General features: G+C 51.1%; 2 protein-coding genes across 3 annotated transcripts; one reads left to right on the top strand and one right to left on the bottom strand.

Moving 5' to 3' along the window:
* Positions 1-22,204: 22,204 nt before the first annotated feature.
* Positions 22,205-30,886, top strand: SULT2A1 (sulfotransferase family 2A member 1). 2 transcript variants are annotated; one of them, XM_074937602.1, is made up of 7 exons: positions 22,205-22,393; positions 23,580-23,733; positions 24,155-24,363; positions 26,286-26,412; positions 27,521-27,615; positions 29,379-29,559; positions 29,897-30,886. In XM_074937602.1, the coding sequence occupies exons 2-7, from the start codon at positions 23,598-23,600 to the stop codon at positions 30,010-30,012; spliced, it is 864 nt and encodes a 287-aa protein (XP_074793703.1). In that variant the 5' UTR covers positions 22,205-22,393; positions 23,580-23,597; the 3' UTR covers positions 30,013-30,886. The 2 variants fall into 2 exon arrangements, with proteins under 2 accessions (XP_074793703.1, XP_074793702.1); XM_074937601.1 differs by having other exon boundaries at positions 23,545-23,733; positions 29,897-30,885.
* Positions 30,887-34,555: 3,669 nt separating this feature from the next.
* On the bottom strand, positions 34,556-119,418 carry LOC141976567 (scavenger receptor cysteine-rich domain-containing protein DMBT1-like). The gene is made up of 20 exons (XM_074937590.1): positions 119,248-119,418; positions 116,070-116,096; positions 114,301-114,630; positions 113,188-113,517; positions 109,931-110,260; positions 104,085-104,414; positions 102,939-103,268; positions 101,826-102,155; positions 98,101-98,430; positions 93,567-93,896; positions 83,098-83,427; positions 82,038-82,367; positions 73,885-74,214; positions 70,814-71,143; positions 66,686-67,015; positions 54,794-55,123; positions 40,714-41,043; positions 39,891-40,220; positions 37,485-37,598; positions 34,556-35,897 (listed from the first exon to the last, which is right to left on the bottom strand). The coding sequence occupies exons 1-20, from the start codon at positions 119,366-119,368 to the stop codon at positions 35,767-35,769; spliced, it is 5,673 nt and encodes a 1,890-aa protein (XP_074793691.1). The 5' UTR covers positions 119,369-119,418; the 3' UTR covers positions 34,556-35,766.
* Between the last annotated feature and the right edge of the window lie 23,923 nt (positions 119,419-143,341).

The following is a 143,341-nucleotide window of genomic DNA, read 5'->3' as shown; positions in this document are numbered from 1 at the left end:
GTGCAGCCTGGGGGACAGCAGAAATTCCTGCAGCTGACTGAGCTGCCCCTTGCCACAGGGCACTTGTGTTAGCATGCCCGGAGTGCCTACGTGGTGCTAGGATTGTGTCTTGAGGGCAATAAACCTGACCGAGTGCCTTTGTCACCGAACAGAGTCTGGGGTCTTTCTGGGCAGTACCCTCGAAGTCTGCGGAACCAACTATCTGCACTGGGCTGGAACAACATATGGAGAGAACACACACATCTAACTGACAACAAGGTCTATTTATAAGATGATTTTATAGGTTACACTTCTCTTTAACGTCACTAAAATCTAACCCATCGGTTTGTCCCAGTTCTGGTCCTTCCTTGTCTTTGTTGTGGGTACCAGCATTCCAGATACTGGTCTGTGAAGGTAGCTGCCCTAGCTTCTACTAAGACATAGAATGAATATATCTTGATTTTGACAAGTTTCCTGTCTGCTTATGCCAAATGTTTACTTCAGGAAACGCAAGGTGTTATGGGATACTTAGCATAAGTGAACAAGATTTAGGCTATATCACTGTTATAATATTTGTGCTTAATGTTACTGGTGCTTAATATATACACACATACATAGTGCAGATTATATAAGTTAGCAATCTATATCTGTGTGTCTATTTAGCTATCTATACTAGCCACCATATATTAGTCAACAAGCCCCAGTTGTCACCTTGTATTTTTATAGTCAAGGTGACACCTTTGCCAAATTAATATGTGAAGCAGTGGTGAGGGCCTTTAAATGTGATTTAAAGTGTTTTAACAACTGTGCAAAAGCAGCATTACATAATTAACACAGCTAAAATCCACTTTGTAACACAAGGGAAGCCTTAAATGCAACTTCTATCCAAGTGTGGGAAATCAAGATTCCAAGATTCCCATCATAGATAAGGCTGTTTTGCTTTGTGCATGTCATTACTAATCTGGATAATGTCTGTTTCTTTCCTGCCTAGTAATGTTTTTAATTTAAAGTAAGTAGATTAATATGCACATTAAAAACTGGTAGGTAAGTTTCAACTTCATCCTGGTATTAGGGCTCACTTTGGATAATAGACTTGATTGGTTGTGGTAGTTAACACATAACTTCCATAAGCAGTACAAATAATTTCTTTACTTTCCTGATTTTCCTTTACTTTTTTATTATTTGTTGCAATTAATGTATTAAGTTTTGCTTGTGTTTGGTTAAACATCTTAGTGATGTTTTGCATAATATAGTGTTTGGTTCTTTTAATAGCTAGCCCTCAATGCCATGAATTATGGGTTTAGAGATGGTTTCTGCTGCCTGATGCTCAAAATAGTTAGTGGGTCTTTTAAACTAATTTTTTCATATTACCCCTGTTCCAAACAGACATTCCATATTCAAAGAATCCTGAAATGTAATCAATAAATGTAAGCGGTATAGGTATAAACTCACTTTGCTTAATAATATACAGTTTAAATAACAGTTAGACCTGGCCCAGTTTGTGAGCTATATAATGTCTCTATAGTTGATTGCATACTCAATTGTCCACGTAAGGTAGGTTGAAGTGTAGTTGACCAGTCTGTTATAACACATTTAATCTTTTCTTCTTCCAATGCCTGGGGGTTTCTTCACTGTGCACTGACATATACTGGTGTCTCCATTCTGGAGGATGCACCCTTACACAGCTTATGTTGGTTAACATGACAAAACTTTGTTTTACAATTCTCTTGTTTTCAGTACCCCAGATTTATACACAGATGAACTTAGTTTATTTACAATGTAATAGCCACAAGTCATTTATAGCACAAGCTATGCTTTAGTACAACATATGACAGAAGAATGACCTGGTTGTTTACTCTTTTTTTCTTCCTTTGTTAAAATTTTTTTTTCCTTTTCATTCCGAGTTTTCCAATTCTAAAGCAGGTATATCTGTGCTATAGACATTTTTGTGGTTTTTGCACAGACATTTATTTTTACTTCCTTAACATGGGCATTACTAGTTTTCCATAATAAATATAGTCCTTGACTGCTAAAATAGGTGTAAATATGGTCCAAAGTGAGAGAGAATTTTTACTTCCATTTAGATTTTGAGTCATTTGTAAAAAATTCAGTGATTTTATTGCTTATGTTTCTGAAACAAGGGATTGTTGAGAGAAGACAGATCCTTAGACAAAGATGGGTTTGAGAGAGAAAGGATGGTCCCGGCATCAGGCAGGAGGCAAGATGATGAGGATGAGGATTCAATAAGTAATGATATGATTGCTTTGTGATCATTAGACATAGTGGCTGAAATCTGAGCCCCATTCTCAGAAACAACAAGAGCAAGAGCGCTTCTGTCAAGTACAATCTTTCTACATGTTTCAGTTTTCCACTCAGCCTCATGCAACCTGTAGTAAACACTTCCCATTTTGCGGAAGTCAGTTTTACCCCAGAAGATTTCCACTCTGTGCAGTACAAGTTGTAGTCCAATGGGTTGCTCTACGTGACGGCAAATGACACGTTGTCAGATAACACAGGCAAATGCTCCTACCTACCACACCAGCTGAGCCTTCTTTTCACATGTGCCAGCAGTGCCCCTCTGCCATGTACATTGGCCAAACCAGACAGTCTCTCTGCAAAAGAATAAATGGACACAAATCAGACATCATTCAAAAACCAGTAGGAGAAACTTCAGCCTCCCTGTACACTCAATAACAGACTTAAAAGTGGCAATTCTTCAACAACAAAACAATTCAAAAACAGACTCCAACAAGAAACTGCAGAACTGGAATTAATTTGCAAACTGGATACCATCAAATTAGGCCCGAATAAAGAGTGGGAGTGGATGAGTCACTACAAAAAGCAATTTCCCTCTCCTGATACTCACACCTTCTTGTCAACTGTTTGAAATGGGCCACCTTGATTGCGTTGGCCTCATGAGCACTACAAAAGTGATTTTCCCTCCCTTGGTATTCACCCCTTCTTGTCAACTGTTGAGAATAAGCCACTTCCACCTTAATTGAATTGGCTTGTTAGCACTGACCCCTGTAGGGAAGCAAGACTCACCGGTGCAGCGCCTCCTGCTGGTCATCCTGGGAATTAGCTCTTTTCAGCTCTGAAGCACCTCCTCCTGGCCCCCTTATAATAGGGCCAGCTGCGGCCTGATTGGGGAGTGGCCCCAGCTGGGCTGCTTCCCCAGTCAGCCTAGCCTTTTTCAGGAGCGGGGTAGTTGACCCGCTACAACCCTCCACTTGGTAAGGCAACTCCCATCTTTTCATGTGCTGTGTATTTATACCTGTCTTCTGTATTTTCCACTCCAAGAATCCAATGAAGTGGGTTTTAGCTCACGAAAGCTTATGCCCAAATAAATTTGTTAGTCTCTAAGGTGCCACAAGGACTCCTCATTGTTTTTGCTGATACAGACTAACACGGCTGCCACTCTGAAACAAGACTGTATACTTTGCAACACTGCTGCAAGCCTGTGACCAGAAAGAGGCACTGAAAAGCCTTAAACAGCCCAATGTTGGTGCAAATTTGCTTGGTCTCAGTCTGGGGTCACATGCCCCCCCCGAGTTGCATGTTCATTCACTCCCCCACAACTATCCGCAGTTATGGGTTGTCTCTGGTGCTGGGCCTGTGAACGTCAACACCAGAAACAGAAAGGCTAGAGGAGGTTCGAGGAAAATGTTGTTCTCAGTAAGTCTGGAAGGTTCCACAAGATTCTACAAATGTCCAGAACATTCTAGAAGCCTAGTGCAAAATGAATCCACATAAAGAATACCTGAAACATTTTACTTCAAACTAGATCTGTCGATTAATCGCAGTTAACTCGCGCCATTAACTAAAAAAAATTAATCACAATTTAAAAAATTAATCGTGATTAATCAGTTTTTTAATCGCACTGTTAAACAATAGAATACCAATTGAAATTTATTACAAGTTTTGGATGTTTTTCTACATTTTCATATATATTGTGTTCCGTGTTGTAACTGAAATCAAGGTGTGTATTATTTTTGATTACAAACATTTGCACTGTAAAAATGATAAACAAAAGAAATCGTATTTTTCAGTTCACCTCATACAAGACCTGTAGTGCCATCTCTTTGTCGTGAAAATGCAACTTACAAATGCAGATTTTTTTTGTTACATAACTGCACACAAAAACAAAACAATGTAAAACTTCAGAGCCTACAAGTCCACTCAGGCCTACTTCTTGTTCATCGAATCGCTAAGACAAACAAGTTTGTTTACATTTGCAGGAGATAATGCTGCCCTCTTCTTATTTACAATGTCACCAGAAAGTGAGAACAGGCATTTGCATGGCATTTTGTAGCTGGCATTTCAAGGTATTTACATGCCAGATATGCTAAACATTTGCATGTCCCTTCATGCTTCGCCACCATTCCAGAGGACGTGCTTCCATGCTGATGACAGTGGTTAAAAAAATAATGTGTTAATTAAATTTGTGATTGAACTCCTTGGGGGAGAATTGTATGTCCCCTACTCTGTTTTACTCGCATTCTGCCATACATTTCATGTTATAGCAGTCGCGGATGATGACCCAGCACATGTTCGTTTTCACTGGAGATTTGACAAAACAGAAAGAAGGTACCAATGTGAGATTTCTAAAGTTAGATACAGCACTCTACACATGGTTTAAGAATTTGACGTGCCTTCCACAGTCTGAGAGGGACGAGGTGTGGAGCATGCTTTAGAAGTCTTAAAAGAGCAACACTCCGATGTGGAAACTACAGCACCTGAACCACTAAAAAAGAAAATCAACCTTACGCAGTTGGCATCAGACTCAGATGATGAAAATGAACGTGCGTCAGTCCTCACTGCTTTGGACTGTTATCAAGCAGAACCTGTCATCAGCATGGATGCATGTCGCCTGGAATGGTGGTTGAAGCATGAAGGGACATACAACTCTTTGACACATTTGGCACAGAAATATCTTGCGATGCTGCCTACAACAATGCCATGTGAACGCTTGTTCTCACTTTCATGTGACATTGTAAACAAGAAGCAGGCAGCATTACCTCCTGCAAACATAAACGAACTTGTTTGTCTGAGTGACTGGCTGACAAGGAGTTTGACTGAGTAGACTTGCAGGCTCTAAAATTTTACATAGTTTTATTTTTGAATGCAGGTTTTTTTGTACATAATCCTACATTTGTAAGTTCAACTTTCATGATAAAGAGATTGCACTACAGTACTTGTATTAGGTGAATTGAAAAATACTATTTCTTTTGTTTTCTTACAATGCAAATACTGGTAATCAAAAATAAATATAAAGTGAGCACTGTGCACTTTGTATTCTGTGTTGTAATTGAAATCAATATATTTGAAAATGTAGAAAACATCCACAAATAGTTAAATAAATAGTATTCTATTATTGATTAACAGCGCAATTAATCACACGATTAATAGCCATTCATTTTTTTAATCGCTTGCTAACCGTACTGTGATGTTACACCCAGTGTTCTTTATGGAAATTAAGGCTGTCAAGCGATTAAAAAAATGAATGGCAATTAATGACACGATAAAAAAAATTATGACAGAGTAATTCTGTTCGGCAGGGGACAGCTTTTTGCTTAAGAAGGCAATGGGGTGCTTCTTGCTGTCCTTCCCTGTTTGCATCAGTACAGCACCCAACCCAGTGTCAGATGCATTGGTGCACAATTCAAAAATCTTATCAAAGTCAGGGCTGGCCAGCACAGGCTCTGCAGACAAGAGTGCCTTTACCTTATCAAAACTCTTCTGGCACGCCTCTGACCAAATCACCTGAGTAGGTTGGTGATTTTTAGATAAATCTGTGATTGGGGATTCAATGTTTCTTAACCCCCCGCCCCCCAAACCTCCTGTAATAGTTTGTCAAGCCTATGAAGGATTGGACCTGCCTTTTTGTTTGGGGCAAAGGCCACTTGACAATGACTTCCACCTTAAGAGGGTCGGGGGATATTTGTCATCCCCTCCCGCCCCCAACCCAATGTCCTAGATAAGGGACTTTGGCTGCCCCCATCTTGCACTTGGAGGGTTTTATGGTTAGACCAACGTCCTTGCGTTTTGATAGCACAACCCCCAGGTGTTACTGAATACAGTGATGTCATCTATGTATGCCCTTGTGTAGTTCTGTAAACCATTTAACACTTTGTTGACCAATCTCTGGAAGGTTGCACCAGCATTTACCAAACCAAAAGGTAACGCTGTGAATTCATAGAGCCCTATGTCAGTGATAAAAGCAGATTTTTGTTCTGCCTTCTCCTCCAGAGGGATCTGCCAGTAACCTCTAGTGAAATCAAAGGTACTGAGGTGTTTGGCTTGGCTCAGCACATCCAGCATATCATCAGTTCTTGGCATGGGGCATGTGTCTCTTACAGTAACAGCATTAGGTTTTCTACAGTCAACTCAAAATCTTACAGCGCCATCCCTTTTGGGGACCAAGACCACAGGGGACGCCCACTAGCGGTCATAATCATGAGGCTTTTTAACTTGATATGTGTTCTCATTTGCCACTTCCGCCACCTCATAGGGCCCCTCCTAGGAGTTTTGCATTGTGAACCTTTTCGCAGGGTTGAGTACCCTCACCAAGTCCCCTATGCCAAAATTGCATTTACAAGTATTTTTATCATACCACACCTTTTGTTTGGCCTGACTGTCTTGGAGGTTGTTTTGGACCACTTCCATCATATTCTTTAACTCCTTCCTGAACCTTTGAACATACTCAGTCACTGGTTCTTCCCTCACCTCATGGCACCCTTCCCATGTGTCCTTATTGAGATTGAGGGGTCCCCTCACTTTTCTTCCATATAGAAGGTCAAATGGAGAAAACCTTGTGGACTCTTGGGATACCTCCCTGTAAGCGTATAGCAGGAATGGCAATAACTTGTCCCAACTATGGCCTCTTTTCTTGGCATACATTCCCAGCATGGATTTTAGGGTCCCATTGAACCTTTCCACCAACCCACTGGCCTGGGAGTGATAGGGGGGCAGTCTTAAGTTGTTTCACGCCACACACCTTCCATAGCTCATTGAACAACTTCAACATAAAGTTTGCCCCCCGATCAGACAAAATTTCCTTAGGGAAGCCAACTCTGCTGAATACAGTGAGCAGGGCTCTTGCCACTGTTTAAGCTTCTATATTGGACAGAGCGTCTGCCTCAGGATAACTACGGCAAAATCCACCACCACCAAGATATACTTGTTCCCCTCCGAGTGGGACATGGCATGGGACCCACAATGTCCATTGCCATCCTCAGGAATGCCTCCTGTATGACAGATAAGGGAAGCAGGGCAGCCCTCTGGGGTCCTACAGGTTTTTTCCTCTCCTGACATACCACACAAGACCTTCAGTGATCTCTCACATCATTCTATATTCCTGGTCAGTAGAAATTCCTCCTCAGCCTGCCACAAGTCCTCTGTACCCTCAAGTTACCCGCAGCATTAATTTCTCCCGGTGCTGGCTGGTACAACCAACTGTTCCTTCCCATGGGAGCCTCCTCAAAAATCCCATCCTCTTCAAAAATCTTCTCCCCCCCATCCCTTCCTGGAGTTCCCTCTAGGATACACTTCCTTATGCTCTCTAGGGAAGTTCAATCTTTCACTTAGCTGCAAATTCCTGACAGCTAACCCTTGGGATAAAGTCCTGAGACACTCACAACATCCCTCCTGCCCCCGGCCCTGGGGACCGGTGGCTTTCAGTTAGGCAGAGGCCTGACTCTGCCTTTCCCACACCTGGAAGCACAGTGCCACCCTGCTTGCTGCGCCACTGTGATGGGTTAGACCCCCCCCATTCTAGGATGCCATCTGATGTATTCGGATTTCACTAAGCCTCTCCGGCTCAACCAGCCTGGGTTCCCTCTCCCTGCTTTGCTGAATTAGGCTCTCTGGCCTCTTGCAGCACTCACACACAGGTAGGGCCACACCCAGCTGCAGACACAGCCTGAAGTCAGCTCTGTGTGAGAGGACTCCCCCAGCACTCACGTGCACACCCCTTTTGGGAGATAAAATTTAGCTAACAGCTAAGACAGAAACTGCAGACCAAGCAGGAATGTTTCAGTAACTCAAAAGACACTGACAACTGTAAACAATTGTTAAGCTTATATGGTCAATGCCCGCCCAGTATCTCAGTTCTTAGAACAATGCTAACTATCCCTGCACAACCCACCGGATATCTGTGAGCACTCATTCCTACCCCTGACCCCACCCCGCCTCCTTCCCCCGCAAGGTAGCCATAGACATTTGATGCAATTAGGATAACCTCTATATGTACATACTGTTCTTATTTTTATCTTTGTACAGGGTTCTCTCTTGACTTGTAACAATGTCTGTCTCTGTATGTACATGTAACCCTTCTGCCTGTCAGAGTTGGCAGCAACAAGGGCCAGGTTCAGTATCTAGGGGTTCCATTCCAATAACACAATGCAAAACCAGCTCGAGCCCCCACCCAGTGACCTGGGACAAATATATACCACCCCTGCTGGGCGCCTCCAAGAGGCAATACTTCACCACCAACAGGATTCATAACACAACCCATGAGCAAAAAACCCACCCCAAGCAAACTGGGGCATATCCTTTCCCTTTGGTTCTTGAGTCCAGCAACCCAAAATCACCCAAAGTCCCAAAAGTCCAACACCCCAAAAGTCTCTGTCCCTGGTCAGTGCAGCCCCAGAGTTCAAAAGTTTATCTGCAGAGTTTTACCTCCTGACCTGGGTGGAGATGGGGGGGGGGGGTTAAGGGGCACCTTACGTGGTCCAAAGCCAATTGCCCCACCTCTCCATGGGGCTCCACTCTGCTCCACCAGCCGTCCCACAAATCGCTCCGCTCTGCCAGCCACCTCCATGAGCTGCTCCAGGCATCCAACCAACTGCTCCGCTCCACCAGCTGCTTTGCTCTGCCAGCCATCCCACGAGCCACTCCCACCATCCCACAAACAGCTCTGCTCCAAGAGCCGCTCTGCTCTGCCAGCCATCCTGCAAACTACTCTGCAATATATCTTCAGGCTTCCCCCCTACTTAACACAACACTCAGTGATTTCATCTCTTAGTCAGTTCAGCTCTTTTGTGATTTCAGCTTGTAGTAGGGGAGCCTCAGTGCTGGTGCACCATTAGCCCAAAGTGAATTCAGCTCAGCAGCCTGTAACTAGACTCCTAATGGAATCAAAATTAGCTCAGATATTCTACAGTAGAAAGAAGATGAAGTGCAATTAGCATATGAGGCCCTCACCTTGGAGCTCATACCACCAGATACTAATACCTATCTCCAGCCTCTCTTCATTCACTGGGTTTTGGAACCCATGACCCTTGCCTAGCGAGTGCTGCTTAGTTGATGGTGAGTCCCTCCATCCTAACAAAAGGCCGAGTACAGTTCCACTGTCCTTGATTCACATAATCAGGATAATAACAGTATATTCCTGCCCCAATAACAGAGAAACTGGGGCTCCTACAGCAGCCAAAGTAACCATCTAGGCCGGGTGGGTGTGCCTATGCAAATGAGATCAGCCCCTGAAGTTCTTTTCCACAACCCACCATGACTCGCCACCAAATGTCAGGGTAGAGCTCATCCTGACTCTGCTTACATACAAATAAATGCAAATGAATTGATAAGAGAATTTATATAACTGGCCACTATGGCACCATATCTTCGAAGCTGCTTGTCAGTCTTCCGGGTACCGTGAATAAACCCCCTTCAGTATTGTCTGTGCTTGCCTGATTCTTGGGGAAAAGAATCTTTTTGCCTAACAACCCAAAATAATACTGTCTTGCACAGTGCAAGCTCATAAAAATCTGCCCTCTTCCTCAGTGTGGAGAGATGTGCATGACTTCTTGCCCCCCAGATTTAGAAATTACATAAACTGGGTTTAATAATAAACAAAACAAGTTTATTAACTATGAAAGGTAGTGTTGTCAGATGTTCGGCTGTGTTTGTGTGTGTGTGTGTTCTCCCTGTGTGTTGTCCCAGCTCTGCGCAGATAGCTGGTACAGCAGATCTCAAGCGAACTGCCCAATGACCACAAAATCCGTTAAGGTGCGAAGACGCTTGGTCAGGTTTATTGTCAGCAAAGCACGGTCCTAGCCCCTGGGTCAAGGTCTACAGTTATACTAGCACATGGATGCCCATGACAATGGACGCAGCTCAGTCAGTGGCAGGACTTTCCACTGCCCCCTTGGCTGGACAAAGACAATCCCTCTGAGATACATCTTTATACACCAATATAAACAAGTTACCTATCACCCTTGATATATCAGGTGCCACCCATTGCCATGTACCTGTAGGTTTGATCAAAACTTCTATATTCATCATGCTGTTATCCTGACCTTATCCTTAAGATAGGTCGGCATGTTCCTGTTATCTTTGGGGAATGTGTTTATCGGGGTGTTCTGGTACCACCTTTCCGGAATGTGCTTGCGTGAGTGCTTTGTGCCGAGCAACTCTTAGGAATATGGTTTTTTGCAATATCAGTCCTGTTCTTGCCAAATTCTGTGAGCAGGGCCTGCCTCTTGCTCACAATTTAACTTTGCTTATTATCAGCAAGGTTTTGATTACTTTAGCCCAGGCCTCAGGCCTCACACCAGGTCTCTGATACATGGTCTTATGTTTCAGGTCCTCTTCCTACTACAGATATATTTTAAGCGGTTAAAGGGATAGCAAACAGAACAAAACAGATTACCTTAGTAAATAAACAAAAGCCGCAAACTGAGTTTAACACACTAGCTAGCTAGGGTACAAATTAGCAAATTCTCATCCTGAGTGATAAACAGGCTGGCAGATTCTTAAGGCACAAGTTGCTTTGGGTTTCCCAAGGGTCAAACAGTTCCCATTGTGTCGAGCTATCTCTGAGAGGTTTCTGTTGCACACAGTTCCTGAGGTAATCCTTATGCTTGTGTGCATTTCTTCAATAAACCACTAACATTGTTTGGCCTTACCCAACGCAGCACATTTGAAATACAGAAACATGGTCAATATTCCCAGCTTCAGATACAAAAATGATACATGCATACAAACTGGATAAACACATTCAGTAAATCATAGCCTTTCCAATGATACCTTACAAGATCCATCTTGCATAAAGTATATCTTAGTTATATCATATTCATATCATAACCATATTTCTATAAAGAATATGGGGTGTATTGTTACATTTGTCACATTCAAACATTCTATTTTCCCTTTTGCCACAAACAGCACCCCGAGCCCAGTGCCCCTCAAGCCCAGCACCCCAGGGTCATCTGCCTGGGTCGTCTGCCCCTAAATCTGACCTCAGGGGGGAAAGGAGTGAGCCCCGGCTGCTTTGCAGGCAGCTCCTATTGCAGCCCTGGGACCTGTCTACGTTCTATAGCCACGTGATGATGCCCTCACCCCACCTGGATCCGTACAGCTGCTGCTGCTTCACAGGGCCATGGCCTGCTCCACCTCAGGGTCCCACAGTGAGTTACAGACTCACAGCACCCGGTGAGAGAGGGGCCAATTTACCCTCCCCAACGCCCACATGGAGAGCTGAGCTACTGTGCCATGTTAGAGTGATGGACTCTAGATGGATCAATATGGAGAAGGGTGAGCAGATGGGTAGAGAGGTGTATACAGGGATGGACAAAGGGATAGTTTCACCATTGCACAGTTGGGGAAACTGAGGAACATAGCAGCAAAGTGACTCTCCCAAGGTCACCCAGCAGACCAGTGGCAGAGCCGGGAGCACAGCCTAGGACTCCTGAGTTCCCATCCAATGTACTAGCCACTGAGTGACACTTCCTCTAATCTCATTTTGAATGTTGCTAAATTCTTGGCCTCAATGACTTCCTGTGGCAGTGAGTTCCACTGGCAAATGGCATGTCATGTGATAAAAGATTTCCTTTTCTCGGTTTTGAATTTCCCATCTTTTAGTGGCATTGAGAGTCCCCTTCCTCTGTGATGAGACAGGGAGACCAGAAGCTCCCAATCATCTCTCTGCTGACCCTTCATTATTTATGGATCTTCTTTTCCTGTCCTCTCTCCTCCATCCCATCTAAGGTAACAATCCCCGGCTTTCCAAGCTGTCTCTGTACGAGAGCTTTTCCAGCTCCTGGATCATTCTTGTCCTTTTCTGCACACAGGATCCTGGTGCAGCCATCCTGTTCCCTAGGCGCCTCCAGCACCGGTTTTCTTTGTGTGCCCACGACTGCCCATTGAGCTGCCAGCAGATGTGCCCTGCGCCCCCGTCCTGCACTGGTACAGGTCATGTCGATCCCTGTAAGGAGAAGGACAAACTGATTGTTGAGAACTGTCAAGAAACCCACACTGGTAGCAATGAGCCTCCCCAACCATTGTGTTGGCTCTCCCCAATATTGATTAGCCAGGATTTCCTTTTGCAGATTAGCCCCTGCCCACACTTCCTGCCCCGTCACATCCTGCCCGTCCACAGCCCTGCCCCACAGGCAAAGCCTGGGCTCCACCTCAGCTACCAGGAAGCACACGCAGCCAGCGCTGGACCTGGTGCTAGGCCAGGGGCTGGGAGGGCTGGGAGTCGGCTCTGCCCAGGGAGGGGCTGGTGGTGTTCCGCAGGAGCTATTGCTGAACAATCCCTCATTGCTGCGAGATGGCTTACGTTGAAAAGCTGGTACAGGAGACAGATGCAGGCCGGTGTGTGGGCATCCAGATAATCAACAACACCAGAGACATGACCCTCGAGAACCCCAGGTAAGCAGGTTCCCATAGCCCCGTCCACGCGGCTTCCCAAGTCAGCCTGTGGCTGGTGTCTAGACAGATGTGCCAGGGTGTGGGGTATGTGTCTGCTACTGAATATCTGTCTGTCTGTCTATCCATCCCCATACACCCCATCTATCTATCTATCCATCCCTGTATATTACGTCAGTGCTGTATGTCCCATTGGGTCCCCACAAATCCCCCTGCCCTCTGGGTTATATTTAAAGTTTCTATCCCTGCAGGGGCACAAGATTGTATTCGACCTTCGAGCCAGGATATTTTGTGTGTCCAGGACTGAGGGTATTTTAGGGGGCAAAACACTTTTTTTCAGGGTGGGGAGAAACATTTCCCTGGGCAGTTGATTTGAGAGGAAACGGCTGTTGGAAGCCACCTGGGAGGTTGGAGAGTAAGTCCCAGGGAGATGGACTGGGGGCAGATGACATGGCAATAGGCCTGTGATTAATTGTAAAGGTGTTCAGTGTATTTAGTTCACCACCACCACATACACACATGTACATTACCCACATGCTTACCTACACAGGTACATGTGTACTTACACACTCATATGCAGCTGTATGAGATGTCCGTCTGACTGTGTGTGGCCTCTACGCTGTAGTTAATAACAATGTGCATGACCACGTAACATTTTATCAGCTAGGAACCAGTACCACCTTGTGCATTGGTCATGCAGAAAGACCCATCTGCCCTGGGGGCTGGCCCAGGTGGGGCTGCACTCCCTTGTCCGGTGACTTGGGTGTCCCCTCTGCAGAAGAGCGGCCAGGCTGTGACCCACCCCAGGCCCTAGTGTCAGGATTCCCCTGCTGCTGGGACGCAGTTATTAATTATTGTTAGGGATGTTGTGTAATGAAGGACCCCTGTGGTGTTTTCCTCCAGGACTTACTGTTTCAGCGGCAGTGCCATGATAGACCCTGTGCCCCAGATCCCCCCCAGCTCCTCGGAGAGCTTCCTGTTTAAGAAAACAAGCTACACGGCCTGCGGGAGCGTCGGGGTGCTGAGCTACGAATCTGATGCCTTCACCCTGGCCATCATGTTCTCCAACCCCTTCGACCGCTTCCTCTACAGCATTGAGTTTGCCATTGAGCTCTTCGCTGGCAGGACACACTTCCACAGCATGGAGCGCCTCTACCATTATATGTACGGCCACAACCCTCCTTATAAGTGCGAGTCCTTCCAGAAAACAAGGCTTACTGATGACCAGGACGGCCAGCTGGAGGTGACCAACCAGGAGATCCTGGTGAAGGCCACCATGTCCAACAAGAAGAAGTCCATCATTAAAGTGCAGATCGAGCAGGGAGACCGCTGCCCATCCGATGCTGCCCACTCAGCCAGCCTGGAGAGCACACAGAATTGACCTAGTGTGACAGACGAGGGGGGCATGGCTGGGAACGCCAGGAAACAGTGACTTTCTTTCCCAGCCCACGTGCACAGACACGGGCTTGCTCTGCTTGCGCTCGCCCCAGTGCGGCCACAGAGGCCTGTGCTGCAGGAGGAGCCAGCCACCCCTGGGTGTGTGGCCTGAGCCGCTGCCCCAGACTCAGGGGCTGCACTGCTGTGTTTAGCGTGCTAGCGCGTGTCTGTCTACCCAGGCTGGGAGGCATCCTTCCAGCTGCCTGGGGACGTACCCGCAGGATAGCTCAGGTGAGCGTGGCTTTGTGGCCGTGGCCCTGGCCCTGTCTGTAGGGTGAGGCAGCCCCAAACAGAGATCCCTAGTCACCCCTTCTGGCTGCCTTCGCCCAGCCAGATCACTAAATTGTGAGGCCCAAAGGCCTATTGTGACCATCCAGTCCGACCTGGGAACAGCACTGGGCACTCCCTGCCCCGAGCCCAACAGCTGGGGACTGAGGATGAGAGGCAGCCAATCTCTGTGCAGAGCCGGTCACCCTTCTTTTGGTTGTGGCCCAGAATGCTCCTTTGCCGTGAGCCCTTGGGGCAAAACAAGGCTTCCAGAAGACCCACAAAGAGAAATATCTGCTGCCTATTTAAAGTTGGGTTAAAAATAAAGGGAATATTTTCACTTCCTTCTGCAGGGTCATTCCTCCAGGAGCCTATAAAGGGGTGGGGGGATTCCTTCCTTATTTTTTAACCTTAGAAATAACAGGGGTCTCAAGACTTGTCTGTCCTGCTGTTGCTGGAGAGTGGGCTGGGAGAGTCTGAGGAGGGGACCGTGAGCTGACTCGGCCCACACTTGTGAGGCAGGGCGCTGAGTCTTTAACAAAGAGATCGTGTCTCCCAGCTGTTTGAAGGGTGGCAGAGTCAAATAGGCACCAGTAAGACCAATGAGTTCTAAAGAATCCAGTAACACCCACGCCCCTTTCCCTGGCCTGGTGGCACTTCCAAGCTGGCTGTGGTGGGGGGACCCTGCCAGCCCTGCAGCTTGCCAGGCATGTAGACGGGTAGAAAAGTCCTGCCCTCGTGGGAAAAACAAGCTGAAGGAAAGAGACTCCTTTAAACATCAACAAAACTGCCAGGCCTCTGTGCCCAGCACCCCAAAGGGGGCACAACCGCACTGTATCTCTCTCTGTGGGGCTCCTTTAATGGCTGTAGCTGCTTCTCTGCCTGGCTGGGTTATTTGTGGCAGGAGCTATCAGTGGCCTGCTGAGAAGAGCGGCTCCGACAAGGCATCTGCCCACCCAGGGGCACGGCAAGATGGCTGAGCACTGGGGAAAGTGGTTGGGAATGCCCCGCACCTCAGCAACTGGGCTGTCACAAAGGGGGAAGGGCCTGATCCATCAGCGAGAGAATGCAGTGCGGCTTTGCTGGCAGACACGCGCTTATGGGGTCCGGTGGAGGCAGGTCTCTTGAGTGAAGGGCAGCCTGGCTCCATGCCTTGACCCTCAGTGACTCTGCACTTGGGGAAGGCACAAAGGGAGGGGGGCTCTAAGCCAGTGTCTCAGTCTTTCCAGACTACTGTACCCCTTTCAGGAGTCACATTTGTCTTGTGTACCTCCAAGTTTCATCTCACTGAAAAACTACTTGCTTACAAAATGAGACAGAAATACAAAAACGTCCCAGCACACAATTACTGAAAAATGGCTCCCTTTCTCATTTTTACCATATAATTATAAAATCAATCTAGTGGAATATAAATATTGTACTTACATTTCAGTGTATAGTCTACAGAGCAGTATAAACCAGTCATTGTCTGTATGAAATTTTAATTTGCACTGACTTCGCTAGTGCTTTTTCTGTAGCCTGTTGTAAAACTAGGCAAACGTCTAGATAAGTTGATATACTCCCTGGAAGACCGAGTACCCCCAGGGGTACACGTATCCCTGGTTGAGAACCATTGCTCTAAGCCACCTTTGTGCTCCCTTGCCTGGTCCCTGGAGAGCAACCTTGGGGTGTGTCAAATATCAAGGGAAGGGTAACCACCTTTCTGTATACAGTGCTATAAAATCCCTCCTGGCCAGAGGCAAAGTCCTTTCACCTATAAAGGGTTAAGAAGCTCAGGTAACCTGGCTGGCATCTGACCCAAAACAACTAATGAGGGGACAAGATACTTTCAAATCTGGAGGGGGGGAAAAGGCTTTTGTCTGTCTGTGTGATACCTTTGCCGGGAACAGATCAAGGATGCAAGCCCTCCAACTCCTGTAAAGTTAGTAAGTAATCTAGCTAGAAAATGCATTAGGTTTTCTTTGTTTTGGCTTGTGAAATTCGCTGTGCTGGAGGAAGTGTGTATTCCTGTTCCTGTGTCTTTTTGTAACTTAAGGTTTTGCCTAGAGGGATTCTCTATGTTTTGAATCTGACTGCCTGTAAGATTATCTTCCATTCTGATCTTACAGAGTTATTCTCTTATCCTCTTTGTCTAATAAAGTCCTGTTTTTTAGAATCTGATTGGGGTTTTTGGGTCTTAAAAATCCAAGGCTGGTTTGTGCTCATCTTGTTTATTCTCAAGCCTCACCAGGAAACGGGGTGTAAGGGCCTGGGGGGATATTTTAGGGAAATAGGAACTCCAAGTGGTCCTTTTCCTGATTGTTTGTTAAATCACTTGGTGGTGGCAGCGTTTAATCCAAGGTCAATGACTTTGTGCCTTGGGGAAGTTTTAACCTCAGGTGGTAGAAATAAGCTTAGGGGGCCTTTTCATGCAGGTCCCCCCACCTGTACCCTAGAGTTCAGAGTGGGGAAGGAACCCTGACAGGGTGGCTCTAACTCACACTCTGCTCCCCCTGTGGCTGCTGGGGAGCAGAGAACAGCCACTACGCAATGCATTCTGGCCATACCCCGTGCTGCCCCACAGCCAGGGGCTGGGCACACCCCTCATGCCAGGCTGGCTTTGCCAAGGCTCCTGCACTGAGCTGTCTGAGGCATGAAAAGCCAGCTCAGCCCCTGTTTACGAAAGGCAGCCAGGTGGAGGGTGGCAGACGGTCTGGTTTGTGTCCCTGAGAAGAGCTGAGATCAGTGTCCTGGCTGGCATGGCAACATGCCCAGAGATTCTGGAAAAGGGATTCAAAAGTCACCAAAATGTGCCTGATCAGTTTGTGCCAACAGGATGGGGCAGCCGCCCACAGCCGGCCTGTGTGTACCTTTGGGGAGGTGGGAGAGGAGGGTACGCGTCACACTGGAGTGCAGGGACGGGGCAGCAGACTGGAAGGAGCAAGCTTCACCGTCATGGCTGTTGCCCCCACTGTCTTGTGGGATCCCTCATGACGCTGTTGGGCCTTCGAGATCCTGAAAGGGGACCTGACCGGACTGGGAGGGAGGGAGGGCAGAGCATAGCTTAGCCAAGGGGCACTGCACTAGGCCCCTCCCTGCAGCCCGGACACAGGCATTGAATGCAGTGAAATGGTCAGGGCTTAGCTCACACCCCTCCCATCAGCATCTCCCTGTAGCTGGTGTAGGCAGGGAGCCACTCCAGGTGCTGGCTTTGGGGATCCCATTCCCAGCTGCCATCTCTCCCCACACATCACACAGGGAGTGCAAGTGCCAAGCTAGCCTTTGGGAATTGCAGTGTGCGCTTGTGATTTTCTAGGCGCCTAAAAGGCAGGCATTGCAACCCTCAGCGTCACAGTGCCTAAGTCCCTCCGTAGATCCTAGCATATGTGACTCACTATCCCCAGCAGCAGGGGCTCTGTAGGCTGGAGGAGTGTATTCCTCCCTGCTTACAACCTGAGGGCTTGCCTACACTACACAGCCGTGGATGGTATAGCTATGCCGGCAACTCACGCCAGGGAGCTGCAGCGTGAGCTGACAGAGGGCATTCCTCTGCCGACACAGCTACACCCCCGCCCCTTCCAGCCTTAGCGACGCTGACAGAGTTTTGCAGAGCTGAGTCTAGGGCGGGGAGTGCAGTGCAGAGCAGGCCTGAGCAATGCTGCTCTATGGTTTGCTGCTCCGGGCTGAGCAGACTCTCGGTGAAGTCCTTGCTTTTCGGGCACCTCCCCTGGCTTCCTGCACAGCTGCCAACAGCAGAATTAAAAACAACAACAAGGCTGTTTCAAGACCCCACCCGCTGCACTTCCTGGAGGGTTTCACACAGAAACATGCTTCCTCTGCACAACACTGGGACGATCCAGGCTGGACACTGCACCTTTGGGTGCCTGGTGAAAACTTTTCAGCCCCTCTCCCTTGCCAAGTTCGTCCCTGGCCGCGCTGGGGGCCGAGCCATGGCGCTGGTGCTCGTTTCCTCACTGTAAGAAGTGTGACTTGGCAGTGGCTTCTGACGATGGTCAGACTCCAGCTGCAGGGAGAGCGGAGGCTGCCCATCAGAGCTGCGGCGTCACCAGCCTTTCACTAAGTGTCTCCAGGGGCCAGTTCTCCCAAGGAGCCGGGCGGTGGGATGGGATGGAACCTGGGGAATGGCCGTGCTCCAGCCACAGCCGCTAGCTCGTCCCTGGGGCTCCCGGACAGGTCCCTGGGCACGGCCAGCCAAGTTTGCTGGGGGGGGGGGGGGGGGGCAGAACTGGCGAGCGAGAGACCTGGATCTCCAGAACGGCTCAGCACCCATAGGTATGGCTTTATCCACAGGGCTCCTTCCGTGCTGAGCCCTTCCGGAGATCCTGGCCCTCACAGCCAGAGGCGGATGACGTTTCCCTGGGGCCCTAGGCCAGAGCAACTGGGGGCCCCTCCTGACCCCTTCTGCCTGCAGCCCAGCCCAAGTTCGGCCCCTTCCGCCTGCGGTCCTACCCATGCCCCACCCTTTTCTGCCCCTTCCTCAGGCCCGCCCCTGTTCCACCCTGGGTCCTCCCCAACACCGCACAGGCACTCAGGGCTGTGATGGGGAGAGATGCCTCCCCCCCACCCCCGGACCTGCCACAGCGGGAAGATCTGCCCTTCCCCCGGCCCCAACCCAGACCTGCCGCAGCAGGGAGAGGTGCCTCTCCCACCCTGTAGCCAGACAGCCAGCCCCCCCCTCTCAGACCAGCATTGCTGGGAACACACGGGAGCCAAAACAGGGCACTTAACATAAATTCCAGCACAGCCTTTGAAGCTGTGAGAAGCACAGGTGTGCTGCTACAATGTGCCTCTGGGAACATATACAACGATTAGGCTGACAGCAGGCAGAGGCGCTGTGACAGACATGGCTCTTAGCCCCTTCTAAATAGCATGATGCACACACACCAACATCCTGGGTGGGAAAATATTTACCCTAATAAAAGGAATGTCCAGTAGTCGAAACTTATTGTTTCTCTCCCTTGCAAGTGTAAACTACTCTTGCGAGAGCTGGCATCGCCCAGACAGACCAGCCCCAATTTGGCATAAGAAAGGAGAAAGAGAATAAAGGAGTACAGAGGCATAAGTAGGGGACCTACAGCACCATGATTTTTGAGTGCTTTTCACTATCTATCTGCTGGTCAGATAAGTGACAGCCTCCCAAGGCTTCTGCAGCTAAGAGGGTCCCTAAGCCTTGTCCCTTATTCGTCTTTCCGCGGAATTGAGTGACCGATCCTGGCTTGGCACCGCTGGAATCGAGAGATGCAAGGAGGGTAAGAAGCACCCACACCTGATCTCCTATCTTTAGTGTACACATATTTTGAAATAGAGCTCTATACTTTGTTTTCTTTCTTTGGGATTGTAGCTTCAGTTTTGTAACTTGTTTGTGTGTGTAACATCTCTACATTTAAATAAGTAGGCACTAGCAATTTTGTAACCACATGATTAGAATCTAGTTTAATAAATTTTGGTAACCATTTGTGCATAAGGCTGACTTGTTTCTCTGGTTTACTGTAAAGCAGCCAACACAATTAAAGAACCTCAGCCGTTTTGGCTATAAAGCCTGGCCATTAGGTGAGAGTACTAAGAGCCTAGCGTTGAGTTGTGCCGCCTCCACGGGGCAAACTCTTGGGGCGCCTGTCAGTCAATCCTGACTGCCCGCTGCGAAGGAGCTCTGAGCTCTAGCAGTTAAAGTCACGGGTGGTTAGGACCTTAGGGCATCCGTCAGCCTAGCCCGGGCAGCCTGCCGCGAAGGGACAGTGCGTCCTAGTGGTTAAAGTCACGGATGGTATAAAACGGGCATAGCTGGCACCTCACCAAACATCCTTGGCCATCGGCTAACACACCCCAGCCCAGGTGCTGCTGAGGCAAGAGAGAGCTGAGGGGAATCCTGTCTCCCCACTGCAGCCCTGGGGAATCCTATGCCCTAAACCCCTCATCCTTGGCCCCACTCCAGAGACCACACCTCCCAGCTGGAGCCCTCACCCCCCCACACACACACACACCCCCCAACCCTTTGCCCTAGCCCTGAGCCCCCTCCCACACACCAGACCCCTCTGCCCCGGCCCTGCCACATGAATTTTGTTATGTGCACCGATATGGAGGTGGTGTGCACATAACAATATTCATTCCGCACATGTGGGAAAAAGCAGAGGGACACACTGGTCCCCGTTCGGCCCCCCCCACCCAACTGCAGCCTTGCAACCCAGTTTTGCTCCTTTCTGCCCCACCCCCTCCACTGTGGCCCCAAGACCAGAGAAGCTCTGTCCCTGCAACACGGCCCAGGGCCGCAGCAGGGAGTGAGAGCTCCTCCAGTCCCAGGGCCGCAGTGGGGGGTCCAGGTGCTGGGGCTTCCGCCGCTGCCCCCTGCGCTTTCCACAGGGGACCAGGGTCGGGACACTGGAACGGTTCCCACTTCGCCTGCTTGGCGTTTTTGCCGGAGAGCGTGTTGGGCAGGGGGCTTGCCCTGCCACCCTCCGGCTTCTGCTGGGGATGGGTGAAGGGACAAAACAGGGGGGGCTTCTTCTATCCCATGGCTTCTGCTGGGGATGGGGGCCGCTGGGGACTTCCCCCACCCTGGTCTGCTACTGCAAATAATTTTTTCCAGGGAGCCCCCCAGTTGGCCAGGGCCCGGCCCAGGCCCCAGCAGTCCATTGCCTAATCTACCACTGCTCACAGCCAGGGCTCCCCTTTTTCTCTGCCTCCTCCAGGCTTGGAGGATCCTTCATGCTCAGGCACAGGCCGGGGATCCTGAACCCACCCTTTGAGCAAGGCTCATGTATTGTTTAATACTTATCTGGCAGTAGCCCTAGCAGCTGTGTGCCCATGGTGCCAGGTGCTGACATGTACACACACCCCGACACGTGGCCCAGGTCCTACACAAACAAAGCAAAGCACCTTGGGCCTGATTTTTAGGCGCCTGAAGACACAGAGCAGTGCCCGGTTGTGCCAAGGTGCTTTTGAAAATATCACAAGGCACCTATCTGCATCTCTGGCCATCAAAATACCCTTGAAAATCCAGCCCTTAGCCCCACTCACCCTGCCCTATGGCTGCAGACAGCTGTCCCGACACCAGCAGCAAACCCCCACAAGGGAAGCTGAGGAGGAGGCATGGTGTAGACGAGAGTGGGGCAGAGGTGTCTGGGCCCAGCCTGGCCTCACTGCTCTCCAGCTTGGCATTGCCGCCTGCCTGTGCCATAGCCGGCTTGTCCCTGCCTCTGCAGCCTCCCCTGCTTCTCCCAGAGCCAGGGAGCAAGTGACCGCTTCCTAATTTAGCGCCCAACACCCAGAGCGGCTTCTTGGTGACACTCAGTGCCTCTGGCAGCATAAAGGGGCCTGAGAGAGGGGGAGTCAGCCCCTGGAATGGGGCCAGCTGTGGCGATACAGGGGTGTCCCCAGGGCCAATGATACAGTGGTAACCAATCCTTGGTCGCTCACTCTTACAACAACCCCCCATTCAGTGTGGTCAGGGATGTCCTGCCCAGTCCCCTGAGAAGAATCACCAATGAAACCCCTTTCAACCTTTTATGGCGCACACAGACAACGCTCTGTGCCCATCTTCTCCCGGCCCTTCCTGCTGGCTCCGAAGGGGAACGGCAGCCGCCACAGCCCCTCCTGTCTAGGTTGGTCTGTCTCTTGCCCTCTCTCTCTGACTGCGTCCATACCCTCCATCTTCTCCCTCCCCCCCACCCCCTTTCTATCTCTATCCCCATCCACCTTCTCCCATTCTCGCCCCCTGCCCGCACACCCACCCCCTCGGCTGGTTTCTGTGGTGCACGGGCAGAGAACTCTGTCCCTACGTGTGTCTCCACCTCTGTGCTCAGGAAAGGGTTGACCACTTGGACTTTGTCTCTCCTGGAAATCATTGGCCTCAGGGGCTGGGCAGGGCCTGGCTCCCTGATCCCTCCCCGTGGCAGACCTTCGTCCCCACATCTCCAAGAGCTGTGCCAGGCCAGGGTTTGGGGTGCTGCGGAGAGACCTTCTGTTCTGGCATCTCTTCCCTGGCAGGGGTCAATCCCCTGAGCTCCCAGGGACCTCACACCCTGACTGCTGCCTCCCACACCCCCAGGCAGAGCCATCTGGGCAGGTGGGTACATGGCTTGCAGGGGAGGGAGACTATAACCAGGGGCCTGGCAGGGCTGGAGCAAGCACTCCCCAGTGCAGTGAGCCATTAATCCTGGCAAGGGGGAAGCTCTTTTCTGGGGAGGGGTTGGGCAGGGGATGCCTAGGGGAGGGGTGCCAAGCAGGGATGGGGCTGGGTAGAGGGTAACCAGGGGGAGGGGTGCCCAGCAGGGAGATGTGCATGGGGCACCCATTGCAGTGGTGAGGCATGCTCAGGGTTGGGGCTGGGTAGGAGATGCCCATGGGGGCTTGTAGCAAAGAGCCAACTTACTGGTGCAGCACCTCCTGCTGGTGTCTGGGAATTAGTTCTTTCCCAGCTCTGGAGCACCTCCTGCTGGCCAGTGTCTCACCTGCCTTAGGCCCCATGTCCCTCACAGACCCCAGTGCCCTTTACCTCAGGGTGCCCCAGGAGTACCCCCACACTCTGGGTCTCCCCTCCCAGGGGAGACCCCAACCCTCTAAGCCCACCTCACCGGGGCAGATTGCAGTCTGTAATGGCCACTCATCATTGGCAAGGAGGCTGGATCTGCTGCCTCTGTCTATCCCCAGAGTGCCCCTCTCAGCCCCAGTACCTGCATAGGCCTTCAAGAAAACTTGCAGCCTGGGGTTTTATTAGGCTGGAGCTGCCCAGCTCCCTTGGCCCTTTCACTGCTCTGCTCTGCTCTGCTCCAGGCACCTTGCAACCAGGTCCTTCTCAATCCAGGCCTAGAGTCAAACTCCTCTAGCAGCTGGCTCACAGCCCCTTTATAGGGCCAGCTGTGGCCTGATTGGGCTGGCCACACCTGTGGTCAGCTACTCCCTCAGCTACTTTCAGTCCTTTTCCCAATTGCAGCCCTCTCCAGGGCTGCTTTTAACCCTTGCCTACTGGGGCTGCATATCAGCGCTGCCCAGGCAGCGAACAACGGGGGGGGGAGCGATGGATCTGCAGTCAGGTAGATGCAGGCCCGATGCCCCCTCGGCAGGGTGCACAGTGCTGCGCAGGAGGGGAGATGGGTCTGCAGGAGGGTTGATGCAAGGCCCGATGCCCTGTGTCAGGGTGCACAGTGCTGGAGGGGGGAGGAGGGCGGGAGATGGGTCTGCAATCAGGTAGACACAGGCCCTTGTGCGTGGTGACAGGCTCCTGTGTCTCCCTGCGGGGCTGATCATCTCAGGCATTGTGAGGCCAGGCAATGGTAGTAGAGTACGTCACATACCAGGGCATCAAGTTCCCCCCTGCATATAACTCTGAGCAGAGCCTGCGCTTCGCCCACAAGGAGTTCCAGGTGCAGGATGATGATGTCTTCAATGTCACCTACCCCAAATCAGGTAGGGTGCTGCAGGCATGGATGGGGGATCATCCTGAGTCAGGGTGGTGGGAGAGGGCCCTGGGAAGGAGGGGAGGGGCAACCTGTTATCCTGGAATCCGGTTATGTGGGGCATGGGGAGGGCTGGGTGTGGCCAGCACAGCTATCAGGGAGGGGATGGGGAGGGCTGAGTGTGTCTGGGGTGTCTATTGGGGGTTGGGGATGGCTCGGGGGCATTGAGATGGCTATAGGGGATGGGGTGAGGAGGCTTGGATGGCTATGGGGAGGATGGTGGGGAGGGCTATAGGAGAAGGCTGGGAGGGCTATAGGGGCAGTGGTGGGGCTCAGCCCTGTTGGCTCCACTGGCCCAGGGAGGCATGCTGTGCCCAGAGACAGCTCCACACCCCACAAGGCACCTGTGACAGAAGCCCCCTGTCCTCCAGGCACAGTGTGGATGATCGAGATCTTGAGCCTGATCCGCAGCGGCGGGGACCCAGCCTGGAACCGAGCCGTCCTCAACTCCACCCGCGTGCCCTGGTTCACTACCCGCCTGGGGCTAGAGTCTGCACTGAGCTATCCCCGACCCCGTCTGTTGACCTGCCACCTCCCCGTCCAGCTCTTCCCCACATCCTTCTTTGGCTCCAGGGCCAAGGTAGACCAGGCAGGCTGCGCATGGGGGTTACAGTACAGAGCCAGGGTGGCAGGGGCTAAGGTGCAGATCCATAGTGTGATGGGTCCTCCCCAGGGTGCCACCTGGAACTGGAGTACAGCCAAGCCTTCTGTTTTACCAGTGTGGGTTCCCTCTCACACTGTGATGTTGTGGCAAGCTGCAAAGCCCTCCAAACTTGCACTCACAGCAACATCCACAGGCAGTGGCCACACCCGGCTGTGTTCATGAATGCTCTACCAGCCAACAATAGAGAGGCTTTGGCCAAAATACTCCCCAGACTAGGACCCCAGAGCTGTACTGTCTTGCCCTGGTCAAAAACATGAACGGTATATTAGTTATTACCCCGTCTTCCCCCTCCCTCGATGTGGAGAGGTATATGCACAAAGCCTTTAATAACTGAGCTGAGCTTTCCCCACCCCAAGAACTTCACTTAAACCACACTGTTTTATATAAAAAATATAAAATTGATTTATTAACCACAGAAATGTAGATTTTAGGTGATTATAAATGATAGCAAACAGATCAAAGATAGTTACCATAATAAAACAAAAATGCAATCTAAGCCTAATATACTAAATAGGATCTGAATCAAGCAGTGTCTCACCCTGTTACATACATAGTACGAGCAATTTGCTGATGTTTCATACACAGGCAGGGCTTTCTTCTTTCCTGACTGGCACCAGCTCTTGCCCCCCAATTCAGTCTTTTCCTCTGGTATTCTTGGGTATTCTGTTGTAGGGAGAGTGAGGTCCAGTCATGATGTCACTTCCCCCTTTTATATCTTCTTCCAACTTGCTGGAAAGCTCTTTTGCTGAGTCAAACAGTTCCCATTGTCCGGTGCTATCTCTGAGAGGTTTCTATTCTACACAGTTCCTGGGGTAATCCTTGTGAGTGGGTGTATTTCCTCAGTAGGTCATCAACACTGTTTGGCCTTTTTATTGTTGTATCTCACAGGCTGCTTGTGGGTGTCCCCAACCTTACAACAGGTTTCAGTGGCACACACATCGCCAAACTTCATAACTTCACATACAATCATAGCACATAGAATTTAACAGGATATTAATGTGCAACAGATTAAGACTTTTAGAATGACACCTCACAAGGCATGCTTTGTACAAAACCTATCCGAATCATATCACCATGGTGAATATGGGTGCAGAGTGTCTCTTTGGGGTGCAGAGTGTCACACATAGGGACTAGGGTGTGGGGCATGTGCCTTAAGCTTGTGCCTGAATTCCAAGTGCTTTAACCCTGCCGCCATGGAGCAACGGGTGTTTACCTGGCTCTGGGGCCAACGGCTGGACGCCCGGGGACAGTCAAGCCGGGAGGGTGATGCTGGCAGCTCTGCTCTGCAGAGCGCTTCAGGGGCTCCCTGACCCGTAGGAGAGGTAATAGCAGAACAGCATTTCCTGTGCAAGTCCCTGCCCTTTCCCCCCAGCCTATGTCTTGGTCCGACCCAGTGGCAGATTAATGATTTTGCCACCCCTAGGCCCTGAAATAATTGTCCCCCCCCAGCAGCTCCCCCCGCCCCAGCTCACCTCCGCTCCGACTCCGCCTCCTCCCTGAGCGCGCCGCCGGGTCCTGCTTCTCCCCCCTCCCTGCCAGTCCTTGTGCACGAAACAGGCTCGCGAAGGAGGGGGAAAGAGGGGGGAATGGGGCGCACTCGGGAGAGGAGGCGGGGCTGGGGCGGGGATTTGGGGAAGCGGACCAATAGGGGCAGGGCGGGGAAGGGGTGGAGTTGGGGCGGGGCCGGGGGCAGAGGGCGTGAACAGGTGCCGGGGGAAGCAGCCTCTGGCTGTTATTATAAATTTGCCACCCCTGCAAATTTGCTGCCCTAGGCCTAGACCTTGTCGGCCTAGGCGTTAATACGCTGCCGGTCCGACCCTGCCTGCGCTCCCCTCCAGGTGGTCTACACACTCCGCAATCCCAAGGACGTCCTGGTCTCCTATTTCTATTTCTCCAAGATGTGCAGCTCGTACGAGGACCCCGAGTCCTTTGAGCAGTTCCTGCGGGACTTTCTGAGCGGGGACGGTGAGTGCGGCTTCAGGGCCTGGGACGTCTTGGGACATGGGAGGTGCCAGACCAGATTGAAGCCTGGCCAGCCCCAGACGCAGTCTGCCCCACATTGCTGCCAGGGCAGAGAGCAGATCCCAATGATTCCACAATCCCATCACTCTGCAGCCTTGTGTGTGTGTTGGGGGGGGTATTCACCAGGGCTCTCTGGTCCCAGCTCCTGCCCCTAGCCATTCCCTGGGGGGAGAGGGGGTTCTCCATGTGTCCCAGGGCACGGGCCTAATGGTATTGGGGCTCTTTAGTCTCATCTCATTTGGGTGACGTGAGCAGCGAGTCCATCACATGTCAAACTAACTGCCCAGCTACACAGTGGGGAATAACTGGCTAGGGGGTGGCACTGCTGCAAAGGATCTGAGGGTTAGAGTGGCTTACGAATTCAATGTGAGTCAGCAATGGGACAGCTGCACAAAAGGCTGCTATCGTTCTGGGGGATGTTAACAGGAGTGTTCGTCTGCCAGGACATTGCCCCGCACTAGGCACTGGTGAGGCGTCAGCTGGGGGACTGTGTCCTTAGAAAAGACGGGAAGAAACTGAGGCGAGTCCAGAGAAGAGCAACAAAGGTTCTAAGAGGTTTGGCAGCCTCAGCCTATGAGGAAAGGTTGGAAGAATAGGGCGTGTTCAGTCCAGAGAGGAGGAAGCTGGGAAAGGTTGCTGTAAAGAGGATGGGGATCCTCTGTTCTCTGTGTTCACCCAGGGGAGGACAAGAAGGAATCCGCTCAGTGTGCAGCAAGGGAGATGTAGGTTAGATAGTAGGACAAACTTTCCATGGATACCACAGCTCTGGAACAGGTGACCCTGTGGGATCCTGTCACTGGAGGTTTCCAAGAACAGGTTGAACAAACCCCTCCCAGGGCTGATCTAGGGTGACTCGTCCCTGCCTTGGTGCAGGGGGATGGACGTGATGACCTCTTGAGGGCCCTTCCAGCCTGATGTTTCTAGGAGTCTCCATCGGAGTGTCTCCTCGCAGCCTGGCAGGAGCATTCCCTGCCCACATGAGAGTCCCCGCTGTGCTGACTCTCTGGCTGACACTCACAGCCCCACCCCGCTCTGCTCTCTGCCCCTGCAGTGCCCCACGGGTCCTGGTTTGATCATGTCAGAGGCTGGATGGAAATGAAGGGCAAAAAGAATTTCTTCTTCATCACTTACGAAGAGCTGCAGCAGGTAAAGTGACCCAGCCACATCCCCCGCTGTTATAGACTGGCCATAGCTCCACTGGAGTCAATTGGCCAGCTCCCCGGCTGGGGTAAATCAAGAGTAACTGAACTGGAGTCAACGGGGCTGATTCCCCTAATTCCCTTTATTCATCATGATGTAAATCGGGAGTCACCGCATTAAGGTCCAGTAAGCTGCGCCATGTGAACTAGTGGGAGTGGGGGGGTGAATCAGCTCCATGCCTGTCCAGCTGCTCCGTTGACATCCATGTTTCACAGCATTTCAGTGCAGACACAACCCAGGTTTTGGAAATTGTCCTCATCCCCCGGCCCTGTCTGCCAGGCCCTGTCCTGGTTACTGTCACTATGCCCTAGGGTTGTCAATCCTCCAGCATTGGCTGGGAGACTCCCAGATTCAGCATTGGTCTCCCAGTGACTACTGAAAGCAATCCGGGAGACTTTAATAGGATATTTTGAGAAAATGAAAATGACATTACGTAATGTTAGGGTGGGGGGAAATCTCCCAGAATAGCTTCAGTCAGGGGGGCTCTGCTGGACCAAGCCCTCATTACTGTAACTGTCCCTGTCTGCCAGGGAGCGGCAGGGGGGCCAGGCCCCGGTTACTGTAACCGTCCCTGTCTGCCCCCACCCTCGCTCACTTTCACCGGGTTGGGGCAGGGGGTTGGGGTGCGGGAGGGGGTGCGGGAGAGGTTCAGAGTGTGAGAGGGGGCTCCAGGCTGTGCCTGGGGGAGAGCATTGGGGTGCAGGAGGGGATGCAGGGTGCAAGCTCTGGGAGGGAATTTGGGCACTGGAGGGGGCTCAGGGCTGAGTGAAGCGGTTGGGGTGCAGGCTCTGGGAGGGGGCTCTGGGCGGGGTCAAGGGATTAGTGTGTTTGAAGGGATGAGGGGTGTGGGCTCTGGGAGGGAGTTGGGTTCAGGAGGGGGCTACAGAGGGTTTGGGTGCAGGAAGAGGTCCGTGCTCCGGCCAGGTGGCACATACCTTGGGTGGCTCCCAGTTGGGGGGCAGCAGGGTGAGGCAGGCTCCCTGCCCCTGTGCTGCTCCCAGAAGCAGCCAGAACATCCCTGTGGCCCCTTGGGGGGGGGGGCGGGCAGGGGGCTCCGCATGCTACTCCCTGCAGGCAGGCACCACCCCCGGAGCTCCCATTGGTGCAGTTCCCGGCCAATGGGAGCTATGGGAGTTGGCACATGGGGTGCAGGGAGCATGCAGAGACCCCCTCTCCTTCTCCCCCCCCCCGCGGGGCACGGGGACATGTTGCCAATTCTGGCAGCAGTGCGGGGCGAGGGCAGGCAGGGAGCCTGCCTTATCCCGCTGCACCACTGGACTTTTAGCACCCTAAAATCTCGTAGCCTCCAGGAGATAGAGCCTGATTCTGGGAGACTCCTGGCAAACCCTAGTCACCACCTGCCCAGGGCAACATAGGGGGCTCTGCCAGGCTGTGCCATGGTTACTGTCACCACCTGCCCAGGGCAGCATGGGGGGCTCTGCCAGGCTGTGCCATGGTTACTGTCACCACCTGCCCAGGGCAGTATGGGGGGCTCTGCCAGGCTGTGCCATGGTTACTGTCACCGCCTGCCAAGAGCAGCATGGGGGGGCTCTGCCAGGCCAGGCCCCAGGTAATGTCACCGACCCTGTCTGCCAGAGGTTGGGGGAGCGGGGCTCTGCCACGCCACGCCCCAATTACTGTCACTGGGAGCAGCGTGGGGGGCTCCACCAACCCGTGCCATGGTTACTGAGGCTGTTGTTTTCCCCCAGGACCTGAGGGGCAGCGTGCGGCGACTCTGCCAGTTCCTGGAGCAGGAGCTGGATGAGGGAGCTATCACCTCGGTGGTGGAGAACGCCTCCTTCAGGGCCATGCAGGAGAACAAGATGTGCAACTCGACGCTGCTCCCCAAGGACATCATGGATCAGGAGAAGGGCACGTTCCTGAGGAAGGGTGAGGAGATGGGTGCCCTGGGGCACTCCCCCCAAGCTGCTGGGGGTGGTGAGTCTGGGCCCCCCCATAGTGACAGTGAGGGGAGCTGCTGTGAGCCAGCCCGATGGGGTTGACCCCATCTCTGGGGAGTCAGGCTCTGGCAACTCCACTGCAGCCCTCCAGGGGGATAAGCCAGGGAGCAGAGCCAGGAGTCCTTGCTGGGAGCTGGGTGGGCTCAGCCCCTCCTTCTGGGAGCAAGCTCCCCTTGATGTGCAGGGTGCGGGGAGAGATGCTCTGACCCAACCCCCTCGATGGCCACGGTGCAAATGCCGAGTTGACGCCTCTCCTGATTTCACAGGCATCTGTGGGGACTGGAAGAACCATTTCACGGTGGCGCAGAGCGAGGCCTTCGACAGGATATACCAGGACCGGATGGGGAGCCTGATGGAGGCATTCCCATGGGGTGCACATTAGGAATGAACAGCGGGAATAAAGCAAAGCATGGAACCGCAGGGAGCCGGGCTGAGTTACTGAGGACAGCTGTCTGCCATGATTCACACAGGCCATGGGAGGGCATGGCTCCGGCCTAGCAGGATGGACCAGTGCCAGGAGCATTGTCCGGCTCAGCTGTCCTCTGCCAGCACTGCCTCCAACGCCCCTTCATCCCACCTGGCCAGTCAGCCTGGTCCCAGCCTCCTGGGGCCCACTGCATCTCCAATTGCCCCTGTGACTGTGTCCAGCTGCAGCCTCCACCCACTGCAGTGTGCTCTGTCAGTGTCTTCTGGATTAAAGATCCCTCGGCCCTGTGACATCCCCCTGAACTTTCTCAGCAACCGCTACATAGACTGAGGCCCTCATGCTTGGTCACGTTCTGGGGGTGAGGGGTTGTGTCACCTCCTGCCCTGTAACTCTGGGTGCCTTAAATGCTCTGCTGCTGAGGCTCACAGTCTGGACACCCATAGCCAGCAGATAAGCATGCAGGGCCCTGAGTGTCTATGTGCTGTTCAGCCCTGGGGCAGCGCTTGGGCCCCCACAGCCTGCTTACAGCACAGCAGCCCCACCCTGCTCTCTGCCAGCTTGGTTACTATGTGCAGGGGGACCCCAGCATTCTCCTAGTCCTGAATTTCCCCCAACCATCTGCCCCACAGTGGCCAGCCCTCACCTGGCCAGTTCAGAGAAATACCACAGCTGACTGAGCCTTTAGAGAAACAAAAGCACAGCTTCTGACTTTCACTGGAGTGAACAGTCACTTCACTTCAAACTCAGCTCTGGGCTGGTTTAGATTAAAAGCAAAACAAGTTGATTGAATTAAAAGGTTTTAAATGAGTTGAAGTACAAGGGATAAAGACAAAATGGTTTCAAGCAAAGGGCTCAACAGGTAATGATCAATGGCTCAATGTCTAGTTGGCAGCCTGGATCTAGCGGAGTGTCCCGGGGTCAGTCCTGGGGCCGGTTTTGTTCAACATCTTTATTAATGATCTGGATGATGGGATGGATTGCACACTCGGCAAGTTTGTGGATGACACTAAACTGTGGGGAGAGGTAGATATGCTGGAGGGTAGGGATAGGGTCCAGAGTGACCTAGACAAATTGGAGGATTGGGCCAAAATAAATCTGATGAGGTTCAACAAGGACAAGTGCAGAGTCCTGCACTTAGGAAGGAAGAATCCCATGCACCGCTACAGGCTGGGGACGGACTGGCTAAGTGGCAATTCTGTAGAAAAGGACCTGGGGATTATAGTGGATGAGAAGCTGGATATGAGTCAACAGTGTACCCTTGTCACCAGGAAGGCTAACAGCATATTGGGCTGCATTAGTAGGAGCATTGCCAGCAGATCAAGGGAAGTGAGTATTCCCCTCTATTTGGCACTGGTGAGGCCACAGCTGGAGTACTGCATCCAGCTTTGGGCCCCCCACTACAGAAAGGATGTGAAGAAATTGGAGAGAGTCCAGTGGAGGGCAACGAAAATTATTAGGGGGCTGGGACACATCACTTACGAGGAGAGTCTGAGAAAACTGGGCTTATTTAGTCTGCAGAAGAGAAGAGTGGGGGGGTCAGGATTTGATAGCAGCCTTCAACTTCCTGAAGGGGGGTTCCAAAGAGGATGGAGCTCAGCTGTTCTCAGTGGTGGCAGATGACAGAAAAAGGAGCAATGGTCTCAAGTTGCAGTGGGGGAGGTCTAGGTTGGATATTAGGAAAAAAACTATTTCACTAGGAGGGTGCTGAAGCACTGGAATGGGTTACCTAGGGAGATGGTGGAATCTCCATCTGTAGAGGTTTTTAAGGCCTGACTTGACAAAACCCTGGCTGGGAGGATTTACTAGGTGTTGGTCCAGCTTTGAGCAGGAGGTTGGACTAGATGACCTCCTGAGGTCTCTTCCAACTCTAATCTTCTATGATTCTATGAAAGGGCTGGATACTCACAAGGAGTTTGGAGGCTAAAAAAAAAAAAATCACAGAGTTGCTCACAGCCTGAGTTAGGCACCCAACGCACCCACACAATGAATGGAGAGCCAGAGGTGCCTCACACAGCCAGGCTCAAAGAGCTCCCTGTTAGGGTTCCACCGGCCCAGGCTAGCCTGGGGGCACGGCGAGGCCCACACATGGCAGCTTTGAAACTGGGAGGGACTGGACAGCCTCTCCCTGACACGCACAGACAAGCAGAGCGACATGGATTGTCCCGGGGGTCGGGGCGGGGTTCCCACTCCTCTACAAAAACATCATTTCACTCAACCTGCACCATCTGTGTGGAGCTGCACCTACCCAGCGCTGTACCCCCAGAATGCTGGACACCCAGGCCACAACCTCCACACTTAAAAATCCTCCCAAAATGCCACCGGGACTTATGATCCATTCCATATGCAGGGAGCAGAGCGGTGGGGCCGAGCAGAATAGGGGGGGTGAGCTGAACTGCCCGGTCACACAGACACAGATGCCTTTTCCACAGACTCCACTCCCTGGCAGAGCACAACCAAGGGACACCCTAGCAGCAGTCACACTCAGTCACATGCCAGCGAACACCAGGAATGCCCTGCACCTTAGGGCAGGCAGCAGGAGATTCTATGATGGGCTCTATGCTATAGAGCTCTAAGTTTCCCCCTGGGCCGCTCCACACCTGGAGGGGAGATCTCTCCTGCCACGGGAGTCAAAGAGGGGCTGCCCTCCCCCTGGGCCTAGTTGCCTCTCTAGAGGACATGATAATCCAAATGTATGCCTGTGAGCCTGCTCCCTGCTGGAAAACATACCCCCTGTGAACGCCTTCCTCTGCTGAAACACACACAGGCTCCAGGCCCACCCATAGCCTAGCTCTGGCGGGAATATTAGCGCAGACCCCACACACACACACACAGCCCACATGCCAAAGCAATGCACCCCTGCCATCCTGCCCTGAGCCCAAAACGCTCAGCTCTTCCACAGGGAGAACAGGGCTCTCAGCCGGACAGAGCCCCAGGACACCCACCCACCCAGCAAGGAACCGAACCGCTCCATCAGTGCCTCACACAGAGTTACAAAGAGATCCTGGGGCTTGGGAACCCCTCTGTGAAGGGGAACCTCTCTGTTCCCGGGCTTGGCAACCCCTCGCTGGCTGAGTGCCGTGCATTTCGGCACATCTGGGCTCACTGCTAGCCTCCCTGGTGACAGACACACTTAGGTGACCAATCACTGGAGGAGTTTAGCCCACGCAGGCCCTGTGCCAGAGATCAATGCTCCATGAAAGCCAGGGGGCCCAGATCCGGCGCCTACACAGCTGCTCTGTGATAGAGGATCGGGTTTTAGCAGCACGGGCTCCTGACATCCCCGGGCACCAGTTCTGAACACCCAATGAAAGCCAGAGCCTGGGTCACGTTTGGCCTGCTCCCCATCACCAGCATGGAGAGTACTGGGCACCGTGGGGAGGAGGGCAGCCTACTGCCCTCACAACCCTCCTTCCCCAGACTCTGGAGCACAGATGGAAGTTTCTCCTTACCTAGCATTAGGATTACCATACGTCCGGGTTTTCCCGGATATTTCCTCTTTTTTGATCCACCGCCCTCTGTCCTGGCGGATTTGTCAAATAAGAGGCAACGTCTGGAATTTTTGTGAGCCAAGGTCGCAACTCAGACGGATCTATGATTGGTCCCTTCCCTGCAGCCACAGCAGCTGGATCCCATCATGGATGCCGGAATGGGGGGCCACTTTTGACCAGCTGTAAGGATGAGCGATGGGGAGAGGGGGCAGGGGCCCGGGGGGGAAGGGGCAGAAAGAGGGCAGGGGTCCTGGGGAAAGGGATGATGCAAGGGAGGGAGTTTGGGGGGAAGGGGCTGTGTGAGGGCAGGGGCTCTGGGGGAAGGAGCGAAACGAGGGCAGGGGCCCGGGGAGATGGGGCAGCGTGAGGGCAGGGACTCAGAGGAAGGGTGGTGTGAGGGCGGGGGCTCGGGGTGAAGGGGCGGAACGAGGGCAGGGTCTTGGGGAGATGGGGCAGCAGGAGGGCGTGGACTCGGGGGGAGGGGCAGTGCAAGAGCAGGGTCTCGGGGAAGGGGCGGTGTGTGGGCAGGGGCTCTGGGAGAAGGGGTGATGCTAGGGCACGGGCCTGGGGGGAAGGGGCAGCGCGAGGGTGGGGACTTGGGAGGAATGGGTGGCATGGAGGGTGGGACCACTGTTCGGTCGCCGGTGGCCCCCCCACTTTTAGGAAACTTCTGGTGCTCCGGGATCCCACCCACATAGTCCTGGGGAGAGGGAGAGGCCTGCAGGGAGATGCTGACTAACAGTTGGCACTGTGTCCCGGGTCTGCGCAGCCACCCTGCCACTGTGACAGGGAGTGACACTGCCCCCCACCTCGAGAGTGAGGCTGCAGGACCCCCTCCAACATTCCCCCAGGTACCCCTCCCAGTACACACACACCCCTCCAGTACCCCCCAAACATCCCTGCCAGCACCCCCCAGGCACTCCCTCCTGTTCCCCCCAGATTCCCCCCTTCCCCCCACAATAGTGTCCTCTTTGGGGGAACCTAAACTATGGTTACCCTACCTAGGGAGAGGCCAATGGACTTTTGAAGCATCCGCTAAGAACGTGTTTCACAAGTGTTGTCTAAAAGAGGCAGAGCCGCTTGAACAGGCCTTTTGCAGAAAGATGGAAGTACCCAATTCCTGGAGCCCTGCGCGCACGCGGATATCTGCTTTATAGCCACGGATCCATGGATCCAGATATCCAGGGATCATTTTTGTGGATTGCGGCTCGGATGCAGATACAAATTTTGTATCCACGTGGGGCTCTACTAATTTCATGCCCCAGGGATGGAAGAGGATGACTTGCCGATAGTGCTTCGTTACCGTTATACACACAGTTCCACAGAGCTATCGACCTTAAGGCCAGAAGGGACCATCGTGATCATTTAGGCTGACCTGCACATTGCAGTGAAATGCACAACAGGGCTCGCGCCTGGATGCAGCTGCTGTCTCCGAGTCTAGCTGTGTAATAGTACTGCAGGGTGTTTATACAGCACAAGGACAGGGTCGGGGAGGGAAGGATAGAGGGGAGCTTTCTGTATCTGTAAGCTGGCCCATTCCTTTCCAATAAGCAAGGCACCATCATGCAGCTGCACCTTATCTACACACTAGAAACAGTAACGATCATTTACTGGGGACCCAGGCTGGCTGCTGCACAGACTGGTGGGCCTGGTGCCCTGAGCTCAGGGGGCATCAGGCACAGACAGACAGACGGGGTCTGACGCCCCGAGCTCAGAGTGCATTGGGCACAGACAGACAGACAGGGCCTGGCTCCCCGAGCTCAGGGGCATCGGACACAGACAGGGCCTGGCACATCCAGTATAGACAGACAGGGCCTGGCGCATCGGACATAGGCAGACACCCGTAGTCAGTCTCTCTCCATAGCTCGTCTGAATGTGGGGAAGGAGCCGGCTGTCCCTGTGCACCGGACAGTGGTTCTGCATGGCGCACCACATGCTATCTACATGGCTGGGCACAGGCTGCTCAGGGATGGACATGGGAGCTGCACCAGGGAAAGCTGTGGGGGTGGGACAGAGCAGGGGAGCTTTCCAAGGCAGCTGGGGAAGGTAATGGGGGAGCTGAGACCTCCAGCCAGCAGCCCCAGCCCCAGGACGAGCCCCATCAGCATCCCCACAACCCAGGCAGCTGGCAGCCCTGGGGCTGCTCTGTGCAGGGTCCCACCGGCCCGTCTCTCACTGCAGGCTGAGCCGAGCCCAGCCCAGCCTGGCCGGCATGCGGCTCTCACAGCACCGCGTCTTCCCTCACCAGCCAGGTCATCTCGCTGTGGGGCTCCTCAGGGGGCTCTGGATTTGCCACTCCCTGGGGCCGGGCCGGGGTCCCTGGAGCCCCCAGCTCCTCCAGGTGCACATGACCTGCAAGCAAGAGGACAGGATGAAGGGCCCAGGCTAGGGTTGCCAACTTTCTAATTGCACAAAACCAAACACCCTTTCCCACCCCGTGCCCCGAGGCCCCACCCCTGCCCTTCTATGAGGCCCCACCCCCCACTCCCTCCAGCCCTCCTCCCTCCATCACTTGCTGTCCCCCACCCTCACTCACTTTCACTGGGCTGGGGCTAGGGCAGGGGGTTGGGGCGTGGGAGTGGGTGAGGGCTCTGGCTGGGGGTGTGGGCTCTGGGGTGGGGCTGGGAATGAGGGGTTTGAGGTGCAAGAGGGGGGCTCCAGGCTGGGGCCAAGGGATTTGGAGTGTGGGAGGGGGCTCAGGGCTGGGGTAGCGGGTTGAGGTGTGGGAGGGTGTGTGGGGTCAGGGAGGGAGTTAGGGTGCAGGAGGGGGTTCTGACCTAGGGCAGGGGGTTGGGGTGAGGGTGCGGGCTCTGGGAGGGAGTTAGGGTGCAGGAGGGGGTTCTGACCTAGGGCAGGGGGTTGGGGTGAAGGTGCAGGCTCTGGGAGGGAGTTAGGGTGCAGGAGGGGGTTCTGACCTAGGGCAGGGGGTTGGGGTGAGGGTGTGGGCTCTGGGAGGGAGTTAGGGTGCAGGAGGGGGTTCCGAGTTAGGGCAGGGTATTGGGGTGAGGGTGCAGGCTCTGGGAGGGAGTTAGGGTGCAGGAGGGGGTTCTGACCTAGGGCAGGGGGTTGGGGTGAGGGTGCGGGCTCTGGGAGGGAGTTAGGGTGCAGGAGAGGGTTCTGACCTGGGGCAGGAGGTTCGGGGTGCAGGCTCCGGCCAGGCAGCACTTACCTCAGGCAGCTCCCGGTCGGCAGCGCAGCGGGCTTAAGGCAGGCTCCCTGCCTATCCTGGCTCCACGCTGCTCCTGGAAGCGGCCGGCATGTCCGGCCCCGAGGCAGAAGCGCAGCCACCAGGCGGCTCCGCATGGTGCATTCTGCCTGCTCTAGCAGGCACTGCCCCCACATCTCCCATAGACCTTGGTTCCCGGCCAATGAGAGCTGCGGAGCCAGCGTTGGGGGCAGGGGCAGCATGCGGCGTTTCCCTGGTCACCCCTGCACCTAGGGATCGCAGGGACATGGCGGCCACTTTGGGGAGCTGCGCAGATCCAGGGCAGGGAGGGAGCCTGCCTTAGCCCTGCTGCGCCACCGACCGGACTTTTAACGGCCCAGTCAGTGGTGCTGACCCGAGCCACCAGGGTCCCTTTTCGACTGGGCGTTCCAGTCAGAAAACGGATGCCTGGCAACCCTAGCCCACCCTCCCCCCAAGCCAGCATGCCAGGGCACCTTGTGAATGGGACCCCACTGCCAGGGCAGGGCTGTAGGGACGGGGCACCCGCAGGCCTGGACTGTGGGCCTGGGCATGGCAGTCAGAGCAGAGATCCCAGTAGCTGTGAGGGCAGAAGGTTCCCATGCAGGGAGGCAGCACAGGGCATGGACAGGGCACTGGCCTGCAGCTCAGGGATACTGGGCTCCAGCTGGGGTTGGATTCCTGGGTCAGGACAGCAGGGCAACCCTTGTCCCAGCCCCCCCTTTCTCTCCCCTGCAGGGGTCCAGGGTTCTTACCCAGGGGGTTCCCAGCGGCTCTGTCCCGACGCCTCCTCCAGCAGAGCAGGGCCCCACAGATCAGCACCACGAGGGCACCCAGGCCGAGGAGCACAGAGCAGAGTAGCCCAGGGCCTAGGGAGAGAGCCAGGCAATGAGCTGTGCCTTGTCTCTGCCCCACAGCCCCTGAGTCCGACTCCCTCCACACGCGCAGGCCCCTGCCTAGGCTGACTCCCTCCCCTGCCCCATAACCTGCCTGGGCCCGACTCTGTCCCCCATGCACAGTAGGGTGACCGTACATCCCGTTTTGGCCAGGACAGTCCCTTTCTTAAGCCCTGTCCCAGCCGTTCCAACTTTTTTGGCAAAAGTGGGCATATGTCAAAAAGTGGGGTGCAGAGGAACATTGCGGGGGCAGGCAGCGATGCCAGCCCCGTACAGAGGGACAGGCAGGGGTCAGGTGGGGGGCAGGCAGGGCTCAAGCGAGCAGCAATGCCAGCCCCAGCCTGGTATGAGGGGGCAGGCAGGACTCAGGTGAGCGGCTCGGACCAGCCCCGCATGGTTGGGGAGGAGGGCTTGGTCTATTCCCATGTGGTGTGCTGTTTTCCCTTTGGGAAATATGGTCACCCTACCCCACGGGCCCCCCCAACAGCCAGAGGCAGATTAAGGTTTCCTGGGGCCCCTCCCTAACTCTTCTGCCTGCAACCCCGCCCACGGCCCCATCCCGTTCTGCCCCTTCCCCCGCAGCCCTGCGCCTCTTGCACCCACTGTCCTGACCCACTCCACCCCCTGCACTGCGGCCCCCACAATACATTTGCTCCTCTCGGCCCCTCCCAACTTCAGCCCCAAGGCCGGAGAAGCTCTGTCCCCGCTGCCACAGGCCCGGGGCCGCAGTGGGGAGAGGGCGCGCTCCTCCAGGCCCGGGGCCGCAGCGGTTGCCAACTTTCTACTAGCACAAAACTGAACACCCTTGCCCCGCCCCCTGCCCCGCTCCTCCTCTGAGGCCCTGCCCATGCCCCACCCCTTCTCTGAGGCCCCCTGCCCTCTCCCTCCATTCCTCCCCCACTCCATCGCTCGCTCTCCCCACCCTCACTCACTCATTTTCACCGAGCTGGCTCAGGGCTGGGGCAGGGAGTTGGGGCATGGCGGGGGAGAGTGAGGGCTCTGGCTGGGGGTGCAGGCTCTGGGATGGGGCTAGGGATGCGGGGTTTGGGGTGCAGAAGAGGGCTCTGGGCTTGGGCTCAGGGGTTCAGATGGCTCTGGGTTGGGGCAGGGCGTTGGGGTACAGGGGGTGTGAGGGCTCTGGCTGGGGGTGCAGACTCTACGGTGAAGCTGGGGATGAGGGATTTGGGGTGTAGGAGGGTGCTCCGGGCTGGGACTGAGGGGTCCGGAGGGTGGGAGGATGATCAGGGCTGGGGCAGGGAGTTGGGGCACAGCAGGGGAGAGTGAGGGCTCCGGCTGGGGGTGCGGGCTCTGGCGTGGGGCTGTGGATGAGGGGTTTGGGGTGTAGGAGGGTGCGCTCAGCTGGGATCAAGGGGTTCAGAGGGCAGGAGGGGGATCAGGGCTAGAGCTGGGGCAGGGGATTGGGGTCTGGGAGGGAGTCAGGGGTGCAGGCTCCAGGCAGCACTTACCTCAAGCTGCTCCTGGAAGCAGCGGCATGTCCCCACTTTGGCTCCTACGTGGTGGCGCGGCCAGGAGGCTCTGTATGCTGCCTGGTCCACAGGCACTGCTCCCATTGCCCGTGGTTCCTGGCCAATGGGAGCTGCAGAGGCAGTGCTTGGGGCGGGGGTAGCATGTGGAGCTCCCTGGATGCCCAAAGTGTAGGATCCAGAGAGGGGACATGCCAGCTGCTTTCCGGAAGCCACAGGGAGCCTGCCAGCCCTGCTGCACAGCGCTGCCAATCGGACAGTCAATGGCACGGTCAGCAGTGCTGACCGTAGCCACCAGGATCCCTTTTGGACCAGATGTTCTAGTCAAAAACTGGGGGTGCAGGGACCATTCCCAGCCCAAGGAGTGGGGGGGGGGATGGGTTAGAGAGAGGGTTGGGGGCACTAGCTCCCAGAGGCCTCTCCCCAGCTGCTCCCACAGGCCCTGTCCCTTAGTCTCCTCTCCCAGGCCCCACAGGCTCTCTGCCCCCCAGATCTGTGCTCTGGGTTTGCCTGCAGGGGTTACAGCCTCCAGCACCGGAGCCAGGGCTGGCAGGAGAGGGAGCCCCGTGGCAGAGGAGGCTGCTCAGAGACCCAGGAGTGGTGCCCCAGGCTGAGCAGGGCTGTCGGAACCGCTGGGACATCCTCGGTGTGGTGAGCAGGAGCCCTGGCGCTGCCCCCCTGGAGCCTGGCCACCCCCTGGCATGGCCAGGGTGTCACTCCCGCCCACCCCATGTCTGCAGGAACATGGGCATGGCTACGGCGCACAGCGCTGGTCACTCACCGGCCTGCCCAGCACACACCACGCTGGCCTCGGAGCCACGGCCACACAGCCCGGGACCCAGCCGGCTCAGCTGGCACTCAGTGATGAGAGACTCCTGGCCCAAGCAGCTCACGCCCTCCAGCCAGACGTCGCCGGCCCCGTGACCAAACTGAGCAACACCTGGGGCCGACAGCGCCGTGCCGCAGCCCAGCTGCTTGCACACAACCCCCGCCTCCGGCAGGCCCCAGCCGGCGTCACACACGGCACCCCAGGTGTCGTTAATCAGCACCTCCACTCGCCCGGAGCAGGAGCTTGGGCCACTTGTCAGCCGCAGCCTCAGCTGGCCCTGATCTGAAACACAAAGCACAGGGCATGAGAGGCTGTTCCCTGCTGCCAGACGCCCGAATACCCGGCACCGCACGTGGATGGGGGGTGTGTGTCTGCACAGAGCAGAGAGGAGCATTTCTATATCACCCCACCTGTGTGCATGCACACGCACTCACAGACAGACACACACACTGCACCCCCCCCACGCAATGCCACACAAGCAGACACACATACAATCCCATGCATAACCCTCATAGGCCCCTAGGCACACCCACACATTGCCTCAAACACACAAACTGCCACATGCACACACGCACTGCTGCACATGTATGCAAATATTCATAGACTGTCTCATGCACACCCCTTCACACACACACCTGCACAAACACTGCCACAAACAGGTACAGAGATGCACACACACACCACCACATGTAGGTTGACTTCCAGGGGTTAGCACCCTCTGCAGAGCCTGCACCCCACTTCCAGCAGCACAAGCTCCTACCACCCTGGGTGTTACCTGAGCACACAACACTGGCATCTTCTCCGGGGTTACAGCCATGCTCTCCCCAAGGCTTAGCCCTGCATTCGGTGAGGGCAGCTTCTGCCCCTGTGCACTGAACCTCATCCAGCCACATACGGTTAGATCCTTGCCCAAAGTGAGCCCCATGTGGCGCTGATAACGCTGTCCCACAGCCCAGCTGCCTGCACACGACTTCAGCCTCGAACAAGCCCCAGCCGTCATCACACACAGTTCCCCACTGCTGGTTATGAAGCACCTCCACTCTCCCAGCGCAGCGACTCGGGCCGTTCACCAGTCGGAGCGAAGCCACTTCTGAAATGCCTGAGCCTGCAAATACCCCAAGGGAATAAAGACTTAGGGAGGTTCCTGTGCATCTGATCTGTAGTGACACAGGGAACGTAGCGCCTTGAGACACAGGACTGGCTGGAGAGGCAGACTCTGGAAATTGAGAGCAAGGAAACTGCCAGCTGTTGCTTGTCTCTACTGTGTTCAGGGAAACAGAACTTTGTAAATAAACCAGACTGCACAAAAGAAACACTTGACTTGTGTAATCAATTTCTCCTCTTCCCAGAAACACCCGTCAAGGCCCCACTATGGCTCATGCAACAAATAGGCAACACTCCTCATTTAGGAAGAGCAGGGGGGGGATGGCACCCTGACTTGCTTTACAGTTAGTGAGCGCTCAGCAGTGTCGGACATGGAAAGTGTAGGGAACACTGTTCCCATGGAGACATGGCAACAGGGCAGGGTTGCCAACTTTCTAATCGCACAAGACCGAACTGCCATGAAATAATTCCTAGAGCAGATGGTTTAGAAAAATGTCCAATCTTGATTCAAAAATTGCCAGCAATGGAGAATCCACCACAACCCTTGGAAAATTGTTCCAATGCTTAATTACTCTCATGTATACCTTATTTCCTGTCTGAATTTGTCCAGCTTCAACTTCCAGCCATTGGATTGTACTATACCCTTCTCAGCTGAACAGTTTGTTCCCTATATAGTGTGATACAGGAGGGCTAGGGAGAGAGGGAATGCTAGACATATAAGCTCAAGGCTAATTAAGGCGTGGTTCCCTGTAGACTAGAGAAGGTGGCTGCAGGTTAATTGGAGCACCTGCAGTCAATTAAGGCCCTTTTAGGAACCTAATAAAACCCCCTGTGTCAGGCAGATAAAGGAGGAAAAAGGAAGGACTAGAGCTTGGAGGTGTGTTGAGAGATCTGGAACACCTGAGAATTGGAGTAAGGGAGACCCTGCACAGCAGGACAGGGAGACTCCCTCCCCCCCAGCATCAAAGGACTGAGGGTAAGAAACCCACAGTGGTTGAAAGGGGCTGGGACTCAGAGCAAGGAGCAAACCCAGACCCCTTCCCTGCTTCCCTCCTCTACCACCTTCCCAGGGCTAGTAGTGGGGCCCTCAGCACCCAAGAGCAGGGGCAAAGGGTGGCATCTTAGCTCCCCACCAAGAAAAGCACAGGACCCACCAAACTAAAATTTGCCATCTTGCCACAATAGGTACTTACAGACTGATCAAGTCACCTGTGATGGTGGTGAGGGAACCCCATCCAGTGTGGGGTGAGTGCACCCCATCCTCTGAACTACCCTCTGCCTCACGTTAGTGAGGCCAAATGGCTAGAGTTGATATGATTGGCTCTGTCTCCAGGACTGTATGGCCTAGTGGTCAGAGTCAATTTGGCTACCCTTGTCCTCAGGGGTAGAGGACCTAACGGTAAGGGTTGATATGGATGCCCTCTCCCTCAGGGCTGTGTGGCCCAATGGCCAGAATCAGCAGAGTTGCCCTTACTCACAGGGGACTAAGGCTTTGCAGCCAGAGCCAATGGGCCACCACCTGAGAGGAAGAGGTGGCTGGAGTAGGGGGACTCGGGCCCACCAGGCTCCACTGGGTCCCAGTCTAGGGCCCTAACAGTGGTGGAGCATTCTGCCACTGAGTCAGTGGGGCTCCAACTGAAACATGCCAACTTCCCACAGGAATATAGCTAGTCCCTGCCCCGGGCCGCTTCCTAGTGACTTGATGTTCAGGCAGCAAGAACCGGCCAGGCCCCCTGCTCCTACACAAGTCAGAGATACAGTGGAGTCTTAGGGCAGGTGGACGCTACAAACTTGCAGCTGCACCACTGTAGCTGCACTGCTGTGGTGCTTCTAATGAGGATGCTCTAAGCCAGGGGTTTTCCACCTTTTTTCATTTGTGGACCCTGAAAAAATTTCAAATGGAGGTGGGGACCCCTTTGGAAATCTCAGACATAGACTGTGGACCATCAAGCATTCATGGATCACAGGCTGAAAACCACAGTTCTGTGGTAACAACAACCTTTTGTTGACCCCTTAGGCATAGTCTGCAAACACCCAGGACCAGCGGACCACAGACTGAAAACCACCACTCTCAGCCGAGGGACAAGCTCTCTGTTCGGCTTACTGTCAGAGTCCCCGGGCGATGCTCTGGAACTGCTCCCTACGAAGCCAGGCAGGACTCTGGTGAAGTCTCCTATCTGTGAGCAGACTGTCTGCAGGGCAAAAAGCTCACACAGCTTCCACCTTCCTGGGTCTGACGTCGGAGCATTCAGCATCCTCTGCCCCTCCGTGTGCTTCCCACAGCGAGTCCGCCCAGGCAGGCTCCTGGGGAAGCCAGAGGGTCCTGCACCCCAACTTTGCAGTCAGACGTGACTCTTAGCCAGCCAGTACAACAGAGGTTTATTAGATGACAGGAACATGGTCTAAAACAGAGCTTGTAGGTACAGAGAACAGGACCCCTCAGCTGGGTCCATTTTGGGGCGGGGGAGGGCAGTGAGCCAGACAACCCCGTCTGCACTTCACTCCATGTCCCCAGCCAGTCCCAAACTGACTCACCCGCCAGCCCCTCCTCCTCTGGGCTTTGTCCCTTTCCTGGGCCAGGAGGTCACCTGATTCCTTTTTTTTCCCAACATTTTAGCTCTCACCTTGCAGGGGGGAAGGGCCAGGCCATCAGTTGCCAGAAACAGGGTGTCAGCCATTCTCTGTGTCCAGACCCCTGCACACACCTGCCCTCTAGGGCTCTGCAACGATCATACACCCTTATCCCACCACCTAGATACTTAAGAACTGCATAGGGGAAACTGAGGCACCCCCACAATATTCAGAGAAAACATTAAGAACATTCCCACTTTGTCACATTTACTAACTCCATCTCCATGAGAGGCAGTAGGTATGTCCACGGGAGACGCTCTCCTGCCAACATAGCACTTTCTACATGGGGAGCTGAGGTCTGTATAGCTACGTCTCTCAGGGGTGAGGATTTTTCACAGCCCTGAGCAATGTAGTTATACTGAAGTAATTGTGTAGCATAACCCTGGCCTTGTCTCAGTGGCCGGAGGACAGCATTCCAGCAGGTGGAGGAAAAGAGGAGCCGGAAGGGAGCGTGGCAGACACGAGATGCCAGGAGAGAGGAGAATGGAATGCCCGTGCAGGAAGGACGGAAGGTGCAGCAGCGGCTACACGACTAGAAAAAGCCTCCTGGAAAACAATCCCAAACGTACTCCTTTTTGGAGGGGACTTATCCTCGCTGATACCAAAAGCAAGAGCATGCAGCTTACCTCAGCACACTGCCATCTTCTACAGACAGCCTGTCCACAACAGATAGGCCTCACCGAGAGGGCATGAGCCCTGAACTCACTGATAATCTAGGTCCAGCTATGACTGATATCACTCTGCCTGCTCGAGTCCTGTAGTCGCTCATGGAGACAAGGAAACCTGTGTGGATGGCAGAGTGCCTGGGTTCCTAGGAGTTATTGTTTTAAATTCTCATTTAACTGGCAGTGGGGAGGGGAAAGCTCTAGTGATCAGTGCAGACAGCACCAATACCAATAGATGGGGCTGATGCTGGATCTTTATCTGAGTCTAAGTTACAGAGAATGACGCAGAGAAGGAGCAAAGAAGCCCAGACACAGCCAGAGAATCGCTGATCATGTGACCTTCTGAAACCTGTTAAGAGCCTTGGGGTCAGGGTGAGCTGAGAGAGACTTTGAACTGTGAGCAACGAAAATCTCCCCCTTTGTTTGATTTCCACTGTGTTCAGCGAGACGGGACTTTGTACATGCTTTGTACATAACCAGGGCTGCGCTGCAGAAATCCAGCAATGTTAATAACTGTCTCCCTCCTCTTACTTGATATTCCTCCACTTATACATCGCAGGATCACGTTTGCCCGCTTAGCTACAGCATCTCCAATCTCCCCTTCTAGCAGAAACAACCCACTTGATCCTGAAAATTAGCTAACTGCTCTGATCAAAAAGGAGTAACTATCACCCTATCATCATACTATTGCCTTTGCAAGGCGCCCGAGGTGGTGTTTAATTTTCCCAGATCAGTGGGTGGGGGCTTGAGCCGGTTCTGTTTTGCTTTGTTTCTTCTGTTTTGTATGGACCCTGACCCTTGCTGCCGGCTCCACCTGCCAGAAGGCTGCACATACTTAAATTCTGTAAGGAGTCTGACATTCTGATAAGAAACATTAACACTATGCAGAACCAACATAGCCCAGATCAAATGGATTAAAAAGTGGCTCTCAAAAATAATTGTAAATGGGGAATTGTCATCCCACAGGGGGTGTTTCTGGTGGGGGTCTCACAGGGAGGTGGTCTTGATCCAGTGCTATTCAATATCTTTATCAGTGATCTAGAAGAGCATATCAATTCACTGTTGGTAAAGTCTGCAGGGGACACACAGTGGAGCGGTAAATAGTGATGAGGCCAGGTCCTTTCTACACAGCAAACTGGGTCACTTTGTAAGATGGACTCATTTGAACAACATGTATTTAAGTACAGACAAGTGTGAGGTCACACACCTAGAAACAAAGGCCCATGTCTTCAAGGCTCCCTTTTGGGATATAGGCCAAAGAATGTAGGTCACATGTACAGTACAGGGGACTGTAATGTGGAAAGGAATGATGCCGCAAAGAATGTAGTGGTCATGGTAGAAACCAACTGAACATGAGCTCTCTGCTCGGTGCTGTAGCTAGGAGGGCCACCGCAATCCGAGAATGTATAAATTGGAGAATGATGTTGAGTAGGATCAGGAAAGTGATATCACCTCCGTAAACGGCATTAGTGAGACCATTACTGGATATTGTATCCAGCTCTGGTGTCCACTCTTTAAACGGGATGGTGACCAACTGGAAACAGTTCAGAAAAGAGTACCAAGTAGGGTCTGAGGTCTGGAAAACCTGCATCACAATGAAAAACATAAGACACTCTGTCTATTTAGTTTAATCAAGAGAAAGTTAAGAGGTGACTTGATTACACTCTCTCAGTACCTTTCGGGGGATGAGATTTTAGGCACAGAGGGCTCTCGAATCCAGCAGACAAAAACAGAATGAGATCCAGTGACTGACGCTAGATATATTCAGAAATATCAGGGCATTGATACCAGTGAGTTTAATTAATTACTTGAACAATGTATCTAGGGACATGTAAGATCATCTGGCACTTTAAGTCTATACAGAAAGAAGAAGACTGGGCATCTTTCTTAAAAATCTGTGGTAACTCAAAAGTTCCAGAGCAGTAGCCGTGTTAGTCTGTATCTGTGAAAACAACGAGGAGTCCTTGTGGCACCTTAGAGACTAATGAATTTATCTGGGCATAAGCCTTCGTGGGCTAAAACCCATTTCATCAGATGCCTGAAGTGAAAAATACAGTAAGCAGAATATATATTCTAGCACATGAAAAGATGGGAGTTGCCTTACCAAGTGGGGGTCAGTTCTAACAAGCCAATTCAATTAAGGTGGAAGTGGCCTAGTCTCAACAGTTGACAAGAAGGGGCGAATACCAAGGAAGGGAAAATTACTTTTGTAGTGCTAACAAGGCCAATGTAATCAAGGTGGCCCATTTCCAACAGCTGACAAGAAGGTGTGAGTATCAGCAGAGGGAAAATTACTTTTTGTAGTGACCCATCCACTCCCAGTCTTTATTCAGGCCTAATTTGATGGTATCCAGTTTGCAAATTAATTCCAGTTCTTCAATTTCTTGTTGGAGTTTGTTTTTGAAGTTTTTTTGTTGAAAAATTGCCTCTTTTAATCTGTTATTGAGTGTCCAGGGAGATTGAAGTAGTGTTCTACTGGTTTTTGAATGTTACAATTTTTGATGTCTGATTTGTGCCCATTTATTCTTTTGCATAGAGACTGTCTGGTCTGGCCAATGTACTTCGCAGAGGGGTATTGCTGGTACATGATGGCATATATCACATTGGTAGATGTGCAGGTGAACGAGCCCCTGATGGTATGGCTGATGTGGTTAGGTCCTATGATGGTGTCCCTTGAATAACTATGCAGACAGAGTTGGCAACGGGGTTTGTTGCAGGGATTGATTCCTGGGTTAGTGTTTTTGTTGTGTGATGTGTAGCTGCTGGTGAGTATTTGCTTCAGGTTGGGGGGCTGTTTGTAAGCGAGGACTGGCCTGTCTCCCAAGGTCTGTGAAAGTGAGGGATCATCCTTCAGGATAGGTTGAGTTGTGCCCTTGGCTCGAGAGATTCTCTCACCATGTTTTGCCAATGGCCTGACTCAATGCTCAAAATGCTCCCTTCCAGCCTTAAACTCTGTTAGTCTGAACAGGCTCCACCCACCGAGACTGCATGAGAATGGGAGAACAGGATCTCTCCTCACCACTGAAATGAAGCCACCTCTTGGGTAGGGCCAGGCAGCTGAGAAATAGGACAGGGAAATATGGCCCAGCTGTTTAAAACAGGAAGTGAGGAAGCAGCCTAAGCCCAATCATAGCTCCCGGAGAACATTCGGGATTAATTAGCTAAGATGCAAATTGGCCACAACAATGGGCGATACCAGACCTACTCTGGACAAAGTGACCCTCGTTTCTAGTCCATGTAATTGGCTACGGGCTCAATTTGACACCATGTCCAGCCAGTGAGGCCTGTGATTACACAGTGCCCCATTGTGCCATAGCAGGGCAGGGGATCATAGGTTCATTGACTCCAAGGCTAGAACGTACCTTTGTGATCATCTAGTCTGATCTCCAGTACAGGGCAGAGAACTTCTCCCTAAATAATTCCTAGAGCAGAGCTTTTACAGAAACATCCATTCTTGACTCAACAATTGCCAGCGATGGAGAATCCACCACAACCCGTGGTAAATTGTCAGTAGTTAACTACCCTCATTATTCTAAATGTATGCTTCATTTCCACTCTGAATTTGTCTAGCTTCAGCTTCCAGCCATTGGATCTTGTTCTACCTTTCTCTGCTAGACTGAAGAGCCCATTATTAAATGTTTGTTCCCTGGGTTGATTTTTGTGGACTGTGATCAAGTCACCTCTTACCCTTCTTTGTTAATAGACTGAGCTCCTTGAGCCAATTACTGTAAGGCAGGTTTTCTTATCCTTTAATCATTCTTATGGCTCTTCTACCACCCGCTCCAATTTATCAACATCCTTCCTGGATTGTGGGCACCAGAACTGAATATAGTATTCCTGCAATGGCCACAGCAGTGCCAAATATAGAGGCAAAATATCCTCTCTACTCCTGCTCATGATTCCTCTCTTAATACATCCCAGGATTGCATAGCCCTTTTGACCACAGAGTCTCAGTGAGAGCTCATGCCCAGCTGATTGTCCACCACGACCTGGAAATCTGTTTCTGATCCACTGTTTCTCAGGATATAATCCCCCACCATGTAAACATGATCTGCATTCTTTGTTGCTAGATGTAGATATTTACATTCAGCCAGGTCAAAATGCATATTCTTTGCTTGCACCTAGCTTACCATGTTATCCAGATCACTCTGAATCAGTGACCTGTCCTCCCCCAATTTTTGTATCATCTGCAAACTTTAACACCTACAATTTTATATTTTTTCCAAGTCATTGATAAAAATGTTAAATAACATAGACCGAAGAACCACTCCCTGCCATGATAATTTTATACTGTTCTAGCTTTTCAATCAAGTTTCGCGTGGTGAACAACTGAAGTAGCTTTATGGAAATGAAGGTTAAGAGGTGACTTAACCACAGCCTGGGGAGAAGAGATGGGACCTCAGACAGCTCTTGAATCTCGCCCAGGAGGCAGGTTGAGATCGCTGGCTTGGAGCTGATCCGCGATGGATGAAAGTCAGGAGTAAGCTGGCTGGCCATTGGGACAGACCTGTGCAGGGATGTGGTACGAGTGTCTCCATCACGCAGGTCTTCAGTCGAGACTGGGTGTATTCCTAAGAGGGATGTTTGCTCAACTGCAGTTTGTTGAGCTCAGCACAGGGGTCCTGTGGTCTCACTGTACAAGAGATCAGACTAGATCTACGGTTCCTTTCTAGCCTTAACGCTTCCGAGGGGATGGCTGCCTTTGGAAGGGCAGGCCTGGTTGGGTGGATTCGGAACGTTTGGCCTGTGACCTCACAAGACCGGCAGCCCCGCTGCCTGTCCACGATCTCCTAGCCAGCTCAGCAGTGGGGCAGGGCCTGTAACTGGCGGCTAACAATGTCCTTCAAGACCTGGAATGAAGGCGTTCAATGACAGATCCGTAGGTCTCTCTTTCCGGCTCTGCTTCTCACAGGTGGGCCGTGTTGGGCCGGAATGTCTCTGGTTGGATCTTGGCTCAAAGGGCTCACTCGTCTTTACCGGCGGGTGACTTGTGGTCACACTCTGCTTTGCTATCAAGGACTGAAGCAAACCATCCTGTTTGAAAACAGCAAGCCAGAAAGTGTATTTGAAGACCCCAGCAACATTTGAAGAGTGGAGATGGCCGAGCAGGATTTGTAGCTCAAACAGGGGTACTGACCCTGAAGAGTTTGCCACCTCCCCTGTTGGATTTAAGCACGCTGTCTTCCCTGAAACCAGCTTGACTCCCAGGTCACACTGGACTCAACCTGCATTGATCTCTCCCAGAGCATCTTGCGTCTCACTTTGTTAGCATCTTCAGCCAAGGTCCCTTCTGCTCTGCACAGGTTACTTGTATGGTGGCAGTCCCGGGAGCCCCTTGTTTTAGCCGCTTCACAAACGCAGAACAAAAAGAGTCCAGAGTCTTAAGTAAGCTGCTAAAGATCCTGTATTGCTCTTCATGGGGCTTCCTTGGTGGCCCAGAATTCCCCCTCCCTCACTGTCCTGCAGCTTGCTGTGTTCTGTTTAGCTGCCGCTCTCTGCACCAGAGGTGGCTGCACTTCCTTCTGCATCGGAGATTTCTCAGATTCCACAGCCCGACTGTTCGCATTAACATGACACAGAAGGCCAGGGACTTGGGGGGAAAAACGCCTTTTAGTCTGATAACGTTGGAGCCATGCAGTGCTGTATTTCGTCCAAGACTTCAAAACCTCCGGCAACAGAGTGCTCACAGCAGCCAGGCCCCTGCCCCCGTGCCGCGTGTTAAGTCACAAGTGTCACTGCACAGTCGGATCAACGTGCCATGGGTGTGAGTGGGGGCTCTTGCAGGCTGAAGCAACGTAGCGTAGCGGGTGGGGTCTGTTCCCGCTGCCCCATCTGGAGACTCTTCACTGTCGGTGCCGCTGTCCCTCTCCCATCCTGCGTCTCATTGTCTTTGTACAAAGTGGCTACCGTAATGCCCAAACCACTGCAACTAAAATCGTCACCAGACTTGCACCTGTGGGGGTTTTGCATTGAATGCAGCGTGTTGCCCAGCAGGCTTTTTGGGGCTTGGGTGTGAGCAGAATGACTAAGTGCTGCTTGCTGAGCAGTGTCCCTAGAAGAGACGGTCCCCGCCCCAAAGAGCTGATGTTCTCGCTAGGCTAGGAAACCTTCTGTGGAGATGGGGACTTGAGACACGCCTGACTTGGCCAGCTTCACACGGGAAGGACTGAGATTGTTTCCTTTGGATCTGACACTGGTGTGACCACTGCTGGAATAGTGTGTCCCACTCTGGTGCCCATGATTCAAGGCGGGTGTCGATCAGCTGGAGAGAACGGATTGGAAAACTTGCCTTTGAGCTCCCAGAGTGTTTCTCTCTTTCTGACAGGTTTCGGAGGGGTAGCCGTGTTAGTCTGTATCAGCAAAAATGAGGAGTCCTTGTGGCACTTTAGAGACTAACAAATGTATTGGGGCATAAGCTTTCGTGGGCTAAAACCCACTTCATCAGATGCATGGAGTGGAAAATACAGTAAGAAGGTATAAATACACAGCCCGTGAAAAGATGGGTGTTGCCTTACCAAGTGGGGTGTCAGTGCTAACAAGCCAATCCAATTAAGATGGAAGTGGGCTAGTCTCAACAGTTGACAAGAAGGGGTAAATACCAAGGGAGGAAAAATCACTTTTGTAGTGCTAATGATGCCAATGTAATCAAGGTGGCCCATTTCAAACAGTTGACAATAAGGTGTGAGTGTCAGCAGGGGGGAAATTAGTTTTATGTAGTGACCCAGCCACTCCCAGTCTTGATTCAGGCCTAATTTGATGGTGTCCAGTTTGCAAATTAATTCCAGTTCTTCAGTTTCTTGTTGAAGTCTGTTTTTGAAGTTTTTTGTTGAAGAATTGCCACTTTTAAGTCTTATTGAGCGTCCAGGGAGATTGAGGTGTTCTACTGGTTTTTGAATATTATAATTCTTGATGTCTGATTTGTGCTTATGCCCAAATTTTAGTCTCTAAGGTGCCACAAGGACTCCTCGTTGTTTTTGCTCTTTCTGGTTAACCTCACAAAGAAGGCTAAGGGGTGACTCGATCCCAGTTTGAAGAGCCCTCTCAGCTCCATCCAACCATTGGAGCTGAACAAATTCAGAGCAAAAATGAGATGCACAGGGAGGCGAATTAACCGCTTGCTGAAGGTCACACTGGATTCGCGAGCGCTGGCAAAGTCTGTCCGGGATGTTTTCAAAGAGCTCTGTTCTGGTTCCAGCAGGAATTAATTCAGGCCTGTCCGGGGTCTCAGGTGGGATGAACGCCATGCGCCCCTCTGGCCTTAGCAGGACTGTCTGGCAGTTAGGGTGCTAGCTTGGGAACTGAGACTGCGGGGGCAAGTCTCTTAGGTTGGGAAACTGAGGCAGAGCTGCTACTGGCACTGCCCTTCCTGACAGGGAGGTTGAGGATCAGTAACCTGCAGATTGAGAGACCCCACACAGGGGATGGGCGTATAAGTATCTAAAAGCCAGGGATCAAACCCAGGCCGCCCGCTTCATTCCGTCCTCCACATGCTGTTCCTTGCTGCCCCTTTGCTGGGGGAGTTTTGGGTGGGGAAGGCTCTGAGCTTCAGAGCCCCAGCAGCTCCCCGCTCCACAGCACAGGGGGTTTGTCTAGCGCCAGTTAGCTACAGCACGGCTGGTCTCGGAAGATACTGCTGCTGGAGCCGTGAGTCGCAGTAGGCAGGATGCAAGAGATGGGGCTGGAAGCCCTGGTGTGCTCCCGGTTTGTCCTATATTTTTGGCGTTGCCGCGTGAGTGGACAGCTATTTATTAGGCGGGGGCTGAGGGCTCTCTTGTTCCAGAACCGAAACGAAAACTCCTCGTGGAGTCATGGCCGTGACTAAGCAGCTGCGGGTTGCAAGGTGTCTGTCTGCAAATCCCCTGGGAGGAAGTCTGTGGAGGACGACGCTTTGGTCCCTTCTAGGGTGTCCAGTGTTGCTGGGGGTGGGGGGCAGGAGGAGACTGGCTTCCTGATCAGTCTGATCTGAACAGATTTGACTGTGGGAAGTGGACGCATAGGTCTCTTGCCATGGGGCAGTCTGGTGAGTGTCGGCCGTGCTCTGTGCAGCTGGGAGCTACCGGCCCAGGCTCTTCAGCTGGGGATGCCGTGGGAGTTTTGGCTTTCAGTTTCAGGCTGGAGCATGGCTCCTCGAGGGGTAGCGAAGGGTGGGTGTCTGTGGGCAGTGCCCAGCTGGGGGAAGCCTATCATCGGAGCAGCAGCCCTAGCTCAGCTGGGAGCTGTGCGGAAGTGTGGCCAGGTGGCTTTTAAAACCAGCCAGTGCAAGGAGAGGAGCGAGCTAACGCAATCTGCCCCACAGCCCCAGGGCCTGCGGCTGGAGCAAAGAGGAGCAGCAGGCTCTGGGAGCAGCCAGCATCCAGGTTCCAGTTGTTTTGCCAAGTTAAGGCAGCCAACCTGGAGCGGTGGGGGCCCACTGGCCTGCAGTCCTCCTGAGACGTCTGGTGGGGTAGGATCACAGGGCTCGCCAAGCAGGGTGTGTACGGACGGGCCCCGCCCCACGACCGGGCTTTGGTTCCCATCGAAGGCTGGTCTCTCTAGCAAACTGGGTCACCCAGCAGGAAGTGCTTTGTCGGCTTTTTTGAGCCGGCCGGGGGGTTAGGCGCGGCGTTTCTGCTCTGAAGGCTGCGTTGACTCCAGCGAATGCTTGCGGAAGCTCCTCTCCCAAGGGCCTAGCCGGAACGTGGGCGTGGTGCTGGGAAAGGTGGCCAAACTTAGCAGTGATCTGTAGCCCAGGCTCGGAGCCCAAGTCAGTCGCCATCAGAAGAGGGACAGGAGCTTTCAAGGGAAGCCTGTCGCTGTGTCCCTGTTAATTGAAATGCTGCAGAGCAACGGTGCCCAGTCAGGCTGACTGAGATGATGGCAGCCCCCGGGGCTTGGCTGTGGGGCCTGTGAAAACCCCGGCTTTATGGGGTGCTGGACAGACACCTAGTCGGACAGTCTCTACCCTAAGGAGTTCACAGTCTAGACCGGTGAAAGGTGGGAGGGGAAAGAGACAGAAAAGCAATGTGAAAAGCTGGTCCCAGCCACCGGCCTGTGCCGGAGTCTGTGCCAGGATTAAAGGGGCGGGTGTTAAAACAAGTGACAAATCCGCACGGTTACTCAGATTGCCTTGAAATTCAGTGCCCCTCGTGTGGGCGAAGGATAGGCTGAGTAGCCCACATTTGGGGCTGTTTGAGCGGATTGGGCCCGAGATACACCCTCCCCCCAAGTCAGCTTTTCTTACCAGTGACATTCATCCAACTGTCCCCCACCCCCGACCTGGGAATCAAACCACAGCTCTTATTCTGGCACAAAAGTCCCAGCGCATGGCACCACCTGCCCTTTGGGGAAGCAAACTTTTGCGGTACCTTACAGAAGTCTAAGTCTATTTCATCCACACTATTACCTTTATCAACCAAACTGGTAATCTCATCAAAAAAAAGATATCAAGTTAGTTAGATATCAAGTTAGTTTGACAAGATCTAGTTTCCATTAAACCCACGTTCATTTCCATCAATTACATTACCCTCCTTTAATTCTTTATTGTTCTACTCCCATGTCAGTCCCTCCATTGTCTTGCCTGGGATTGATGTCAGGCTGACAGGCCTGTAATTAGCTGAGTTATCCCTTTTACCCTTTTAAAAAAATGGAATAACTTTAGCTTTCTTCCAGGCTGCTGGAGCTTTCCTAGCGCTCAAAGACTTATTGAAAATAAATATTAATGGTCCAGTATGCTCCTTCCTCGGCTGTTTTAAAATCCTTGGATGCAAATTACCTGGACTTGCTGATTTTAAACTACCTAACTTACATAGCTTCTATTTTAACATCCTCCTGATAGAATAGTGGAATGTTTGTGACTGGGAATGGAAACTTGTATAAATATGTTTCCTAGTAGGCCAAGATTTTTAAAATGCATTATTTGCCAGGATTAAAAAAAGAACTCGAGAAATGCGTGGAGAATAGTTCCATCCGTGGCTATTAGCCAGGATGGGGAGGGATGCAACACCATGCTCGGAGTGTCCCTAGCCTCTTTGCCAGAAGCTGGGAACAGGCAACAGGGGATGGATCACTTGATGATTGCCTGTTCTGTTCATTCCCTCTGAAGCACCTGGCCTTGGCCACTGTCAGAAGCCCCACACTTCATAAAGGGACCCAGTGTTTCTACTGGCCCTGAGTGGCTGGAGGCTCCATTCAACCCCAAATCCCACAAATGGGATCTACAGTTACCCAGCACCCCATTGTGCTGTAGTGGGGCAGGGGATCAGAGCGATCAGCGACGGGGAAGGTCTCTCATTGAGGCACACGTACCGCTCCCTGCAGCGCAGGCCCTAAGTGCTGTGCTGGGACACTGGGCTCAGCACTGACAGCGAGGGGAGAGCGCCCCCTCCAGTCCCTGCAGAACTCTGCACACCGCTGCACTGGGTCATTCAGGTTAGTAGTGACTGCCAGGGGTGAGCAACCCCTATGGATGAGAGTTACCTGAGCACACAGCACCGGCATCTTCTCCATGGTGACAGTTGTTGTCTCCCCAAGGCCGAGACCTGCAATCGGAGAGGGCAGCTTCTGTCCCTGTGCAGTGAACGTCATCCAGCCAGATACGGTCAGAGCCTCGCCCAAACTGAGCTCTTCCAGGGGCTGATAACGCCGTCCCACAGCCCAGCTGCCTGCACACGACTCTGGCCTCAGTTAAATCCCAGTTGTCATCACACACGGTTCCCCACAGCTGGTTGTGAAACACCTCGACTCTCCCAGAGCAGTTACTTGGACCATTCACCAGTCGGAGCGGAGTCTGCTCAGGAATGGCGGAGTCTGCAAATGTCCCAAGGAATAAACGTTCAGGGAGGTTCCTGTGCATCTGATCACTAAGGATTTCCCTACACCCCCCATGAATTTCCCAACACGTGCCCCCCGCTTCCCCCCCAGTTTTGTGAACTAGTTACATGCAGTGTTGCCAATTTTGTAATTGTTTGGAAATTTGAATTGAAATTGAAACATTAATACACACTTTAAAAGCATATACAGTGTATGATAAAATATGTGTATCTGAAAAAAGTAAAATAGATTTGAAAAGTATGAACATAGACTAGCTTCCTTATACAGCTGTTGTTTTTTATGACAATGTCAGTGCATTCATTTTGGTGATGATGGCCAACCTAATAATTTCAAATTATTATTTGTAAGCAAAGTCAAAATGAGCTCTCCCTGAGAGCTAGTGATGAGCTAGGGGCTGGGGGGAAAGGCTTCAGGACCAGATTGCATTTACATTCACACCTAATCTACCTAGGTATCCAGCAAATAGAGCTGTGTTGCCCAAGTGATAGATTTTGGCTGGGGTTGGGTTACAAATCACTTGAATGCGGGGGTAATGACATGTTGTTATTCATAGATTCATAGATATTTAGGTCAGAAGGGACCATTATGATCATCTAGTCTGACCTCCTGCACAACGCAGGCCACAGAATTTCACCCACCACTCCTACAAAAAAAACCTCACACCTATATCTGTGCTATTGAAGTCCTCAAATCGTAGTTTAAAGACGTCAAGGAGCAGAGAATCCTCCAGCAAGTGACCCGTGCCCCATGCTACAGAGGAAGGCGAAAAACCTCCAGGGCCTCTTCCAATCTGCCCTGGAGGAAAATTCCTTCCCGACCCCAAAATGGCGATCAGCTAAACCCTGAGCATATGGGCAAGATTCATCAGCCAGATACTACAGAAAATTCTTTCCTGGGTAACTCGGATCTCACCCCATCTAATAGCCCATCACAGGCCATTGGGCCTATTTACCATGAATATTTAATTACCAAAACCATGTTATCCCATCATACCATCTCCTCCATAAACTTATTGAGTTTAATCTTAAAGCCAGATAGATCTTTTGCCCCCACTGCTTCCTTTGGAAGGCTATTCCAAAACTTCACTCCTCTAATGGTTAAAAACCTTCGTCTAATTTCTAGTCTAAATTTCCTAGTGGCCAGTTTATATCCATTTGTTCTTGTGTCCACACTGGTACTGAGCTTAAATAATTCCTCTCCCTCTCTGGTATTTATCCCTCTGATATATTTATAGAGAGCAATCATATCTCCCCTCAACCTTCTTTTAGTTAGGCTAAACAAGCCAAGCTCCCTGAGTCTCCTTTCATAAGACAAGTTTTCCATTCCTCGGATCATCCTAGTAGCCCTTCTCTGTACCTGTTCCAGTTTGAATTCATCCTTCTTAAACATGGGAGACCAGAACTGCACACAGTATTCCAGGTGAGGTCTCACCAGTGCCTTGTATAACGGTACTAAAACCTCCTTATCCCTACTGGAAATACCTCTCCTGATGCATCCCAAGACCGCATTAGCTTTTTTCACGGCCATATCACATTGGCGGCTCATAGTCATCCTATGATCAACCAATACTCCAAAGTCCTTTTCCTCCTCCGTTACTTCTAATTGATGCATCCCTAGCTTATAACTAAAATTCTTGTTATTAATCTTGTTATTAATTATTCTTATTGTCTGAGTAAAGGGCAGTAGAACTGTACCTAGCCTGTGCTGATTGAGGGCATCAGGAGAGAGGGTGGGGACAGGTGTTTTGCTTGATGGTCTGCCTGAGTCACAAGTACTATTTGACCTGCCCCTCTCCACTGTTTAAAGACAGAGCTGATTAGGCTCCATAGAGAGTCTTTTGTTTTGTTAAGTGACCACTGCAGCTGAAATCACTGACAATGAGGTCTAAGTGCTTAGACCTGCTGTGGGACAGTGTTTCTGTGGAAGAGATGGCCCAGCCTGCACTAGCTGTGAGGTTCCCCCACTGAGCTGAAATCACTGAGAGCTGGGTGGAACCTCAAGAGACCAACTCGCAGAGGTCACAGTGGCTGGTGGCAGCAGAAGGTGATGGCACAGGTCCATTGGCAACAGAGCGATGGAGTGAACATGGCACAACCAACAACAGTGGCCAGAGCGAACAGTGAGCAGCTGGAGAAACAAGCAAGGTGCCTTCTTGCCCCCCACCTGGGAGGTAAACTCATGTGAAAGCACCTCTGAACTCTTGAGTCTCCACTGACCAAGGACAACACTGATAAGTGGGGTGTGATGGAGGGAAAAGTGAGGGGCACGTTACATAAACGTTTGTTGGACTATATTTTAGTGACTTTGCTCCAGAATGCTAGATTTATGACTGGGAATGGAAACTTATATAAATATGTTTCCTAGTAGGCCAAGATTTTTAAAATCCATTATTTGCCAACGTTGTTATCTGACATTGTTGCTATCTTGAGAGGTCATTATGTTGGAGAGTTTCTGTACTAAACATTTTTATTATTATAATTAATTTTTACATAAGGATGGCCATACTGGATCAGACCAATGGTCCATACAGCCCAATATCCTGTCTTCCGACAGTGGTCAAGGCCAGATGCTTGAGAGGGAATGAACAGAACAGGTAATCATCAAGTGATCCATCCCCTGTTGCCCATTCCCAGTTTCTGGCAAACAGGCTAGGGACACTCAGAGCATGGTGTTGCATCCCTCCCCATCCTAGCTAATAGCCACTGATGGGCCTATTCTCCAAGAATTTTTCTAGTTCCTTTTTTAATCCTGGTTTTGGTCTTCACAGCATCCCCTGGCAAAGAGCTCTATGGGTTGACAATATGTTGTGTGAAGAAGTACTTCCTTTTGTTTTTTTAAAACCTATTGCCTATCAATTTCATTGGGTGACTGCTAGTTCTTGTGTTATGTGAAGGATTAAATAACATTTCCTTATTCACTTTCTTCACACCAGTCAATATTTTATAGACCTCTATCATATCCCTCCCTAGTCATCTCTTTTCTAAGCTGAAAATTCCCAGTCATTTTAATCTCTCCTCCTGTTTCATACCCCTAATCATTTTAGTTGCCCATCTCTGTACCTTTTCCAATTCCAATATATCTTTTTTCGGATGGAGTGACCACTTCTGCACAGTATTCAAGGTGTGCATGTACCATGGATTTATATAGAGGCAATATGATATTTTCTGTCTTATTATCTATCCCTTTCTTAATGATTCCCAAAAAGAAAAGGAGTACTTGTGGCACCTTAGAGACTAACCAATTTATTTGAGCATAAGCTTTCGTGAGCTACAGCTCACTTCATCGGATGCATACTGTGGAAAGTAGCTCACGAAAGCTTATGCTCAAATAAATTGGTTAGTCTCTAAGGTGCCACAAGTACTCCTTTTCTTTTTGCGAATACAGACTAACACGGCTGTTACTCTGAAACCTGTCATTAATGATTCCCAACATTCTGTTTGCTTTTTTGACTGCCGCTGCACATTGAGTGGATATTTTCAGAGAACCATCCACAATGACTCCAACATCTCTTTCTTGAGTGTTAACAACTAATTTAGACCCCATCATTTTGTATGTATAGTTGCGATTATGTTTTCCAATCTGCATTACTTTGCATTTATCAACACTGAATTTCATCTGCCATTTTGTTGCCCAGTCACCCAGTTTTGTGAGATCCCTTTGTAACTCTTCACAGTCTGCTTTGGACTTAACTATCTTGAATAGTTTTGTATCATCTGCAAATTTTGCCACCTCACTGTTTACCCATTTTTCCAGATCATTTATGAATATGTTGAACAGTAATGGTCCCCATACCAATGACCCCTCAGGGATACCACTATATTTATCTCTCTCCATTCTGAAAACTAATAACTTATTCGTACCCTTTGTTTACCATCTTTTAACCAGTTACTGATCCATGAGAGGACTTCCCTCTTATCCCATGATGGCTTACTTTTCAAAAGTCAATTTAAATTAAATACATTTTTTTAAAAAGTTATATTTTGTTTTAGAAATCTAGAACTATTATGTGTTTTGGTGTAATCTGCATTATCCTTACGTTAAATTTGCATTACCCTAACAAAACATTTAAGTTATGAATATCTCTTTTATATGTTGCAGGTCAAAGTGAAAATGAAAAGACAAAAAAAAACAATAATTTTTCCACTCAAAGGCCTCAAAAACTAACCAAGGTGAAGAACACATCAAGAACCAAGAATATATCAACGTGTCATCTGAAGGTTCAAGTGGTGCATCTACATGCAGCCAGCCCGAAGCACAAATACAGCTACCTACTGAAGAAACAGTGTCTCCGAAACCTAAAGGCAGTTCCTGATGTTTGTCGGTCAAAGTGTTCCCATTTAAGTTACAAAAGATGGCTACTGGTGCACCTCTTGCAAAAAAGCTTACGAAGAAGGAAAGCTTTCCAATGCTATAATTGGTAAAGATGGAGGACTTTGGTTTGTCAGATGGATCAGCAAAGCCAATGCTGACAAACTACGTGAAAAGGCTGCAAAACACCATGCCTCTGGAGTGCATCAACATGCAGAAAGCCTTATAAGCCCCCTTTCAAAGCCAATTTTAGAAGTACTTAATGAGGCTGTTAAGAATGCTGGAGACACAACACAGTTCATGTGAACAAACATGGCTGTGGAATCCTACTTTCTATTTAAGCAAGAGATACCACACACTACAAACTGGAGGCCAATGTTAAGTGCATGGTCACTTGTTCATCCTGAAGTTGAACGCTGGTTCCGAACAAGACCAGCAAATGCTCACTATCTTTCTGCAAGAAACTCAACTGACTGGCTAGAAGCATGCGGTGCAACAGTGAAAGACTCAACATTTGAAAAAGTGAAGAACGCTCTCACCACATTCAAAATATTTGCATACATGGCTGATGAATGCACCGATGCAAATGGGCATCAAGTTTTAAGTCACTGTATACATTATCTTGATGTCAGTGGTAGGCCAGTAGATGCATTTCTAGATGTTCAAGTTTTATAGAAGACACATCCGCTGCATCTGTGACAAGCCATATCTTTTAGAAGAGTTAAATGCTTGTCAATTGGACCCCAAAGAGATGGCTGCTTGTGCATTTGATGGAGCTGCAAACTTCCCTGGAAGACATGGTGGAGTACAAGCTTTGCTCAGAGAAAAGTGCAACCCTAATCTCTCCTACACACACTGCAGAGGCCATCTACTCCACCTAGCAGTAGTACGAGCTACAGACTCTTCAAAAGGCATTTAAAAAGTTATAAATTTAATGTCTTCATTATAGTCTTTTTTCAACAAGAGTCCAAAAAGACTGAATATGTTGGAAAATATAGAAGTTACACTGGGACTGAAGTTCAAATTAGTCCAACCTGGGAAATCCCGCTGGCTTTTTCATGAGCGATCCTTGGCTGTTGTCTTAAAATTACTCCAGCCATTGTTACTGGCTTTGGAAAGTATCTACCAAGATGGGATGGATCTAAGTAGTGAGGCTTGTGGATTACTTTTGCTACTACGTTCAGAGAAGACTATTGCCATTCTCATAGGCACTGACTTCTGCTGGCGCTGGTGAGTGCTTGTCCCCGCCCCAACTCCAAACCCTCCCTGCCCCTATTCCAACCTCTTCCCCAAATCCCTGCCCCAGCCCCGCCTTGTCCCGAGTGCGCCCTGTTCCCACTCCTCCCCCTCCCTCCCGGAGCTTGTTAGACCACGAAACAGCTGTTTTGCGGCGGCAAGAGCTGGGAAGTAGGCGGAGGAGCGGGGACACGGCGCACTCAGGGGAGCAGGTGGAGGCGGAGGTGAGGTGAGAGGGGGTGGGGAGGCGGGGAGGGGAGCTTGGCTGCCAGTGGGTGTAGAGCACCCACCAATTTTTCCCCAGCCCCGGAGCACCCATGGTGCCTATGGCCATTCTCTCTCTTGCAAGTCTACTGTTGAACCACTTGGGTCATTAAACAATGCCATCCAGGCATCTGCTACAACAGTAGTAGATCTTTGTCCAGCAACAGAAGCTACATTTGGATCAATCAGAGAGCTATCCATGGAAAAAGTACTGGAAGAAGCAAAGATTTCTGTCCAGAAGTTGACTAATGAAGGCATTTATCTTGAATCCCTTAAGTGAAGAGGACAAGAAGTGTTTGTTAAGACAACTGAAAAAGTACACAGACTTGATTCTTAAAAATCTACAGCAGCGACTTCTAGATTCTACTCAACCTCTACGTAGCTTTTACAGATCCCTGTCCTATAAAACACCAACCGTTGAGTGGAGTGAGGCACTACCAGCAATGGGGCTGCCATGTGCTCAGGACAGAATAGAGAATTTGAACACAGAGTGGAATATCATACGACAAATGAATGAAGATTTGACTTCAACTTCTTTTTTCTCATCACTAGTGGCTCAGCCTGATCTTTGTGCTGTGTTTCCTGGGATGAAAGAAGTAGGAATTCATCTCTTGCTACTCCCAGTCACAACAGCTACAGCTGAGTGTTCTTCATCATCATTGAATAGAATTTTGTGTTCTGAAAAGTCGCCTTCTGTCTGATCATGTGAATGAACCAATGAGCGTATCAATTGAAAGAATGGAAGTACCAGACACACGAGAAGCCACCAAAGATGAAGGCATTGCATTCAAGAAGTTCATTAACAGAGTTGTGCAAAATTATAACAAGAAAGCAAGAAGGATGTAGATGTAGTGCTTCATAGAAGGCTTGAGTAGCCAACTTTAATTTGTGTGAAGATTTTAAAAGATGAGTTGAGTTAAATCTAATGGTCATGAAACATTTTTCCGTTTTTACTATGATGCCATACAGCGCACCTTCACCCTCACGGTCTCTCCCCTCGTCGGTCCTGCCCCTCCCTGGTAAATTCAAATACCCCCCTAATTTCAATTCCTGGGGAAAACGCTGCCCTGGGGAATGTAGCGGCTCGCATGGAGAGTTCTGAACAGCCTCTGCAACTGCCTGTTAGTGGTTTACTCGCCACCACTGACATGCAGCCACCTCTGGAGTGGGACAGGGCAACTGAGAGACCAGGCACAGAAACTCGTGGGCTGTGTAGGAGAGGGAGTGAGGAAGAACCCTGTCTCCAGAACAGCAGTGGGGGATATTACAGGTTCAGGGGTAATTAGCTGAGATGGAACTCACCCGGAGTGACGGGGGAAGGAGCCCCACACTTCATAAAAGGACACCAGGTTTCTACTGCTCCGGAGCGGCTGCAGGCTCCATTCGACCCCACATCCCACAAAAAGAATCTACGGTTACAGAGGCCCCCATTGTACTGTAATGGGGAAGGGGATCAGAGCGATCAGTGACGGGGAGGGTCTCTCACAGAGGCGCACGTACTGCTCCCTGCAGTGCAGGCCCTAAGTGCTGTGCTGGGGCACTGGGCTCAGAACTGACTGAGGGGAGAGCACCCCCCTACTGAGCCCCCTTCCCGCTCCCTGCAGCACAGGCATGTAGAACTGTGTGGGGGAAATGGGGTCAGCACTGACACCATGGGAAGAGCAACACTTACTGTGACCCCGAACCGGCTCCCTGCAGTACAGGCCCTTAGCACCATGCTGGGGCACTGGGGTCAGCGCTGACTCAGACAGGAGAGCTGGGTCTGTGCTGAAAGCTTCCCAGCCCGATCCCTGGAGCACTGACAGTGACGTGATGGATGAAGGTTACCTGAGCACTTGACACCAGCATCTTCTCCATGGTGACAGTTATTGTCTCCCCAAGGCCGACCCCTGCAATCGGAGAGGGCAGCTTCTGTCCCTGTGCAGTTGACGTCATCCAGTCAGATACGGTCAGCTCCTTGCCCAAAATGAGCCCGGGCGGGGGCTGATAACGCCATCCCACAGCCCAGCTGCCTGCACACGACTGAGGCATCCTGTAAGTTCCAGCTGTCATCAAACACGGTTCCCCACTTCTTGTTTATAAAACACCTCGATTCTCCCAATGCAGTGACTCGAACCATTCACCAATCGGACCTGAGCCACTTCTGAGATGCCAAAGTCTGAAAACTCCCAAGGGAATAAACACTCAGGAAGGTTCCTGTGCATCTGATCTCTCGTGTCGCTGGGGAATGTAGCGCCTCCCGCCAACGAATCTGACCGGTCACTGCACACAGCGACTGCCTGTCAAGGGCTCCCCACCATTGATCAAGCTAATCACTTGGGCAATGTTGAAATTTGTCTACTCTTCTCCCAGCCAGCTGTCACCTAGTTAGGCAGACTGGACTGCAGTCTGACCTACCACTTCCACTAGAGCACTTAAAAAGATCACCCTCCGCACTGCTGATAGGAATCTCCTGGGGAGCAGATTTACACCCTCACTCCTGGTACTGGTATTTGCTCCAGTGGGATACTGTGCAGTGCTGCGGGACAGACGCTGTCATAAGCATCTTGGTGATTGGGAGTTAAACACAGACACCAGTGTCATTAATAGTTGCCTTAGCCTGACATCAGCATCGAATTTACATGTGTTGGCTCCATAGCTCCCTGAAAACATCGCCCGGAGTCCATCCCCCTGAGAACTGCCTGGAGTGCAGTGAAAGCTGAAGCAAACACCTGCCCCTGCGGTTCCTCCTGACTTGCCACGACTGACTTGTATTCAAACGTCCCTTGTGATCCACCAGTGCTTGCAGCACTATTGAAAAGTACCCCTTGCAGTTTACGTACTCGCTGGTTTGGTGCTCTGGTGCCAAGATAGGGATATGGGTTCCATCTATGGCCCCACCACAGTTAGGGAATCCCATTGCAGCAAAGCCATCCACTATGACCTGCACATTTCCCAGGGTCACTACCCTTGATATCAGCAGATCTTTGATTGCATTGGCTACTTGCATCACAGCAGCCACCACAGTAGATTTGCCCACTCCAAATTGATTCCCGACTAACCGGTAGCTGTCTGGCGTTGCAAGCTTCCACAGGGCTATTGCCACTTGCTTCTCAACTGTGAGGGCTGCTCTCATCTTGGTATTCTTGCGCCTCAGGGCAGGGGAAAGCAAGTCACAGAGTTCCATGAAAGTGCCCTTACACATGCGAAAGTTTTCCAGCCACTGGGAATCATCCCAGACCTGCAACACTATGCAGTCCCACCAGTCTCTGCTTGTTTCCCGAGCCAAGAATCAGCGTTCCACCGCATGAACCTGCCCCATTAGCACCATGATGCCCACATTGGCAGGGCCCGTGCTTTGAGAGAAGTCTGTGTCCATGTCCTCATCACTCTCGTCACCGCGCTGACGTCGTCTACTCGCCCAGTTTCACTTTGCCAGGTTCTGGTGCTGCATATACTGCTGGATAATGCATGTGGTGTTTAATGTGCTCTTAATTGCCAAAGTGATCTGAGCGGACTCCATGCTTGCCATGGTATGGCGTGTACGCAGAAAAAAGACGCGGAACAATTGTCTGCCGTTGCTCTGACGGAGGGAGGGGCGACTGACGACATGGCTTACAGGGAATTAAAATCAACAAAGGGGGTGGCTTTGTGAGAAACAGAATGGTCCCCTCAAGGATAGAACTCAAAACTGGGTTTATTGATTTCACGGAGGAAGGGAGGAGAAAATGAATACAAAACAAATCTGGTCTATATCTTGTTTTGATCCACTTCATCTATCTTTATACATCTTGCTGGCAGCAGACTGTGCAGTACGACCACTAGCCATCGTCATCTCCTGGGTGCTTGGCAGAAGACGGTGCAGTATGACTGCTGGCCATCGTCTTCTGCTGGCTGCAGATTAAAAGAAACTTAAAAGGGAAATGACTTGGCTGAATCCCACCCATGTTTGTCCAGGCGCCCCTGACCTCATTGAGATCGGTTAAAAGAGCACCCTGGACTACGTCAACTATGGCTGCCAGTCATACTGCAGTGTCTGCTGCCAAAAGGCAATAAACTGCTGCTGTGTAGCAATGCAGTACCACGTCTGCCAACACCCGGGAGACAAACGGTGACAATTAGCTGAGCGGGCTCCATGCTTGCCGTGGTATGGCGTCTGCACAGGTAACTCAAGAAAAAAGGAACAAAATGACTGTCTGCCCTTGCTTTCACAGAGGCAGGGAGAGAAGGGGGGCCTGACGATATGTACCCAGAACCACCCGCAACAATGTTTTAGCCCCATCAGGCACTGGGATTTCTACCCAGAATTCAAATGGGCGGCGGAGACTGCTGGATAGCTACCCATAGTGCAATGCTCTGGAAGTCGATGGTTGCCTCGGTACTGTGGACGCACTCCACCGACTACATGCACTTAGAGCATTTGTGTGGGGACACACACAATCGACTATATAAAAACATTTTCTACAAAACTGACTTCTATAAATTCGACCTAATTTCGTAGTGTAGACATACCTATATAAAGGTACAAAAGCCCCCCACCCGCTGCCCCCAGCCCCACCCCCATTTCACCCCTTCCATGAGGCCCCGCCCCTGCCCTGCCTCTTCCCACCCCTTCCCCACCCCCATTCCAACCCCTTCCCCAAAGTCCCAACCCCAACTCCTTTCCCTCCCTGCCCCTATTCCAACCCCTTCCCCAAATCCCTACCCCTGCCCTGCTGCTTCTCCGCCTCCTCCCCTGAGCACGCAGCTCCCCGCTCCTCCGCCATCCCTCTTGGAAAGCGCTAAGCACCACCAAACAGCTGTTTGGTGGCAAGAAGCACCTGGAGGTAGGCACAGGAGCTGGGACCCATCGTGCTTGGGCGGCGGGTGAGGGGAGCTTGGCAGCCGCAGGAAATAACTCCACAGGATGCATGCGGCCCACGGGCCGTGTGTTTGAGACCCCTGGTCTAGGCTCTAGTCAACGTAGTTTGATTTTATTTCCCATGGAACAATTTCTTTCCAACCCTTCTCCTTGCTACCCCTCGAATCTCTACTCTCTGTGAAATCACTTGTCCTTGGTGTCACTCTGAAGGGATCTAGAGCTGTGTGTTGATTGGGGCAGAGATGGGAGGTAGAGCTGGTCATCTTGGGGGTCCTGTTCCTTTGGGAGCAGCAGATCTGTGACTGCTGTGAGTGCCCTGTGGGACAGGGAATAGGTGCTGCAGGGGGACGCTCGGAGGACCGAGGGGTGAAGTGTGCCTATTGCCAACCTGGAAGGAGGTCACTCCCCCACAAAAGGCCTAGAGGGCACAGCTTGTGTGGCGTGTGGCCGAGGGAGTTGGGGAGCTGCCTCTCAGTGGGCACAGACAAGGCTTCCTCATGCTAGGGACCCATGGAACTGCACTGGGGCATTAGGGCCAGCACAACTACAAATGCAGAGTGCCCCCTACTGACATCCCCCTACCAACAGCACAGGCCCCCTATCACTGCACTAGGGCACTGGGGCCAGCGCTGACTTCCAGGAGAGAGCGTGAGCGTCCCCTACTGAGCCCCCACACCGCTCCCTGAAGCACAGGCCCATAGAACCGCACAGGGGAATTAGGGGCAGCACAGACTGAGAGAACACTCCGTACTGGAACTGCCATATTGCCCCCTAAAGAACAGGCCCCAAAGCATCATACTAGGGTCAGCTCTGGCTGTGAGAGGACAATGCCCTGTAATGAGCTTCCCACCCTGCTCCCTACAACACGCAGGGTGGTAGATGAAGGTTACCTGAGCACACAACACCGGCATCTTCTCCGTGGTTACAGTTATTGTCTCCCCAAGGCCGAGCCCTGCATTCGGTGAGGGAAGCTTCTGTCCCTCTGCAGTGAACATCATCCAGCCAGATACGGTCTGATCCTTGCCCAAATCGAGCCCCTCCTGGGGCTGATAACGCCGTACCACAGCCCAGCTGCCTGCACACGACTCTGGCCTCAGTTAAATCCCAGCTGTCATCACACACGGTTCCCCACTGCTGGTTGTGAAGCACCTCGACTCTCCCAGCACAGCGACTCGGGCCGTTCACCAGTCGGAGCTGAGCCACTTCTGAGATGCCAGAGTCTGCAAACACCCCAAGGGAATAAACACTCAGGGAGGTTCCTGTGCATCTGATCAGTAGTGATGCTGGGGAACGTAGAGCCTCCCACTGACAGGTCTGAACAGTCTCTGCAACAGCCTGTTAGGGGTTCACTCCCTGTCAATTAATCGCAGTTAACTCACGCGATTAACTCAAAAAATTAATTGTGATTTAAAAAACTAATCACTATTAATCGTAATTTTAATCACACTGTTAAACAATAGACTACCAAATGAAATGTATTAAATATTTTGGATGTTTTTCTAAGCCCTAACTTGTATCTGCCTATTTGGAACCTGGGATGCAGATCCTGGACTAGGCTTAACAGGCCCCGGACTGGACTGGCCAGAGGAATTGCTGCAATGCAGAGATTTGGCTTAGCCCGCTCTTCTCAGTATGTCTGTAGGGCACCAGTACAGATGGTCACACACGTGATGGAGGAGAGACCTGTTAGAAGACGGGACTTTGAGGATGTACAGTCAGATGGCTGAACAAGCTAGATGGAAGCAAGATCTGAATGACCTCTCCCCTGACAGCTAGTGATGAGCTGAGGAGGGGGAAAGGATTCAGGACCAGACGGTATTTATATGAACACACCCACTCTGCATAGTATCCAGCAGAAAGAGCTGTGTTGGTCACCCACAAACTGAAATGAACTCACTAACCAGGGGGCTCAGACACCAGACCCCTATCAAGAGTGAGACGGGGTGGACATGGGTGTTCCTGCTGAGGGGTGTGGGATGTGTGTAAGAGGTCTAGATATGATTTAATCTGCCCCTCACCCATAGGCACCGACTCCGTGGGTGCTCCGGGGCTGAAGCACCCATGGGAAAAAATTGGTGGGTGCTCTGCACCACCGGCAGCTCCCCACCTCCCCACCCAGCTCCCTTCTGCCTCCACTCCATGTCCGCCTCCTCCCCTGAGCGCACCGCGTGCCCGCTTTTCCCCCTAGCTTCCAGCACTTGCGCCACGAAACACCTGTTTCATGCGGCTGGGGGGCGGGGAAGGGGAACGTGGCGTGCTCGGGAAAGAGGCGGGCCCAGGGAGGGGATTTGGGGAAGAGGTCCAATAGGGGTGGGGGGGCAGAGTTGGGACAATGACTTTGGGGAAGGGGTTGGAATGGGGGCAGGGAAGGGGTGGAGTCAGGGCAGGGCCGGGTGGGCACGAGCACCCACCAGCACCAGGGAAAGTTGGCGCCTATGCCCTCACCACTCTTCAAAGGTAGAGCTAATTAAGGCTCCATTAGGAATCTTTTGGGATTAAGTGATCACTAGAGCAGAAATCACCTGCTGTGAGACAGTGTTTCTGCCCAGCCTGCTTAAGCACCGAGGTCTCTCCACTAAAAACTGACAGTCACTGAGAGCTGGGGGGAGCCTCAAGAGAGCGACCTGCAGAGGTCACAGTAGAGAGGCCGGGGGCAGGAGGAGGTGAGGGTGAGCAGAATGATGAGTGGCTGGCAGGGTAGCTGCCACCAGAGCAAGCACCCAGACAGCAGAGCGAGCCAGGCGCTCTCCTCCCCGTCCCCATGGTGGGAGCTGAACTCACACAGGTGCACCTCTGAACTCGGGGTCTTCACTAACCAAGGACAACCACTGTGAGTGGGGTCAGTGGAGGGAGAAGGGAGGGACACGTTAAAGGAACGTTTGGTTGCTGGACTCAAGATCCTAAGGCAAAAGACACTGCCCAACATACTCTGGGATAGCTGTTTTGCTCTTCCGGCGTTTTCTCAAGTTAATGCGAGGGGATTTTCCTCCTTTTATTAAAAAGTTTTTTTCTGCACTGACACTCTGTGCTTGCAAGAGGGAAAGCTTTGCCTCATAGAAGCACCCACGGGGTGGTGTGTAATTGCCCCTGGTTACTGGGTGGATGCTCAAGCCGGATCTGTGTTATATTGCTGAGAAGGAACTCCGAGATATTAAACCCATCCCTGGTCACTTCTGACACCACTGGTGGAAGGGTTACTTAGGTATCAACTTGTGACATACACAAAAGAAGAAGACTCCCCCCACTGATATGCAGCCTGGGGTAGGACACGGCAGTTGAGAAAGAGGACAGGGAAATATGTTGGCTGTGCAGGACAGGAAGTAACAAAGAATTGCGTGTCCTGTGTCCAGCCTTTGGGGAAGTTACAAATTTAGGGCCAAATTCCTGAAATGCAAATCCACCAGAACACAGTGATTAGGAACCGGACTCTTGAGAAACTGGCCCTGGATTTTTAGTTTGAGTGAGCGGCTGCAGGCTCTGTCAACACCAAATCCAAACAGTAGAAGCTGCAGTTACCCAGGTCCCCAAAGTGCCGCAGCAGGGTCTGGCCCAGGTATAACTAGATGCCAACTGGAAGAGGACACAGGGATGCCTAGAGTGATACGGGGATCCCCTGGGTGAGATATACTGTGTGCACAATAGCTCACCAAAGGTGGTATGTGAGGTCTCTACCAAGAGCCAGCAGCCCGCTGGTCTCCCTAATAGGGGCAAGATCTTTGTATGGGACACAGTTGAAGAGAGATGTAAAATGTAAAATATGAGGTTGCAGAAGTGTTGCAGTAAAGCTTGTCACCTGTGCCATGGCAATCCCTTCGGCCGAGCCAATCAGCGCATAGAACAAAGCACAGCCGTGGAGACAGGCTATATTCACTGTCTGGGCCCTGCGGGGGCCTGAGAATATGCAAAAACAAAGGACCCTCAGAACAAGTCTCGGAAGAGAGACCTCCTCTGAGAAGACAATGGTCTATATCTGTAACCCCCACACCTTGTGGGTGCTGTGTTCTGTCCCATCTAGTTTCACCAAGACCACACAGAGAGATAAAATGAGTCTCCTCTACAGCTTATGCGGCAGAGACTCATGCACTAAGCTCCAGAGGTCCCAGGTTTGATCGCGCCTGCTGATGACCGGGGTCTATCAGTGTCATATACCTACGAAGAAAGGGGAGAGGGGACAAGAGCTCCCTTTCACCCAGGAGGTGGCTGACAGCGTTTGTCTCAGGAACAGGAGATCACAGCCAAGCCTGGAGTAAAACCCTGGAAGGACTGTGGGGTGAGCGTTGCTCTACCAGACAGAAAAGTATCTCGTTCAATAAGTCTAGGCTCTAGTCAAGGTGGTTTGATTTTATTGGCTATGGAACCATTTCTTTCCAACCCTTCTCCTTGCTACTCCTTGAATCTCTACACTCTGTGAAATCACTTGTCCTTGGTGTGCCTATGAAGGGATCTAGAGCTGTGTTTTGATCGGGGCAGAGATGGGAGTTGGAGCTGGTCAGCTGGGGGCCCTGTTCCTTTCGGAGCAGCGGATCTGTGACTGCTGTGAATGCCCAGCGGGACAGGGCCTGGGTGCTGCAGGGGGACATTTGGAGGGCTGGGGGCTGGAGTTTGCCTATCATCAACCTGGAGAGAGGCCACCCCACAAGGCCTAGAGGGCATGGCTTGTATGGCCTGAGTCCAAGGGAGTCGAGGAGCTTCCCCCCAGTGGGCACAGACAAGGCTTCCTCATGCCAGGGGCCCTTGGCACCGCACTGGGGAACTGGGGCCAGCACTGCCTTCAAAGGAAGAGTGCCCCCTACTGAGTCCCCCCCACACTCCCTACAGCACAAGCCCATAGAACGCACAAGGGAATTAGGTTCAGTACAAACTGTGAAAGGAGAGCGCCCCCTACTGGAACTGCCATATTACTCCCTGAAGCTCAGGCCCCAAAGCACGATGCTGGGGTCAGCACTGGCTGTGAGAGGACAATGCCCCATAATGAGCTTCCCACTCTGCTCCCTGCAACAGTGGTGAAAGAAGTTTACCGGAGCACACAACACCGGCATCTTCTCCATGGTTACAGTTATTGTCTCCCCAAGGCCGAGACCTGCAATCAGAGAGGGCAGCTTCTGTCCCTGTGCAGTGAACATCATCCAGCCAGACACGATCTGATCCTCGCCCAAATCGAGCTCTTCCTGGGGCTGATAACGCCGTCCCACAGCCCAGCTGCCTGCACACGACTCTGGCCTCAGTTAAATCCCAGCCGTCATCACAAACGGTTCCCCACTGCTGGTTGTGAAGCACCTCGACTCTCCCAGCGCAGTGACTGGAGCTGTTCACCAGTCGGAGCTGAGCCACTTCTGAAATGCCTGAGTCTGCAAACACCCCAAAGGAATAAACATTCAGGGAGGTTCCTGTGCATCTGATCACTAGTGATGCTGGGGGACATAGCCCCTCCCACTGCCTGGTCTGAATAACCTCTGCAACTGCATTCACTCCCCACTAAGGCTATCAATTAATCACAGTTAACTCTGTCTCAGAGCAGCTGATCAGCCTGGGTGCGGGGTCACATGCCCCCCAACCCCACCCACAAGTTGCTGCTTGCCTTATACTGAGCATGTTAATTCGCTCCTTCCAAGTATCGGCAGTTACGGGTTATCTCGTGTGCTGGGCCTGTGTTTCTCCAGCAGTGAGGAGGTAAGCGAGCGTCAACACCAGAAACAGAAAAGCTAGAGGAGGTTTGAGGAAAATGTCATTCTCAGAAAGTCTGGAAGGTTTCAAGAGATTCTACAAAGGTCCAGAACATTCTAGGAGGCTAGTGGAAAATGAATCCACATGTGGAATACCTGAAACATTTTATTTTAAAACAAGGCTGTCAATTAATCGCAGTTAACTCACGCAATCAACACTAAAATGTTAATCACAATTTTAAAAATTAATCGCAGTTTTAATCACACTGTTAAACAATGGAATACCACTTGAAATTTATTAAATACTTTTGGATGTTTTTCTTCATTTTCAAGCATATTGATTTCAATTACAACACAGAATACAAAGTGTAGAGTGCTCACTTTTTATTACTATTTTGAATTACAAATATTTGCACTGTAAACATGATAAAAGAAATAGTATTGTTCAATTCACCTCATAAAAGTACTGTAGGGCAATCTCTTTCTCGTGTAAGTGCAAAGTACAATGTAGATTTTTTTGTTGTTGTATAACTGCACTTAACAATGTAAAACTTAGAGCCTACATGTCCCACTCACTCCAACTTCTTGTTCAGCCAATTGCTAAGACAAACAAGTTTATTTACATTTACGGGAGATAATGCTGCCTGCTTCTTATTTACAGTGTCACCAGAAAGTGAGAAGAGGCATTCACATGGCACTTTTGTAGCTGGCATTGGAAGTTATTTATGTGCTAGATATGCTAACCATTCACATGCCCCTTCTTGCTTCGGCCACCATTCCAGACGACATGCATCCATGGTGATGACGATCGTTAAATAAATTATGTGTTAATTTAATTTCTGACTGAAATCCTTGGGGGAGAATTGTATATCTCCTGCTCTGTGTTTTACCTGCATTCTGCCATATATTTCATATTAAACCAGTCTTGCACGATGACAGTACATGTTGTTTGTTTTCAGAACTTTCACTGCAGATGTGACAAAATGCAAAGAAGGAACCAATGTGAGATTTCTAAAGCTAGATACAGCACTCGACCCAAGGTTTAAGACTCTGAAGTGCCTTCCAAAATCTGAGCGGGACCAAGTGTGGAGCATGCTTTCAGAAGTCTTGAAAGAGCAACACTCCAATGCGCAAACTACAGAACCTGAACAACCAAGGAAGAAAATCAACCTTCTGCTGGTGGCATCTGACTCAGATGATGAAAATGAACATGTGTTGGTCCACACTGTTTTGGATCATTATCGAGCAGAACCCATCATAAGCATGGATACACGTCCTCTGGAATGATGGCTGAAGCATGGGACATATGAATCTTTAGCGCATCTGATGCATAAATACTTTGTGACCCCAGCTACTACAGTGCCATGCGAACGCCTGTTCTCACTTTCAGATAACATTGTAAACAAGAAGCAGGCAGTAATATCTCCTGCAAATATGAACAAACTTCTCTGTCTGAGTTATTGGCTGAACAAGACGTAGGACTGAGTGGACTTGTAGAATCTAAAGTTTTACATTGTTTTATTTTTGAGTGCAGTTATTTTTTGTACATAATTCTACGTTTGTAAGTTCAACTTTCCTGATAAAGAGATTGCACTACAGTACTTGTATAACGTGAATTGAAAATACTATTTCTTTTGTTTCTTTTTCACAGTGCAAATATTTGTACTCAAAAATAAATATAAAGTGAGCACTGTACACTTTGTATTCTGTAGTGTAATTGAATTCAATATATTAGAAAATGAAGAAAACATTCCCCCAAAATTGAAATAAATGGTATTCTATTGTTGTGTAAAGGCGCAATTAATTGAGCGATTAATCACGATTCATTTTTTTAGTCACTTGACAGACCTACTCCCCACCACTGCCATGCAGCCACTTCTGGGGTGGAACAGAGTAGCTGAGAGACAGGGCACAGAAACTGATGGGCTGTGTAGGAGAGGAAGTGAAGAAGAACCCTATCTCCAGTCACAGCAGTGGGGTATATTACAGGTTCAGGGGTAATTAGCTGAGCTGCAAATCACCGGGGGTGGCAGGGGTAGGACACCCACATAAAGGGACCCCTGAGCGGCTGCAGGCTCCATTCGACCCCAAATCCCACAAATGGGATCTACGGTTACCCAGCACCTCATTGTGCTGGAGTGGGGCAGGGGGATCACAGCGATCAGCGATGGGGAGAGTCTTTCACAGAGGCACACGCACTGTTCCCTGCAGCACAGGCCCTAAGTGCTGTGCTGGGGCACTGGGGCCAGCACTGAGTGAAAGGGCAGAGAGCCCCCTACTGAGAACCCATCCTGCTCGCTGCAGTACAGGCCCTCAGCACCATGCTGGGGCACTGGGGTCAGCGCTGACTCAGACAGGAGAGCTGGATCTGTGCTGAAAACTTCCCAACCTGCAACACCCACAGTGACGTCATGGATGCAAGTTACCGGAGCACTCGACACCAGCATCTTCTCCGTGCGTACAGTTACTGTCTCCCCAAGACCGAGCCCTGCAATCAGAGAGGGCAACTTCTGTCCCTGTGCAGGTGACATTATCCAGCCAGATATGGTCAGATCCTTGCCCAAAGTGAGCCCCGGTGGGGGCTGATAGCGCCGTCCCACAGCCCAACTGCCTGCACACGATTCCAGCATCCTGTAAGTCCCAGCCGCCATCACACACGGTTCCCCACTTCTTGTTATGAAACACCTCCACTCTCCCAGCGCAGCGACTCGAACCATTCACCAGTCGGACCTGAGCCACTTCTGAGATGCCAGAGTCTGCAAACACCCCAAGGGAATAAACACTCAGGGACGTTCCTCTACATCTGATCACTCGTGTCAATGGGGAATATAGCCCCTCCTGCTGATGGGTCTGACCAGTCTCTGCACACAGTGAGGTCCTGTCAAGAGCTCCCCACCACTGACCAGGCTTTTTCCACTCCCGTTCCGGCCAGCTGTCACCTAGTTAGGCAGACTGGACTGCAGTCTGACCTACTGCTCCCACTAGAGCACTTAATGAAAAAGATCATCCCCCTTCCCCCCCACTGCCTTCATGTAGAAGCTGGTGGGAACCTCCTGGGGAGCAGATTTACACCCTCACTCCTGGGGCTGGTATTCGCTCCAGTAGGATACTGTGCAGTGTTGCAGGGCAGACACTGGCATAAGCATCTTGGTGATTGGGAGCTGAACACAGTCACCCGTGTCATTAGTGGTTGCCTTAGCCTGACATCAGCATCGAAGTCTAGATGATCCAGGACTGTGGACCCTCTTGAGCAGTAGCCTGAGGGACTTCCTTGTACTGCATGGGCCACAGCAAGTGAAAAACTTCATGTTCCCCAAAGACAATGAAAATAGAAGTTTCCATCCAACACATTACTGGCATGAAATCCCCAATGGTGACAAAGTGGAGAGGCCAGGGCTTATGTACTCAAAAACCCAAAATGCTGCATACTCTTTTTGTTGCAAACTCTTCCAGTCTAATGTTCCAGCCACATTGGGTTCTACAGGAACAAAGGACTGGAAAAATCTGGCTAGAAATCTGGCATGCCATGAGAAGGCAGCAAATCACCAGAGAGCATTCATTCCATAGGTGGAAAGAGCTTGAGATGAGACTAAGGTTAAAGGCCACCATAGATGATCAGCATCAAGAGAAGATTGCATCAGAGTCTCTTTACTGGCAAAATGTTCGGAAAAGGCTCATTGCCATTGTGAGAACACTTGCTACCCAAAACCTAGCACTGTGTGGCACTTCAGATCAGCTGGATGTGCCAAACAATGAAAACTTCCTTAACACTGTGGAGCTGATGGCACACACCACTACTTTGGAAAAACAATTCAAAATGAGATCATACAGTTACTGGCAACAAAAGCCAAACAGAAGATTGTGGCAGATCTGAAGTCAGCAAGCTATTACTCTGTTATTCTGGACTGCACACCTGACATCAGCCATACGGAACAAATGACTTTAATGGTGCATTTTGTAACATCAACAGAACCTAGTGAAAATGTCCCGGCAATGATGACTGTCAGAGCATTTTCTAGAATTTATTGACATTGATGATACTACAGGAGCTGGTATGACAAATGTACTTCTTAAAAAGCTGGAAGATACGGGAATTCTGATACCTGACACGCGAGGTCAGGGCTACGATAATGGTGCCAACATGAGCGGAAAGAACAGAGGAGTGCAGACACGGATCCGAGAGTTAAACCCTCGAGCTTTTTTTGTCCCATGCAGTTCTCATTCATTGAACTTGGTGGTCAGTGATGCAGCATCAGCTTCTAGTGAGGCTGCTGAATTTTTTAATGTAATTCGAAGCATCTATGTATTTTTCTCTGCATCACCTCATCGATGGCAAATTTTGAAGCAACTTCTGGGAACATCCTCTCTGACACTGAAACCACCGAGTGCCACACGATGGGAAAATCGAGTGGAGGCGATAAAGCCTACCAAACACCAAATTGGGAAGACAGATGATGCCACAGTTGCCATTATGGAGGATAATGCTATGACAGGAACTGTCTGTGGGAGAACAGTGGCAGAGGGAAATGGAATCACCAGAAATACACATAACTTCAAATTTCTCTGTGGCTTAGTGTTGTGACATGACATACTGTTCGAAATAAATGTTCTAAGCAAGAGACTCCAAGCTGCTGACCTTGATATATCTGGAGCAATGGAACAACTGGACAAAGCAAAGTAATACCTACAGTTTTACCGGTCAGATGCGGGATTTCAAAACATTCTGAAGAGTGCACAGAAGTTGGCAGAGGAACTTCACACTGTGGAGGAAAAATTCAGTGGACCCAAGTAGGCCTAAATTTCCCAAGTAGGCCTAAAACTTTGGTCAAGCTAACTGTGTATATGAAGCATAAGAAAAGAGTGTGGAAAATTCCATTAAGGGGCGATTGCAAACAGCACAGCTTAAGAAATGTAACCATAACCGCCAGAAGTTAGAAAAAAACCATTAACCGCAAAGAAAACACCTGTCAATAACAGGAAAAGCTTGTTTTTGCTAAACTCCAAATAAGGCAAAGCTACTGTTGAAACTTGCACTATATGCCAAATAAGGAAAAATCATGGAAAAATCATGGAGCAGGTCCTCAAAGAATCAATCCTGAAGCACTTACATGAGAGGAAAGTGATCAGGAACAGTCAGCATGGATTCACCAAGGGAAGGTCATGCCTGACTAATCTAATCGCCTTTTATGATGAGATTACTGGTTCTGTGGATGAAGGGAAAGCAGTGGATGTATTGTTTCTTGACTTTAGCAAAGCTTTTGACACGGTCTCCCACAGTATTCTTGTCAGCAAGTTAAGGAAGTATGGGCTAGATGAATGCACTATAAGGTGGGTAGAAAGCTGGCTAGATTGTCGGGCTCAACGGGTAGTGATAAATGGCTCCATGTCTAGTTGGCAGCCGGTGTCAAGTGGAGTGCCCCAGGGGTCGGTCCTGGGGCCGGTTTTGTTCAATATCTTCATAAATGATCTGGAGGATGGTGTGGATTGCACTCTCAGCAAATTTGCAGATGATACTAAACTGGGAGGAGTGGTAGATACGCTGGAGGGGAGGGATAGGATACAGAAGGACCTAGACAAATTGGAGGATTGGGCCAAAAGAAATCTGATGAGGTTCAATAAGGATAAGTGCAGGGTCCTGCACTTAGGATGGAAGAATCCAATGCACCGCTACAGACTAGGGACCGAATGGCTAGGCAGCAGTTCTGCGGAAAAGGACCTAGGGGTGACAGTGGACGAGAAGCTGGATATGAGTCAACAGTGTGCCCTTGTTGCCAAGAAGGCCAATGGCATTTTGGGATGTATAAGTAGGGGCATAGCGAGCAGATCGAGGGATGTGATCGTTCCCCTCTATTCGACACTGGTGAGGCCTCATCTGGAGTACTGTGTCCAGTTTTGGGCCCCACACTACAAGACGGATGTGGATAAATTGGAGAGAGTCCAGCGAAGGGCAACAAAAATGATTAGGGGTCTAGAGCACATGAGTTATGAAGAGAGGCTGAGGGAGCTGGGATTGTTTAGTCTGCAGAAGAGAAGAATGAGGGGGGATTTGATAGCTGCTTTCAACTACCTGAAAGGGGGTTCCAAAGAGGATGGCTCTAGACTGTTCTCAATGGTAGCAGATGACAGAACGAGGAGTAATGGTCTCAAGTTGCAATGGGGGAGGTTTAGATTGGATATTAGGAAAAACTTTTTCACTAAGAGGGTGGTGAAACACTGGAATGCGTTACCTAGGGAGGTGGTAGAATCTCCTTCCTTAGAGGTTTTTAAGGTCAGGCTTGACAAAGCCCTGGCTGGGATGATTTAACTGGGAATTGGTCCTGCTTCGAGCAGGGGGTTGGACTAGATGACCTTCTGGGGTCCCTTCCAACCCTGATATTCTATGATTCTATGATTCTAAGGAAAATGCTGTTGAAGAAAGTGGGCTTAACAAATTGCAGTTTTCAGCAATATAAGCTCCTGTATTTTCTGTATGCAGCGGGGCAGCTATTTAGAGCTGTTACCCCCCTGCTCTTGTAATCAATAAAGGAGCCTCAGGCTTGGTTCTGATCCAAACAGAACGCGTGGTTAATTTTTCCACCACAACACTGAAGCTATTTTCCCACCCATTCAAGAATACAAGAGTCACCAAAGAAGAAGACATTTTGATTACGAGGCACGGGATAATCCCACAAGAGACCCCAAACAACAATTTAAAGTTGAATTCTTTAACCAGATGCTAGACTGTGCAATACAATCTGTTGAAGAACGTTTCAGGCAGCTCAAGGAACACAGCAGTATATTTGGGATGTTGTATGATATTCCAAAACTCCTCACTATACCTCAAGAAGACCTACACCAGCAAAGCAGGCACTAGAGACAGTGTTGACACATGATGACATGCGTGATGTTGAAGCTGAAGTTAATAAAAACACGTCTACACTCCACAATGACACAGGAGAGGCTGGTCGGCCTTGCAACCATCTCAATAGAGCATGAGCTGGCCCAGACTGCGGACCTTCAGCAGGAAGCAGTTCAAATCTTTGCAACCAAGAAGGCACGGAAAGCACCACTTTCATTATTCAAACAGATAAAAATGCCAGTGTTTACTATGCAGACAAGAAACATTACATTTGCTGTTCAGGTGTTTGAAAGTTAAGTGTTTCTTAAAATTTTTGAACAAGGCATTCTAAGTTGTTAGTTCTCCTTTATTGGGGTAGGTAGCAGAGCAGTACCATGAGAGGAGTAGAACAGGAAGAAGGCAGAATTGAGACCTTTCAAAGTTTTGGCCCAAGCGAGGAGGTATGGGGGCATCATTTGAGCTCCCCGCCTCAGGTGCCAAAATGCTGTGGGCCGGCCATGTCACCAGGCTGACAAGGGTTGTGCCCAGTGCAGAGGCAATGCACACTTCCTGCAAGCAGGTTGGCCCCCTCCTGAAGCAAACACCTGCCCCTGCGATTCCTCCTCACTTGTCACGACTGACTTGGCAACATCGTTTTGTGGCAGCTATTGCTGCAGTGGGGTCTAGTGCTGCCGGTCCAGGACCAGTCTCAGATGAATGATGGCAGAGCTGGGTTGACAACTGTGCCCTCACAGAGGGGTAGCAACTCTGGGATACAGAGACTGGCTTGCTCATGGATTTTCAGAAGCCCTAACTTGTATCTGCGTATTTGCAACCTGGGATACAGATCCTGGACTAGGCTTAATGGGCCCCTGACTGGACTGACCCGAGGAATTGCTACAATGCAGAAATGTGGCTTAGTCCGATATTCTCCGTCTGCCTGTGGGGCAGCAATACAGATAGTCACACGTGGTCGTGGTGGAGGAGAGCCCCGTCAGAAGAGTGGGCTTTGAGGATGCACAGTCAGATGGCTGAACAAGCTAAAGGTAAGCAAGGTTGGAATGAGCTCTCCCCTGACAGCTAGTGATAAACTGGGGAGGAGAAAGGGCTTCAGGACCAGACGGTATTTACATGAACACACCCACTCTGCCTAGGTATCCAGCAGACAGAGCTGTGTTGGCTGGTGCTGGGTTACAAATCACTGTAGTACTTGAATGCAGGGGTAGTGTAATGTTGTTGTTCTGATTGTCTGAGTAAAGGGCAGCAGAACTGGGCTTAGCCTGCCCTGACTGAGGGGGTCACCCACAACTGTACTAAACCCACTAACCAGGTATCAGACACCAGACACCTATTAAAAGTGAGAGGGGGTGGAGATGAGGTGTGCGTTGTGTGTAAGAGGTCTAGGCATGGTTTAATCTGCCCCTCACCACTCTTCAAAGATAGAGCTAATTAAGGCTCCATTAGGAGTCTTTTGGGATTAATTTCTTTTTGGGATTAAGTAATCACTAGAGCTGAAATCACCTGCTGTGAGACAGTGTTTCTGCCCAGCCTGCTTCAGCACTGAGGTTTCCCCACTAAGAGCTGACAGTCACTGAGAGCTGGGGGGAGCCTCAAGAGAGCGACCTGCAGAGGTCACAGTAGAGAGGCCGGGGGCAGCAGGCGGTGAGGGCGAGCAGAGTGGTGAGTGGCTGGCAGGGCAGCTGCTGGCAGGGCAGCTGCCACCAGAGCAAGCACCCAGACAGCAGAGCCAACCAGGCCCTCTCCTCCCTGCCCCCATGGTGGGAGCTGAACTCACACAGGTGCACCTCTGAACTCTGGGTCTTCACTAACCAAGGACAACCACTGTGAGTGGGGTGCGGCAGAGGGAGAAGGGAGGGGCACATTAAAGGGAATTTTGGTTGCTCGATTCAAGATCCTGAAGCAATAGACACCGCCCAACATACCCTGGGATAGGTGTTTTGCTTATGGTTTTACCTGTTTCCAGCATTAGGGCCAGCAGAACTGCAAATGGAGAGCGCCCCCTTCTGACACCCTCTGCCTGCAGCACAGTCCCCCTAGCACCGCACGAGGGCACTGGGGCCAGCGCTGACTTCCAGGGGAGAGCTTCCGTGTCTCGCACCGAGCCCCCACACCGCTCCCTGCAGCACAGGTCCATAGAAACGCACAGGGGAATTACGGTCAGCCCAGACTGAGAGGAGAGCGCTCCCTACTGGAACCTCCATATTGCTCCCTGAAGCACAGGCCCCAAGCACCATGCGGGGGTCATCACTGGTGCTGAGGGGACACCCAGGAGACATACGGTGACGGTTAGCTGAGCGGGCTCCATGCTTGCCGTGGTATGGCGTCTGCACAGGTAACTCAAGAAAAAAGGCACAAAACGATTGTCTGCCCTTGCTTTCACGGAGGGAGGGAGAAAAGGGGGGCCTGACGATATGTACCCAGAACCACCCGCGACAATGTTTTAGCCCCATCAGGCACTGGGATTTCTACCCAGAATTCAAATGGGTGGCGGAGATTGCGGGATAGCTACCCATAGTGCAATGCTCTGGAAGTCGATGGTTGCCCCGGTATGTGGACACACTCCGCCGACTACATGCACTTAGAGCATTTGTGTGGGGACACACACAATCGACTATATAAAAACGCTTTCTACAAAACCGACTTCTATAAATTCGACCTAATTTCGTAGTGTAGACATACCCATATCAAGGTACAAAAGCCCCCCACCCGCTGCCCCCGGCCCCACCCCCATTTCACCCCATCCATGAGGCCTCGGCCCTGCCCTGCCTCTTCCCACCCCTTCCCCACCCCCAATCCAACCCCTTCCCCAAAGTCCCAACCCCAACTCTTTCCCCTCCCTGCCCCTATTCCAACCCCTTCCCCAAATCCCCATCCCTGCCCTGCCACTTCTCCGCCTCCTCCCCTGAGCACGCAGCTCCCCGCTCCTCCGCCATCCCTCTTGGAAAGCGCTAAGCGCCACCAAACAGCTGTTTGGTGGAGAGAAGCACCTGGAGGTAGGCAGAGGAGCTGGGACACAGCGTGCTGGGGCGGCGGGTGAGGGGAGCTTGGCAGCCGCAGGAAATAACTCCACAGGATGCATGCGGCCCACGGGCCGCATGTTTGAGACCCCTGGTCTAGGCTCTAGTCAACGTAGTTTGATTTTATTTCCCATGGAACAATTTCTTTCTAACCCTTCTCCTTGCTACCCCTCGAATCTCTACTCTCTGTGAAATCACTTGTCCTTGGTGTCACTCTGAAGGGATCTAAAGCTGTGTGTTGACTGGGGCAGAGATGGGAGGTGGAGCTGGTCACCTTGGGGCCCTGTTCCTTTGGGAGCAGCAGATCTGTGACTGCTGTGAGTGCCCTGTGGGACAGGGAATAGGTGCTGCAGGGGGACGCTCGGAGGACCGAGGGGTGAAGTGTGCCTATTGCCAACCTGGAAGGAGGTCACTCCCCCACAAAAGGCCTAGAGGGCACAGCTTGTGTGGCGTGTGGCCGAGGGAGTTGGGGAGCTGCCCCTCAGTGGGCACAGACAAGGCTTCCTCATGCTAGGGGCCCATGGAACTGCACTGGGGCATTAGGGCCAGCACAACTACAAATGGAGAGCGCCCCCTACTGACATCTCCCTACCAATAGCACAGGCCCCCTAGCACTGCACTAGGGCACTGGGGCCAGCGCTGACTTCAAGGGGAGAGCATAAGCGTCCCCTACTGAGCCCCCACACCGCTCCCTACAACACGCAGGGTGGTAGATGAAGGTTACCTGAGCACACAACACCGGCATCTTCTCCGTGGTTACAGTTATTGTCTCCCCAAGGCCGAGCCCTGCAGTCGGTGAGGGAAGCTTCTGTCCCTGTGCAGTGAACATCATCCAGCCAGATACGGTCTGATCCTTGCCCAAATCGAGCCCCTCCTGGGGCTGATAACGCCATACCACAGCCCAGCTGCCTGCACACAACTCTGGCCTCAGTTAAATCCCAGCGGTCATCACACACGGTTCCCCACAGCTGGTTGTGAAGCACCTCGACTCTCCCAGAGCATCTATTCAGACCGTTCACCAGTCGGAGCTGAGCCACTTCTGAGATGCCAGAGTCTGCAAACACCCCAAGGGAATAAACACTCAGGGAGGTTCCTGTGCATCTGATCAGTAGTGATGCTGGGGAACGTAGAGCCTCCCGCTGACAGGTCTGAACAGCCTCTGCAACAGCCTGTTAAGGGTTCACTCCCTGTCAATTAATCGCAGTTAACTCACGCGATTAACTCAAAAAATTAATTGTGATTTAAAAAACTAATCACTATTAATCGTAGTTTTAATCGCACTGTTAAACAATAGCCTACCAAATGAAATGTATTAAATATTTTGGATGTTTTTCTAAGCCCTAACTTGTATCTGCCTATTTGGAACCTGGGATGCAGATCCTGGACTAGGCTTAACAGGCCCCGGACTGGACTGGCCAGAGGAATTGCTGCAATGCAGAGATTTGGCTTAGCCCGCTCTTCTCTATGTGTCTGTAGGGCACCAGTACAGATGGTCACATACATGATGGAGGAGAGACCTGTTAGAAGACGGGACTTTGAGGATGCACAGTCAGATGGCTGAACAAGCTAGATGGAAGCAAGATCTGAATGACCTCTCCCCTGACAGCTAGTGATGAGCTGAGGAGGGGAAAAGGATTCAGGACCAGACGGTATTTATATGAACACACCCACTCTGCATAGTATCCAGCAGAAAGAGCTGTGTTGGCTGGTGCTGGGTTACAATGCTCTGTAATGAGCTTCCCACCCTGCTCCCTACAACACGCAGGGTGGTAGATGAAGGTTACCTGAGCACACAACACCGGCATCTTCTCTGTGGTTACAGTTATTGTCTCCCCAAGGCCGAGCCCTGCATTCGGTGAGGGAAGCTTCTGTCCCTGTGCAGTGAACGTCATCCAGCCAGATACAGTCTGATCCTTGCCCAAATCGAGCCCTTCCTGGGGCTGATAACGCTGTTCCACAGCCCAGCTGCCTGCACACAACTCTGGCCTCAGTTAAATCCCAGCTGTCATCACACACGGTTCCCCACTGCTCGTTGTGAAGCACCTCGACTCTCCCAGCGCATCTACTCGGACCATTCACCAGTCGGAGCTGAGCCACTTCTGAAATGCCTGAGTCTGCAAACACCCCAAGGGAATAAACACTCAGAGAGGTTCCTGTGCATCCGATCACTAGTGATGCTGGGGGGGATGTAGCTCCTCCCACTGACGGGTCTGAGCAGTCTCTGCAACAGCCTGTTAGGGATTCACTCCCTGTCAATTAATCGCAGTTAATTCACGCGATTAACTCAAAAAATTAATCATGATTTAAAAAAGTAATCATTATTAATCGCAGTTTTAATCACACTGTTAAACAATAGAATACCAAATGAAATGTATTAAATATTTTGGATGTTTTTCTATGTTTTCAAATATGTTGATTTCAATTACAACACAGAATACAATGTGTACAGTTCCTACTTTATACTATTACAGTTAAAGTTGTTTTATCCAGCATGCTGGGAAATGGGGGATGCCGGTAAATGAAAAATGCCAGTTAACTAAGAGGGAGGGAGTTTGGGTGCGGGAGTGTCTGCGGGGCTGGGGGTTGGAGCACGGGAGGGGGTGTGGAGCACGGGTTCCGCGAGGAAGTTTGGATGCGGGCGGGGGCTCGGGACAGGCAGTTGGGGCACAAGGTAGGGTGCAGGGTGCTGGATCTGGGGGCCATTCACCTCAGGTGGCACCCCGGAAACGGCAACTTGTCCCACCTGCTCCTAGGCGGAGGAGTGGCAGGTGGCTTGGCGCGCTCCCTTCATCTGCAGGCACCACCCCCGCAGCTCCCATTGACCATGGTTCCCAGCCAATAGGACCTGTGCAGCCAGCACTGGGAGGGGCAGCATGCTGAGCCGCCTGACGCGCCTCCGCTTAGGATTAGCCAGACCCTGGGACAGGTCGCCGCTTGCGGGGAGCCATCCGAGGTGAGCGGCCCCTGGATTCATAGATTCATAGATATTAAGGTCAGAAGGGACCATTATGATCATCTAGTCTGACCTCCTGCACAATGCAGGCCACAGAATCTCACCCACCCACTCCTGCAAAAAATCTCTCACCTATGTCTGAGCTACTGAAGTCCTCAAATCATGGTTTAAAGACTTCAAGGTGCAGAGAATCCTCCAGCAAGTGACCCGTGACCCGTGCCCCATGCTACAGAGGAAGGCGAAAAACCCCCAGGGTCTCTTCCAATCTGCCCTGGAGGAAAATTCCTTCCCGACCCCAAATATGGCGATCAGCTGAACCCTGAGCATGTGGGCAAGAGTCACCAGCCAGATACCCAGGAAAAAATTCTCTGTAGTAACTCAGATCCCACCCCCTCTAACATCCCATCACAGGCCATTGGGCCTATTTACCATGAATAGTTAAAGATCAATTAATTGCCAAAATCATGTTATCCCATCAAACCATCTCCTCCATAAACTTATCGAGTTTAATCTTGAAGCCAGATAGGTCTTTTGCCCCCACTGCTTCCCTTGGAAGGCTGTTCCAGAACTTCACTCCTTTGATGGTTAGAAACTTTTGTCTAATTTCAAGTCTAAACTTCCTGATGGCCAGTTTATATCCATTTTTTCTTGTGTCCACACTGGTACTGAGCTTAAAGAATTCCTCCCCCTCTCCAGTATTTATCCCTCTAATATATTTATAGAGAGCAATCAGATCTCCCCTCAACCTTCTTTTGGTTAGGCTAAACAAGCCAAGCTCCTTGAGTCTCCTTTCATAAGACAGGTTTTCCATTCCTCAGATCATCCTAGTAGCCCTTCTCTGTACCTGTTCCAGTTTGAATTCATCCTTCTTGAACATGGGAGAACAGAACTGCACACAGTACTCCAGGTGAGGTCTCACGAGTGCCTTGTATAACGGTACTAACACCTCCTTATCCCTACTGGAAATACCTCGCCCGATGCATCCCAAGACCGCATTAGCTTTTTTCACGGCCATATCACATTGGCGGCTCATAGTCATCCGGTGGTCAACCAATACGCCGAGGTCTTTCTCCTCCTCCGTTACTTCTAATTGATGCGTCCCCAGCTTATAACTAAAATTCTTGTTATTAATCCCTAAATGTATGACCTTACACTTCTCACTATTACATTTCATCCTATTACTATTACTCCAGTTTACAAGGTCATCCAGATCCTCCTGTATGATATGCCGGTCCTTCTCTCAATTGGCAATACCTCCCAGCTTTGTATCATTCGCAAACTTTATTAGCACACTCTCTCTTTTTGTGCCGAGGTCAATAATAAAAAGATTAAATAAGATTGGTCCCAAAACCGATCCCTGAGGAACTCCACTGGTAACCTCCGTCCAGCCTGACAGTTCACCTTTCAGTATGACCCGCTGTAGTCTCCCCTTTAACCAATTCCTTATCCACCTTTCAATTTTCATATTGATCCCCATCTTTCCCAATTTAACTAAAAAGAAAAGGAGTACTTGTGGCACCTTATAGAGACTAACCAATTTATTTGAGCATAAGCTTTCGTGAGCTACAGCTCACTTCATCGGATGCATACTGTGGAAAGTGTAGAAGATCTTTTTATACACACAAAGCATGAAAAAATACCTCCCCCCACCCCACTCTCCTGCTGGTAATAGCTTATCTAAAGTGATCACTCTCTTTACAATGTGTATGATAATCAAGTTGGGCCATTTCCAGCACAAATCCAGGTTTTCTCACCCCCCCCGCCACAACCCACTCTCCTGCTGGTAATAGCTTATCTAAAGTGACCACTCTCCTTACAATGTGTATGATAATCAAGGTGGGCCATTTCCAGCACAAATCCAGGGTTTAACAAGAACGTCTGAGGGGCGGGGGGGAGGAAAAGACAAGGGGAAATAGGTTACCTTGCATAATGACTTAGCCACTCCCAGTCTCTATTCAAGCCTAAGTTAATTGTATCCAATTTGCAAATGAATTCTAATTCAACAGTTTCTCGCTGGAGTCTGGATTTGAAGTTTTTTTGTTGTAATATCGCAACTTTGGAGTGGAAATCTATCAACTGCATGAAAAAACTTGTACAGATACAGACAGACATCATCTTCCTTTCCAAATGCAAACAGATGGACATCGTACCAAAAGGACTGAAGGTAAAAAATCCATTACAATCTACATACCACACACACTATGCTGACAGCTTGTGCCACACGCTCTCAAAGAAACTGAGGAATCACCTGATCAACATCCTCTACAGCAAACAGGGAAAGATTAAGAATGAGCTCTCAAAAATGGATACTCTCATAAAAAAACAACCTTCCACACAAACTTCCTCGTGGCTGGACTTTACTAAAACTAGACAAGCCATTTACAACACACACTTTGCTTCTCTACAAAAGAAAAAGGACACTAAACTTTCTAAACTACTACATGCCACAAGGGGCCACAGCAATGGTTCCCTTAATCCACCCAGCAATATTGTTAACCTATCCAACTATACTCTCAGCCCAGCAGAAGCAGCTGTCCTATCTCGGGGTCTCTCCTTCTGCCCCTCCACCCCCTCGAACATGATACAGTTCTGTGGTGACCTAGAATCCTATTTTCGACGTCTCCGACTCAAGGAATATTTCCAACATACCTCTGAACAACATACTAATCCACAGAGACCTCCCTACCAACACTACAAAAAGAAGGATTCTAGGTGGACTCCTTCTGAAGGTCGAAACAGCAGACTGGACTTCTACATAGAATACTTCCGCCGACGTGCACGGGCTGAAATTGTGGAAAAGCAGCATCACTTGCCCCACAACCTCAGACGTGCAGAACACAATGCCATCCACAGCCTCAGAAACAACTCTGACATCATAATCGAAAAGGCTGACAAAGGAGGTGCTGTTGTCATCATGAATAGGTCGGAATATGAACAAGAGGCTGCTCGGCAGCTCTCCAACACCACTTTCTACAAGCCATTACCCTCTGATCCCACTGAGAGTTACCAAAAGAAACTATAGCATTTGCTCAAGAAACTCCCTGAAAAAGCACAAGATCAAATCCGCACAGACACACCCCTGGAACCCCGACCTGGGATATTCTATCTACTACCCAAGATCCATAAACCTGGAAATCCTGGGCGCCCCATCATCTCATGCATTCTCACCCTGACAGCAGGATTGTCTGGCTATGTAGACTCCCTCCTCAGGCCCTATGCTACCAGCACCCCCAGCTACCTTCGAGACACCACTGACTTCCTGAGGAAACTACAATCCATCGGTGATCTTCCTGATAACACCATCCTGGCCACTATGGATGTAGAAGCCCTCTACACCAACATTCCACACAAAGATGGACTACAAGCCGTCAAGAACACTATCCCCGATAATGTCACGGCTAACCTGGTGATGGAACTTTGTGACTTTGTCCTTACCCATAACTATTTTACATTTGGGGACAATGTATACCTTCAGATCAGCGGCACTGCTATGGGTACCCGCATGGCCCCACAGTATGCCAACATTTTTATGGCTGACTTAGAACAACGCTTCCTCAGCTCTCGTCTCCTAACGCCCCTACTCTACTTGCGCTATATTGATGACATCTTCATCATCTGGACCCATGGAAAAGAAGCCCTTGAGGAATTCCACCATGATTTCAACAATTTCCATCCCACCATCAACCTCAGCCTGTTCCAGTCCACACAAGAGATCCACTTCCTGGGTACTACAGTGCTAATAAACGATGGTCACATAACCACCACCCTATACCGGAAACCTATTGACCGCTATTCCTACCTACATGCCTCCAGCTTTCACCCTGACCACACCACACAATCCATCGTCTACAGCCAAGCTCTGCGATACAACCGCATTTGTTCCAACCCCTCAGACAGAGACAAACACCTACAAGATCTCTATCAAGCATTCTTACAACTACAATACCCACCTGCGGAAGTGAAGAAACAGATTGATAGAGACAGAAGAGTTCCCAGAAGTCACCTACTACAGGACAGGCCTAACAAAGAAAATAACAGAACGCCACTAGCCGTCACCTTCAGCCCCCAACTAAAACCCCTCCAACGCATTATTAAGGATCTACAACCTATCCTGAAGGATGACCGAACACTCTCACAAATCTTGGGAGACAGGCCAGTCCTTGCCTACAGACAGCCCCTCAACCTGAAGCAAATACTCACCAGCAACCACATACCACACAACAGAACCACTAACCCAGGAACCTATCCTTGCAACAAAGCCCATTGCCAACTGTGCCCACATATCTATTCAGGGGACACCATGACAGGGCCTAATAACATCAGCCACACTATCAGAGGCTCGTTCACCTGCACATCCACCAATGTGATATATGCCATCATGTGCCAGCAATGCCCCTCTGCCATGTACATTGGTCAAACTGGACAGTCTCTACGTAAAAGAATAAATGGACACAAATCAGATGTCAAGAATTATAACATTCATAAACCAGTCGGAGAACACTTCAATCTCTCTGGTCACGCGATTACAGACATGAAAGTTGTGATATTACAACAAAAAAACTTCAAATCCAGACTCCAGCGAGAAACTGTTGAATTGGAATTCATTTGCAAATTGGATACAATTAATTTAGGCTTGAATAGAGACTGGGAGTGGCTAAGTCATTATGCAAGGTAACCTGTTTCCCCTTGTTTTTTCCCCCCGCCCCTCAGACGTTCTTGTTAAACCCTGGATTTGTGCTGGAAATGGCCCACCTTGATTATCATACACATTGTAAGGAGAGTGGTCACTTTAGATAAGCTATTACCAGCAGGAGAGTGGGTTGTGGGGTGGGGGTGAGAAAACCTGGATTTGTGCTGGAAATGGCCCAACTTGATTATCATACACATTGTAAAGAGAGTGATCACTTTAGATAAGCTATTACCAGCAGGAGAGTGGGGTGGGGGGAGGTATTTTTTCATGCTTTGTATGTATAAAAAGATCTTCTACACTTTCCACAGTATGCATCCGATGAAGTGAGCTGTAGCTCACGAAAGCTTATGCTCAAATAAATTGGTTAGTCTCTAAGGTGCCACAAGTACTCCTTTTCTTTTTGCGAATACAGACTAACACGGCTGTTACTCTGAAACCAATTTAACTAATAATTCCCCAATTGGCACCATATCAAACGCCTTACTGAAATCTAGGTAAATTAGATCCATTGCGTTTCCTTTGTCTAAAAAATTTGTTACTTTCTCAAAGAAGGAGATCAGGTTGGTTTGGCACGATCTACCTTTTGTAAAACCATGTTGCATTTTGTCCCATTTACCATTGACCTCAATGTCCTTAACTACTTTCTCCTTCAAAATTTTTTCCAAGACCTTGCATACTACAGATGTCAAAGTCTCCAGGCCTGTAGTTACCCCGATCACTTTTTTTTCCTTTCTTAAAAATAGGAACTATGTTAGCAATTCTCCAGTCATACGGTACAACCCCTGAGTTTACAGATTCATTAAAAATTCTTGCTAATGGGCTTGCAATTTCATGTGCCAATTCCTTTAATATTCTTGGATGAAGATTATCTGGACCCCCCGATTTAGTCCTATTAAGCTGTTTGAGTTTCGCTTCTACCTCAGATATGGTAATATCTACCTCTATATCCTCATTCCCATTTGTCATGCTACCATTATCCCTAAGATCCTCATTAGCCTCATTAAAGACTGAGGCAAAGTATTTGTTTAGATATTGGGCCATGCCTAGATTATCCTTCACCTCCACTCCATCCTCAGTGTTTCGCAGTCCCACTTCTTCTTTCTTTGTTTTCTTCTTATTTATATGGCTACAGAACCTTTTACTATTGGTTTTAATTCCCTTTGCAAGGTCCAACTCTACTTGACTTTTAGCCTTTCTCACTTTATCCCTACATGTTCTGACCTCAATAAGGTAGCTTTCCTTGCTGATCTCTCCCATCTTCCACTCCCTATATACTTTCTGCTTTTTCTTAATCACCTCTCTGAGATGCTTGCTCATCCAGCTTGGTTTACAACTCCTGCCTATGAATTTTTTCCCCTTTCTTGGGATGCAGGCTTCCGATAGCTTCTGCAGCTTTGACTTAAAGTAATCCCAGGCCTCCTCTGCCTTTAGATCCATACGTTCTTCAGTCCAATCCACTTCCCTAACTAATTTCCTTAATTTTTGAAAGTCAGCCCTTTTGAAATCAAAAACCCTAGTCACAGATTTCTTTTTGTTAATCCTTCCATTCAGTTTGAACTGAATTAGCTCATGATCACTTGAACCAAGATTGTCCCCTACAACCATTTCTTCTATGAGGTCCTCACTACTCACCAAAACCAAATCTAAAATGGCATCCCCTCTAGTCGGTTCAGCAACTACTTGATGAAGGAATCCATCAGCTATCGCATCTAAGAAAATCTGAGCCCTTTTATTATTACTAGCACTTGTCCTCCAGTCTATATCTGGGAAGTTAAAGTCTCCCATGATCACGCAGTTTCCATTACTATTTACTTCATTAAAAACATTAAAGAGGGCTCTATCCATATCCAAATTAGATCCCGGCGGTCTATAGCACACCCCAAGCACTATCCCAGGGGAGGCTCTGGTAGTTTTCTTCCCCAATGTGATTTTTGCCCAGACGGACTCTGTCTTATCCATTCCATCGCTTCTTATCTCTTTACGATCTACCTCATCATTGATATACAATGCTACTCCATCACCTTTACCTTTATTTCGGTCTTTCCTAAACTGCACATACCCTTCAATACCTGTAGTCCAGTCATAACTACTATTCCACCATGTTTCTGTTATCCCTATAATATCTGGTTTCACTTTCTGCACCAGTAGCTCTAGTTCCTCCATTTTGTTACCTAGGCTCCTCGCACTGGTGTACAAACATCTTAATTTTTGCCGTTTGGCCTCGCTCACATTCTGTACCCGATTAGGCACGGTCATTCTACAGCCAGTATGACCTATTAGACTGGTATCCACACTGCCCTTCCTCCTTGGATCCAACTTGGATCCAACTGGATCCAACACCCCGCACCCCCTCTCCTGTACTAAGCCCCCTCCCACACCCAAAGTCCTTCCCAGAGCCCTTAATCTGCACCCCATCCTGCGCCCCAATGCCCTGTTAGCCCCGCACCAACCGGACTATAAGTCAGCATTTCAATGAAGATCAGAAATGCTGATTTATAGAGCTTTCCAGTTGGTGAAGTGTTGGATAAAACAGCTTTTACTGTATTTTGGATTAACAATATTAGCGCTGTAAAAATGGTAAAAGAAATAGTATTTTTCAGTTCACCTCATACAAGTCCTGTAGTGCAAACTCTTTACTGTGAAAGTGCAACTTACAAATGTAGAATTTTTTTTGTTACATAATTGCACTCAGAAAAAAAACAATGGAAAACTTAGAGCCTACACATCCTCTCAGTCTTACTTCTTGTTCAGCCAATCACTCGGATAAACAAGTTTGTTTACACTTACGAGAGATAATGCTGCCTATTTCTTATTCGCAATGTCACCCGAAAGTGAGAAGAGGGGTTTGCATGGCACTTTTGCAGGTAGCATTGCAAGGTATTTACGTGCCACATATGCTAAACATTCACATGCCCCTTCATGCTTCAGCCACCATTCCATACGACATGCTTCCATGCTGATGATGCTCGTTAAAAAAGTAATGTGTTAATTTAATTTGTGACTGAAATTCTTGGGAGAGAATTGTGTATCTCCTGCGATGTATTTTACCGGCATTTTGCCATATCTTTCCTGTTACAGTAGTCTCGGATGATGATTCATTACATGTTGTTCGTTTTAAGAACACGTTCACTGAAGATTTGACAAAACGCAAAGAAGGTACCAATGTGAGATTTCTAAAGCTAGATACAGCACTCGACCCAAGCTTTAAGAATCTGAAGTGCCTTCTAAAATCTGAGAGGGACAAGGTGTGGAGCATGCCTTCAGAACTCTTAAAAGAGCAACACTACAATGCAGACACTACAGAACCTGAACCACCAAAAAAGAAAATCAACCTTCTCCTGGTGGCATCTGACTCAGATGATGAAAATGAACATTTGTAGGTCTGCACTGCTTTGGATCATTATCGAGCAGAACCCATCATCAGCATGGACACATGTCCTCTAGAATGGTGGTCGAAGTATGAAGGGACATATGAATTTTTAGCACATCTGGCACGTAAATATTTTGTAACGCTGGGTACAATAGTGCCATGTGAATGAATGCCTGTTCTCATTTTCAGGTAACATTGAAAACAAGAAGCAAGCAGCATTATCTCCTGCAAATGTAAACAAACTTGTCTGTCTGAACAATTGGCTGAATGAGATGTAGGACTGAGTGGATGTGTAGGATCTAAAATTTTACATTGTTTTATTTTTGATTGCAGTTATTATTTGTAAATCATTCTCCTTTCCTGATAAAGAGATTGCACTACAGTACTTGTATGAGGTGAATTGAAAATATTATTTCTTTTGTTTCTTTTTCACAGTACAAATATTTGTAATAAAAAATTAATATAAAGTGAGGGTATGCTATTATTGTGTAAAGCTGCGATTAATTGCATGTTTAATCATGATTAATTTTTTAATCTCACAATTAATTATGATTTTCTTAATAACTTGACAGCCCTACTCCCCACCACGACCATGCAGTCACCTATAGGGTGGAACAGGGTAGATGAGAGACAGGGCACAGAAACTCATGGGCTGTGTAGGAGAGGAAGTGAGGAAGAACCCTGTCTCCAGCCACATCATTGGGGCATATTACAGGTTCAGGAGTAATTAGCTGAGATGGAAATCACCCGGAGTGATGGTGGTAGGAACCCCACACTTCATAAAGGGATCCCTCAGTGGCTACAGGATTCATTCAACCCCAAATCCCATAAATGGAACCCATGGTTACCCAGCACCCCATTCGTGCTGTAGTGGGGCAGGGGATCAGAGCGATCAGCGACGAGGAGGGTCTCTCACAGAGGCGCACGTACTGCTCCCTGCAGCGCAGGCCCTAAGTGCTGTGCTGGGGCACTGAGGCCAGCACTGACTGCGAGGGGAGAGCGCCCCCCACTGAGCCCCCATCCTGCTCCCTGCAGTGCAGGCATGTAGAACTCTGTGGGGACAATGGGGTCAGCACTGAGACCGTGGGAAGAGCGACACTTACTGTGACCCCGAACTGTCTCCCTTAGCACCATGCTGGGGCACTGGGGTCAGCGCTGATTCAGGAGAGCTGGGTCTGTGCTGAAAGCTTCCCAGCCCAATCCCTGCACCACCCACAGTGACATGATGGATGAAGGTTACCTGAGCACTCGACACCAGCATCTTCTCCGTGGGTACAGTTACTGTCTCCCCAAGGCCGAGCCCTGCAATCGGAGAGGGCAACTTCTGACCCTGTGCAGTTCACATTAGCCAGCCAGATATGCTCAGATCCTTGCCCAAAGTGAGCCCCGGCGGGGGCGGATAACGCCGTCCCACAGCCCAGCTGCCTGCACACGACTCCAGCATCCTGTAAATCCCAGCTGTCATCACAGACAGTTCCCCACTTCTTGTTATGAAACACCTCCACTCTCCCAGCGCAGCGACTTGAACCGTTCACCAGTCGGAGCTGAGCCACTTCTGAGATGCCGGATTCTGCAATCACCCAAGGGAATAAACACTCAGCGAGGCTCCTGTGCGTCTAATCTCTCGTGTCGCTGGGGAATGTAGCGCTTTCTGCTGATGGGTCTGACCAGTCTCTGCACACAGCAACTACCTATCAAGGGCTCCCCACCACTGACCAGGCTAATCACTGGGGCAGTGTTGAAGTTTTTCCACTCCCCTCCCAGCCAGCTCTCACCTAGTTATGCAGACTGGACTGCAGTCTGACCTACTGCTCCCACTAAAGCACTTAATGAAAAAGATCATCCCCCCTCTCCCGCACTGCCTTGATGTAGAAGCTGGCGGGAACCTCCTGGGGAGCAGATTTACATCCTCACTCCTGGGGCTGGTATTCGCTCCAGTGGGATACTGTGCAGTGCTGGGGGATAGACGCTGCCATAAGCATATTCGAGATTGGGAGTTGAACACAGTCACCCGTGTCATTAGTGGCTGCCTTAGCCTGACATCAGCATCAAATTTACATGTGTTGGCTCCATAGCTCCCTGAAAACATCACCCAGAGTCCATCCCCCTGAGAACTGCCTGGAGCGCAGTGACGGCTGCCAGGAATCTGCTGCGCTCCAGGCTGACAAGGTTTGCGCCCAGTGCAGAGGCAATGCACACTTCCTCCAAGCAGATCGGACCCCTCCTGAAGCAAACACCTGCCCCTGCGATTCCTCCTGACTTGCCACGACTGACTTGGCAACATCGTTTTGTGGCAACCATTGCTGCAGTGGGGTCTAGTGCTGCCAGTCCAGGACCAGTCTCAGATGAATGATGGCACAGCTGGGTTGACAACTGTGCCCTCACAGAGGGGCAGCAACTCTGGAGAGACTGGCTTGCTCATGGATTTTCAGAAGCCCTAACTTGTATCTGCGTATTTGCAACCTGGGATACAGATCCTGGACTAGGCTTAATGGGCCCTGACTGGACTGGCCCGAGGAATTGCTAGAATGCAGAAATGTGGCTTAGCCTGATCTTCTCACTGTGCCTGTGGGGCAGCAATACAGATAGTCACACGTGGTCGTAGTGGAGGAGAGCCCCGTCAGAAGAGTGGACTTTGAGGATGCACAGTCAGATGGCTGAACAAGCTAGAGATAAGCGTAACCCACACACCTCCTGGGTGTGGTGTTGTGTCCCATCTACTGGCACTGAGACCACTTAGGAGAGAGCAATTAATGAGTCTGCTCTACAGCCTTAGCTAACAGCCAGTTGGCTTTTAGCTCATGTGATCGACGCTCATGCACTGAGCTCCAGAGGGCCCAGTTTGATCCTGCCCACAGATGACCAGGGTCTGTTGGCATTACATAAGCAAGGTCTGAAAGACCCTCTTCCCTGACAGCTAGTGATGAGCTGGGGAGGGGGAAAGGCTTCAGGACCAGACGGTATTTACATGCACACACCCACTCTGCCTAGATATCCAGCAGACAGAGCTGTGTTGGCTGGAGCTGGGTTACAAATCACTGTGTATTTGAATGCAGGGCTAGTGAAATGTTGTTGTCCTGATTGAGTAAATGGCAGCAGAACTGGGCTTAGCCTGCCCTGACTGAGGGGGTCACCCACAACTTAACTAAACCCACTAACCAGGGGGCTTAGACACCAGACCCCTATCAAGAGTGAGACGGGGTGGAGATGGGTGTTCCGGCTGAGGCGTGTGGGCTCTGTGTAAGAGGTCTAGGCATAGTTTAATCTGCCCCTCACCACTCTTCAAAGGTAGAGCTAATTAAGGCTCCATTAGGAGTCTTTTGGGATTAAGTGATCACTAGAGCAGAAATCTACCTGCTCTGAGACAGTGTTTCTGCCCAGCCTGCTTCAGCATTGAGGTATCTCCACTAAGAGCTGATAGTCACTGAGAGCTGGGGGGAGCCTCAAGAAAGCGACCTGCAGAGGTCACAGTAGAGAGGCTGGGGGCAGCAGGAGGTGAGGGCGAGCAGAGTGGTGAGTGGCTGGCAGGGCAGCTGCCACCAGAGCAAGCACCCAGACAGGAGAGCGAGCCAGCCCTCTCCTCCCCACCCCCATGGTGGGAGCTGAACTCACACAGGTGCACCTCTGAACTCTGGGTCTTCACTAACCAAAGACAACCACTGTGAGTGGGGTCAGTGGAGGGACAAGGGAGGGGCATATTAAAGGAACTTTGGGTTGCTGGATTCAAGATTCTGAGGCAAAAGATACTGCCCAGCATAAGCTGGGATAGGTGTTTTGCTCATGGTTTTATCTGTTTCCGGCGTTTTCCAAAGTTAATGCCGCTGGGCTTCCCTGCTTTTATTAAAAAGTTTCTTTTTTGCACTAAGACTGTGCTCACAAGAGGGGAAGCTTTGCCTCGTAGAAGCACCCAGGGGGTGGTGTGTAATTGTCCCCGGTTACTGGGGTGGGTGCTCAAACCAGACCTGTGTTATATTCCTGGAAAGGAACCCCTAGATATTGAACCCGGCCCTGGTCGCTGCCAACTCCACTGGCAGAAGGGTTACATAGATATCGGCTTGTGACATACACAAAAGAAGAAGACTCCCCGCACTGACATGCAGCCACTTCTGGGGCAGGACAGGGCAGCTGAGAAACAGGACAAGGAAATATGTATGCTGTGTAGGACAGGAAGTGAGGAAGAATCACATGTCCTATGTCTCAGCTCTTGGGAAAATTACAGGTTCTTGGCTAATTTCCTGAGATGGAAATTAGCCAGAATAAAGTGATTAGGAACCGAACTCTTGAGAAATTGGCCCTGGATTTTTAGTCTGAGTGAGCGGCTGCAGGCTCCATTGACACAAAATCCAACCAGTGGAAGCTGCAGATACCCAGGTCCCCATTGTGGACGCTGGCCCAGAGATAACTAGACACCAACTGGCAGAGAGCAGAGGGATGCCTAGAGTTTTACGGGGATCCCCTAGGTGAGATATATGCACAATATCTCACCAGAGGTGGCATGTGAGGTCTCTACCAACAGCCAGCAGCCCGCTGGTCGCCCTGATGGGAGCAAGATGTTTGTATGGGACATAGCTGAAGAGAGATGTAAAATGTGGAATATGACGCTCCAGAAGTGTGGAAGTGACACTTGTCACCTGCACCATGGCAATCCCTTTGGCTGAGCCAATCAGCACATAGAACAAAGCACAGCCATGGAGACAGGCTATATTCACTGTCTGGGCCCAGTGGGGGCCTGAGAATTAGCAAAGACCAAGGACCCTCAGCACAAGTCTCCGAAGAGAGACCTCCTCTGGGAAGAGACAATGGTCTGTACCTACAAAGAAAGAGGAGAGGGGACAAGAGCTCCCTTTCAGCCAGGAGGTGGCTGACAGTGTTTGTCTCAGGAACAGGAGATCACAGCCAAGCCTGGAGTAAAACCCCGGAAGGACTGTGGGGTGAGCTTTGCTCTACCAGACAGAAAAGTATCTCGTTCAATGAGTCTAGGGTCTAGTCAAGGTGGTTTGATTTTATTGGCCATGGAACCATTTCTTTCCAACCCTTCTCCTTGCTACTCCTCGAAACTCTACACTCTGTGAAATCACTTGTCCTTGGTGTGCCTATGAAGGGATCTAGAGCTGTGTGTTGATTGGGGCAGAGATGGGAGCTAGAGCTGGTCAGCTGGGGGCTCTGTTCCTTTGGGAGCAGCGGATCTGTGACTGCTGTGAATGCACAGCGGGACAAGGGCTGGGGGCTGCAGGGAGACACGTGGAGGGCTGGGCCTGGAGTGTGCCTCTCACAATCCAGAGAGAAACCACCCCGTGAGGCCTAAAGGGCACAGCTTGTGTTCTGTGGCCAGGAGAGTCGGGGAGCTTCCCCCCAGCGGGCACAGACAAGGTTTCCTCATGCCAGGGACCCATGGCACCACACTGGGGCATTGGTGTCAGCACAACTGCAAGGGGAAAGCACCCCCTACTGACACCCCATCCCCCTATCTGCAGCACCGGCCCCTTGGCACTGCACTAGGGTACTGGTGCCAGCACAGACTTCAAGGAGAGAGCGCCCCCTACTGAGCCTCCACCCTGCTCTCTGCAGCACAGGCCTATAGAACCGCTCAGGGGAATTAGGGTCAGCACAGCGTGTGAGAGGAGAGCACCCCCAATTGGAACCGCCATATAGCTCCCTGAAGCACAGGCCCCAAGCACCATGCTGGGGTTAGTAACGGTTGTGAGGGGACAGTGCCCTGTAATGAGCTTCCCACCCTCCTCCCTGCAACATGCACGGTGCTAGATGAGAGTTACCTGAGCACACAGCACCAGCATCTTCTCCATGGTTGCAGTTATTGTCTCCCCAAGGCCGAGCCCTGCATTTGGTGAGGGCAGCTTCTGTCCCTGCGCAGTTGACGTCATCCAGCCAGATATGGTCTGATCCTCGCCCAAATCGAGCCCCTCCTGGGGCTGATAACGCCATTCCACAGCCCAGCTCCCTGCACACGACTCCAGCATCAGTTATGTCCCAGCTGTCATCACACACGGTTCCCCACCGTTGGTTGTGAAGCACCTCGACTCTCCCAGCGCAGCGACTCGGGCCGTTCACCAGTCGGAGCTGAGCCTCTTCTGAAATGCCAGAGTCTGCAAACACGCCAATGGAATAAACTCTCAGGGAGGTTCCTTTGCATCTGATCAGTAGTGATGCTGCAGAACGTAGCGCCTCCCACTGGTGGGTCTGAACAGCCTCCACACACAGCTACCGCCTATCAGGGTCTCACTTCCCACCACAGATATGCAGCCGCCACAAGGGTGCAGCTGAGAAACAGGCGAGGGAAATCTGGCCCAGTCATTTAGGCAGGACATGGGGAAGAATTCTGCATCCAGTCACCATGGTGCCAAATATTAAAGGTTCATGGCTCATCAGCTAAGATGCTAATTGGCCGGGGCAATGGGGTTAGGAGCCTGATGCTTAACAAAGTGACCCAGAGTCCCTACTCCTTGTGAATGGCTGCAGGCTCTATCTGGCACTGAATCTGATCAGCGGGATTCATAGATCCCCAAGGCCCAAAATGCCCACTCTGACCACCTAGTCTGACCTCCTATGTAGCACAGGCCAGAGACCTGCCCCAGAGTAATTCCTAGGGCAGATCTTTCAGAAACATCCAATCCTCATTTAAAGATTGCCAGTGAGGGAGGATCCCCCACAGCCATTGGTAAACAGTTCCAACAGTTAATAGTCCTCATCATTACAAATTTGCACTTTATTTGTAATCTAAATGTGTCTCTCTTCAACTTCCAGCCTTCGGATCTTATGAAACACTTTCCTGTAAGATTGAAGAGTCCTCTATTATCACATTTCTGTTCCCCATGATGGTAATTATAGACTGTGATCAAGTGACCCCTTCACCTTCTCTTTGTTAAACTAAACAGACTGAGCTCGTTGCGTCTGTCACCACAAGGCAGGTTTTCTAATCCTTTGATCATTCTCATGGCTCTTCTCTGAACCTTCTTAAATTTATCAGCATCCTTCTTGAATTGTGGGAACCAGAACTGGATGTGATATTCTATACCTTGTGGGAGCGCCCTGTAACCCCCATATTCCTCATTTACATATAATTGTGATATTGCATATAAAGCATGCCACGTGAGGTATCATGGGAAAGGTTATGATCTGCTGAAAGCCATTGTTCCATCTAAATATGTGTATCATTAATGCATATAATATTATAAGAATTGAGTTGTATAGTTTTCACTAAAATATGCTGTGGGTTTGGGAAGCACCCAGATACTAGCTCGCCAGAGACAATGACAAAAGAGCTAACAAATGCGCAGGTGGATGTCCAACAACCATCAATAGCCATTGTCCAGCAAGAGAGTTACAATTCAGTGACTCAGCTGCATAAGACCACACCTGGGAAATTGTTCAACCTTGACTGGGGACCAGACATGCCTGGACTTGTGTTCTCCAAGCACATGGGACTAAGTGTATAAAACAGAACACAGGGGGCCCATGCTTGGCCTTTTCTCCTCCTCCCCCGCCCCACCTATGCTGCAAGCAACAAGGACACTCAGAAGACTGAAGACTCCAACAGAGGAGACTGGCCCAGGTTTCAAGGGCGATATCTGTGTACTAAGAACTGCAATATCCAGTGGGGTGAGAAAAACTGCTTAGTCTAGTTGTTGCCCAGTCTAATAGGGTTGAGAGTTTAGGCTGCGTGCTTATATTTTATTTTATTTTGGTAACGAACTCTGATTTTTTGCCTATCACTTATAATCAATTAAAATATATCTTTTGTCATCAATAAATTTGTTTAACTATTTATCTTTACCACTAAATTTGCCTGAAGTGTTTGGTAAATCTCCTAAGATTTACAAAGGCTGGTGTATATCCACTTTCCATTGATGAAGTAGTGAACCAATTAATAAATTTGCACTCTTCATCTTGAGCAGTACAAGACGGTATATTCCTGAGGTACAAGGGTGGTAGCTGGGGGGATTTGGCTGGTGCCTTTCTCAGTGTGATTCATTAATGTCTCTAGGAGCATTCATGCAATCTAGCTGGGTGTGGGGGCTCCACATGCGGTTGTGCTGAGTGATCACAGTGCCTGGAGGGGTTTGCTGCTTGTCACTAGCAAAGCATTGTGTGAGACAAACCAGGCTGGAGAGAGTTAAGGGGGCACAACGGTCCCACAGTCCCAGGCTGCACCCCGGGGATCCCATCACACTGGAAACAGGATTCCCGCAGCGTTCGCACCAACTACAGAGGTAAAATAACCTCTCTACAGCTACTCAAGATTCCCCTGTGTACGCATCCCAGGATTGCATTAGTCCTACTCATCACAGTATCACTCTGGGAGCTCCTTTTCTTCTGATTATCCACCCCCCACCCACAAATCTTTCTCAGGGTCACTGCTTCCCCACTCCTCTAAGTACAGCCTGCGTTCTGTGTTCCTAGATGTATAATTTTACATTTGGTCGTATTAAAAGGAATCTTGTTTCCTTGTACCCAGCTTACCTAGCGATCCAGATGCCTATGTGTCAGTGACCTGTCCTGTTCTCTATTTACTAGTCTCCCAATTTTTGTGTTATCTGCAAACTTTCTGACTGATGTTTTTATGTTTTCTTCCAGTTCATTGATAAAAATGATAAGTAGCGTAAAGCCAAGCAGTGATCCCGCAGGGCCCCAGTCAAAACACATTTCCCAATGATGATTCTCCATTCCCAATTATGTTTTGAGACCAGTAAGTTGTGCAATTTTTAACGGGTGACACATTGATTTTGCATCGTTCTTGTGCAGTGTTAAGTCGAATGCCTTACAGAAATCTAGGGAGACACGGTGGGTGAGGCAATATCTTTCATTGGACCAGCTTCAGTTGGTGAGAGAAACAAGCTTTGGAGCTCACGCAGAACTCTTCTTTGGGTCTGGGCTCTGTGTAACCTTGAAAGCTCGTCTCTCTCACCAAGAGAAACTGGTCCAATAAAAGACATTTCCTCACCCACCTTATCTCTCTTGTATCCTGGGACCGACATGGCTGCAAATAAACTGCATACAAAAATGGCAGATGTCTAAGCAGGGCACATCAGGGCTATGTCCTGAAGCAACCAAACCTCTCATCTCATCAGAATAAGACAGCAAGTGAGTCTGACGAGAACTCACTGGTCACAGAGCACCCATAGGGCTAGAGTTGGGTGGGGGGATCAGAGTGAGCAGACATGGCAGAGGGACACTCACAGCGATGTATACACCTCAGCCTGCAGCACGGTGCCCTAGCACCACGCTGGGGCATTGGGGTCAGCACTGACTCAGAGAGAGAGCAGCCCCCTCCTGTCATCCCCAAACTGCCCCCTGCAGCAAGGCCCTTAGACACGACCTGGGCTTTGTGGTAACGCAGGAGCCTGCAGGGAGAGCAGCCTCCGCTAAGCCCCAGCCTAGCATTTTGCATCAGGGTCAGAACTCACTGTGAGGGGAGAGAGCCCCAGTGAGTCCCCGAACTGCTTCTCGCAGCACTAACAGGGGCATGACAAAGGAGGGTTACCTGAGCACACAACACTGGCATCTTCTCTGTGGTGACAGTTATGGTCTCCCGAAGACTTAGTACTGCATTCGGACAGGGCAGCTTCTGACCCTGCGCAGTTAACCTCAGCCAGCCAAATTGGCCCAGATCCTTGTCCAAAGTGAGCCCGCCCTGGGGCTGATAACGCCGTCCCACAGCCCAGCTGCCTGCACACGACTCCAGCATCAGTTAAGTCCCAGCCCTCATCACACACGGTTCCCCACTGATGGTTGTGAAGCACCTCGACTCTCCCAGCGCAGCGATTGGGGCCATTCACCAGTTGGAGAGGACCTGGGTCTGGAATGACCGAGTCTGCAAATGCAATAAATACTCAAGGAGATGCCTGTGCATCTGATCACAAGTGATGCTGATGACTGTATCGCCTACCACGGATGGGTGTGACTGGCCTCCTCACACAGCCCCTCCATGCCAAGGGCTCAGTCCCCACCGCTGACATGCTGCCACTTCGGGGTGGGACAAGGCAGCTGAGAGTCAGGGCACAGAAATATGGTGACTGTGCAGACAGGAAGTTGGGGGAAATGTTTGTCCAGTCAGAGCTGGGGGGGACGTTACAGGTTCAGGGCTAATTGTTTGTGGTGCAAATTGTCCAGCATGGCTGAGTTAGGAGCGCAACTCTTGTCAAAGTGACCCTGGGTTTCTAGTCCCACAGGAGTGTCTGTTTGACACCAAGTCCCACAGCTGGGATCCATGCTTACCCAGCGCCCCATTGTGCCAGGGAGGGCGGGGGATCAGAGTGATCAGAGCGGGGAGAGGGCCTCTCACTGTGCCCCACACTCCACCCTCTGCAGCTCACGCCCCCTAGCGCCGCTCTGGGGAACTGTGAGCGTCGCTGACTGCGAGGCGAGAGCCCCATACCCTGCAGCACAGACCTTTTGTCAGCCAGCGGGAGGACTGGGGTCAGCCCAGACTGCTAGGGGAGAGCACCCCCTCCTGTGGTCCCAGCCTGCTCCCTTCAGTACGGGCCCATAGCGCTGCGCTGGGCACGGGAACTCAGATGGGGAACCAGGGGCTGGGCTGAAAGCTTCCTAATCCACTCCCTGCAGCACCCACTGTGACAGAAGAGATGAGGCTTACCTGAGCACACAACACTGGCATCTTCCACGTGGTTACAGTTATGCTCTCCCCAAGGCCTAGCCTTGCATTCGGAGAGGGCAGCTTCTGTCCCTGTGCAGTTAACCTCATCCAGCCAGATACGGTCAGTTCCCTGTCCAAACCGAGACCCGCGTGGGGCTGATAACGCCGTCCCACAGCCCAGCTGCCTGCACACGACTCTGGCATTCTGCAGGTTCCAGTCATCATCACACACAGTTCCCCACTGCTGGTTGTGAAGCACCTCGACTCTCCCAGTGCAGCGATTTGGGCCGTTCACCAGTCGGAGCGAAGTCTGCTCTGAAATGTCTGAGTCTGCAAATGCCCCAAAGGAATAAACACTCAGGTAGGTTCCTGTGCATCTTATTGCTAGTAATGCTGTGGAACTTAGGGCCTCCCACTGACAGGTCTGAACAGCCTCTAAACAGAGCACCTGCCTTTCAAGGACTCACTCCCCTCCTCTGATATGCAGCCACCTCTGGGGTGGAACAAGGCTGCTGAGAGACAGAGCACAGAAACTCATGGGCTGTGTAGGAGAGGAAGTGAGGAAGAACCCAGTCTCCAGTCACAGCTGTGCGGGACGTTACAGGTTCAGGCAAATTAGTTGAGATGGAAATCACCTGGAGTGACGGTGGTAGGAACCCTACACTTTAAAAAGGGGCCCCTGAGTGGCTGCAGGCGCCATTGGACACCAAATCCTGCAAAAGGGATCCACAGTTACCGAGCGCCCCATTGTGCTGTAGCGGGGCAGGTGGATCAGAGCAATCAGCGACGGGGAGGGTCCCTCACTGAGGCGCACGTACTGCTCCCTGCAGCGCAGGCCCTAAGTGCTGTGCTGGGACACTGGGCTCAGCACTGACTGCGAGGGCAGAGCGCCCCCTACTGAGCCGCCATCCAGCTCCCTGGAGCGCAGGCATGTAGAACTGTGTGGGGAAAATGGGGTCAGTGCTGACAACATTGGAAGAGCGACATTTCCTGTGGCCATCAACGGGCTCCCTGCAGTACAGGCCCTTAGCACCATGCTGGGGCACTGGGGTCAGCGCTGACTCAGACAGGAGAGCTGGGTCTGTGCTGAAAGCTTCCCAGCCCAATCCCTGCACCACCCACAGTGACATGATGGATGAAGGTTACCTGAGCACTCGACACCAGCATCTTCTCCGTGGGTACAGTTACTGTCTCCCCAAGGCCGAGCCCTGCAATCGGAGAGGGCAACTTCTGACCCTGTGCAGTTCACATTAGCCAGCCAGATATGCTCAGATCCTTGCCCAAAGTGAGCCCCGGCGGGGGCTGATAACGCCGTCCCACAGCCCAGCTGCCTGCACACAACTCCAGCATCCTGTAGGTCCCAGCTGTCATTACACACGGTTCCCCACTTCTTGTTATGAAACACCTCGACTCTCCCAGCGCAGCGACTCGAACCATTCACCAATCGCAGCTGAGTCACTTCTGAGATGCCAGAGTCTGCAAACGCCCAAGGGAATAAACACTCAGGGAGGTTCCTGGGCATCTGATCTCTCGTGTCGCTGGGGAACGTAGTGCCTCCTGCCAATGGATCTGACCGGTCTCTGCACACAACCACTGCCTGTCAAGGGCTCCCCACCACTGACCAGGCTAATCACTTGGGCAATGTTGAAGTTTGTCCACTCCCCTCCCAGCCAGCTCTCACCTAGTTAGGCAGACTGGACTGCAGTCTGACCTACTGCTCCCACTAGAGCACTTAATGAAAAAGATCACCCCCCACACTACTGGCAGGAACCTCCTGGGGAGCAGATTTACACCCTCACTCCTGGTGCTGGTATTCCCTCCAGTGGGATACTGTGCAGTACTGCAGGGCAGATGCTGTCATAAGCATCTTGGTGATTGGGAGATGAACACAGTCACCCGTGTCATTAGTGGTTGCCTTAGCCTGACCTCAGCATCGAATTTACATGTGTTGGCTCCATAGCTCCCTGAAAACGTCACCCAGAGTCCAGGAACAAACCATCCCAATGTGTAGAAAGAATATTAAATATGGCAGGCGACCTGCTTGGCTTAACAGTGAAATCCTTGCTGATCTTAAACACAAAAAAGAAGCTCACAAGAAGGGGAAGATTGGACAAATGACCATGGAGGACTACAAAAATATTGCTCAGGCATGCAGGAGTGAAATCAGGAAGGCCAAATCACAATTGGAGTTGCAGCTAGCAAGAGATGTTAAGAGTAACAAGAAGGGTTTCCATAGGTATGTTAGCAACAAGAAGATCAGGGAAAGTGTGGGTCCCTTACTGAACGGGGGAGGCAGAGGATGTGGAAAAAGCTAATGTACTCAACGCTTTTTTTCCCTCTGTCTTCACGAACAAGGTCAGCTCCCAGATTACTGCACTGGGCAGCACAGCATGGAGAGGAGGTGACCAGCCCTCTGTGGAGAAAGAAGTGGTTCAGGACTATTTAGAAAAGCTGGACAAGCACAAGTCCATGGGGCCAGATGTGCTGCATCCGAGAATGCTAAAAGAGTTTGCGGATGTGATTGCAGAGCCATTTGGGGTTCCAAAGAGGATGGATCTAGACTGTTCTCAGTGGTGACTGATGTCAGAACAAGGAACAATGGTCTCAAGTTGCAGTGGGGGAGGTCTAGGTTAGATATTAGGAAAAACTTTTTCACTAGGAGGGTGGTGAACCACTGGAATGCGTTACCTAGGGAGGTGGTGGAATCTCCTTCCTTAGAAGTTTTTAAGGTCAGGCTTGACAAAGCCCTGGCTGGGATGATTTGGTTGGGGATTGGTCCTGCTTTGAGCAGGGGGTTGGACTAGATACCGCCTGAGGTCCCTTCCAACCCTGATATTCTATGATTCTATGATCCCCCGTGAGAACTGACTGGAGCGCAGTGACGGCTGGCAGCAACCTGCTGCGCTCCAGGCTGACAAGGGTTGCGCCCAGTGCAGAGGCAATGCACACTTCCTCCAAGCAGATCGGCCCCCTCCTGAAGGAAACACCTGCCCCTGCAATTCCTCCTGACTTGCCACGACTGACTTGGCAACATCGTTTTGTGGCAGCTATTGCTGCACTCATGTCTAGTGCTGCCAGCCCAGGACCAATCTCAGATGAATGACGGCAGAGCTGGGCTGAGAAGCTGTGTCCTCACAGAGGGGCGGCAACTCTGGGGTACAGAGACTGGCTTGCTGATGAATTTCAGAAGCCCTAACTTCTATCTTCCTATTTGCAACCTGGGACACATATCCTGGACTAGGCTTCACGGGCCCCTGACAGGACTGGCCAGAGGGACTGCTGCAATGCAGGGTTTTGGCTTAGCCTGATCTTCTCAAGCAGCCGTTACATCTTCAAAGAGCGACTGGAATTCAAATTAGAAATAATAATACAACAAGTAGAAGTGCCTGGGTTCTAGCCCAGGCTGTTCCATGGGCTCACAAAGTGATCCGGGGCAATCCTCTGTGTTTGGGTTCCTTCTTCTGTTAAGTGTGGATAATAGCTACCCACCATTTCATAAAGGTGTTGTTTTAAAATTAAGGTTTGCATAGAGCAGGGGAAAGGTAAATTGTTCTGGTAAGTGATAGGTAGCTTTTTTTAATAGTGGCAGAAGCTGTAAAAAGAACAGTAAGGAGTGACCAGGGAACAGAGTGGGAGGACGAGAGAGAGCAAAGGTTAATGAAACAAGAGGTGGGGCAGCAATACAGATGGTCACACGTGATGGAGGAGAGCCCCGTTAGAAGACTGGACCTTGAGGATGCACAGTCAGATGGCTGAACAAGCTAGAGCAGGGATCGGCAACCTTTGGCACGCGGCCCGTCAGAGAAATCCGCTGGCAGGCCAGGATGGTGTGTTTACCTGCAGCATCTGCAGATTCGGCCGATCGCAGCTCCCACTGGCCGCGGTTCGCCGTTCCAGGCCAATGGGGGCTGTGGGAAGCGGCACAGGCCGAGGGATGTGCTGGCTGCCGCTTCCCGCAGCCCCCATTGGCCTGGAACGGCAAACCGCGGCCAGTGGGAGCTGCAATTGGCCAAACCTGCAGACGCTGCAGGTAAACAAACCAGCCCAGCCCGCCAGCGGCTTTCTCTGATGGGCCGCGTACCAAAGGTTGCCGATCCCTAAGCTAGAGGTAAGCAAGGTTGGAATGAGCTATCCCCTGACAGCTAGTGATGAGCTGGGGAGGGGAAAAGGGTTCAGGACCAGATGGTATTTACATGAACACACCCACTCTGCCTAGGTATCCAGTAGAGAGAGCTGTGTTGGCTGGTGTTGGGTTACAAATCACTGTAGTACTGAATACAGGCGCAATGAAATGTTGTTACCCTGATTGTGTGAGTAAAGGGCAGCACAACTGTGCTTAGCTTGCCCTGACTGAGGGGGTCACCCACAACTGAACTGAACTCATTAACCAGGGGGCTCAGACACCAGACCCCTATCAAGAGTGAGAAGGAGTGAAGATGGCTTTTCCTGCTGAGGGCTCTGTGTAAGAGGTCTAGGCATGATTCAATCTGCTACCCCCCCGCTTCAAAGGTAGAGCTAATTAAGGCTCCATTAGGAGTCTTTTTGGTTTAAATGATCATTCGAGCTGAAATCACCTGCTGTGAGACAGTGTTTCTGCCCAGCCTGCTTCAGCACCGAGGTCTCTCCACTAAGAGCTGACAGTCACTGAGAGCTGGGTGGAGACTCAAGAGCTAGACCTGCAGAGGTCACAGAAGAGAGGCTGGGGGCAGCAGGCGGTGAGGGCGAGCAGAGTGGTGAGTGGCTGGCAGGGCAGCTGCTGGCAGGGCAGCTGCCACCAGAGCAAGCACCCAGACAGCACAGCGAGCCAGGCCCTCTCCTCCCCACCCCCATGGTGGGAGCTGAACTCACACAGGTGCACCTCTGCATCTTCACTAACTAAGGACAACCACTGTGAGTGGGGTGTGGTGGAGAGAAAAGGGAGGGGCATGTTAAAGGAACTTTTGGTTGCTGGACTAAAGAACCTGAGGCAAGACACTGTCCGATGTACTCTGGGATAGGTGGTTTGGTCATGATTAAACCTATTTCCGGCGTTTTCTCAAGTTAATGCTCGGTTACTTCCCTCCTTTTATTAAAAAGTTTCTTTTCTGCACTGAGACTCTGTGCCTGCGAGCGGGGAAGCTTTGCCTCATAGAGGCACCCAGGGGGTGGTGTGTAATTGTCCCAGGCTACTGGATGGGAACTCAAGCCAGTTCTGTGGTATTGCTGAAAAGGAACCCCTAAATATTGAATTCAGCCCTGGTCGCTGCCGACTCCACCTGGCAGAAGGGTTACATAGATATTGACTTGTGAAATATGCAAAAGAAGAAGACTCCTGCCACTGACAGGCAGCCGCTTCTGGGGTAGGACAAAGCAGCTGAGAAACAGGACAGGGAAATATTTAGGCTGTGTAGGACAGGAAGTGTCCTATATCCAGCTGTTGGGGAAGTTACAGGTTCTGGGCTAATTTCCTGAGATGCAAATCCTTCGGAACACAGTGATTATAGAAATTGGTTCTTGAGAAATTGGCCCTGGATTTTTAGTTTGAGTGAGCGGCTGCAGGCTCCATTGACACCAAATCCAACCAGTGGAAGCTATAGTTACCCAGCCCCGCATTGTGCTGCAGAGGGGTCTGGCCCAGGGATAACTAGATGCCAACTGGCAGAGGGCATAGGGATGCCTAGAGTTACATGGGGATCCCCTGGGTGAGATATATGCACAATAGATCATCAAAGGTGGCATGTGAGGTCTCTACCAAGAGCCAGCAGCACACTCGTCACCCTAATGGGGGCAAGATGTTTGTATGGGACATAGCTGAAGAGAGATGTAAAATGTGGAATATGAGGCTGCAGAAGTGCTGAAGTGAAGCTTGTCATCTTCGCCATGGCAATCCCTTCGGCTAAGTCAATGAGCACACAGAACAAAGCACAGCCGTGGAGACGGGCTATATTCACTGTCTGGGCCCAGTAGGGGCCTGAGAATTTACAAAGACAAAGAGCCCCAGGATAAGTCTCCGAAGAGAGACCTCCTCTGGGAAGAGACAATGGTCTGTACCTACAAAGAAAGAGGAGAGGGGACAAGAGCTCCCTTTCACTCAGGGGGTGGCTGACAGTGTTTGTCCCAGGAACAGGAGATCACAGCCAAGCCTGGAGTAAAACCCTGGAAGGACTGTGGGGTGAGCGTTGCTCTACCAGACAGAAAAGTATCTCGTTCAGTGAGTCTAGGCTCTAGTCAAGGTGGTATGATTTTATTGGCCATGGAACCATTTCTTTCCAACCCTTCTCCTTGCTACTCCTCAAATCTCTACTCTCTGTGAAATCACTTGTCCTTGTCACTATGAAGTGAACTAGGGCTGTGCATTGATTGGGGAAGAGATGGGAGGTGGAGCTGGTCAGCTGGGGGCCCTGTTCCTTTGGGAGCAGCGGATCTGTGACTGCTGTGAATGCCCAGTGGGACAGGGGCTGGGAGCTGTAGGGGGACACTCGGAGGGCTGGGGGCTGGAGTGTGCCTATTGCCAACCTGGAGAGAGGCCATGCCTCAACGCCTAGAGGGCACAGCTTGTGTGGCCTATGGCTGAGGGAGTTGGGGAGCTGCCCCCCAGCGGGCACAGACAAGGCTTCCTCATGCTAGGGGCCCATGGCACTGCACTGGGGCATTAGGGCAAGCACAACTGCAAGGGGAGAGCACCCCCTACTGACACCCAGGCCTCCTCCCTGCAGCACAGGCCCCTTGTCACTGCACTGGGGCACAGGGGCCAGCACTGACTTCACGGGGAGAGCACCCCCTACTGAGCCCCATGTCGCTCCCTGCAGCACAGGCCTATAGATCCGTAGAGGGGAATTAGGGTCACCACAGCGTGTGAGAGGAGAGTGTCCCCTACTGGAACCACCATATAGCTCCCTGTAGCACAGGCCTCAAGCACCATGCTGGGGTTAGTAATGGCTGTGAGGGGACAATGCCCTGTAATGAGCTTCCCACCCTGCTCCCTGCAACACGCACTGTGAAATGAGGATTACCTGTGCAAACAACACCAGCATCTTCTCCGTGGTGACAGTTATTGTCTCCCCAAGGCCGAGCTCTGCATTCGGAAAGGCCAGTTTCTGTCCCTTTGCACTGAACATCGTCCAGCCATATACGGTCAGATCCTCGCCCAAATTGAGCCCTTCCTGGGGCTGATAACGCCGTCCCACAGCCCAGCTGCCTGCACACGACTCTGGCCTCAGTTAAATCCCAGCTGTCATCACACACGGTTCCCCACTGCTGGTTGTGAAGCACCTCGACTCTCCCAGCGCAGCGACTCGGGCCGTTCACCAGTCGGAGCTGAGCCACTTCTGAGATATCGGAGTCTGCAAACACCCCAATGGAATAAACACGCAGGGAGGTTCCTGTGCATCTGATCAGTAGTGATGCTGGGGAACGTAGAGCCTCCCACTGACAGGTCTGAACAGCCTCCACACACAGCTACCACCTATCAGGGTCTCACTCCCCACCACAGATATGCAGCCACCACTAGGGTGCAGCTGAGAAACAGGCAAGAGAAATCTGGCCCAGTCATTTAGGGAGGACATGGGGAAGAATTCTGCATCCAGTCACCATGGTGCCAAAAATTAAAAGTTATTGGCTCATCAGCTAAGATGCTAATTGGCCGGGGCAATGGGGTTAAGAGCCTGATGCTCGACAAAGTATCCCAGGGTCCCTACTCCTTGTGAATGGCTGCAGGCTCCATCTGACACTGAATCTGATCAGCGGGATTCATACATCCCAAGACCCAAAGTGCCCACTGTGACCACCTAGTCTGACCTCCTGTGTAGCACAGGCCAGAGACCTGCCCTGGAGTAATTCCTCAGGCAGATCTTTGAGAAACAGCCAATCTTGATTTAAAAATTACCAGGGAGGGAGGATCCCCCACAGCCCTTGGTAAGATGTTCCAACAATTAATAATCCTCATCGTTACAAATTTATTCTTTATTTGTAATCTAAATTTGTCTCTCTTCAGCTTCCAGCCATCGGATCTTATTAATCACTGGCCTGTAAGATTGAAGAGTCCTTTATTATCACATTTCTGTTCCCCATGATGGTAATTATAGACTGTGATCAAGTGGTCCCTTCACCTTCTCTTTGTTAAACTAAACAGATTGCGCTCCTTGCGTCTGTCACCACAAAGCAGGTTTTCTAATCCTTTGATCATTCTCATGGTTCTTCTCTGAACCTTCTTAAATTTATCAGCATCCTTCTTGAATTGTGGGCGAGAGAACTGGACACAAGATTCCCGCAGTGGTTGCCCCAGCACCAACTACAGAGGTAAAATAACCTCTATACAGCTACTCGAGATTCCCCTGTAAGTGCATCCCAGGATTGCACTAGCCATTTTGGTCACAGAGTCATACTGGGAGCTCCTGTTCAGCTGATTATCCACCACCCACTCCCAAATCTTTCTCAGAGTTAGGGCTTCCCAGGAGAGAGTCCCCCCTCCTGTAAGTACAGCCTGCATTCTGTGTTTCGAGATGTATAATTTTACATTCGGTCATGTTAAAAGGCACCTTGTTTGCTTGCACTCAGCTTACCTAGTGATTTAGATCACTCTGTGTCAGGGACCTGTCCTCTTCACTATTTACCAGTCTCCCAAATTTTGTGTCATCTGCAAACTTTCTTAGTGATGTTTTTATGTTTTTCTCTAGTCCCTTGATAAAATTGTTAAATAGTGTAGAGCCAAGAAGTGATCCCTCAGGACCCCAGTCAAACACATTTGCTCGATGATGATTCCCCATTCACAATTACATTTTGAGACCAGGAAGTTGGCCAGTTTTTAATTGATTTATCATGTACAATGTCGATTTTGCATCGTTCTCGTGCAGTGCCAAGTCAAAAACCTTACAGGAATCTAGAGCAGGAGTGGGCAAACTACGACCCATGGGCTGGATCTGGCCCCTCAGGGCTTTGGATCCAGCCTGCGGGATTGCCACCCCTGTGGCGCTGTGGGTGCCGTGCTGCTCCCGGAAGCAGCTATCACCACGTCCCTGCAGCCCCTGGGCGGGGGGAGGGTGGCAGAGGACTCCGTGCACAGCCCTCACCCGTGGGTTCCACACCCCAAGCTCCCATTGGCTGCAGTTCTCCATTCCTGAGAGTGGCGCAGGGCCAGGGCAGGCAGGGAGCCTGCCTTACTGGTTCCGCACCACTGCCACCCTGGAGCTGCTCCAGGTAAGCGGCCTGGGCCAGAGCCCGCACCCCAAACCCCTCCTGCATCACACACCCCAACCCCCTGCCCTGAGCCTGCGGCCGCACCCCACACCGCTCCTGCACCCCAACCCTCCACCCCCTGCCCTGAGCCCCCTCCCATACTCTGCACCGCTCCCCTCACCCCAACCCCCTGCCCTGAGCCCCCTCTTACACCCTGCATCCCTCATCCACCCCAACTCCTTGCCCTGAGCCCCTTCCTGCACGCCGCACCCCTCCCACACCCTGCACTCCCTCCCGCACCCCAACCCCCACCCCAGCCCTACATTCATGGCAGTGCATGCAATTTCCCCACCCAGCTGTGGCCCTCGGGCCAAAAAGTTTGCCCACCCCGATCTAGAGAGATGAGGTGAGTGAGGTAATGTCTTTTATTGGACCAGCTTCTGTTGGTGAGAGAGACAAGCTTTGGAGCTTACTCTTCAGGGCTGGGCTCTGTGTGGCTCGAAAGCTTGTCTCTCTCACCAAGAGAAGTTGAGCCAGCAAAAGACATTTCCTCACCCACCTTGTCTCTCTTGTATCCTGGGACCAACATGACTGCAACTACACTGCGTACAAAAATGGCAGATGTCTAAGCAGAGCACATCAGGGCTCTTCCTTTAGGCAACCAAACCTCTCATCTCATCAGAATAAGACAGCAAGTGAGTCTGATGAGAACTCACTGGTCACAGAGCGCCCATAGGGCTGGAGTTGGGTGGGGGGATCAGAGTGAGCAGACATGGCAGAGGGACACTCACAGCGGTGTATACACCTCAGCCTGCAGCACGGTGCCCTAGCACCACGCTGGGGCATTGGGCTCAGCACTGACTCAGAGAGAGAGCAGCCCCCTCCTGTCATCTCCAAACTGCTCCCTGCAGCAAGGCCCTTAGACACGACCTGGGGCTTTGTGGTAATGCAGGAGTCTGCAGGGAAAGCAGCCTCCGCTGAGCCCCAGCCCAGCATTTTGCATCAGGGTCAGAACTCACTGTGAGGGGAGAGCGCCCCAGTGAGTCCCCGAACTGCTTCTTGCAGCACTTACAGGGGCATGACAAAGGAGGGTTACCTGAGCACACAACACTGGCATCTTCTCTGTGGTGACAGTTATGGTCTCCCCAAGACTTAGTCCTGCATTCGGAGAGGGCAGCTTCTGACCCTGCGCAGTTAACCTCAGCCAGCCAAATTGGCCCAGATCCTTGTCCAAATTGAGCCCTCCCTGGGGCTGATAACGCCGTCCCACAGCCCAGCTGCCTGCACACAACTCCAGCATCAGTTAAGTCCCAGCCCTCATCACACACGGTTCCCCACTGATGGTTGTGAAGCACCTCGACTCTCCCAGCGCAGCGATTGGGGCCATTCACCAGTTGGAGAGGACCTGGGTCTGGAATGACCGAGTCTGCAAATGCAATAAATACTCAAGGAGATGCCTGTGCATCTGATCACAAGTGATGCTGATGACTGTATCGCCTACCACGGATGGGTGTGACTGGCCTCCTCACACAGCCCCTCCATGCCAAGGGCTCAGTCCCCACCGCTGACATGCTGCCACTTCGGGGTGGGACAAGGCAGCTGAGAGTCAGGGCACAGAAATATGGTGACTGTGCAGACAGGAAGTTGGGGGAAATGTTTGTCCAGTCAGAGCTGCGGGGGACGTTACAGGTTCAGGGCTAATTGTTTGTGGTGCAAATTGTCCAGCATGGCTGAGTTAGGAGCCCATCTCTTGTCAAAGTGACCCTGGGTTTCTAGTCCCCAGGAGTGACTGCAAGCTCTGTTTGACACCAAGTCCCACAGCTGGGATCCATGCTTACCCAGCGCCCCATTGTGCCAGGGAGGGTGGGGGATCAGAGCGATCAGAAGGCCTCTCACTGTGCCCCACACTCCACCCTCTGCAGCTCACGCCCCCTAGCGCCGCTCTGGGGAACTCTGAGCATCGCTGACTGTGAGGCGAGAGCCCCATACCCTGCAGCACAGACTTTTTGTCAGCCAGCGGGAGGACTGGGGTCAGCCCAGACTGCTAGGGGAGAGCACCCCCTCCTGTGTTCCCAGCCTGCTCCCTTCAGTACAGGCCCATAGCGCTGCGCTGGGGCACGGGAACTCAGATGGGGAACCAGGGGCTGGGCTGAAAGCTTCCTAATCCACTCCCTGCAGCACCCACCGTGACAGAAGAGATGAGGCTTACCTGAGCACACAACACTGGCATCTTCCACGTGGTTACAGTTATGCTCTCCCCAAGGCCGAGCCTTGCATTCGGAGAGGGCAGCTTCTGTCCCTGTGCAGTTAACCTCATCCAGCCAGATACGGTCAGATCCCTGTCCAAACCGAGACTCACGTGGGGCTGATAACGCCGTCCCACAGCCCAGCTGCCTGCACACAACTCTGGCCTCAGTTAAATCCCAGCTGTCATCACACACGGTTCCCCACTGCTCGTTGTGAAGCACCTCGACTCTCCCAGCACAGCGACTCCGGCCGTTCACCAGTCGGAGCTGAGCCACTTCTGAAATGCCAGAGTCTGCAAACACCCCAAGGGGATAAACACTCAGGGATGCGCTAGAGGAAAGGAATATGGGGCTTGTTCGCTATCGTTTGCTCTGGCTCCCATTCAGTCTCAGTGTGGCAGACTGGCTGGCTCCGGGGGGCTGAGAATGGGACACTGGGGGGTTCCTCTCTGGAGGTCACCAGCTCTGATCCAGCCCCATGCACGGTGGAATGGCTGACTCGTGGGATGGAGGATGGGACACAGGGTCTTTCCCCCAGGGGACTCTGGCTCCAATAAAGTCTGTGCGAGGAGGATGAGGTGACGCAGTACATTGGGGGAAGGAGACCTGGATCTTTTCCCCTGGAGGGCACCGGTTCCCGTTTGGCCCCAGCTCAGGCAGGGGCTGTGGCTGGCGTGGGGGGAACAGGCACTGCACTTTCACGTCTTGGGGCCCTGGGTCCAAGCTGGTAGTGAGTGTAAGTTGCAGCCATTGCAGCTCTCTGATGCCCAAAATGTGAAATGAGCTGCTGGGGTTAATTCCCCTCCATGACAGGACAGGTGTGTGCAGCCCAGCCCAGCCCTCAGTCCGAGCGGCTCCCAGCCGAGGGGCAAAGGGCGTAACTGGTCAGGAGACTGAACTGCCCTTTGCCCCTGCCTGGGCTCCCTCCCCGTCTGCGCCCTGATGCCCCTGCCTGACCAGAGCCAACAGCAGCAGCTCCGAAGGGCTGTAGTTCTGCTCCCCCAAAGCCTCCACTGGCCCTGACTGGGGCTGACTCAGCTCCTCTATATTCCACAGTGTCCAGACAGACAGGGCCTTCCAGACAGAGCACCCTCCTGTGGTGACAGCACCACGGCAGCCCAGCTCCTGGTACCCCACCGCCACCTCTCACAGGCCCCAGCTAGCATCACGGCACCCCAGTGTCGGTACACAGCACCTCCATTTGCCCTTTGCAGGGTGAGGCCATTCACCAGCCACAGCCAGGGCTGAGCTGAAACTGCTCTAGCAATAACTAAAGGCAAAAATATCTGTTGGGGCAGATCATACCCCAGGATAAATCTGGGGTCACCCCAGACTGATGCAGCTCAGCCAGCCGCTGCCAGAGCCCAAATTTCAATCGGTCTTACTGGGCAAGGGTGAGCCCTTGAGACGCTGAATTGCTGTGGCATTTCCACAGGTACCCAACAGCCAGGATGCCCTGTGCCTTGCTCACTCTGCCACACAGTGCACCTTGTTAACAATTCACTGGTGGGGAAACTGAGGCATGTAGCGAGGAAGAGATGGGCTGAGACCATGGGGTGAGTCTGGAGGAGGCAGGATTTGAACCCAGATTCCAGTTCTACACTTGAATGACTAGATTAAATAACCTTAACTCTGCCCTTCCTTGCCCCAATTTATGAGATAGCTGCACACTGCAGCATGCACCCCACACATACGGACAGACCCCGCACCCTCTGCCTATGTTTGTATTTACCTGCCATGGGGAATCCTGTCATGGAAACTGAAAGAAAGCAAAGAGATGAGATAAGTCTCTGTCTCCATGGCTGGACACCTTGGGGATCTCCAAACAAGGCTGATGTAAGCTGCGGCCTGAGTGAGCTCTCCCTTGCCATCTCCTGATGCACTGAGAGAAAAGACTCAGAGGCATGTTGTATTTCAGTGACCTATCTACTGCCTCTCGGGGCGGTGGGTTGCCCCTCCTGCCCCTCCGGTCAGCGTCAGTAGCGTCGACCCAGAAATGCTTTAGCTGCAGAGCTGCCACTGTAATGTTTCAAGTGCAGAAGAGCCCTAAGTAGCCGGCAAAAGACAAGACGTGGTTAGTGACGTCAGAACCAGTGATACTGCACTACACTTTCCAAACCAAGCCACCTGCTTTCACACTGCCTGCATCGCTGAAGGACCCCCACACTCGGCTTCCCGCCCCGACCTTGAGTGTGCAGGCCCACTGGATTGGCAGGTTTGTAGAAATTTTGGTGGTGCCCAGAACCCGCCCCCCAAACTCCACCCCCCACCTGCCTAAGGCTCTGGGAGGGAGTTTGGGTAGGGGGAGGAGGTCTGGGGTGCAGGCCCTGGCCTGGGGATTAGGGTGCAGGAGGGGTGCAGGCTCTGGGAGGGAGTTTGGTTGTGGGAGGGGGTCTGGGGTGCAGGCTCTGGGATGGAGTTTGGGTGCTGGGTGTAGGCTCCGGGCTGGGGCAGGGGGTGGGGGTGCAGGAGGGGATGAGGGGTGCAGGCTCTGGGACTGCGTTTGGGGGTGGAGGGGTGCAGAGGGAGGGGGTTCAGGCTCTAGGACAGCGTTTGGGGGACGGAGGGGGTGTGTGGGAAGGGGGAGGAGGTGCAGGCTCTGGGAGGGAGATGGGGATAGGAGGAGGTTCAGGGGTGAGGGCTGTGGGGCTGGGGATGAGGGGTTTGGGGTGTGGGAGGGGCTCAGGGCTGGGACAGAGGCTTAGGGTGCGGGGGGATGAGGGCTCTCACCGGGGGTGGGGATGAGGGGTTTGGGGTCTGGGAGGGGCTCAGGGCTGGGGCGGAGGATTAGGGTGCGGGGGGATGAGGGCTCTCTCTGGGGCTGGGGATGAGGGGTTTGGGGTGTGGGAGGGGCTCAGGGCTGGGACAGAGGATTAGGGTGTGGGGGGATGAGGGCTCTGTCTGGGGCTGGCGTTGAGGGGTTTGGGACATTGGAGAGGCTCAGGGCTAGGGCGGAAGGGCAGAGTAAGGGCAGCCTGCCCTGCCATGAGTGAATAGGGGGCACTAGGACCCTGCGGCAGCAGTTGATGCGGGGAGCCCGCAGAGCAGAGTCCGCGTGAGCCGCAGGCTCGGGGCAGGTGCGCGGGGGCAGTAAGTGGGGGCCGCGGGACACTCGGGGGAGGTGCGGGGGGGGGGCAGCAGGCGGGGCCGGGGGAGAGACCCGGCCCAAACATTGCTGGGGGGAGGGATAGCTCAGTGGTGTGAGCATTGGCCTGCTAAACCCAGGGTTGTGAGTTCGATCCTTAAGGGGGCCATTTAGGGATCAGGGCAGAAATTGGGGATCGGTCCTGCTTTGAGCAGGGGGTTGGACTAGAGACCTGAGGTCCCTTCCAGCCCTGATATTCTGTGATTCACCAGCGGCCCACACGACACGCCACCCCTGCCGTGGCCGTGGAGCGGAGAGCGGAGCGGTGTGATACCCGCGCAGCCGCTAGGTGGCGATGCCCGGAGTCAGAAGGGGCCCCAGGCAGCCCGATCCCCCGGCCGGCCAGGAAAGCTACCCAGCCCCGCCGCCTCTCCAGCCCTCCCCCTCAACCCCCTCCTCTGAGCTACGTGTCCCGGGGGCAGCAGCAGGGGTCAGGCGCCACCGGCACTCACCGGGCGGCGGGTTGTAGAGTGACCTTGCCCCGGCCTGGGGAGGAGATGGGGCAGTGGGGAAGAGAAGGGGCTGGGGGAAGTGGGGGCTGTGGGAAAGAGGCAGTGGGGACGAAGGGGGTGGGATGAGGAGGAGATGGAGGGGAGGGGAGGAGATGGAGCAGTGGGGAAGGGGCATGGGATGGGGGAAGTGGGGGCTGGGGGAAAGAGGCAGTGGGGAGGGGAGGAGATGGAGCAATGGGGAAGGGGCATGGGATGGGGAAGAGAAGGGAATGGGGGAAGTGCGGGGAGGCTGGAGCCCAGCGTGTGGCATCCCCTTGGCAGAAGCTGGGGCTCCCCCGTTAAGCAGGCCCATCGAAACTTCACCCTGACAAGCCCCACCTCCCCTGCATCTGTACCACCCCCACCTAAATGAACCCCACCTCCCCTGCACCTAGACCCCCCCTGCTGAGCCCCAAACACCTTCACCTGGATCCCCTGCAGAATCCCACTGCCCTGCAACCCCTCAGTGAGCATCTGTGCATCCAGATCTCCCACTGAGCCACCCACACCCAGATTGCCCCACAGAGAACTCTCTTACCCCTACCTGGATACCCCCACACTAAGTCCCTCTGCACTTGGATCCTGCTGCCGGCCAGAGCCTGCTCACCCACACCTGGTGCACCTGGCGCAGGGGGGCAGGGCCCAGGGTGTTTCTGAGGCCAGCCTGGCCCTTGCACTGTGTCAGGGTCAGGTGCAGCCTCACTGCCGAGTCCCTGTCCCAGGGAGGGGTGGGGGGAGGCTGCAGGTAATCTCCCACCTCCATGCAACTAGTGGCCTGTGCTCCCCACTGCCATAGAATCATGAACTGGCCAGGAGTTACTTTAGGCTGGAAATGAGAAGAAGGTTCAGGAACAGCCTCCTAATGGGTGAGGGGAGAACGTGCTAACTCACGTGAAGATGGCACTTGATAAGTGTGTGACTGGGATTATATAACATGCCCTTCCAGCCCTGTGTCCCATGTTCCTAAAGAGACCAGCCCAGGGCAGCTGAGAAACACCTCCAGGACTCAGAGACATGCGAGTTTCTTTTTACTCTTTTAACATTTAACAAAAGTTAAACTAATTGTATTGTAAAATCGGACATGCAGCTAGATAGATCCTGGTTCCACTCCCTGCTGAAATCACTAGACCTCACTCCGCTTCCCAAGGCAGAATAGACCCCAGGAGTTCTGGCTCCCAGGACACAGCTATGCCGTAGCTGATGGGTGGGGCTGGAGAATCACAGGTTGCCCCCAGGGCTATTCAAAGCCAGAGCAAAGGGAAAAGGCCACTCACCCCAAAACCAAGCCAGGAGGATGGGGACCTTTGTGTTCCCGGCTCCAGCATAGGCAGCTGAGCTCCTGCCAAGGGGGTGCCCATCTGGGAGCAGGAGGCACCCGGGAAACCCCATGTTCATAGCACAGTCCTTGTGGGGCAGCGTGGCCAGGCGTTAGGGCAGGCAATCGTCCTTGTGAGAGAGGCAGGCTGAGCTCGGTGTGACAGTCACAGGCTGGGGGGCTGGGGAGATGGGGCAGGCACCCAAGGGGGCAGGGAATGTGACAGGGCTGTCACTGAGGAGACCCCTCCCTCCACGCCCCCCTGCAGTGACCCAGTGGGTGTGTGCAACTGAGCCCACAGAGGAGAAGTGACCCTTGTGCTCTGCGCTGTGGCTTTATTTATATCATTGGATTGTGAAATACGTGTTCCTGGAACATGCTGAGCAAACAAACCCCTCTTGCAACAGCTGGTTCTGGGACACAATGGGGTGCAGGACTGTTCCCAGAGCTGGTTCACCGGGAGTCAGCAGAACTGATCCACGGAGGCCTGGTGGACACGGGACAGGCGCACGGGTTTGACTGCGGGTGCGAGGATCAGCCCATGCAGTTAAAGCGATGCTGAGGGCTGTGTGGATGCCCTAACTCCAGATGAAGGAAGCTGAGGCTTGGCCTGATCTACACCTAAAGCTTAGGTCGACCCAGCAACATTGCTCAGGGGTGTGAAAAATTCAGACCCCTGGAGACAGGATTAAGCCGACCTAAGCCCTAGTGCAGACATCAGAAGATGGAGTGAAGAATTCTCCCATCGGCCTGGCTACTGCCGCTTGGAGGGTGGATTAACTACGGTGACGGCAAAGCCCCTTCCAGTGCTGCAGTGTCTGCATCACGACACCACAGCGGTGAAGCCGCAGCGCTGGGCTGTGGCCCTGCTGCGGTTGTGGTGTAGACACAGCCCTTGTCTGCCCAGGGACGGGGCGTCACTGCATTGGCCTCCCCCCGTGGGGACCCCCCCCCCCCCGTGTACCTAGAGCGGGTCCATTCACACCTGAGTTTACACCCAAGCCACCTTCCCATGTTATCATCTCGGCAAATCCCAAAAGGACGTGGCCTCCTTGCAGATCGAGCGTTACACGACTCAGTCTCTGGCTAGCTTCTGAAGGCGCTCGGGGTGGCTCTATGTGCTGCTCTGTCTGCGGGTGCCACCCTCGCAGCTCCGATTGGCTGCAGTTCCCAGCCAATGGGAGCTGCTGAGCCGATGCTTGTGGCGGGGGCTGCATGTGGAGCCCCCTGGCTGCCCCTATGTGTAGGAGCTGGAGGGGGGACATGCCACTGCATCTGAGAGCCACACGGAGCCATGGCAGGCAGGGGGCCTGCCTTATCCTGCTGCACTGCCAACCAGACTTCTAAAGGCCCGGTCAGTGCTGCTGACCGGAGCCGTCAGGGTCCATTTTTGACTGGGTGTTCTGGTTGAAAACCAGACACCTGGCAACCCTAGAGTCCCCCAGGGGCAGGTTCTTCCCTCTGGCTTGGCTTCCTGCAGCTTCCTCTGACGCAGCTGGTTCTGCCCCAGCAACAGAGAGGCGCCTGGGCTGGGTGGGACCCTGGTCTGCTCTGCTCTGGCAGCTCCTCTGTCCCATGTAAAGATCCCAAAGTGCAGTGGCGGCACAAAAGGATTATTCTGGCTGGAGTTTGTTTACAGCCCCCATGAGTGGCCGTGCTGCTTCCCTCGGCCATGTGGGAGGAGCCCTTGGGAATCTCCTAGGGCTGGGTGAGAGCTCCCAGAGGGGGATAAGTGAGAGCTGTCAGAGAGAGCGTGGACTCGAGAGCTCAGGCTGTCATTGCAGGGAAGAGGGTTCAGCATCTTTAACTGAGAGGTCTTTTCTCCCCAATGTACATTCAGCATCGGAATTAAATAGGGTTAACCCATCCCAAAGCATTTGAAACAATCTAAATAACCCCCCTTCCCCTCTCTGGCCTGGTCCCCCCCTGGAGTCACCAGGTTCAGAAGTACTGAGCTGGTACCAGTCCCTGTGAATCCTTAGGGAGGTGCTGGAAGACTCAGCGCCCTCAGTCCCTGCAAACCAGCTGGCTCCTATGTCTAAGCTGGGGGTCAGGTGGGGGCAGCTGCAGCAGCTGCTGAATCAGGCTGTCCTGAGCCCCAGTGGGGACAGAGAGACCCAAGGTCTGCAGAAGAAGGAAGAGCTATATTAGCCATAACCCAGAGGTGACACAGGGAGTCAGGGCTGTGCCTGGCTGGACTGGGACCCACAGCATTAATCCCATCAGTGCAGTCAGCACAGCCACCCTCTCCAGCCCCAGAGCCGCTCAGCAATCCCCGCAAACCCTAGGTATCACTTTTGGAGAAGGGGGACTGGAGATGACCTGTGCCTGCGGGCAGGACTCTCCTCCCCGTCTCATGCCTCTGGTGGTGATGGCTGGAGCCTCTCCCTTCTCTGCACTCGGGATTGGCCAGCTCCTTCCCTGTGGGCCAGATGCACCCCAGTATCAATGGTTCAGTTCCCTGCCTGCAACGGGGCTGCCCACAATTCACCTCAGGGGGAAAGTTCATCCCGGCCTCTCTCCTCCCTTTGGTGAGGTACCAGCACTTCCTGAACCGCTGGCATGTGCAGGGCACAGATCCCTCGACGTAGAGGCCAGCAGGAACTGCTCCTATCCCCCAGTCTGGGCCCTGCCACTCCCAGGCCAGACAATTGCGCCCAGTGACTCCTGCACCCAGCCCAGTAGCTGCTGTTGGAGCTAGAGTGGGGCATTTAGTGAGGCCTGTGGCACAGTGGGAAACATCAGGGTCAATCTGTTCTGTCTTGTTGCCTCCATGGTCAAATAGGGTCTCCACTTGGTGTTACGAGTTGAGCTCTGGTCTGACCACGCCCTAGCAAGGCCCTGGTGGTGTATGGCCATCAGCTGCCCTGCCCAGGAAAGGGGCTTGACTCTTCCTTGAAGGACAATCTCAGAGAAGCCATGAAGTTTGCAACCCTAGGGCCACCAGCTCTGAAGGTCTCTCAGCTACCAGCACAGCGGAGCAGTGGGCTCTACACAGGAGTCCAGCGGGGAGATGGGACAAGCATTCTAGTGGAGCATGGGGCAGAAAGGACAGAGGCTGCATTTAAGAGGGTTTCTCTGTGAGGGTCAGGGGTTGTCCATTGCCACAAGCAGGGAGGCTGGGCTGGAGAAGAAGGCTGGAGGGATTCAGCCCAGCTGGGCCAGACCTTAGACTCACGGATAGGGTGAGATCAGACGTCAGCAGGCGTCTGTAACTCTCTAGTGCTTTGGAAGAGTGAAATAACTGAAGTTAGGAAATTCCTTTGCTAGGCCCGTGCTCCTGGCTTGCCACCTACACTGTCCCCAACTGGGTTACATTAGAAGGCAGAGTGCCTCCAGCTCTTGGTGTCAGGAGCTCTGAGGGAGGCACTGGGGGGGCTGGACTGCAGAGGGGGGGCTGGACTGCAGAGTCCCACTGTGACATTATTGACATGAACTGTGACATGAACTGAATGCATCCGATGAAATGAGCTGTAGCTCATGAAAGCTTATGCTCAAATGAATTGGTTAGTCTCTAAGGTGCCACAAGTCCTCCTGTTCTTTTTGCGAATACAGACTAACACGGCTGCTACTCTGAAACCTGTGACCATATAGATCATTGTCCTATGGTTGCACCAGGTCTTGTACAGAGGAGGCCAAGTGGGGTGTCTATGGAAAGGTTGTAGTTTGCTGGTTATGATTAAGCTGTCTGTATGTGTGTATCATTTTTGTATTTGAAGTTATGAATATTGGCTATGTACTTATATCTCTTTATGCTTGATTCTAAGTAGCCTCAGTGAAGCATTTAGTCAGCTTCTTGAGAGAGGACTATTCTCAGTAAGTGCCCAACCAAGAAACACTTAACTGACAATGGACTTTGGGAGACACCAATCCACACCTGATCTTTCCTGGGAACGTTCAAACTAACATGTAAACAATGGCATCAGCCTGCAAAAAGCTGAATCATTCATGGACATGTGATTTGCCCAGGTGGCTACAAACTCCATCTTGTTGCTGTGACTTTGCATAGTAGAACAAAGGGGTTTCCGCCCACAAGAGAGAATATAAAAGGCCCTGGAAGCCTCTCCATTTTGTCTTCAGCTGGCTCAAGAGATGGCCCTTCCACCCCAAAGAAATGCCTGAAAAAAACTGGAACAAAGGACTGTAACTACGGGGGTGTGAGTGATTGCTGGAACCAGGCCATAAATTACAATGTTGGTCTGAAAAGGATTGGGCCCAGACGAGGAAGGAGTCCAGTCTATGAAAGAAGCTTATTGGAACATCTCTGAGGATGAGATTTCATCTGTAATCAGTTTCTTAATGTATTAGGCTTGACTTGCGTGTTTTGTTTTATTTTGCTTGGTAACTTACTTTGTTCTGTCTGTTATTACTTGAAACCACTTAAATCCTACTTTTTATATTTAATAAAATCATTTTTGTTTATTAATTAACCCAGAGTAAGCAATTAATACCTGGGGAAGCAAACAGCTGTGCGTATCTCTCTATCAGTGTTATAGAGGGCGGACAATTTATGAGTTTACCCTGTATAAGCTTTATACAGAGTAAAACAGATTTATTTCGGGTTTGGATCCCATTGGGAACTGGGTATCTGGGTGCTGGAGACAGGAGTACCTCCTAAGTGGTTTTTAGTTAAAGCCTGCAGCTTTGGGGGACGTGGCTCAGACCTGGGTCCGTGTTTTCAGCAGGCTAGCGTGTCTGGCTCAACAAGACAGGGTTCTGGAGTCCCAAGCTGGCAGGGAAAACAGGCTCAGAGGTAGACTCAGCACATCAGGCGACAGTCCCAAAGGTGTAGGATTCATACAAGGTTCATGCGCTTGGCAACATTCAGGGCACACCCGGAGTGTTGTGCAGGAGCTGCGCACACACAGCTCCTCTCAAGGGCATGAACCTTGGAATCTCGCCCAGATGACATGAACCGTGGGAAGCCTCCCAGGACTGGGCTCAAGGCCCGAGAGCAAGGAATGCGGTAGATAGAAATTGGTAAATAAGAATGTTAAACAAAGCCAGTGTATTCCTTTTATCTGTTGGAGAATGTAATGCGCGGGGGGAGAGAAAAGAATAAAGGAGAGGGTGGAAAGCTGACAGGCAGAAGCCCGTTAGCAGACCAGCCGCTTGCTTGCTAAAAGCTGTGTCCCGTCTTGTCATTGAACCGCCACACCAAAGGGGTCTCTGTGACCCATCCCATCACACCCACATCCCACATCCTGACTGACAGGTTCCTTGTGGTGGTAAATCCCCCAGCCCCGGGGTAGCCGTTCTGGTGTGTCACTCCCCCTCCCTGTGACACCAAGCCGGGATGGTTTGCCTGGCCAGCCCCACAATAAGTGCCTTTTCTCCTCCTCTGTGCCAGGCCCGGTGACCCCAGCCACAGCCACGCTGCTCAGAGATCACAGTGTGGGGTGGAATCATGCCGGGGGGGTCGCAGAGCCAGGGAAATACTTGGGAACCCTAAGCTGGGTCGCTGTGGGGTGCAGGCTGCTAGCAAAGCTGCTGCCTCATAGGGCTCCCCAGGCTCCGCTGCCCCATTGACACAGGCTCTGGCTCCCCTGCGACCCCTGCTCCAGTTACGCCTCCCCACAGCCTGAGTGTTTGGAGCTGGGAGCCAGCCCCATTCTGGGCATCCCCCCACTCCCAGTAGTGATGGTGGCTGGGCTCCGCCAATGGGAGGCGCTAACTGGACTGGGACAGAGCCGGAGCCTGTGTCCACAGGGAAGAAAATGGAGCCGGCCTGGGAAGCAAGGCCCAGCCGCTCTGTCCTGCACAAAGGGGAGGGGCTCAGCCCCATGCTGCCCAGCTCTGCTTAGCGCCCCCCATTCATAGCGTGCATCCTGCCCCGCCCATTCCCAAAGCTGTGGGTGTGTCCAGAATGTGATTGACTGTTTGGGAGCTGGGGGGATGGAACTGGCTGTTTGGGGCCATTCACGCCAAGAATGGGCAGTATCAGTTTGGGGTCATGCAGGTGATGGAGGGTTCTTGGGGGGAGGAGGCTGAGGAAGGGCCATGCAGGGAGGTCGGGAGGGGGCTACCTGAAGGGGACTGGATAATCTTGGATGTCTTTCTATGACATGCTCCAGCCCAGCCACAAGCTAGGGGTTAGATACAGGGCTTGCCGGGGGAGGATCTCTGGCCTGTGCTATGCAGAAGGTCAGACTGGATGGTCACAAGAGTCCCTGCTGACCTTGCAATCTAGGAATGTGACTCTTGCAAAATGACTCAGGAAAAGAGCAGAGGGGGAGGATGGGAGGAAGATAGCGAGGGTGGAAAGGAGCACAGGAGGGAAGGGAAGACAGGGCAGGATCTCATGTGCACGAGGCTGGGGTCCTTGATTGTCCAGTGCTGATGGCCAGGTGCCCTCACTGACATGCCAGCCTGGACATCCCAATGACTGAAGCTCAGCAACAAAGACAGAGTCTCTGGAGCGAAGTAGAAGCTGTCAACCTTTTCCCAGGGAATCCTAGAGGTCTGCTCTGCCAGTTTGGTCCTCAAAGTCTCCCTTTTTAAAGCTCTGTCAAGGCTAATTCCCCACTCTGGCACTCCCCACTCTGGCAAGGATTCTAAAAATTAATACTGGCCACTCCAGGTTAGTATTAAACTCCCAGGGTTACAGCTTTTCTCTGACCTTGGATTAGTAGATGTTGCCACCATCCAAGTGCAGAACCCCTTTGGGAGCCCAGGAAGGTGCACTTGGGAATTCCTTCCTGTCAGGTACCCTCAAGCCCTTTCACACCCCCTCCTGGGAAAAGATGACCGGGGGAGGGGGAAGGAAATCAGCTGTTGCAACCAGCTAAGTAAACAATATGTGCACAAAAGAATCCAATTCTGTTCTTAAAAAGGGTAAATTTTATTAATGAAAAAAGAAAGAAAATACACATGGGAACTCAGGCTATTGCTAGATTTTAAAAGAGCAACTACAAGGATTAAGCACCAAGAATAGCTTTCCTAAGGTCCAGCTTAAAGGTTACAAGCAAAACAAAAGCACCTGGGGTTAGCACAGAGGAATCCACAAGCCATAACAAAATCAAAGGGATAAACCTAATTGTGTCTTCCTAGACATTTCCTGATCCATTTACGTGTCTGGGGTTTTAAAGGAGTAGTTTCTAGGTATGATTTTTTCATACCTGGACCAAGCTTCTTACAGCATAGCTGCTGCCCTGTCCACCTCTCCCTGGGAGAACAACAACAGACAGACAAAAGGGGAGTCTTTTTCAATTTTAAAAAGTTCTAGCCTTCTCATCCCCGTGGAAGGAAAAGGCCTGGGTAGAGACCGTCGAATTGTGCAAGTCAACGAATGGCTACACAGGTGGTGTCGGAGAGAAGGCTTTGGATTCTTTGACCATGGGATGGTGTTCCAAGAAGGAGGAGTGCTAGGCAGAGATGGGCTCCACTTAACGAAGAGAGGGAAGAACATCTTCGCAAGCTGGCTAACCTAGTGAGGAGGGCTTTAAACTAGATTCACCGGGGGAAGGAGACCAAAGCCCTGAGGTAAGTGGGGAAGTGGGATACCGGGAGGAAGCACGAGCAGGAGCGCGCGAGAGGGCAGGGCTCCTGCCTCATACTGAGAAAGAGGGACGATCAGCGAGTTATCTCAAGTGCCTATATACAAATGCAAGAAGCCTGGGAAACAAGCAGGGAGAACTGGAAGTCCTGGCACAGTCAAGGAATTATGGTATGACTGGAATAACAGAGACTTGGTGGGATAACTCACATGACTGGAGTACTGTCATGGATGGATATAAACTGTTCAGGAAGGACAGGCAGGGCAGAAAAGGTGGGGGAGTTGCACTGTATGTAAGGGAGCAGTATGACTGCTCAGAGCTCAAGTATGAAACTGCAGAAAAACCTGAGTGTCTCGGGATTAAGTTTAGAAGTGTGAGCAACAAGGGTGATGTCGTGGTGGGAATCTGCTATAGATCACTGGACCAGGGGGATGAGGTGGACGAGGCTTTCTTCCGGCAACTCACGGAAGTTACTAGATCGCAGGCCCTGGTTCTCATGGGAGACTTTGGTCACCGTGATATCTTCTGGGAGAGCAATACAGTGGTGCACAGACAGTCCAGGAAGTTTTTGGAAAATGTAGGGGACAATTTCCTGGTGCAAGTGCTGGAGGAACCAACTAGGGGCAGAGCTCTTCTTGACCTGCTGCTCACAAACCAGGAAGAATTAGTAGGGGAAGCTAAAGCGGATGGGAACCTGGGAGGCAGTGACCATGAGATGGTCGAGTTCAGGATCCTGACACAGGGAAGAAAGGAGAGCAGCAGAATACGAACCCTGGACTTCAGAAAAGCAGACTTTGACTCCCTCAGGGAACTGATGGGCAGGGTCCCCTGGGAGAATAACATGAGGGGAAAAGGAGTCCAGGAGAGCTGGCTGTATCTTAAAGAATCCTTACTGAGGTTACAGGGACAACCATCCCGATGTGTAGAAAGAATAATAAATATGGCAGGCGACAGGCTTGGCTTAACAGTGAAATCCTTGCTGATCTTGAACACAAAAATGAAGCTTACAAGAAGTGGAAGATTGGACAAATGGCCAGGGAAGAGTATAAAAATATTGCTCGGGCATGCAGGAGTGAAATCAGGAAGGCCAAATCACACCTGGAGTTGCAGCTAGCAAGAGATGTTAAGAGTAACAAAAGGGTTTCTTCAGGTATGTTAGCAACAAGAAGAAAGTCAAGGAAAGTGTGGGCCCCTTACTGAATGAGGGAGGCAACCTAGTGACAGAGGATGTGGAAAAAGCTAATGTACTCAATGCTATTTTTGCCTCTGTCTTCACGAACAAGGTCAGCTCCCAGACTACTGCACTGGGCAGCACAGCATGGGGAGGAGATGACCAGCCCTCTGTGGAGAAAGAAGTGGTTCGGGACTATTTAGAAAAGCTGGATGAGCACAAGTCCATGGGGCCGGATGCGCTGCATCCAAGAGTGCTAAAGGAGTTAGCTGATGTGATTGCAGAGCCATTGACCATTATCTTTGAAAACTCATGGCGATCCGGGGAAGTCCTGGACGACTGGAAAAAGGCTAATGTAGTGCCCATCTTTAAAAAAGGGAAGAAGGAGGATCTGGGGAACTACAGGCCAGTCAGCCTCACCTCAGTCCCTGGAAAAATCATGGAGCAGGTCCTCAAGGTATCAATTCTGAAGCACTTAGAGGAGAGGAAAGTGATCAGGAACAGTCAGCATGGATTCACCAAGGGCAAGTCATGCCTGACTAATCTAACTGCCTCCTATGACGAGATAACTGGCTCTGTGGATGAGGGGAAAGCGGTGGATGTGTTGTTCCTTGACTTTAGCAAAGCTTTTGACACGGTCTCCCACAGTATTCTTGCCAGCAAGTTAAAGAAGTATGGGCTGGATGAATGGACTATAAGGTGGATAGAAAGTTGGCTAGATCGCCGGGCTCAACGGGTAGTGCTCAATGGCTCCATGTCTAGTTGGCAGCCGGTATCAAGTGGAGTGCCCCAAGGGTCGGTTTTGTTCAATATCTTCATAAATGATCTGGAGGATGGTGTGGATTGCACCCTCAGCAAGTTTGCAGATGACACGAAACTGGGAGGAGAGGTAGATATGCTGGAGGGTAGGGATAGGATACAGAGGGACCTAGACAAATTAGAGGATTGGGCCAAAAGAAATCTGATGAGGTTCAACAAGGACAAGTGCAGAGTCTTGCACTTAGGATGGAAGAATCCAATGCACCGCTACAGACTAGGGACCGAATGGCTCGGCAGCAGTTCTGCAGAAAAGGACCTAGGGGTTACAGTGGACGAGAAGCTGGATATGAGTCAACAGTGTGCCCTTGTTGCCAAGAAGGCCAATTGCATTTTGGGATGTATACGTAGGGGCATTGCCAGCAGATCGAGAGACGTGATCGTTCCCCTCTATTCGACATTGGTGAGGCCTCATCTGAAGTACTGTGTCCAGTTTTGGGCCCCACACTACAAGAAGGATGTGGAAAAATTGGAAAGAGTCCAGCGGAGGGCAAGGAAAATGATTAGGGGACTGGAACACATGACTTATGAGGAGAGGCTGAGGGAACTGGGATTGTTTAGTCTGCGGAAGAGAAGAATGAGGGGGATTTGATAGTTGCTTTCAACTACCTGAAAGGGGTTCCAAAGAGGATGGATTTAGACTGTTCTCAGTGGTAGCTGATGACAGAACAAGGAGTAATGGTCTCAAGTTGCAGTTGGGGAGGTTTAGGTTGGATATTAGGAAAAACTTTTTCACTAGGAGGGTGGTAAAACACTGGAATGCGTTACCTAGGGCGGTGGTGGAATCTCCTTCTTTAGATATTTTTAAGGTCAGGCTTGACAAAGCCCTGGCTGGGATGATTTAGTTGGGGATTGGTCCTGCTTTGAGCAGGGGGTTGGACTAGATGACCTCCTGAGGTCCCTTCCTACCCTGATATTCTATGATTCTATGATTCTATGATAGGAACAGTCACCGAGATCTGAGTGTGATGGGTTCAATTGCTGGGGGTGCAATTCATCCCATTGTCCAGATCATTAATAAAGATGTTGAACAAAATCGGCCCCAGGACTGATCCCTGGGGCACTCCGCTTGATACCGGCTGCCAACTAGACATCGAGCCATTGATCACTACCCGTTGAGCCCGAGAATCTAGCCAGCTTTCTATCCACGCTACAGTCCGTTTGTCCAATCCATACTTCTTTAACTTGCTGGCAAGAATGTTGTGGGAGACTGTGTCAAAAGCTTTCCTAAAGTCAAGATATATCACATCCGCTGCTTCCCCATATCCACAGAGCCAGTTATCTCATCATAGAAGGTAATCAGCTTGGTCAGGCATGACTTGCCCTTGGTGAATCCATATTGACTGTTCCTGATCACCAACTCTCCACCAAGTGCTTCAAAATGGATTCCTTGAGGTCCTGCTCCATGATTTTGCCGGGGACTGAAGTGAGGCTGTAGTTCCCCGGGTTCTCTTTCTTCCCTTTTTAAAAGATGGGCACTATATTTGCCTTTTTCCAATTGTCCGGCACCTCCCCTGATCACCACAAATTTTCAAAGATAATGGCCAGTGGCTCTGCAATCACATCAGCCAACTCCCTCAGCACCCTTGGATGCATTAGATCTGGACCCATGGACTTGTGCATGTCCAGTTTTTCTTAATAGTCCTTAACCTGTTCTTTCACCACTGAGGGCTACTCACCTCCTTCCCACACTCTGTTGCCCAGTGCAGCAGTCTGGGAGCTGACCTTGTCTGTGAAGACCGAGGCAAAGAAAGCATTGAGTACTTCAGCTTTTTCCACATCATCTGTCACTATGTTGCCTCCCTCATTCAGTAAGGGTCCCACTCTCTCCCTGACCTTCTTCTTGTTGCTAACATACCTGTAGAAACCCTTCTTGTTACTCTTAACATCCCTTGCTAGCTGCAACTCCAATTGTGCCTTAGCCTTCCTGATTACACCCCTGCATGCTCGAGCAATATTTTTATACTCCTCCATAGTCATCTGTCCAAATTTCCACTTCTTGTAAGCTTCCTTTTTGTGTTTAAGCTCACCGAAGATTTCACTGTTAAGCCAAGCTGGTCGCCTGCCATATTTGCTATCACTTACTCTGGGTTAATTAATAAACAAAAGTGAGTTTGATGTAAGGAGTGTCAGGATGAGCTCCACCCTGTCATCTGGTGGTGAGGTGTGGCAAGTTGTGGAAAAGAACTTCAGGGGCCGATCTCATTTGCATCGGCACACCCACCCCACCTAGAATGAGGCCATAGCTGCCCAAATGGTCACTTTGGCTGCCGTGGGATCCCCAGTGTCTCTGTTATTGGGGCAGGAAGAATAAATTGTTATTACCCTGATTATGGGAACTGTGCTTGGAACTGTACTTGGCCTTTTGTTATGATGGAGGGACTCACCATCAACTAAGTAGCACTCGCTAGGCAAGGGTCATGGGTTCCAAAACTCTGTGAATTGAGAGAGGCTGGGAAGAAGTATTAATATTTGGTGGTGTGGGCCCCTTGGTGAGGGCCTTACGTGCTAATTGCACTGCCTTCTCTTTTCATTGGGGAATATCAGAGCTAATTTTGATTCCGTTAGGAGTCTAGTTACAGGCTGCTGAGCTCACTTTGGGCTAACGGTGCACCAGCCCTGAGGCTCCCCTACTACAAGCTGAATTCACTAAAGAGCTGAACTGACTAAGAGCTGAAATCACTGAGCGTTGTGTTAAGTAGGGGGGGAGCCTGAAGATATATGGTGGAGCAGTTTGCGGGATGGCTGGAGTGCCTTGTGGACAGGCTGGTAGAGCAGTTCATAGGATGGTGGGAGCTGCTTGTGGGCTGCAGAGCGGCGCCAAGCAAAGCAGTTTGTGGGGCAGCTGGTGGAGCGGAGCAAAGGCCTATGGAGCTGTGGGGCAGTCAGCTTCAGATCATGTAAGGTGCCCCTTACCTCTCTCTCTCTCTTCTCCCCCCGCCCCTCTCCACCCAGGTTGGGAGGTAAAGCTCTGCAGATAAACTTTCGAACTCTGGGGCTGCCCTGACCAGAGACAGAGACTTTTGGGTCATTAGACTTTTGGAACTTTGGGTGATTTGGGGTTGCTGGACTCAAGAACCAAAGGGAAAGGGCATGCCCCAATTTGCTTGGGGTGGGTTTTTGCTCATGGGTTGTGTTATGAATCCTGTTGGTGGTGTTTCCCCAACATAATGCCACATAGTTTCTCTCTGTTATTAAAAGGCTTTTTGCTACACTCAGACTATGTGCTTGCGAGAGGGGAAGTATTGCCTCTTGGAGGCGCCCAGCGGGGGTGGTATATATTTGTCCCAGGTCACTGGGTGGGGGCTCGAGCCGGTTTGCGTTGTGTTATTGGAATGGATCCCCTAGATATTGAACCCGGCCCTTGTTGCTGCCAACTCTGACGGGCAGAAGGGTTACATTATTAAGTATAAAAAGTAGGATTTAAGTGGTTTCAAGTAATAACAGACAGAACAAAGTAAGTCACCAAGCTAAATAAAGCAAAAATACGCAAGACTAAGCCTAATACATTAAGAAACTGATTACAGGTAATATCTCAACCTCAGAGATGTTCCAATAAGCTTCTTTCACAGACTAGACCCGTCTTAGTCTGGGCCCAATCCTTTCCCATGGTACAGCCCTTGTTAGTTCCAGCTCAGGTGGGAACTAGGGGATTTCCCATGACTGGCAGCCCTCTTTGTTCTGTTTCACCCCCTTTTATAGCTTTGTCACAAGGTGGGAATCCTTTGTCTCTCCCTGGGTTCATGCTGAGCTGTGCCTAGGGCCAGGGGTCCTGGGCCATGACTGGGGCTCCTGGGCACTCCCGTAACACGTGCTGCGCCGTGCCTAGCGCCATGTGTCCTGGGCCATGACTGGGGCTCCTGGGCACTCCCGTAATACCTGCTGGGCTGTGCCTAGGGCCAGGGGTCCTGGGCCATGACTGGGGCTCCTAATCGTTACCATAATACACCTAATAAAGGATGTGCAGCACCGAGCACCATGGGGTCCTGGACCATGAGTGGGCTCCTAGGCACTAGTGCAATGCAAACAATAACAGAATTACTTTGCGGCCCCAAGTGCTGAGAGTGAGTCGTTCCCACACGCTCTGGCTGCCAGCTGCTGCCAGGAGCTGCACCGTGAGCTCTGCAGTGGGGTACAGCCCCTGGAGCAGTTACCCAGTGGTCACTTCCACTCAAGGCGGGAGGATCCAGATAAATTGGACTGGTTGGGAATAGGACGTGGAGCCTTTCTCCTGGAGGATCAAGTGGTTAGAGCAAGGGGGCTGGGAGTCAGGACTCCTGGGTTCTATCCCTGTCTCTCTCATTGTAGGACCCTAGTTATGCCCTGGTGCCTCAGTTTCCCTGTCTCTATAATGGAGGTGATGCTACCTGTGCAAAGTTTTGAGGACCTTGGGTAACAGGGACCAGCCAAGGTTAGGGTATGTGGGACATGGGGAGGGGCGTAGCTAGGGAGGATGCCCTGTTGGGTAGGGCCTCTCATCTTAGTTAGCTCTGAGCCATGCCTGGCACAACAGGTCCCTGAGCCCTCTGGGATTGGGGGGGGGGGGGTTAGTATAATAGAACCATTAATAATATAAACTCTGTGCTTCCATACCTCAGCCCCTGGGATCTCCCTGGCTCTCTGAGCTGGTGCTGTCCCCCAGCAGCGTGTGAAACTCTCCAAATAAGGGTGATTTATTCACTATTCGTCACACCCCACCTTCCCCTGACAGCCTGGAGTGGCAGCACCAGGCAGAGCATCCCCCCAGGCCTTGCCTGGCTTCAGCAGCATGCAGTCGTGAAGGGCAGAGTGGGGGACATGTGCCAGGCTGGAAGATAGCAAGGGAAGGCAGCTGGTGTCTGGCTGCAGCATACTGGGCTACCAGTCGCTACCAGTCGCTCACCTTGCTGGCTCCAGGCTCATGAGTGCAGATACAGTCATGCATAGGCGTGTGCCTGTTCACGCACATGTGTGCATGCAGCACATGCACCAGCATGCGCTCACGTGCGTGCACATGTCATATTTGTGTGCACACACGCAGGCAAACCCTGGTTTTACAGGCAGTTCCCTTGGCCAACTCCCCAGCTTGCCCTGCGTGCAGGGTGCTGGGCCCTGCAGGGAACAAGGGTCACACGGGGAGGGGCACTGGTGTATGGTGGGGGCAGGGTTATTTGGGACTGGCCTGAAGGTGCACCGTGGCTGGGGGGCTGCTCTAAACAGGCACGGTGTTCTGATCTCCCCACAGCCGGCTCCTCCTTGTCGCAGAGGATAAAATAGCCTACAACTCCTTAAATCCTGTTTCACAGCCCTGCCCCGGAAATAGGTAAATGTCATCCCCATTTGTTCAGATGGGGAAACTGAGGTACAGAGCAGAGATGTGACTTGTCCAAAACAGGGAATCAGGACTCCTGGGTTCTATTTACAGGGGCTAATGATTAGAGCTGGGAGTGGGGGGAAGAGTCAGGATTCCTGGGTTCTATTCCATACTCTGCTGTCGGCTCCATATTCGATCCCTGCGTGGCACCTCAATTTCCCCCGTGACAAAGTGGGAATTTTCATGAAACTTAGGTGTGCCTCAGTTTCCCTCTGTACATTTGCTACCCAGTGGGTGCCAAAGGGTTAACACTGCTCCAGGAACAGTACAGGAGACAACAGGAGTGGTGTGTGTGTGTCACCCCCCTGGTTGTGGGAATGGACAGAGTCATTAAAGAGCCGGCTGAACCTGACCCAGATCCACAGCTGGTCCAGCAGGACAAAGAGACGCCCCAAGGACTCAACACCTAACAGCAGGACACCCTGCAGGCAGATGTAGGAAAGGAGCTGGAGAACAAAGGGGAAAAGGTGTCGGGGACCAGGAGATAGGTGGCCCTGGGGAGGGACTGGGCCGCTCTCACCTGGCAGGACAAAGCAGAGTGAGGGAGAGCCAGGGATGGAGGCCGTCCCAGCTTCTCTGGCTCATCATGGCACTGGCTTGGCCTGAGTGGTCTACAGCTGAACTTCTGCCTCTCTGTGCTGACCTAAGGATCTGCAGATTCTGTTGGTTCCCCTGTTTTGCGAAGGTTGCCAGTGCCCTTGGGACAGTTCCCTGGGCATCGCGCCCTGGAGGGCTCACTGCAAGCCTCCCGCGGCTGTCTGGCTGGGCTGGACTCACTGCAGGGAGCCACAGAGACAGGAGTTGCTGGTGCCGGAGGCCCAGGCTGGGAGTTTGAGGGCACTGGCCTGCCCCTGTGGGTCCTTGGGCTCAGCAGACTAAAGAGGTCAGTCCCAGGAGACTGGTGACAGGCTGGGGCATGACCAGCCCCTGTGATATCCCCTGTGATGGGTTGAACTCCCCTTCCGGGGTCCCACCTGATGTGCTGGGGTCCCACTGGTTTTGCCCATTCCAGCAGCCTGGGTTTCCTCACCCTGTCCTAGCTGTGCCGGGCCCGCAAGCCTTCTCCAGGATACACACACACACACACACACAGGTAGGGACACCCCAGTGGCAAAGGGACACAGAGACACTGAGATCGGCTCTGTGTGAGAGGAATCAGCTTGGGGATTGCCCAGCACTCACATGCACACCTCCTTTGGGGTACAAACCCAAAATAATATTGTCTTGCGCTGTATAGAAAGATCTGCAAGGCACATGCTCATAAAAATTCACCCTCTCCCTCAATGTGGAGAGAGATATGCACAGCTTTTGCGCCCCCATAGACCCCCCCCCTTCCACAATGTGAATTGTACAAACTGGGATTTGTAATAAACAAAAAACTAAGTTTATTAACTACAAAAGGTAAATTTTAAGTGATTATAAGGGATAGCAAATAGGACAAAGCAGATTATTGAGCAAATAAAACAAAACACACAATATAAGCTTAAAACACTCAAGAAACAGGTTACAAAATGTAATCTCTCACTCTAAATGTTGTTTCAGGCAGGTTACAGAGTTTCTGTAGCTTAGAGTTCCAGTTATTTCTCTTTACAGACTTGGACCCCTGTCTCAGCCTGCACTCAGCCCCTGCCTTTCCCTTCAGGTGTTTTTAGCAATCCTCCTTCTTGGACCGGGAGGCAATGGAGACAAGTGATGATTGCTGTGAATAAATTGAACAACTGTCTTGTCAAGCTTGAACGAAATTTAAAAATTGCAAATGTTAGGCCTCAAACTTCCGTGTACTTCAAAATGTGAGCCTTGCAAAAATAAAGCTTACGCTTGTGGCTTGTGGCCAGGACGTGCTGCTACCAGATAGCAATTTCTGCTGACACCTATGTACTTATCAACCCCAAATTACCCACAATCAAGATCTAATTGGCTACAGAAAATAAATAGGCCTCTAACAACAACTAACAATTGGACATAAAAATTAAATATGCATCAATTATACAATTAGGGCAACCACATAAACAATGTGGCTCACCCTGATTGGTTGGTCTGTTCTAAAACAACCAGATAAAAAGGACGAAGGCATGGGACTGTGTGTGTGTGTGTGTGTGTGTGTTTTCAGTCACACCTGACCCACACCCCCTGAACCGAAGGGACGTGCACTTCTCGACTGTCTGTACCTGGCCAGTGCGGAAAGCGGCCGACTGAAGGGTAACGTATTTTCGGATGAATGCAGGGTAAGTCTATGGAGTAAAGAAGTCTGGTCGCTCGAGTCGAATTGATCATAGCCGTATCGATACCATAGTATAAAGTCGATAGTAGGTAGCTGATGCATAATAGCTTTGCATGTATTTGTGCTTGTCTTTTAAGCAGTCTGAGCGGATGCATGTGGTGCTGTCGTTCATCAGCTTTATGTTGCCTTTGAAATAGTTTGTCACCAGGAATACAAAGCTGGTGAATAAGAGCCTTACTTATGCTTGTCTTCGGGGCTTTTATTATGACTTGCCAGGACCAACATATGTAGAGTAATTCTTATTCAGTGCTGGTCTTTGGTTTTCCTTTTTCTGTTTTGTTTATGCTATTCAAAAATCATTAAAAGCCTTTCTTGAGGAATAATTACTAGTTTTTTTATACGGACACCACTTAACCTCATTACATCTGTGTTGGGTGGTGGGAAGTAGTGAACACCCCTGGGTGAATTAGGGCCCCGAGGCGTGCCTCCTTCTTCCTTCATCTCCGCATGGTGTCAGTAATGGGATTGTAAAATCCGGGATAAGGGAATGCAATCAGACACTTAACCCATCTGCCCTGAGACCCGTAAGCCTCTAGAAACTCTGTGGTATAGTTTCAGGATAAGGGGACGCAGTCAGACACTTAACCCGTCTGCCCTGAGACCTGTCAGCCTCTAAAGACTCTGCAACATAGTTTACCTTTTGTTCCATTGTGCCATCCCTTTGATCTACAGTGATAATGTCAGCGTCAGCATAAGTTATAAAAATTGTCTTGTGCTGGGGTTTATGTTGTCACTGTGAATTTACAATTCTCCCCAGGTATTAAGTTCTGTGGCAGGTCCACGATTGTATGGTTTTATTTCCCCCTGTGGTGTTTGATGATTAGCTAAATGAGTTTATGGTCCGATCCAGAATTAATTTCCGCCTGGATTTTTTCTGGCCTTTGTTTTTCGTTTGCTGTTGGAGTGATTTGTTATCTTCCTTAAAATGTAAAGTATTGCAACCTATAACCATGACTGCTAAATGGTTAAGACAGCATGCCACAAAATTGGCGGGGCAAGTAACAGTAACAAGGAAGGAGTTAAAAAAAAAAATCAAAAGACGCTACACAGCCCTGGAATGCTCCCACCCGCCTTGCAGGGTGGCAAGCAGCCCAAAGACAGCCATCACAGGAACAGAATAAAACACTGAAAACAGCTGCAAGGAACCTACAAAAAATACACGTGCCATCCCCTAGTGTAAATATTTTTGGTAAACAGCAGGCTTCAAGTAGCTATTCTGTGCCTGAAAAATGGGGACAGAAATGGAAAAAGGTGGCCCTAGCAAAATTAAAAGATGAAACTGGGTCCACTGCATTGCAGCCACTACCTTATAATAAAAGCCAGGTTCTGGTTAAACTTAAACTTAAGTTTAAATCAAATGAATTGGTAAATCAAATGAAGAAAAAAATGGAACAGTTCACAGAGCACATTAGGAGACAGGAGCTGGGACTCAATCCCAGGGAAGTGAATAAAAAAGAATTTCAAAGTAAAAAACCAAAATTAAGTGGGTTAACACCTAAAATTGATGCATTAAGACATGGAGTTGCCCAATTTATGCATAAAGCTAACCAAATAATTTCAACAGGTTTCCACCTTTGGCTCCCAAACATAACAAAGCATCATAAAAGTTTAATACCCTCAAAGTATTTGCACGGACCTATATTTAAAATTTATTTTGGTTTAATTTTATACGCTTTTCGTTTGTTATGTTATGTTAATGGGAAGCGATGGGTGTTAAAGTTTGTGCATCTAAACAGTTAACGAGTGAAGTTGGTATCACAAGAAAATTAACTCTAAAAGGCTTGTTAAAATTATGTTACTGACTCTTTTGCTGAAACAAAATGTTCAGCAAGGGAAAGCAATACACCTTCTCATGGAAGATTGTGAGCATTTGTTTTAGCCGTTAAGCATTAAATTTAGTATAAAATATTAGTAATGCACCTCAAATGAAAATGAATGTCTATACAACCATTGCAAAAAGGATAGCTTGTGTTATAAAAGATTTGGTCCCTATTACATTGTAAACACATTAAATTAATCTGTGTATTAAATTTGGTTTACTAAAAACAAAAACGTAAAAAACAACAAAAACAACAAAAACCAACCTTTATTATGTTAACTAACTAGCTATTTAAATTGCATCCCACAGACTAAAGACACCAGAAGATATCACACCACAAAAATACCAGATGATCTCAGTATATAGTGAAGAAACCCCCAAGCATCAAAAAAAGAAAAATGAAGTGCTTTATAAATAAAAGACTGGTCAAATACACCTCTATCTACCATATATGGACAATTAAGTTAACAATCAGCTAAAAACCACTAGCTGAACCAGGATAAATTGTCATTTAATTTCAACTTGGTTACTCTGTAAAAACAACTGCATTATTGCTGTATAACATTTACAATGTGCATAACCTTGCTCAACTGTTGAACCAACAACAAATAAATGGCAGCAAACAACATAAAGGCAAGGAAAAAACAAATTAGTAAAGAAATTAAGTTACACAGCAACTACACACTGGGTAAACAAATTCCTTGTGAGTACCATTCATAATCTGGGTTACTAACACTGCATCTTAACTAAGGCACATGTTATTCAAAACAACATGTTCAAAGTCTGCCCTATCAATTTTGTTCGGTGTCTGGGTACCAATACTAATCCTGACACAGCAATATTTGAGAAATCGGTTACTGTCCATTCAGTAGGTTTTGTGAAAAACAACATCCATAAAAACAACTGGATCTATGGCAACTGCTGGTGTATCACGGGGCAATGCAATCCATGGAACAGAGAAGCTGGCAGTTCCTATTTCCAGTAAAGTGAAGCTTACCAAAGGGTGACAACCAGCAGTAAGGGTAATCAATAACATAAATGGACACTACTGGTGTCACTGCTCCAAATTTTTGTTTTACGTCTCATACGCATAGCACTGTGGAACACATTATCACAGTCCCTATCTCAGTATTTTAAAACACTCAGCCTACTGCTAATAATGATATAAATGGTTACTGTAATTGCCCGAATAAAAGTGGGTTGCTATCTGCAGTACCACTAGGGCCAACCTACAACACCAGATTGGAAAAAAATGGTTATGCTTGAATATAAAGTGCTGTTATATGTATACATACATACTATACATATATGCCTATATACACGACAAATATCTGTGCCATATCCGTATTATTCATATATATTAATGATTTGGAAGTGCCTCTAAGGCTCAATCATAATACTACCTTCCTCAGTCAAGGTCCCGGACCTAACATTCCCAGGCCGACATATTCTTCTGGGATTGGTAGTCTGGTTTACCATACTTATTGCTGGAGCCTTAATATTTGCTTGTATTTGCTATCTGGCCCCTGTTATAGCGGGGTATACACAAGTGAATGTTATTGTACCCAAGCCAGACGTTTAGGCCTCGGGGGGACGTGAATAAATTGAACAACTGTCTTGTCGAGCTTGAACGAAATTTAAAAATTGCAAATGTTAGGCCTCAAACTTCCGTGTACTTCAAAATGTGAGCCTTGCAAAAATAAAGCTTACGCTTGTGGCTTGTGCTCAGGACGCGCTGCTACCAGATAGCAATTTCTGCTGACTCCTACGTACTTATCAACCCCAGATTACCCACAATCAAGATCTAATTGGCTACAGAGAATAAATAGGCCTCAATTATATGAACAACTAACAATTGGACATAAAAATTAAATACGCATCAATTATACAATTAGGGCAACCACATAAACAATGTGGCCCACCCTGATTGGTTGGTCTGTTCTAAAACACGGCGGTCAGACCAGATAAAAAGGACGAAGGCATGGGACTGTGGGGGGGTGGGGGGGTGGGTGTGCATTTTCGGTCACACCTGACCCACACCCCCTGAACCGAAGGGACATGCACTTCTCGACTGTCTGTACCTGGCCAGTGCGGAATGCGGCCGACTGAAGGGTAACGTATTTTCGGATGAATGCAGGGTAAGTCTATGGAGTAAAGAAGTCTGGTCGCTCGAGTCGAATTGATCATAGCCGTATCGATACCATAGTATAAAGTCGATAGTAGGTAGCTGATGCATAATAGCTTTGCATGTATTTGTGCTTGTCTTTTAAGCAGTCTGAGCGGATGCATGTGGTGCTGTTGTTCATCAGCTTTATGTTGCCTTTGAAATAGTTTGTCACCAGGAATACAAAGCTGGTGAATAAGAGCCTTACTTATGCTTGTCTTCGGGGCTTTTATTATGACTTGCCAGGACCAACATATGTAGAGTAATTCTTATTCAGTGCTGGTCTTTGGTTTTCCTTTTTCTGTTTTGTTTATGCTATTCAAAAATCATTAAAAGTCTTTTTTGAGGAATAATTAGTAGTTCTTACTTCTTTTATACGGACACCACTTAACCTCATTACATCTGTGCTGGGTGGTGGGAAGTAGCGAACACCCCGGGGTGAATTAGGGCCCCGAGGCGTGCCTCCTTCTTCCTTCATCTCCGCAATTGCCTTACTCCCCAGCCTTCAACAGAATCTACATAAGGTGGGAACCCTTTGTTTCCAGTGGAAAAATACCAGCAGTGTCCAAGGTGGTACTCCATACCAGGTGATATCATCAGGTGACCCTGCAGTGTCAAAGCAACATTCCAGGAAGCTCCCCAGGAAGGTGGGAGATTAATATCTTCAAAGTTCTCTTGTCCTTCTTAAATGGCTCATTTAGGCTGATTGCCTACTGTCTGGTGGGCGTTCCCCAAGTACACACACAGTTGTAACTGTTACATAGTCAATATTCCTAACTTCATATACAGAAATGATACATGTATACAAATTTGGTAATCACATTCAGTAGATCATAACCTTTTCGACGATACCTCACATGACCCATCTTGCATAAAACATATCTTAGTTATGCCATATTCATATCATAACAATATTTCTATGAGGAATATGGGGAGTAATGTCACACCCCCTCTGTCATGTGTGGCCACATCCTGCCTGCACCCTGGCTGTGGGGCGTAACTGTGTTGGGCTCCCCGGGGGTAGATGCCTGAAGAGGGTCCTGCTTCTCCAGCCCACATGGCTACCACTGCGCGTAGAGCAACTACAGGAGAGATATTACAGCGGTCCAGCTGCATCCTTACAGCTCTGGCACTGTAAGGTCTCTAGTGTAGACATGGCCTAAATCCCCCTCCTAAAGAAGTTGTATCTACTCTTTATCTTATCTTAATTTAATAATTTAAGCATTTTTCTTTAACTAGTTGGACTGTTATTAACAAATTGTGTTTGTTTGTAAATTGGGTAACACAAATAATTAATTTATATTTTAACCATTCATGTTATACAATGAAATGTTTCAACAATAGCTATGGTTTGGCAGTGTAACCCTTCTTCTAGGTGGAGTCGGCAGCAACAAGGGCCGGGCTCAACATTCAGGGGTCCCACTTAACAAGATGTAAGCAGAGTCAGGATGGGCTCCACCCTGACATCTGGTGGTGAGGTGTGGCAAGTAGTGGAAAAGAACTTCAGGGGCTGATCTCAATTTGCATAGGCACACCCACCCCGCCTAGAATGAGGCCATAACTGCCCAAATGGTCACTTTGGCTGTTGTGGGATCCCCAGTGTCTTTGTTATTGGGGCGGGAAGAGTAAATTGTTATTACCCTGATTATGGGAACTGTGCTTGGAACTGTACTTGGCCTTTTGTTATGATGGAGGGACTCACCATCAACTGAGTAGCACTCGCTAGGCAAGGGACATGGGTTCCAAAACTCTGTGAAGGGAGAGAGACTTGAGACAGGTATTAGTACCTGGTGGTGTGGGCCCCTTTGTGAGGGCCTGAAGCACCAATTGCACCTCTGTCTCTCTCCACTGTGGAATGTCAGAGCTAATGTTGGGTCTATTAAGAGTCTTGCCACAGGTACTGTGCTGCATTCACTTTGGCCTTATGGTGCACCAGCACTAAGGCCCCCACTACTATGAGCTGAAATCACTGAGAGCTGAAATCACTAAGAGCTGAAATCACTGAGCACTGTGTCAAGTAGTGGGGAGCCGGAAGATCTAGAGTGCAGTGGTGCTGTTCGTGAGACGGCGAGCTGTGCAGAGCGGAGCCGTTCGCGAGACGGCTAGCTGAGCAGAGCTGTTCGTGGGACAGCGGTGTGTTCGCGAGACGCCGAGCTGAGCAGAGCTGTTCGTGGGACGGCGAGCTGTGCAGAGTGGAGCCGTTCGTGAGACAGCGGTGTGATCGTGAGACGGCGAGCTGAGCCGAGCTGTTCGTGAGACGGCGAGCTGTGCAGAGGGAGCCGGTCGTGGTGGAGCGGAGCCGTTCGTGAGACGGCGAGCTGAGCCGAGCTGTTCGTGAGACAGCGAGCTGTGCCGAGCGGAGCCGGTCGTGGTGGAGCGGAGCCGTTCGTGAGACGGCAAGCTGAGCAGAGCTGTTCGTGAGACGGCGAGCTGTGCAGAGTGGAGCCGGTCGTGGTGGAGCGGAGCCGTTCGTGAGACAGCGTAGCAGAGCAGAGCCCTGTGGGGCAGTCAGCTTCAGGACACGTAAGGTACCCCTTACCTCTTTCCCCCACACACAGGCACATTTTAGCCAGACTGGGGAGTAACACTCTGCAGATGAACTTTTGAACTCTGGGGCTGGACCTTTTGGATTTTGGGTGATTTGAGGATTGCTGGACTCAAGAGACATTTGGGTTCTGGGACTCAAGAACCCGAGGGAAAGGATGTGGCCCAATTTTCTGGGGTGGGGCTTTGCTCATGGTTTGGTTAATGAACACTAGTTGTGGTGTTTTCCCAATTTAATGCTGATGTCGTTTACCTCATGTTATTAAAAATTCTCTACTACACCGAGACTCCGTGCTTGCGAGAGGGGAAGTATTGCCTCTTCGAGGCGCCCAGGGGGTGTGTAAGATTTTCCCAGGTCACTGGGTGGGGGCTCGAGCCAGTTTTGTATTTGCTTTGATGAGAGGGAACC

Source organism: Natator depressus, chromosome 23 (genome assembly GCF_965152275.1).
Source record: "Natator depressus isolate rNatDep1 chromosome 23, rNatDep2.hap1, whole genome shotgun sequence".
NCBI lineage: Eukaryota > Metazoa > Chordata > Testudines > Cheloniidae > Natator > Natator depressus.
The sequence above is the reverse complement of the archived record's forward strand: the minus strand, read 5'-3'. Positions and strand labels throughout refer to the sequence as shown.

Coding starts and splice junctions, on each gene's coding strand:
- SULT2A1 (XM_074937602.1), top strand. CDS start 23,598: ATGGTAGTAGAGTACGTCACATACCAGGGCATCAAGTTCCCCCCTGCA. Junction 23,734..24,154: donor TGTCACCTACCCCAAATCAG/GTAGGGTGCTGC, acceptor CCTGTCCTCCAG/GCACAGTGTGGATGATCGAG. Junction 27,616..29,378: donor CTTACGAAGAGCTGCAGCAG/GTAAAGTGACCC, acceptor GTTTTCCCCCAG/GACCTGAGGGGCAGCGTGCG.
- LOC141976567 (XM_074937590.1), bottom strand. CDS start 119,368: ATGAACATGGGGTTTCCCGGGTGCCTCCTGCTCCCAGATGGGCACCCC. Junction 104,415..109,930: donor TGCTGGTGTTGTTTGCACAG/GTAATCCTCATT, acceptor GGGCGTTTGCAG/ACTCTGGCATCTCAGAAGTG. Junction 37,599..39,890: donor GGTGTGTGCTGGGCAGGCCG/GTGAGTGACCAG, acceptor CTCTCTCCCTAG/GCCCTGGGCTACTCTGCTCT.